The sequence below is a fragment of the Cryptomeria japonica genome, chromosome 10, assembly GCF_030272615.1.
Source record: "Cryptomeria japonica chromosome 10, Sugi_1.0, whole genome shotgun sequence".
Taxonomy (NCBI): domain Eukaryota; kingdom Viridiplantae; phylum Streptophyta; class Pinopsida; order Cupressales; family Cupressaceae; genus Cryptomeria; species Cryptomeria japonica.
Window position 1 is genome coordinate 263,753,314 of NC_081414.1, and position 144,179 is coordinate 263,897,492.

At 37.3% G+C, this 144,179-nt stretch overlaps 1 protein-coding gene across 1 annotated transcript; it reads left to right on the plus strand.

Moving 5' to 3' along the window:
- Nucleotides 1–23,432: 23,432 nt before the first annotated feature.
- LOC131059813 (protein TRIGALACTOSYLDIACYLGLYCEROL 4, chloroplastic) lies at nucleotides 23,433–98,720 on the plus strand. The gene is made up of 5 exons (XM_057992839.2): nucleotides 23,433–23,980; nucleotides 86,245–86,497; nucleotides 87,071–87,425; nucleotides 97,903–98,264; nucleotides 98,350–98,720. The coding sequence occupies exons 1-5, from the start codon at nucleotides 23,718–23,720 to the stop codon at nucleotides 98,545–98,547; spliced, it is 1,431 nt and encodes a 476-aa protein (XP_057848822.2). The 5' UTR covers nucleotides 23,433–23,717; the 3' UTR covers nucleotides 98,548–98,720.
- Nucleotides 98,721–144,179: the final 45,459 nt, after the last annotated feature.

A 144,179-nucleotide genomic window follows, 5' to 3' on the forward strand; every position in this document is an offset into this window, starting at 1 on the left:
TACATATAGCATGAGGTTTTGACTATTTTGAATCTTAATTTTTGAAAATTAGATCTCCGGAGCTACTCGAGGATGCATTCAGCTAGAGAAGCAATGAAGGAATCTGATATTTTTCTTTAGTTTTTTGTCTGTGAGGCAATCATTCATATGGTGCAAATTTATCTCAAGACATGATTGGAAACACATCATTGAAGACATTTTCCACTTTGCACATGCAAATGGTTAACTCTTGTTTGTTTTACGCAAACAACACTCAGGTTGTCTTGCTTCAATTATACCTTGATGCTTGTGTCACCTTGCAATATCAAACATCCATGTAAGTTTTACTCAGGTCATTATGGTTCAATTATACCATGATGCTTGTATAAACTTTCAACATATCAAAAGATCAATGATGAAAAACAAAAACAAAGCACAAACAAGTGACTAAATAGGAATGACAATGACAACATTAAAGTGATCATTTAGTTGCACATCATTTTAATCTTGCATTTAGTTGCATATCATTCTTAAAACATGCATTAGTTGCATATCATTGTAATATTGTATCAGTATCACATCATTATCATTATCCTACATCTCATTTTCAAGATACATCTCACATCATTATTATTATCATACATCTCATTTTCAAGATACATCTCACATCATACATCTCATTTTCAAGATACATCTCATAAATCACAGTAATCCATACAATACATCATCACATTCTCATCTCAACATGAATCATACATCATCATCAAGATCAAGAGCATTGTCATCTAAGCATCAATATCATATCAAAACATAATTCATATCATCAATCATCATCAATAACACATGTGGATAAGAGAAAATCAGTGCCATATATATATATATATATATATATATATATATATATATATATATCTCAAAAATGGTCGAAATGTACAAGAGATATCATGTTTGTCAAAATACAACAAAATGATCAAAATACAATAGAGATAGGTCTCTCAAGTATGACTATCTCTTGAGGCTGATGGTCTCGCAGTAGATGTCCCAGCCCCTAGATCTCCACTAGGTGGATCATGTTAGGTAGGCCCCATAACACCTTTGCTCTTTGTCCTTGTATGACTATGGTCGGATCGACTGGATGCCACTGCAGCATAGCTAGGATCTCTGTGACCTCTAGGGGCCACCTCCTCATATAGGTGCCTATAGTACTCCCCCTCCTTGGTCGAGTACTATATCTCTCTCAGCATTTCCTGAACTGGGGCACTAATCGTCACTCTCTCCAACCTGTCAGCAAGATCCTCTGCCCGACCCCGACGCTCTCTCTTTATATCCTGCTTTGCCCCGCTCTGCCCCGATCTGCATAATCTGGTGCTGCTACGCTAACACTTGTGCCTGCAGCTCCTGCACTGTGACTTGTAGTGCTCTAATATTTGAATCCTATCGATGAGTGGGTACCCTAATCTGAACAGGTACTTGTGTCCTGGTCCCACCCATACTTGTTTGAGGCACCGTTGGAGGTAGAAAATTAGATCTCCTCCTCTAGGTGGGTCGTCTGACATCCTCTATAACACCCACCGCCACTAGCACTGCACCTACCCTACCAACCCCACCAACACCAAGAACCAGCCCTCGTCCTCTATCTAATCCACCACCTACTCTATCTCCCCCTCGTCCTCTATATACTCTACCACCCCCTCTCCCACCTCCTCCTCCACCACCTCCACCTCCCTCTCCTACCTCCTCTCCCTCATCTCTTCGTCTGGCTCCCCCTCGCCTCTATGGTTGCTCATCCTCATCCTCATCCTCATCAAAGGCAAGTAACATCTTTGCTGGATCAGATATACATGCCACTGCATGTGCCACAAAGTATGGTGCAACTCCTCTGTCATCCCAACATCCACAACCCCAGCCCCATAATCCCACATCTGTCCTGCCAATGTCATATACTCCTCAACCGCTGCTACGCTATCTAAAGTGGGTCCCCACTCTGGCACATCATGTCTCTGACGAGCATATAAACAAGCTCCTTATGGCATCCCCTGTTGTCTACCGTACTGCCGTTGTACATGGTTGTGCAAGAATCGCTCAATAATAAAGGTCGTCTGCCCAATCAGGTACCTCAATATATAAACATAGGGCATCTTTGGCCCATCCTCTGCCCACACCTCGCAATCCATATATGGTCTCTAAATGACCATATCGATATCATCCAGTGCTCCCTACCAATGCTCTAGTTTGCCCATCTTACGCTGGACAACTACATGTGTATACCCATAAACATAAGCTCACCCAGCTGGCCTATCCCTATATGCAAGTGGTCTCGACACGGGAATGTGCTCCCAGGGCCACACCTGTAATAATGTCACCCTAGCTAATAAACTAGTATATCCCAAATATACCACCTAGTAAAGCTCTCTATAAAGATGGGCCAACATACAGGACCCCCATGCAAACCTGCGTCCCTTCGTCACCATGTCCTCTAGCACCAGTCCCCATCCCACAGCTAGTCCCTTCGACCTACAGTCGGGACACATAAATCCACCAATGAACCCTACTAGTATAGATGGTAGCGGAGTGTAACCAAAATCCAAAAACTCCTCCCATGGGATCTCATACCCACTAATCTGATCATCCTGGAAGATGCGACAAATAGCCTCTGTCCCACCCTCCTCAGTCTACTCATACGGTAACAAGGCCCCAACTATAGGAATCCGCAGAATCTGTTAACAGTCCTCTAGTGTGACTGTCATCTCACCCGTAGCCAAGTGAATGGTGTTCATATCACTGTGCCACCTCTCTGCCAAAGCTGTCAACAAACCTTAGTTAATGATATACTGAGGCATGTCTAATAACAAGGACAACCCACATCTCTCAATCACATCTTTGTTAGCCTGTGATAAGCGCAAAATCAATGACCATGGTCTCGAAAACCACTCTCGAGACTGAAGCACACCAAGCTCTGTCTGCAAAACAACAAGTGTCCATCATCAGTTCCCAAATCTATCTGATATATCCAATCAAAGCAAATCAACTAGAAACAATGAAACATCTGAAGAACACAACATCAATCAAAGACCCATATCAAAAAATTAAGCAAGGAACCATATCGAAACTCAAGACCCATATCACAAGCACCAAATCTGACCCATATAAAAAATCTGACCCATATCAAAAATAAAGACCCATATCGAGAAATCAATCAAAGATCCATAACACAAGCAATCAAATCAAAAATCCATATCGGAAATCAAATCAGGACTCATAATGCAAGCAACATCAAGACCCATATCACAAGCATCAACTCAAGATCCATATCGCAAGCATCAATTCAGAAATCATATTGAAAATCAAGAATCGGGACTCATATCAAACATTAACTCAAAAGGAAAACATCAAAGATCCATATCAAACTCAAAATCAGGATCCACATAAAAAATCAATCAACTTGGCACTCCTTATCAAAAGCAATTCATCTTGACAAGAACACCCTCCAATCATCATATCAGAAATCAAACATTATCACAAAGCATAACTCGCATTGGCTCAAGAACCATAACAGAACAATCAACAGACATATACCAACATCTACGACATCTATCTAATCTATTCGACTCACAACGCTTTCTTCATCATCCCTTTTTCATCAACTTTGGACCCTACACGCTAAACCGGGGCTCCTAAGCGCTACGCTGCCACACATGCGCTATCCTTTTTCATCAATGTGCTAGTAATCATACTGCTAAATCCCCCCACATGCTAACTGGTACTACCACTGTGCTACCCTGCTAACCGCATGCGCTAAACTACCCGACGCACTACCCAGCCTGCCCTAGGCACCTTTATGCATACCTTATGCGCTATAACTCTTTATGCGCTAACCTATCCTCCTTGCGTGCTACCATATCCTACTCAGACGCTAACCTACCTAAGTTAACCCTATGTGCTAACATGTCTATCGTATGCGCTATGCAGTTTAACCTACGCTCTAACACAACAAAATCTAGTGCGAAAAAATGAAAACATGATCAAAATGCAAAAAATCAATCAAAAATGCAGAAAAAATTTGACCACTTATTGGTGAGCCATAGGCAGTGGGGCTCTGGTGTCGCCTAACACACTCAAATTGGTGCGAGGAGTATGGAATCAACATCGTTGTTAGAGCTCCAAATGTCACAATTGCAAAGAGACAAGTGTGCAAATGATTTTTTAAAATCACTTTTTACCTTTTTATAGGGTAAAAACAACAAGGTTAATAAGTGGGGCATGTATTTTCCTCACTTTTTCATTTTTAACCTTATCAACATCATTTTCGGGAGATGAATCAATACAAATGCTTTCAATGCAGTCAATATTCTCAAATTGCAATTAATCCAAAAAAGCTCATCAACTTGACAATTTTTCACTAAAATCTTGATTCATCTCCTGAGGGGGCATCATCAATATCGTTCATCAAATCTGGGGCATCATATCGATATTTCAACACACAACATCATATCCACAAATTTTGACAGCATATCCGACAACTTTTCTTTGAATCAACATGTGCACACACATCACTTCAAAGAGGGGGAAAATGTAGACGTATAAATCTGACTACTTTCCTAAGTGAATATTTAATAATCATTTTAACTCCATTCTTCCTATTAATTAAATTATATTTAATTAATTTCTTTATATTCATCTATTTGATTAAATAAATTACTCAATTTATTTAATTAAGTTCACCTAAGCCTTTAATAACCTTTAATTAAATAAATCACTTTATTTAATCAATTCCCCTTTCTCCCTTTTTAATTGAATTGATCCTTGCAAATAAATCTAATTTATTTATATAAATCTCCCACTTGTATTTATGCAAGTTGCATCTATTTGATTGAAATAAAGTAATTTTATTTTAATTAAAATCCCTTTTCCCTCCACTTGCATTTTCCTACATTTCCCACTTGTCTCCTAGACCCCTTCTAGATTCTTCTAATCAATTCCAATTTAGCCTAACCCATCTCCTAAATATTGTCACAATCCTAAGCAAAAATAAGTCACTTCTCAAAGCCTCCAAAGTCTTTGAAAACCATTAAAAAATTTATGTCCTCAACAAGTTACCCCTCGAAGTCTTGCAAACCATTTAAGGCTCTTACATAACCATTAATGGTTAACTCAACCTTCTTGCATGATTAGAGACTTTCTCTCTAACTCAACCCTCACGTAACCCAAGGGTCTCATCCAGCATTCATGACTTTAACCTTGGTTATCTCTTTAACCCTTGCACAAGAGTTTACCTCTTGGGTAAAAGCTTTATCCATTGGATAACCCTAGCCTATCCTTAATCTTACCTCCTAGGGTAACCTTCATGTCTTCTCAAGCATTTAATGCTTCTTTCATCTCCTCTCAAACAACCTCTTGTTGACAATTATCACCATTTCATTGGTGAGAATTGTAAACATGGATTGATTAACTTTCAATCCTGGCCCTTATTAAGATCATTCAATCTTGAGCATCCATTGCCCTATTTTTCCTATAAATAGAGCTCTCATTCTTTCATTTGGATATAGAAGTCTTTGTGTATCAAACTTATATTTATTTTTCTAGTGATATAGAATTTTTCATGCATAATTTTTATAGTCTAATTACTAAGCATTTTAGCTTCTATTTGTTAAATCATCATAATAGCATTTAGAAGCATTCTAATATCATAGAATATCTATGTTAGACTAATATATCATTGCTAGGATAATTAGCTAATCTTATCATCATCTTTATGCTATATTAATCATCATAGTTTCAATATCATACATGTCTTAGGAATGCATTCATGCATAATAATCAAACATCACTTGTTCTTGGAGTTGTCATTCCTAAGTCACTTTGCTCAGTAATCTGAGAGCAAAAGCATTGACTTTAGGGATCCTGTGAGATAGAGAACAATGGGACACCCCTTGGGAAGTTGAGCTATCTCAGATAGTTCCTATAACTTGCACCAAGAGTCTCATTGGTGTGTGGGCCTTTTGAATCAAACTTTTACCATTTTGTTGCCCCCATTTCCCGCACACAAGAATAAAATGGTTTAGACCATTTAATTTACTTACATAATAAAATAGACTATTTTTGGATAATTACTGAATAAATATCATTGATTTTTTTCATAATATGAATAAAATGGTTTAGACCATTTAATTTACTTACATAATAAGATATACTATTTTTGGATAATTACTAAATAAATATCATTGAACCTTATCTAATAGGTTTAAAATTACCTCTATGTAGTGCCCTTGCCTGATTCATCTTGTCTTTTTGCACATCAAAGGAATATATTGATCTAACTTAGTCTACTTTATGATTATTTGATGGTATTGTGTTATGTACTAGCCCTATTTCATGATTGTAATGGATATGATGATGGATCTATATTTGATCATTATTCACGATGGATCATATTGCTTATGAGATTTTGATGACATTATGATTACACTAACGCTACTCTATGATTATAATGACTAAGTTGATGCTACGATATTTGTGGTTATCTTCTAGTGTCTTCGTGATTAGAGACGATGTCATACCACTCATTGCGAGCATAATATGACGTCGTGATTCTCTATCACTTGCCAAATTATTTATGATGTATACGTGTTGTATAAATGTTGTATTGTATTTAGTGGTGGATGCAGGATTGTAAGTACCAGACATCGACTCCACCTGGTCTCACAGGTCTAAGCGTGTCCTTATCCCAATGGCAAGTTGTTGAAGATGGCATGTGTTTCCCTCTCATACTCTAGGCTTAAGTTGATACCCTTGTCAATTAGTGTCTTGGCTTGAGTCGTTGGTCTGTGTCATGTGGTATGTTGTTCAACCTTATGTCAGGGTGCCTTGTGAGTTTGTGATTATTTATTAATTAATAATTAATTGATTTATATAGTTTATAAATATTAAATTAAATCAATGGATGACATTAATATTTAATATTGATGTGTGATTATTATTATTCTTAATACAATATATGTATACATATTTATTTACTAGGAGTTTATAATTAATTAATAATTAAATTGGTGGAATTCTATTAATTGAGTATATATGCTTATCAGTACATCCATCTATTTATTTATTATTTATTTGATTATTTTATATATATGTGGGAGATATTTATAGTATTGAGTTTAAATTATATTGGCTAAGAGAATTTATATGTATCTCTATATTTAATTATTTGTTTATTGTTTATCTATTTATTTATTTTTGGCTCATCTATTTATGGTTATTTATTATTTATTTATATTGATTTTAATTTATTATTTGAGCTTTTGATTTATTGAATTATTATTTATTTATTTTTTAATTACTGGATGGGTATTTATGTTTGCCCGTACATTTATTTATTTATCTTCTTTATTGATTATTTATTTATTGTTGGATTATTTATTGTTTATCTAATTATTTATTGTTTTGATTATTTATTTATTTGCATTGTTGTTTTATTTTATTTGTTATTATTTATGTACCTATCCCTTGTTATGATTGGCCCTCTTGGGAGTTGTGATTGTGAGGATAATATTATTTATATTATTTGTGGTTTTATATTTAATTTGAGCATTTATTTATATTGCCTTTGATTTATTTTATTGGGTTTTAATTTATTATTATTATTACATTCTCTTGTTACTAATTGAGTAATTAAATATTATGTTTATACCTACCCTGTTATTTTATTGGTTGAGATTTGAGGTTAAGTAAATAATATTATTTTATATTCTTACCTCGATTTTCGGAAGGGGGGTTGGTATAGAATATATTTTATTGGAATATTTTGATTGGTGGATATTCTTCTGTAGTTTTTAATGATATTATATATATTGGCTTTGTGAGAATTTTTGTGGGTGTGCTTCTGGATAGCGTTTTACGACTTTTGGATTTTAGAATTGCTTAGAGAGAGAATTGCTTGGTTGGGTTGAACCTTGGAAAGCTTGTTGGTTTGGATTTTTGCTCTTCTACGATTGCATTACCATCACTCTACTTCCAAGTTGGAGATCTTTTTTTATTCTTGCATTTTGATTTTTGAAAAGAGTTGTTTTCTTTGGGACTGCTAAAAGATTGTTTGGGGAGATTTGGGAATGAATGATTATTCTATTATCAATAATTGGGAGTAATATTTTGGGAAAAAGATTTATATATGATTTTATGAATCTGTGTGTTGTATTGTTGGAAAAGGGCATTTGTGTATGTCAATATGTTGATTGTAAGTTGCAGGTGTGAATGTATTGTGGTAATAGTTGGTTTGGTGAGGTTTATTTGTTGTTGCATACCCTATCTTGTGTCCATTTGGTTTGATTAGATATGGAGTGGCTATGTCTGTAATATTTTTTGTGCAAGTTATTACTAGTATAAGTTGGAATTCTTGGATGCGTTATATTGTTGGCCTTAACAAGGCTTTGTTTTGGTTTCTTATTGGCTTTTAGTGACTTCTAGGTTGTATTTATGCCATTGTAAGGCTCATGCCCAAATCTAGGCAAATTTGAGTATCTTTGTATCCCATTTTTCATGAGTTGGTCCCCTGTTACAATAGCGCTACTCTGGGATTCAATAGCACCAAAGTAGTGTTAGCAGATTTCTGGGTTGGTTTTTGAGTCTTTTAGTTGATTTCTCTGCTTGGTCTTCATTCCAGAGGCTATTTTGTTATGTTTGATCATTTTGGGGCATTGTTCCATTCATTTGTGATATGTGTGAATCCATTTGGGATTCGACAAGTGGTTTTGTGCTTGTCTATTAAGGTTTTGATGTGTTTCTCCAACAAGTTGAGTGATTCCTTGCTGCTGAGGATGGTTAATTGTAGCTCCAACAAGAGGTTATGTTGTGCCTTGCTGTGGAGGATCTTTCTATGTTATTGGATTCATGTATTGCTCCTATTTTTGTGTATTTGACATTCTTGAGGCTCTCTTTATTGTTGCATTTTGGCATTTTGAGCTTATGGCTTGATCCTTTTTAAGTAGCTCTTGGTTGTATGTTGATGACTATCTTTATGATTCAGTTGTATCAGGTTTGTAATGACTTTTGGATGATTCCCATGTTGAGTTTCATGTTGTTGTAAGATGTATCTTGTTATGTTTTTACCCTATAGTCTTTGTCCATGCTTGGGAGAGTGGGCTCTTACATGTGTTGGACCTAGGTTATGAGCAATAGATATTTAGGAAGGGGGCCTAGACCTATGGAACCACATGAAGAGTTTATGGTTTAATTTGCAAGTGATAACATTATTGATAATTGATTAGTGGGTTTAATAAAATATGGCTTCAACCTTTTATTGAGCAAAAAAATAAATAAAATTGATTAGTGGGTTGGGTATTTAGGAATTCACCTAATCAAGATTAAGAATATGGTGTTGTATGCCCAAATTGGATGGACTCAGGGATATGGTTTTGGGATCCTAGATTGGGAAGCCCATTGGAGCAGTATACCTGATCTCCCTTGAGTGACTCCAAGGTGGAGACAGATGCCACATGAGGTTAGCACGTGGTGACACTCTAACCCATATGTGTCCATTATTCATAAGCCTTGATTTGTTGAATTACGCATGCAGAGGTTGATTGCTTTGATTTGGCCATGTGATGTATTTTGATGTTGTATTCTTGTGTTGGAGTCTATGGTGTCATTTTGTATCCTTTGTTTGTTAGGTGTTGGCTTAGGTCTTGAGTGTAAGTTGGAACCCTATGTCATCTCCTAGCATGGGGAGTGGTTTCTATTTGGTTCCACATGGTTGGGTGGTTTGATGCCTTCTACCATTGGGATATTCTTCTTGGATGTTAGTGTGCATGGATTAGATTCTTGGATTCTTCATGTGATTATTCTTTGGAGTTGATTTCTATGTACATGGAAAAGAGGACATTGTATCATGATGCTTTATATTTGTAAAGGAGATTATGTATCCTTATGTTATGTGTCTTTAAATGATTGCTGACGTAATTGAAAAAGAGACATGATGTAGTAGTAGGATAAGTTATTATGGAGTATTCATTGATGTATTGGATACTCGTTTATGTAATGTTAGAGTATAGTTTTATGTGAAAGAAACATATAGTATTTGTATGTTTGTATTGTATGAAATTGTAAGATGGAATTGTATTTATGACTAAGGAAATTTAAGATGAAAGATTAGTAGTTGCTATTATAGACTTTGTTTAAGTAATGGAAATCATTTAGGTGTGATGGATTATGTTGCTTAGGAGATTGAGATTCTTGTCTTAGAGATTTGTAGTAAAACTTAAAGGATATTCTCGTTTTTTTAAAGAGAATGGTTATATTATCTATGTTGCTTTTATGATGAATGGAAGAATGGATATTAGGAGTATTTGATTTGGTAGTTTCTAAAAGAATATAAAGAGTATTTTATGTGACTAAGTTATGCATATGTGTTAAGGATTTATCATAGTTGTATGGAAAGTAAATGAATAGATGGATAATAGAATGTGACGTTATAAGATGAATATATGATGTGTTAAGATTTTGTCAAGTGGTGACGTTGCGATACCCTAGGGAATGGATTTGCATTGTATGAGTTTATATAGAGCTATGTTAATGATTGAATGGTTATTTTGCTTGCATAATATGATTCTAGGGTTATGTTCTTATTGATTTATGTATTCATATATATAGTTAACAATGCATTGATAAATACTGGCAGTAATGTTGTATTGATAAATACTAATAATAGTGTAGTTGTAATGGTTATCTTAAAAGATTTTTTTTTATCTCTTTTGTTAGTAGATTTTGGTTTATTCCTCTAGGGTATTTCGGTGGGCATTACACTATGGCTGTTAATAGTTTTGACAAATATAGTTTTGGATTAAATAAAAAATAAGTTTTGAAGGGGCCTCAAAACCCTTTGCAAAAAGATTCTAAGAGAGATAGAATCAGATACTAGCATAAGTCCAAAACAAAACAAGCTGCAAGAGAAAGACATTACAAACGACAGCCATAGAGACAACAAAAGCCCAGACGAGCAACAAAAGATATCAAAGAGAAAAAACACAGAACCAACAAAATAAAGACAACAACAACAACAACATACAATAGAAACACAGACCTAACTACATGAAGCTCTTAAGGGTCTCAGCCAGCTCAGCCTCAAGGACACTCATATTTTCAGCATCAACTTTTATTTCTTTATAGTCCATCTTTTGAACGTTTGCCTTCTTCTTCATGTTGCCACGAGTCTTCTTGTTGGGTCCCTCTTCAGCCTGGGTCACATTAGTATCATCTCTAATGGTGACAATAGCCATTTCCTGCAATTCCCGACTATGCACCATACCAACCATAACATCAGCAGTATTTTTCACAATCTTGTGGTTGTTCAATATAATAGTCTTGAGCATAGCCTGGGTCTTATTATATCATTCTTCAACATTAGAAATGTGATCTTCACACCTTTTGTTTATTTGATCAATCCCTTCACCTACACTTTTAATGCATTCCAACACCGACTTCTTCTCCTCTGTCGTCCACTGCCCCACATTCTTATGATTGCTTTGATCATTCCCAACAGGGATGGCCTCCATTTTGCTACCCAGAGCTCTCTGATTGAGTCTAACCTCCTTTAATTCATTAAATAACCATTTAAACATGGAGAACATGTCAATTGCATGTTCTCGAGCCATACCCAACACATTCTCATAATCTTCCTTTTTATCACTAAGCTCTGCACATTTTGGGTGACAAATATAGTTGAGATTAAACTATCTCGTAGATTAACATAGATCTACAATAGTTACTCATATCAATTCTAAATTTAACTATTTATATTTAATTTAACTAAATTTAATTTTCGAGGTTCACCCCGCAATATGACGATTTCATCACAAGCCTGGTTACCATGTGGTCTCGAGTTCGAGACTCTTTCTCTATAGGCACTCCGGTGTTGTTCGTGTGATTGACCGACTCATTTGGTGTTGATACCAGGTTGACTTTGAATTCCACGGTGGTTGGTAGCAAATATCTTGGCGGTAGGAGGATGCTGACATTAAATGAGGCGTTAATGCCTCATGCTTGATGGACAACAGATGAAGTGCCCAACGGTTGGTGATCAAAGAGATAAGGTAGTTGACACGTGGAGAGATAAGGAGGGGGGGACGTAAGGAGAGACAATGTGGAGAGATAAGGAGGGGAGACATAAGGAGAGGAGATGTATGGAATGATAAGAAGAGACTGAATGAAGTGATGAGGAGTGGAGAGATAACGCGTGCATGGAGTGATAAGGTGTGATAAGGTGTGGAGAGATAAGACGTGCATGGAGTGATAAGGTGAGATGAATTCAAAGATCAAATATGGAGGTGTCAATACCTCATAATTCAAGATAATGTACTTGAGGATGGGTTCCCCTCTGTGGCTCCACTAGTTTGTAGATACTTAGTATTGAAGGTTTCTCTAACTGTGAAAGAGATTACTAGAAAAAGTTAATGTAATTACTTTCATGCAAAAATCAAGCTACTAGACAACTAGATTTAAGGAATAAAAATATTAAAAATCAAAATATAAAGATTCTAAAGAGTACATATTTTAAGATAGTATTTCTAATTATATTACCTTTTAAAAGCAAAGTTTTAGAGTTACAAGAAAAGAGTAAAACCACATTTAATTTGATTTTTATCCCATAGCTTTATTTAATTCATTAACTAAGTTTCTTTCCTGAATCCACACATAAATATTAGTTAATTCTTTGACTATGTTTCTTTTTTGAACTTGCACATATATATTAATTAATTCATTAACTAAGTTACTTTTCTGAACCCACACATAAATATTAATTACCCCCTTTTCCCTTATTTATAACTAATTAAATTATAAATTTTAATGAAAGTAATTGATTAAAAAGTCAATTTAATTAACACTAGTTATTTTGAATTTTAATTTTAAACAATATGTTTTTGTAAATAAAGTCAATTGCAATAATAAAATTTACTATGCCAAAGTTCAAAACAGAATAACCTAACATTATTTCATTATTCTCATTCAGTATTAAATCTAGACACTTATAATTTAGTAATATTTAATTTAATAATATTGAATGTATTAAAATAAGGGATTGATATCTTCTCTTTTTTCTTTTTTTCTTTTGAGAAATCTAATTTATTTTATTAATAAATTTATATAAATTTTAATTCATGATTAAGATAAATTTTGTTTTCACTGAATTTAATTGAACTTTTAGTGTTTCGGGTTTAGAATAAATTAAAACACCATTAGCTTTCTTTTGAAATAAAATTTGATTGAAAAATCCAAAATTTAAAATATTATTTGAAACCAAAGGAAAATTGTAATAATAATAAAAAAACTATATTTATTTCCTTTCTAAAAGACTAAAACAGATTTTTATTTTATAACCTAAGATATTACAAAGAAATAAAAAACTTCATATTTTTTTGAAATAAAACTAAATAAATTTTATAGATCAAACTTCTTTAATTGTTTGGAGGAAAATCCACTTATCTGTAATCCTCACCTTTGTTGAAGATCTTCAATCCCTTTGATTTCTTCTTAAATATTTTTTTACCATCGTAAGAATAATTCTCAAACTAGGAGATTCTTCAATTGATAGTTAAAAGAGAATATAATTTGTAACTCCCATATCATAGTATTTGCTAAAATAATATTTATTCCTTCCAAAATAAATAAATATTGTAACTTCCACTTGTTGCTTATAATAACTTTCCTCTTCTTTTATGCCAAGTGTCTTGGCCTTCCCCTTTTCTCCTACACTACATGCTTAATAAAAATATATGCATTAAAATAAATATAAAATAAGTATTTACTTATTGATAATTTTTTTAAAATTAATTACTTGCAAATATTTATTATTATAATGTGAAGAATATATATGTGTGTATTTTTTTTTTTTTATTAAATATCGAGAGACCAAAATAAGGAGACTTTATACAAAAACAAGGATGGGAGGCAAAGCCTCAGCCATTAACCAGCGGGATTATCCGACTGAACAAAGACAACCTCCTACAAAAAAAAGAGTTACGAGAGAGAGTATAAACAATGAACCATATACATCAACTAGAGGCTATTGGACACCTATTGCAGAACTCATCCTGGTTTTCCATCCATGTTGTCCATCCTTGTGGCCCTTCCATCCACACCACCTTCTTCTGCTCTAGGACCTGGGTAAACATTTCGAGCTTATCAAAGTAGGGACCTCTGTTGTCCCTGAGTTCCTTGATCAGTTTCTTTAGAGCCTCATCGAATGTAGTCTGGTTCTCTGCAATTCTAGCCCATTCAAAGCCATCCTTCATCTCATATATGAACATGGTTGCCCGACCATCCTTGACGAAACGCAACAACTTCTCCCTCTCAACATTCATCAAAAAACATACCTGCACAACAATTTTATAACGTGTGAGTTTCTTAAAAAAGCCAGTAAGAGTCCTATTAGTACCTTGGAATTTTTCCTCATTTCTAAGCTTCCAAATAAAGCAAAGTATGAAAGAAGAGAGAATTTGCCAAAATAGGTCACCATCCTTCTTGAGGCCATGAATGAATCCAACAATAATATCAAGAGTACAAACATGTTCAGTAATGAAAATTCCAAACATCAGCTAGACCTCTCTGGCAAAAATGCAGTCAAAAAAGATGTGCCGCATAGTCTCAGGCTTCCTACATACAGAGCATAGGTCGAAGGCAGCAATGTTATTCCTAATAGGCAGTCTATCCAACATTATTTGCCACCTAAAGCATTTGATTTTAGGGGGGATGGGGGACTTCCATAGTTTCTCAAATGTTTTCTGCTAGGCAGATGTATTAAGGTCAACATACCAGAGGGAGTTAATATGATCGATCACCGTGGTATCATGAGTGAGCAGTTTGTAGATAGACTTGGCTTTGACCTTGGAGAGGAGGGAGCCATCCTTCCATCGGAATGAGAGGTATCTGTGAGTGTCTACATCAGTGTTCCTAGGAAAATCTAGACAAGCACAAGCATTTTTAATCATATTGTAGGTTCTCTTATGCAAGGCAAGGAGGCCAAACTTATTGCTAAGGTCCTCCTAGCTGATGAGATTATCATGTTCCAAGATGTCCATGAGGTATTTAATGCCTTTATTATACCAATTCCTAGCAGAGCAGCCTTGGGTTAATGTGAGGGGTTTAGAGTTATGGTAGAGATTCCACCATATTGACCTTTCCCCATGCAGAGTATTATTACAGTCAATATTAGAGTTGGTAATAAGTTTACACACATGCTCCCAGGCTTTCCAGATGGATTTAAACACCCAAGTTCCCTGAACAGACACAGAGAATCCGCCTGCTATCATATCACTAAAGGGGAGGGCTTTCCAAGATTTGGCAGACTTGGGGACGCCATTTTGTATGTTATTTCTGACAAGGATCTTCCAGGGTTCTTGTCCTTCCAGGGCATGAAATATCCACTTGGCAGCCAGGGAAACTCCTTGCATTCTGAGATCCTTAAGTCTCAGCCCACCAAGTTTCTTATCTATGTGGCACCAGAGCCATTTGACCGCGTGGGCCTTTCTTTTACCCTTACCATCAGACCAAAGGAAGCGCCTGATAGATTTTTGGATCTCATAAAATTGGTAGTTACTGAACATCTAGACAGAGGAGTAGTACAAACTATAGGAGGAGAGGATTTTTTGGCAGACTTGGATCCTACTAGCCAGGGATAGAATCCTATTGTCCCATTTATTAAGTTTTTTGTCAATCTTTTCTTTGACCCAAATCCACATATCCTTGAGAGAGGGAGAGACAGAAAAAGGGATACCGAGGTACCTGACTATTTTATTGGGTCCTCCCCATGAGTATCCAACCTGTTGAAGCCAGTTCGGGGGTTCCTCATTCCACCCAAGCATGATAGACTTGAAATTGGAGATACGAGCACCAGAGGCTCTGCCAAAGGTTGCAAGCTTTTGATTGAGGGAGTCAATGTTATGCCTAGAGAGCTCTAGGAAGAGTGCAGTGTCATCAACAAATTGTATGTTGAGCAATTCATAGTCATCTGGCATCTTAATTCCATGAACTTTAGAGGATAGGGTATCATCTCTTAGGAGGTAAAAGAGGGTGTTTGAGGCAATGACAAATAGAGCAGGGGCGAGGGGGCAGCCCTATCTAATGGATCTAGAAAAAGGAATAGACTGGGAAAGTGATCCATTAACTTCAACCAAGGCGGAGGCATCTTTCAGGAGAATTTGGGCATATTTACAGAACTCGCTAGGGAAACCAAAGGCTTTGAGCATCATGAGGATGAAATCCCATTCCACCCTATCATAGGCCTTCTCAAAGTCTACAAGGAACATGACAGTATCTTGATTTGAAGTTTTGGCCCATTCCATAGATTCCTAGCTAGTGACAAGGTTCTCCAAGATATACCCTCCTTTAATGAATCCTGTTTGGGTAGAGCAGATGAACTTGGGAAGGATCTTCTCAAGGCGAGAGGCTAGGGCTTTGGCTAGGATTTTATAAGAAACGTTGAGGAGAGTAATTGGCCTCCAGTTTTTTATGAGGGCTTTGTCCCCATCTTTTGGGATAAGTTTAACAATGCCCCTATTGATGGACTCCCCAAGGGTGCCACTATCAAATGCTTCGGTGTATATGTCATAAAGGTCTTTGGTGACCCACTCAACATTAGTTTTGTAGAACTCAGCAGGAAGCCCATCGGGGCCTGGGGCCTTATCGTCCTTGAGGGCTTTAATGGCATCAACAATTTCTGTCATAGAGATTTTGGTCTTGAGAGGAAGAGCTTCGGCCTTGGAGATTCTTTTTGGGATAATGTTACTACACCTATTTCTAGCCTCTTTTGAGGCTTCACTATCTTCCGAGGTAAAGAGGGTTTTATAAAACATTTTAAAAGCATCTTTGATCTCATTGACGTTGAGGAGTTCCTTATCCTCAACTATGATTCTGTCAATTTTTTCTCTATTTTGTTTTTAAGGAGATTGAAGAAGACTTTAGATCTGTTATCTCCGAATTTGAGCCAATGATTACATGCTCTGATGAGGGCACCCTTGATTTTGACTTGTTGATGTTTCCTAAGAATGTCTCTAGCCTGAGCTACCCGTTCTGCCAGGACATAGGAGGAAGGATGTAATTGTATTTCATGCTCCAAGGAGTGGAGCCGATTAGTGAGAGTTTTTTCCACAAGCCTGAGATCCTTGGCTTTCTTCTGGCCTATAGTTTGAATATTTTTTGCCAAGAGGAGACATTTCTGTTCCATCTGAGGGTGTGGGATTGGGGATGTTGAGAGTGCATGTTAAAGAGTCTAACCGTTTTAATGGCAGTTAGGGCATCCTTGTCGTTTAGCAGGGAGGTATTAAGGATAAACTTCTTATTGAGAGGATTGCTAGTAGGGATGGAGTTCCTAGTATTGATGACAACAATGATAGGGAAATGGTCATATAAGGTTACTAACAGAACAACCACCTAGTTCCTCAAGTGGTTAGGGGAGAAGGAGAAGAAATTTTTATTAACATAGAACCTGTCTAATTTGGAGTAAATTCAGCTAGGGCCTTGTTGAAAGTTGCACCAAGTGTATCATAGGGCAGATGATTCAGATTTGCTACCCTCAAGGGGGTCAAATAGCTGCATGTGTTTTTTAAATCTATCCCAGTGAGGTTTCTCTTGGAACTTCCATTCGAAAGGGATACCCCTGGCCTTATCATCTTGGTTTTCAATCATGTTAAAGTCTCCAACCATGACCCAGGGTATACTTGGAAGGGCTGCCAACCAATTCTAGAGGGACACTCTTTCCCTATGATCATTAGGTGCATGTATAGAACATACCCCAAAACAGGAGCCTCTGATATCCAGGGAGGCCCAAGCCACTCTATTACAAGGGGAGATGCCCCTATCCCTAATGTGATTTGCCCACTTAGGTTTAATGAGGAGACTAACTCCACCCTTTCCCTTAGGATGATTGGTGCATATTTTGATCGCATCCCTCCAAATAAAATCAAGCACGGTGTCAAGGGAGAACTCAACAGATTTAAGCTCTTGAAGCATTGAGAAATCTAGATGTTTATGACAATTCAGAAACTTCTTAATAACAAACTTTCTATCAGGTGACTCCAAGCCTCTAATATTCCATGAGATGTATTTCATGAGAAATAGGGATTAAGAGGGACTGTTTGGGAGACCATTTTGATCTCCAGACTTTTTCTTATTTTTGGAGCCAAAAGGCCTGCCTTTCTTTTTAGCCATGGAGGAACCTTTCATGAGGTCATCTTCTTCCTCACTAAGCTCAGTTAGCTCAGTTTTACCATCTGGAGTTTCTACAATGTTCGACCTAGGTACTTGGGAGCCTGGAAAGCCAAGGAGCATTGAGCTAGACTTAATGTCCTCTAGTCCCTTATTAGCATAAATGACTTCAATAATATGGTTGTCTATTTCTTTTAGCAGAAATGTAGTCGCGGGGTTGGAGGTGTTAACATCAGGGGTAGCCTCTGCAAATAATGTGGATTTAGATCGTTTGGGGGTCCCAGACCTGAGCACCATTTTTGCAGGGTTATCACTCATGCTAGCATCACTAGCACCGCGATCAGGCTTCTCTAAAATTTTAACCATATTTTTAGCCAGGGAGGTGGTCAGAGTTTGTGAAGCTTTTAGTATGTCATCATTCATAGTGATGGGGTATTTGCTACTGGTAGTCAACTAATTAGCAGTTTGATCATGAGCTCGGATTTGATTTAAGGCGAGTTGTTGGGCATTCTTTCATCTTCGCTTTCTTGATGTGACTATTTGAAAACAATCAGAAGGTGAATCCTCAAAATTTTTGGAGGGAACGGAAGCAGGGTTGAGGGGTTCAGTAGTGGTGTCAACAATCATTGGATTTAATTCAATAGGGATGAGGCTAGGAGCCGAGCTCAGGGAGGGATCATCTTTAGGGTTGGTATTATTTCCAACAGAATGAAGGTTGCTTGGGTTAGGGATCGGCTCCTTATTGGAGCTAGGGTTTTCAGATGTTCTTGCTAGGTTAGTGTTATTTTTTTGTTTCTTGCGGTTGATGATAGGGCAGTTCTTCCGAAGATGCCCTTCTTTTTTGCACAAAAAACAGGCGTTCAGTCCTCCAAGTATTTCAACAGGACAAACAAATGTTTCATCACCGATGTTAAGGTTTAGCAGAGGAGGGATGTCGACCCCAGGTTTAATGGATATAAGTATTCTTGCATCAAGGTTAGGGACTAAACGCGTTGTTTCATCAACCCAAATTATTCTCCCAAATGTTTCCAGTGCCTGGGGAAGAAAACACCATAGGAAGGGAGGGACATCCTTAAGGATGACCCATCTAGGGCTTGAGAGTGCAAGAACTTCCTCATTGACGGCCTCTGAAGACCAGGCTAGGGCATGAAAGGAGGTGTTCCCAACAGTCTAGTATTGTCTTTTAAGAATTTCAACCTAGGATTCATGATTATTAAAAAAGATAATATAAAGACCTTTCTGGACTTGCCTACAGAATGAAATCTTAGGCCCTAACTTCAAACTCCAAAGATTATGAAACCAATCATCTAGGAATTTCCTAGGCGAGCATTTCTCAATATTAACACAAGCGAAAAAATTGCGATATCGCTTAACCTAGTTTTTTCAAAAACAATTTCTTTCAACATTTCATCGTTTGGCGAAATGCAGAAAGAATTCGAGGGCACGATAGGGCTCTTACCTTCCTCACTGAGTCGTTCGCCTCCAGGAGTCTTAAAAAATCTTGCACTAGGGTGGACTCCATGGGCAGATGGAGCAACGGTCTTGACAAAGGTTTTCTTTCGGTTTGAGTGAGCCTGCTTAGAAGGTTTAGCAGTCTCGGCAAACGTTTTTGTTTGGCTTGAATGAGCTTGCTTGGTGGGTTGAGGAGAATTAATGGCAATGCCATTAGACTCAGGCTCCATTGGGAGCTACGAAGGAGACACACGAGCGACCAGAGGTGTGATTAATGGTTAGGTTAACATGCAGAAAAAATACATTAAGTGCCGAGCAGAAAGTAAATGTAAAACAGTAAATAAGGGCACGGAGTAAATGCAAAACAGTAATAAGGGCATGAAGAGAAGATGCAAACCACGTGGAGGAGATTAACTCCTCCACATCCTCGCAAAGTTGGCCATGTCAGACAACATCAATGATGTTGGAGAGCACGCAGTCTGCAACAAACGCTCCAAAATCCGCTCCAGAATTCACAGTCCAAATATATTTTGCAGTCAAATTCGCAGTCCCAATTTCGCAGTCCAAAATTCCCAGTCCAAATTTGCAGTCCAGAATTCACAGTCCAATTTTCGCTGTCCAGAATTCAATCTTTAATATAAATTAAGGTTTCTGATGATGCCGAAATTCGAACGCACGATCTTCCCCTCCTTCGCGTTCTGACTGTATGAGCAGAAAACTATCCAGCAAAAGACATGCAATAAAGTAAGGGTTGAAGTTAGGGAAACTTTGTCATCTGCGCATCGTTCCAATTTCGCTCTTTATCGAAGTCCACTATTCATCTATCATCGGCCAATTTTTGAAGGCAATACTGTTCTGCACCTTGCTGCAAAGGAAGGGCATTTGGAGCTGCTTCAATGGATTCTTCAAAATGTGAAAGGCCTCTTTCATCAGTCGAGAGTGAAAATATTGAAGAAAACCCTAGAAATGTTTTCACAGTCTCCAAAACTAACATCGAAATCCCTTCCACCCATTAAAAAATTGTCAATTCATCCTGAAACAAGAGGAGAAAGAATCTCCAGAGCAATCATTCTATACAGGGTTAAAATTTCTGAGTTGCCTCTGACATGCGAGATATTCTGCTGGACATTGCTCGCTGTATGAAGAATTGCTCGTCGTCATGTGTGTATTTTTGGTTTCTTTATATATATATATATATATATTAGTCTACTATTATATTTAATTAGCTTTATTATTTAATTTGATGCATTTATTAATTTTGAGTTTATCTAATTTATTATTTAATTTTTAATTTATTATAAATAAGTAATTAATCAATTTCAACCTTGCCCAAAATAATCAAATAATTTTTTTGAATATTCTAAGTGAGAGGGTTGTGAGAATGTGCATGCACTACAATTTAGAAAAAAAATGTATCTTGTTACAAGTAGCATGTAAAATACTTAATAGTGAATAGAAAATTCAACAAGTTGAGAGAATTGTTGATAAGAAATTAACATGCACACTGCTCATAACATACACAACAGAGTAGAGGGTAGTGAAGGTCCAACACAAATTATGTAGGTTAAATCAGAGAAAGATTTAACAACCCCACTTTATAACAAGAAAACAAATATTTAAAATCACATTATTTTTAGAAATAAAATCTTATGAAGCATAACAACTTAGGTTCTTCCTCAATGAGTAAATAATTACATGTTTTGCAATTAATGTGTAAACAATGCTATACATGAATTAATATGTCAAATAAAATAGATTAATATGTACTAATGTGAATTTATGAAATATGTATAGTTAGTTATTGAGAGATGTAGGGGTATCAATATCAATACGATGATAAGGATGTCAATCAAATTAAACTATGCAAGTAAATGAAAAAGAGATGATTATACTAGCACTTGTATCAAGAAGAGGTGCAGTTACATCAATTGTAATTTATATAGAATGTCTTGTAAATCTGACAATATCTCTATAATTGAATATATCTTTTAATATTTTTTAAAATATATTATTGAAAGTGTGTATTAATCATTATTAATCATTTACAAGTCTCAATATAACATTACATGGCGAGTCTTGATTCAAGTGATATTATTTACAAAATTTGATATAACATTAAGTGGTTGAGTGTTGATATAACATGAAGAAGTGAGTTGTTATGTTTTCTCTAACACAAAAATGCCTCACTTAAATAAGATATCATAAATATCGAGGTGCAAGAAAGTTTGAATTTACAATATTGTTGCCAATGTTTATAGCTGAGTCTTCTAAAGTGAAAATAGTGGTTGTTTGCTCTACACTACATATGACTGCATACAACACCAAAAAAAAACCCAACACAAATATAATTAAATATACATGAAAATTACTATCATCACCATGGTGACTAATATAAACTTTAATACCTATAATTAAAGTACAATGCTTGCCATTATTATTTTGAAACATAAAATTCATATAAAAGTTACATCAAAGTTGCATTATAATATAAGATATTTTTAAGACCCTTTGTTGTAAATTTGTATTATAATATAATATATTTTTAGCCTTTTGTTGTCTATGGATATTTTATTGAAAGGTCTTTGATGAAGAAGCAAAAATTTATTGTCTATAAATTTAACAATGCACTAAAATCCTAAATCATACAATGTTTGCTTTGCCTTGACCATTCTATTAAGATTATGCATAGCCAAATCCTTGTTGCAACAATCTTTCACATAGATCTTCAAATTCAAGTTAAAGAACAACATTTTTGAATGCTAGCCTAAATTACTGGTAATGATAATGAAGTGACCTCTTCAATGAGTGTATTATTTATGTACTTGGTTTTGCAAGGTGCCTAACATGTCCCAAATATGTATGCAGTAAGTAGAAAGGTAAAACATTACTATATTTCTCAATCCTACACTCAACAAAATCAACGTTAAAGAATGTGAATGAGAATGGCATCCAAGATTGCTATAATGACTCATGTGAAGAGTCACCACCTAATGTTGTATCAAGTCCTATGAATGATCTTGCTCATGTCAAGGCTCACCATGCAATGTTGTATAAGTCAATAATATTGCTCTTATCAAGACACACCATCTAATGTTGTATCAAGACCTATAAATGATTATTAATGACTACCACACACTTTCAATGTTGTATCTATTTTTCAAGCCGAATGCGTACACTCACAAAATGGATGCAAAAACCTCAGTCAATAAAATCTAAAATCATTAAAATTTTCATCTTTATTGGCCATCATCCTCCCATTTCAACAATTTTTTGCTTTTAGTTTTTTTTGTACATCATATAACGCATTAATGACTAAACCAACTTTTTTCTCAAGGATAAAAACGAATATAAAATAAAAATATGATGATGATGATGATGATGTAGTCTTCATAAATTTTTTCTTTTGTCAAGATTTTAAAAGAAATATAAAAATATAAAAAATATAATAATATAATAATAATAATTTGGTACTAAAAGTTGTTTTAATTTTTCTAATGAATTTAATGGAAATAAGGAAATTTAATAACAAGAATATAATAAATAAAAACACAATAATTCAATATTAATTACAATATCATAATATAATAATAATTTAATATTAATCACAATACAATACTAAAATGATATTTTAAGTGAAATAATGAATAAATATTATATTTTTCACATATTTTATCTATATTCTTCTACAAATAAAATACTAGTTAATTACTGAACATTCTATTCAAATTATACATTATAATCCACGTAACCATTACACCTTTCTATACAAATGCTAACTATAAATAGTTTTTTAAACCAGTAAACACTTGTACAATGGTTCAGGTTGGTTTAGGACACAGCTCTCTTGTTAAGCCCGCGTCTAATTGGAAACAAGCAACATTCTTCAAACATTTCTAGAGACGGAGGTATTGCTTCGTAATGTAGGTATAGGATTAGATATTATATAATTTTATGTTGCTGAAGGAGGTGATAGTAAAATTGCGAAGGCGGTGCTGTGTTGATCGATCTGACTGCAAATGTGCCCGTTGGAGACAGAGGGTTACGGCAACTAGTACGATTAATAGTAGCGAGAGGGTAGTGTAATAATAATTACAAAAATGGGGAAAACTCATGCTCTGATGGATGCCCATTTCTGGGACACGGAGATTGCATCCCCCGCCTCAATGAATGGAGTGGTAGGGACGCTGCCTGACGAGGGTGCTGCGCCTCTCTCTCTTACACAGTCATCCAAGCTCTCCAGACCTCGTCAAGTAATGTTCATGCATCGCTTTCTTCATCTCCCACTTTTGCCCTCCTACTCTCCCACTCAAGGTGGACTCGTATTTGATCGAGCAGTTGTCTCTTTTCAAGGCTCCAACTGGTAATAAATTAAATCTTTATTCTTCTTAAACATAGTATGTGCTTTTCGCTTTGAATTTTGTTGGGCAAGGTTATGGGCACCTATGGATGACACGTTCTTTCGATTTTGAAACTTGGGTTATGCTCCAGTACATTTCTATAAACTGTTTTTAAGCTGGAATGTGTCCCATTTAGCTTAGGTTACACTTGAATTGGCCTTATTAATTAAGGTCATGCTGGAATTTTCCCCATTAAAACTGGACAACATTTAGTGTACTCCATTAAAATTGGGTAGGGTTCCATCGTATCTCATCAAACGTGGGGCATGGTCGAATATATCCAGTAACCTCATCATAATGCACTTCATTAAACTTAGGTAACACCCCATTGTATCCCATTAAGCTTAGGTAATGCTCGAATGTATATACTAACCTCAGTCACTATGTACCCTAAAAAGCCTCAATCATGCATGAATACTCTCCATTGAACTTGATTCATGCTTGAATGTATCCCACGTACACTAGCAAGTCGCGATCACATATGAATGCACCTCATTAAGCTTGATTCATGCTCAAACATATACCAGAAAGCTCAGGTCATGCTCATATGACCTCACTAGTCTCTCAGTCACAATGCACCCCATTAAAATTCGATAGTGCAAGAACAGAGGCCATTAAATCTGGGATATGCGTGAGTGTGACCATTAAGAAAGGATCGTGCTCATATGCACCCCATTCAACTTTGGTCACACTTGAATGCATCCCATCAAATTCGGATCATGCCTAAATGTATCCCATTGAATCTGTGTCATGCTCAATTGTACCCCATTAAACTTAGTTCTTGCTCTAATGTAATCTGGTAAATTTGGGTCATGCTCTAATTTACTCCTGTAAACTTGGGTCATGCTCTAATGCACTCCATTTTAAACGCATGCCTAGCTTCCAGCATATACTTCTTTATTTCTTCTTTATCACCTATAAGTGCCGTAATGGACATCACGTTTACACCATACTGTTTCAGCACCTGGTATGACCATGCCAACTCCTAGGGTAAGTTCCTTAAGCTCAATTTCAGTAACAGATCCAAAGAAAGTATTATTCCGCTAGTAAAACAAGAGTCCTTATATAATATCCCCAAACAAGGATAATGGAAAAACCACAATATCTCCAAAAAAATGCAATGGAAAATTCTGAAATTTTATCTGCAAATAGATAACCCTTCAACAAACTCAGATCTATGCTCAGAATATTTTTCTGATTTTACGCACTAAAACTGCCCAGAAATTTCATAAACTGATTACATTTTTTTTCTTATTTGTTCTTAGACGAAAGTAACCAGCAGCGTTCAGGTTTATGCTCAAATACCTCAGAAAATGCCTTCAAAACCTTAGCCACTCTTGCCAAAACCCTCAGAAAATCAGTGCTGGGTCTCACCATGATGATACACTTATCCTTGCTGATATTAGCTTCAATAATGCTAAAGAACATGCAGGAGTATTACTGTAGGTTGTCCAAATCTGATTTGATTCCTCTGAATCACTCCTCGAAAATGGTCTCCAAAACCCTGATAAGAATAGGCAACTTTGGAAATGATGTGTTAGGGCGTCACAAACCAAAGCCCTTCCACCAAAACACACCCTCTGACTAGGGGGAGCTCATATGTCTCTCCAAAATTAGGGTTACTCAAGGGTTTCGAACCTCAAGCCTAGAAATTGCAGCAGCAATAGAGAAAAGTGTAATCACATAATGAGCTCCAAGAGAACCCTAATATGTTATATAATGACCCCCAAAAGAATGATTTAATTCTCAACCATAGATTCATTGCTAGCCCAATCCCCCCTTAAAATAAAATCCTAAAAAATGAGCTAATAGGTTCCTTATTTTTCAATGCCCCCTTGACCTTTTTGGCACGTTTTCAATAAAAGTCACTTAAAGAGCTTGTCTTTGAAGTTATTAAACTTAAAAGGGGGAAATAGTGTAATGCCCTGCCAAGGAACCCCTGAGGAAACAAGCCAAGAAAACCTAGAATATTTTTTTTTGAAACATTCCAGATAAACTCAACAACTACAACACCAAAGATACGACACTATGTGTTGCACTTCCACGACAATGTGCACCCAAGTATCTCAAGGGAAACTATGACACATAAGAATATGTAATGTCCCCTTTTGTAAATTCTCTGGAATTAGGGACCATTGACTCACAAATTAATTGCAAGAGACTTCTAATTTAAAATCTTATCAAACGTGAAATTCCTTGATAAATCTTATGAGAATGATAATTATGATCTGCTATATAGTTATATCTGATTATACTATTGACATCAATATGATGTTCAAGTATTATTTGATGTGATGAGAGTCTTGATATACGAATCTGCAATGCACAACATTGAATGATTAAGATGGAGTATCTTGCTGTCTCTGATATTTCTTTGAAGATTATCAATTATGCAATGGAAATCTTATTTGTATGTTACTGCGATCTACAATTAGGGAGTTATCTCTACTATTCCTGATACGGCGATGTGCAATATGCTGTGAGCCTTCTCCTTGTTACTTGTAGTAATAATGCCATAATGCTGTTTCTGATTTTTGCTATGAATATATGCAAGTGTAATGGTGCTGTTCCAAATTTCTGTTTTTGAATATATGCAATCTTTACCTCCTAAGGTCGTGCCCTTTTGGAGTAGCTATTTCTTGGAGGATCATGTCTTGTCCTTCAATGACCATTGTTTGTTAACATAGAAAATTGTCTCAATGATAATCATCAATGATATCACACCCGTTTAGATAATTGCCGTCCATTTTAATGTCTTAGTCATAATTAGTATGCACTGATGCTATGTTTGTTTGACTAACAGATCATATAATTGGATTTCCTCTTACGGTAACATTGATATGGATTGCTTAATGCCTTAATCACTTATTCCTTGGCCAGCGATATGAATTTCTTATTGTATATTATAATCATCCTTTGATGATCGAACTGATAAAGCTTCCTCTCAAATCGATATTAATTGGTGGATGAGTGTGATGATTGTTTGACCATGTTACTTCTATCTCCATTATCTTCTTTTTGTACGATGGATGCTATAGTGGTGATATTTTACTATGATAAACAGTTCCACACAATCAATCTTATGATCTATTCTTCACTTGATGCTGTAATATCCACTGCTAGGAGGCTGCCGATTTCTGTAACTTAATAACAGTTCTGATTTCATCTGATCGATGGTCATGTCACTGGATGCTTTTAATTCCTTTCCTTTTTATCTCTCAATGTGAGGGAGAAGTCACACCTCTCCATTATGGATGCCCTTTTGGCAAGAGATGCACCCTTTTGCCATTAGCACCCTTTGAAAGAGTGCAACTCTTCATTACTTCTGCCCTTTTGAAGGGACACAACCTTTCACAATCAGATCTGCACTTCTTATTTAAATCAGTTTTTCACTTGTCATTCCTCAATTATCCTCCTCAAATGAGGTTCTCTTCTCCCTTTTATATCTCATGTTTGACGGAGTTGACTTTTCATTTCATTTCTTTGACTATTCATTAACTTAATTAAAATTTATTTAAATTTAATTATATTCTTTTATATTTTAATTTTAATTTTATTATTATTATTCACCATTAAATTGTATTTCAAAGTGGGGACATTATAGAATTCTTGAACACGATGACACCATCGCACAAGTGAGGTGACAACAGTGGCAGACTAGCAATGGATCCATTTGCCACAAAGAACAATAGAATAGAGGGAGAGGAGAGATGACACCACAACGGCGATCAACACATACCACGATTGCATCCTCTCAGCACATGGTACGCGGATTGGATGAGGGAATCATCAACATCCGATCCACATCACACTAGGCCGACCAATTTGAGCTCAAAATCTAATGACACGATTTGAAGATCACTAGCTCCAATGACTCGCATTTGATATCCTATTGCAATGCAACAATGCACAAGCAGAAAACTAAAGTCCCAAAATGCCAACTGACTAGAGGGGAAGGCTTAGGGCACCTTAGGCAAGGTCAACCAAGGGTTTTGACCCTTACAAAACTTCACAAGAAGCTAGAAGACTGCACTCAGCCAACTAGGCTTTCTCCTTGGTCCTAGGTTCGACGATCGGCTTCTGGCGGATAGGAACACACATATAGATACAATAGACACCACTAAAACTCACTCACAAAATATTAGTACCACCTTAGAAGTTTCCTTGACTCTCCAAGCCCTAATGACAACTTCAAAGCACTCAAACTACACTTCTTGAGCCTTGAAAACTTTGTTGGACAAGTGCATTGGACATGGGCGCTCACAGTGGATAGGGGCACCGGACCATGATAGTAGCGTGCCAAAAGAACACTAGTGCAATGCGCCATAGGCCTCTAGGTGGGCTGACATCCAATTTGGGTGCGCTAGTGTTCAATTCGGGCATTAGTGTCCCTTGCAACCTAATCTTGCTTTGTCATCCTTCGATCCGCATTGGTGCCTTGACCAGTGAGAAAACCAAAGTTAGGGATTGGTCCCACAGACACCATGAATGCGTTGGAGTAGACAAAATACCTTGGGAAAGTCTAAGGAACACAAAACATCAAAAAGGATAAGGGGGCAAAGTAGGCAAACTACTGCCTTGGACACTAGGCACCATCGACGCGTGCAAGGAGAGGATGGGGAGGCAGGCAAACACCTCCACCACACCCTAAACTCCTGCCCTAAGCTAAAACACACAAAGGCCAAGAGATATAGCGCTTGGATACTTTCACTTGGATACTTTCACAAGACTACACAATACGCATTCGAAGAGCCCCAATCGGAACCAAATTGACTCAAATCCACTCAAAACTACTCAAGTCACTACAAGGAGGTATGAAAACCTCGTGAGGGACTACAACACCCTCCAAGATGGCACAAGACATCTCTAAGTTCATTTTAAGCCCAAAAGAGAGGTTCCTTTTCTCATACGTATGATATAAAATTGAAGCATAAAGAAGAATGCATACATCTAGTGCCCATTACCAACTTTGACACATGTAAACTAAACTAATCCATTACATTATCAATAGATTACATCATCCTCCTTAAGGAATGTTGAATACACATATACATCAATACCTATCTTGGATTCAAACATCCATATGTTTACATTTGCAAGAATTGAGAAAGAATGTGAAAGCATGAGAAGAGAGGAGAGTCGGACAAACTTGATGCCATCCTTGAAGCTATGATCTCCAGTCCCTATTGTTGGTTAGCAACGTCACCTGACCATGTGGAACCTGGAGGTCCACCCCACCGTGTTCATGGAGATGGTCACATGGCCCAAACTCTCAAGTACTAATATACACATGGGTATAGGCTTATACACACACCATATACAAAATACACACACCATATACAAAGTATACACATCAAACATGATTGTAAAGTTAACATCTCTGATGGGAAGGAACACCATACATTTCAATTGTGAAGCAATGCATACAAGAGAATGGATAAAGCACTCATACAAGCATGAAGAACATATAACATCAAGGCATGAAATCACACATCATCCAAGTGCAAAATATCACATATCATCATAGGTCAACACACATGGCAATCTCATGATCATCAATGGAACAACACCAACAGGGAAGGCAATGCATCTTCCAGGTGCTACTCAAAACTACAGGGTTAGGTGTTAGAGAGCAAGAGCAGGGAGTGTTTATGATCTCTCACAAATTCTTGTTCTTCTTTGAATTCTCCTTCCTCTTCAACTTCATCACTTTCATCTTCGCCTTTTCGTTTCACTCCTCAGTGTAACTCCTCTTGCAGTGCTTGCACTTGTCTTTGGAGAACTCGAAAATTCTCTTTTGGAACAACATTGCCGACATTTCTCCCACCATGCATCCTTCTACCACACATCACTTGTGGAGGCATCTTGTTCACAAGCCCGCAACCACAAGTTGTGATGCAAACTGTCTCACGTTTGGTGCTCTGTTTGCACACTCAGGAACTCCTCCTCTGATACCACTTGATGAGGGGCTGCTCCATCCAACAACAACAACACAACAACACAAGAAATTCAAGAAGAAAATACTCGCTTCTTATTACTTCAAAGAGATAGAAAATTACAATATTCAAAACCTATAAAATATTAGCCAAATTGGCTTTATAAATCTTTAAGCTGGAGTTACAAGCTTTGCTTCTTAAGCTCAATAAAGTAACTCTGAATGCCTAACCACTAGCCCAAGCCTCCCCCTCCCTTTTATATCAAACTTGTGCCTCTTGAAAATCCCACGCCCCCTCTTGGAGAGCAACACATGGCAATCAAGAAATGTAACACAACTCGTAGAAGTCCCTAGAATTTTCCCAAATGGGTGTTTATGGATGTGATTGTTGAAATTTCAAAAATGGGCATCTAGAAATGTGTCCATTCAACTCCATTTTATCAGGATTCTTCACCTTCCTCATGTGGATACCAAGATGGATATTTTCTCTATTACACCTTGTAAATGATAGAAATGTGTGTCCACTCATGAAAATTACATTTGCCTTTACATATAGGCCACAAATATTAAATTATTTCAATTCCCTATGCTGGCTTGGTCATTTTTCAAAATAGATAGAGACCTATAGCAGCTTTCATTAAAAAAATAGTTCCATAGAGCTTCTTGATAGGGGGACGTGGGTACGGGTTCTGAGGATGGGGGACTAGGTGCCTAAATATAGGGACAGTGGGGGGATGATGGTGCTGGAGTGGCGCTGATATGAAAATTGAGGCGAATTGAAATATTCAAGGCAAAATCTGCAATATAACATCTTTGTGAGTGCCCCCGAAAAGGTAAAGTAGTTTTCACGAAGTCAAAGGTTGCAATCAGTATGTAGTGGCATGTGCCACATAGAAAGTGACCGGGCCATGTCCCTGGTGGAGGTGGTGGTACCCTAGGGGGACTTTTCCCCCAAGTCCCCAAGTCTTGGAAACATCCCCCTACTTGGGGTGTGAGGTTTTTTGTGAGGGATGCATCCCTGTGGAACATTGATTAAAAAATATTTACCTAACCTTAACTAAAAATTAAAATAACAATATTTTTGTGTGATGCAAGACTGCTCTACACTCGTGGATGCTCCTGCATCAAGACTTATAGTATCTCATTTTGAGAAATAACAAATGCTAAGGGTTACCTAACGTCTTTTCTCCCTACCTATTTGAGGGTCTTATCCTGAGGTTGGCTTCCTTTTCATGAATACTCATTTTTTTGCTTCACTTCTACATACTTTTCTTGGAGCATAACATCTTTCTCTTTTGCAACTAAATTTTGTTACTATTTTTCTAATGGATTGAGTACACTCACTCTCTATCTGGTCCAAATGTCCAAAGACGGTCTCACAAACACATCTGAATTGTGTTTTGTATATTTCCATCTTTGTTATTGTACCAATAAGGGAATCTGTTTTCTATTTTGCCTTCTTATTTGCATTTTTCATTTGTGCAATAAAATTCTCAACAAGTGATCTGAAAACTCTTTATTTAAATCTCCAAACCAAGAGTTAACATACTATGCTACTTGGAATTTCAACTATAATTGTTAATAATATAGAGAGAGGGAATTGTTGAACAAGTAGAAACTAAACATGTTGATCATCAAAATAGATCACAATATTTTACTTTGTATCATGTAAACTCTTTGAAGAGAGGAGAAACAGACTGAATGATGGTGGCAAATACCAACTACCTTTATTAAACAAAAATTTGGCTAGTACAGTAGTATGCTTGGATGTAAGCTTTCCATATTCCTTTTAATGGCTACTCTACTGTCCTAGCCTTTAGGAAACTACATGAACAGCTGGAACCTCCTCCTATGCTCGCTCATTACAATGTTATAATTCATCCCATGCTTTTTTACAACCAATACATGAAAAATTAATTGCTCAAATAATCAATGATATTTGATGTATTAACAAAGGAGACAAAGGCTCCTTAAATAGAGCTTACAAGACGACGTTTCTAAAAAGAAACAATCGTTAATAGGAGCTACAAGTAATGCTAAAAATAGGGTCTACCTGACAACTCTAAGACTCTAAAAAAAGAACTTAAGATGACAACTAAGATGACCATTATAGAATAAATATACTATTATTTTAATACCCTCCCTAATGGTCATCATACTCAATGCCCTACAAAAGACATTGCAGGTCTTTTGATCCATCTCTTTAGAACACTTTGCTGCTGTGGAGACCCTCCTAAGATCTGTAGAAAGTTAATGACCAAGAATACCAAAAGTCGTCCAATTTGATGTAACCCTCACACGTGAATTGCAGAACTGTCACACATGAATTATTGACCCTGAAACCATGATTTTGAGGAAAAATCGGCAAAACCTCCAAAGAGCAATCGCTCAATTTTGAACAAAATTCACAAAAACTTTTGCAGATGAGCATTGAGCACTGTTTGCTCCAGCAACCCAAAACAGACTACAAGATACCACGGTTGTAGATGTTTGTGTTGATTTTAGTGATCAGAATTAACATGACTCAGAAATAAACAAATATACATACATAAGAACACCAAGATACCCTGGGAAAACCTCCCTCTTGAAGGAAAAACCCAGCAACAATAATCCAGATCAAAGTATTTATAATCAGCAGAGTACAATTACTAGTTCGCTCACTTAGAGTATCATAGATTCAATTTATCTGATTTGGACTATAGGCGATCATTTAGGAGCAGAATTAGATCAATATGAATGCCCAACACAGACAATTTTCAAGGAAACACCTTCGCCCAGTTCTGGAGTATTCGCATATGAGACAAGGCAGATCGTAGGACATCAAACAATAGTTTGCTAACTTCAAGGAGATCCCCCAATGATGATTAATTGAAGTCCCTGAAGAATAAGTTCGTTAATGTAGATTGCTGATTAGTAGAGACAAATTCGCTGATGATGATAATGGCATAAGGCATCAACTTGCCTTGCATATATACATGGCGTCAATCTTTAGAACCCCAAGGTCGGCCTAGATGAGTTTGCCCCCAAAAATACTAATAATATAATTATTATTCACAAGTTACATATGCATCATCGCTCAAATAGGGCCTGCCCTTAAGGTTCACAAGTTACATTGATATCTATTTGGGCCCAGCCCAATTACAAGCTATCCGAATTGGGGCTCAGCCCTAAACATTAATCAATTATATCAATACAATTAATTTTAAGGCCAAGGGCCACATTAAAATTAATTAAGCTAGGCATTTGACCTAGCTACATTTCAACAGTTTGCCCTAGCAATATCAGGTGCAACCAAAAACAAACTGCAACAAACCGTGATTTTTGTGGAAAAAATTGTCAAAACCCTGAAATTTGAGGTTGCAAATCATCATTTTTGTGGGAAAAAAGGGTAAAACCTAGATAACCAAAATGCCATGTGAACTTCACGAATTACAGATGATAATTTTTAAGGAAAAATTGTAGACCCTAGAATAATTTTTAAAGGGGAATAAATTATGAAGGCCACAAACAATTTTTTAGGAAAATATTGTGAAAACCCACAAACAATTTTTTAGGAAAATATTGTGAAAACCCATACAAATAATTTTTGAGGAAAAAATTATTAAAACCCTCCCATGATTTTGTGGCAAAAAAATTAGGAAACCCAGAATATAGTTTTCAAGGAAAAAAATTATAAAATCCATAAATAATTTTTTTGTGGACAAAAATTATAAAAGCCACATAATTTTTTTAAGGACAACAATTATAGAACCCGCAAATAATTTTTGAAGGACCAAAAAAATTAAAAGTAAATAAAACTATCAATAATTTTTTTTTTTGGAGAAAAATTAAAAAAAACCAAACACGATTTTTAAATAACACAACCTTAGGCTCAAAAGATTTTGCGGCTGATCCTCCATCAATGCCAAAATCATTTATCATTTGCCAAGTTGAGAAGATGAATAAGGAAGAAAACAACACCTGACTGGCAAAAGAAATGAAACCCATTGGAAAGTATGCCTATAGGCTGCAATCCGACACCAAAAAATCGGAAGAAAGCTTGAAACACGCAGAACCTTCCAGATTTGAGCAGAAAAACTTGTCAGAAAAGACAAAGTTTAGGCCACGACAGATGAAACATGCGAAACACCCACGAACTTGCATCGCACGGGCAAACAGAGGGCGACGACATCACGAATAGAGCTACCGACACGTAGGAAAATTCGATGCCTAGAAAATCGATGCCTAGGAAAATCACGTGCACACACACAAAAGGTTCTGGAAAACGGGAAACCTTGAGACCAAGCCTGCGGAAAACAAAGAATCATGCTCACAATTTTTTTCATAACAAAACGCGACCTGCGAATTTGTAAAAAGGCGTCGTGGTTTTTCCCTAAACTTGGTCGTGGTTTTTGCAAAGAAAAAACAGCTCAATCTCGACCCTTCCCGCCCAAACACAAAAGGAATGAAAAATTTCATAGATCCCACGAACAAACGATTTTCAAAAACCCTCGAATCTGAAATCAGCAATCAGATTTTTTTTCAAAAAAAATTAAAAAAATGTTTTGGAATATTTTTCCAGGTAGCGCCTCCAGGAATTTTTATTAAAAATTTGCCAAATTCTAAAAAGTCCCATTAACCCGCTTTGATACCATGAAAAATTAATTGTTCAAATAATCAGTGATATCCAATGTATTAACAAAGGAGACGAAGTCTCCTTAAATAGAGCTTACAAGACAATGTTTCTAAAAAGAAACAATCTTTAACAAGAGTTACAAGTAATGCTAAAACTAGAGACAAATTGACTAACTCTAAGACTAAAAAAAGAACTTAAGATGACAACCAAGTAGACAACTAAGATGATCATTATAGAATAAATATACTATTATTTAAATAGTATAACCATGAAAAATTAATTGCTCAAATAATCGATGATATTTGATGTATTAACAAAGGAGACAAAGGCTCCTTAAATAGGGCTCACAAGATGATGTTTCTAGAAAGAAGCAATCGTTAACAGGAGTTACAAGTAACACTAAAAATAGAGACTACTTGACTAACTCTAAGTGTGATGTCCCCTTCCTAAATTCACCCTAAAAACATAAATTAGCAATAATTTTAGGATTTAGGAATAGGAGCTCATCCTCAATACAAAATAACTATTTTCCATATTATCCAACCATAGGTAATATTAGGCATACCTATCAATCATTTACTTATGCTAATAATGAAATGTTTAAATATTTTCAATTAAGATGAATAGATTGTTAATTTGTTGTATGATAAGTATTAGAGAAAAACGAAGAATGAGATCACTGCAATCTATGGGTTAAGAATGAATTTCTGAATTACATGGTTATTGATTTATTCATTCCTTAATTATTTGTTATGTGAATTGTCAACATTTTATTGTTATCATTACAGTAGGAAATTTGACCATTAGTAAGTGCATTGCTTAATTAGCATTGATTTGGATTACTGATGAGGTATCAGCTTAATGGTAAAGGATGATTAATGTTACATTACTTGGCTGGTGAGTTATCAGCATTGTTTATTTTTTATCCTTAATTATTTGTAGTATTGATTTTATTAATTAATCATTTGGATAATTCATTTCATTACCATATTGTTATACTTAATTATTTGTAGCATTCATTTCATTACCCATATTGTTTGTTTATATATCATAGTTGTAGACTGAATCATACCTTATTTTCTTAAGTCTTCCTTACTTATATTGAAATACGTTTAAACCAAATATCCTACATATTCTATAGCTTACTGATATGCATTGTGTGCTATGTATGAACCCTGAAAATTAAATAACAACCTCAGGTTATACTTACCTTTTTTCAAGCTGAGTGCTGTTTGAATTATCTCGTGGCAGACTGGAATGCCACCGATGGTATTTCCCTCTCTTTCAATCTGACTGTCCCCTTCTCTTATCTGCTGTAGCTTCTTCCTTTCTTTATTTCCGTGTCTTCCTTAATATTCTTGTTTATCTACCATTTTCCCCCCCTTCTATATTTCTTTTCCCTCCCCTTATATCTATTCCCCACGATGCTTGGGGAGTGGTGACTCACCACCATTCAAGGCGGTGTCGTCCGTATTTTTGCATTCATAAAATTGGACAACCCCTTTGAAATTTTTGTTCAAAAATGAAATTTTACTCTAAGGCACACTTTTCGAGGCAAAATTTTTGCTCTTTTCTGAACTGGACTAATCTTTAGTTCATCCTTGATTCACGTTTTGAGTTCGTTTGCTTGGTCCTTTCTTCAAAATCGGGTTTTTTCCTTTAGATTGCGAGTGGGAAATTTTCCTTCTTTTGCAAGTTAAGAGATCCTTTATGTTTTTTTTAGTTGTAGGGGTTTTTTCAAGCAATTACAAGTAAAAGTTTATAAAAGATGTGTAACTTGTAATTTGCTTTTTCTTTTCCATTTTCCCCTTTTGTCTTTTAAGTTGTTTTGTAGGAACTTTTTGGTCAAATTATAAGTAAATTTAAAAATACAAGTTTTTCTTTAAAAGTTCCTACTTTCTTTATTTTGAGCTTGTAATAGGGTTTTTAAAACCCGATTTCAAGTGTTTAAGTTGTTTTGCTCTTCTAAAACCCGATTTTGGAAGATTGAAGGAAAGTGATTTTTATTAAAACTTGTAATAGGGTTTTTATAACTCGATTGCATCTTTTTTGCTCCAAGTTTTTATGCTCATTGCTTGTAGTCTAATTCAAGAAACCCGATCATGCTTTTCTACCCAAGGGCACAACGAATTTCTTGGCATTCAACCAAATCCGATCGATAAGGAGATGGTGCCATGAGTGCTTCTCTATTTGCTGTGTGTGCTTGTTAGAAATTAGGATCTTAGTGTTGTTTATAACTAGGGCTTTATAGGGTTCGGATTGCCTTAAGGCAACATCCGAACCCTTTTAGGTTTGGGCCCTAAAGGGTAACGTGACCCCAAGTCTAGGCCCAGCCCTATCTCTCACGCTATCCTAAAACACTCACGCCATAATAAATTTGGCACCAAAACCTAAAGGAGGCCGACTTGAAATAAAGGTTAAAAGCGCATATAAATAAAGGACATTTCTCAAGTCAAAATCATCAATTCAATCTCAAGCAAAAGTGAATTTAGCTCTGCTGCTAAGGTGCGAATTTTCAAGGAAGGGTGCGAACTTATCCAAACTTGTGCGAAATTGTCCAAGAGGACATAGAGTATTTTGATGCAGTTTTGAAGCATGCAAAGGGACAAATCTGATATGTGAAGATCAGATTCAAGTTAAGTATTGTACTTATGATTTAGAGGAGAATATATAATCTGACCTGTGGGTCTTTCATGCTGGGTTTTTCCTCCTTGGAGGTTTTCCCAGGGTATGCTTGTTTGTCTACTGTTTTTATTTTTGATTTTACTGAATGTTGGCTTATTAAAATACTGCAAATCTGATTACAATCTAGGGCATAATCAATTATATAAATCTGATTAACATACCTAGGGTATAAAATTACATGGTATCAGAGCTAAGGTGTCACTAACTTCTGATTTTAGCAAATCAATTGTTGCATATAGCTGTTGTTTGTTTTCAGATTAAAAATGTCAGGTTTGAAGGCTGAAGATAGACTTGAGGGAGCCATTGATTTTGCTGCTTGGAAAGTTCGTATTCTATTGATCCTTGAAGAGAATGATCTACAAAAATTTGTAGAAGAAGAAAGGCTGTCTCCTCCAGAAGATGCTGAAGAGCTGAAACTGTTCAAGAAAGATTCCCTCAAGGCTAGAAGGATCATAATTGAGTCCGTCAAGAATCATCTTGTCACTGTCATATCAAAGTTTGTATCTGCCAGAGAAATGATCAAACACTTGGAAGGGATGTATGGAGTCAACAATCTCAGCAGGGCCCTTGGTCTAAGACAGCAGCTTCTTCACATGAAAATGAAAGAAGAAGACTCAATCATAGCCGACTTCATGAAGATCAATGAACTAAAGGACAAGCTAAGCACTCTTGATTGCCAAATCTCAGATAATGATCTTGTTATGATTGCATTAAATGGTCTACCTGATGAATGGGAACCATTCATTCGTAGCATTGGTGGAAGAGCTGATCGTCCCAACTTTGAGCGTCTTCAATCTGATTGCATCGAAGAGGAATCTCGAATTGAGGTAAGAGGAAAACTCAAGAACTCTCTCAAAGATAATCATGTTTTCTTAACTAAATCTAGGAAAGGTGGTCATTGGAAGAAAGAGAAGAGAAGCAAAGATTTTAGATCCTCCTCCTATGATCCAAGGAAAAAGTCAAGAGATTCCTCTTACATTCGTTGCTTCAGATGTGATAAGTATGGTCACTATGCCAGAGATTGTCAGAATGACCCAAAGGAAAGGGAAGCCAATTTAAATGAAGTTGCCGAACAAAGTGAAGATTACCTTCTTATCTCTGCTCTATCCAGCAATGTTCCTACGGACAGCAATACGTGGATACTTGATAGTGGTGCCTCCAAACACATCTCAGGATTTTGTGAGCATCTCTCAGATCTGATTGAAAAAGACACCAATCTTCATGTAGTAATCGGTGATGATGCTCAATACTCGGTAAAAGGTTCTGGCACTACCTCTTTAAAACTAGATTCTGGTATTTCCTTGCAACTCTGTGATATTCTCTTTGTACCTGGTATTAAAAGAAATCTTATTTCCATTTCTGCCTTAGAAGATAAGGGTTTGCAAATAGCATTTTCTGAAGGGAAAGTACTCGCTTGGCCTAAGAAATCTAATTTCAAATCTGCTCGTATTATTGGAAATAGATGTGATAGTTTATATAAGCTTCCAACTAATCCAATTCAAGCTCTCATTCATGAGACCCCCGAATCATGCGAGCTATGGCATAGAAGATTGGGTCATCTTCACTTTCAAGCTCTTCCCACTCTCGGTAAAATGGTCAAAGGTATGCCTAAACTCAGTTTATCTCATGATGATGCTTGTAAAGGTTGTGCAATGGGTAAGAATGTAAAGAATCCTTTTCATAAAAGCGATAGTAGGGCTAAAGAAAGGTTAGAGCTTATTCATTCAGATTTATGTTGTCCTATGTCTGTAGCATCTCCTAGCGGTTTCCTATATTATGTTATCTTCATAGATGATTTCTCTAGGAAAACATGGATCTATTTTCTTAAATCTAAAGAGTCTGAAGAAGTCCTAAACAGATTTAAAGAATTCAAAGCCTTAGTTGAAAATACTACAGGAAATCGAATTAAATGTTTGAGGTCTGACAATGGAGGTGAATACACCTCAGGTAGTTTCTATGACTTTTGTGTTAACGCAGGAATTAAGAGGGAGTTCTGTGTTCCCTACAATCCTTAGCAAAATGGAGTTGCTGAAAGAAAGAACAAGACCATTGTTGAAGTTGCAAGAGCCATCATCCATGATCAAGACTTGCAACCTTTTCTATGGGCAGAAGCATCCAAAACTGCAGTTTATATTTAGAATAGATGTCCTCATCGCGTCCTAAAGGATGTGACACCTGAAGAAGCCTTTTCAGGAATCAAACTTGACATCAGTCACCTAAGGATATTCGGAAGCCCTGTGTATGTTCATGTGCCTAAAGAAAAACGAACCAAGTTGGATCCATCTGGAAAGAAAGGCATCCTAGTAGGATACAACGAATCTTCCAAAGCCTTCAGGATCTACATTCCAGGTCAAAGGCATGTTGAGGTAAGTAGAGATGTAACTTTTGAAGAAGATATTGCTTTCAAAAGATCTAAAGGTTCATTAACCAACGATAATGATATGGTGATTGAAAATCAAGATTCAATAGTTGATGCTAACCCTGAGTTACAGGAGGAGTCTACTGACCTTCCAGATCAGGAAGTTCAGAATGACCCACCAGAACCCATGCACTTTACCGATATACCTCAGGATATTGTGGTCTGCAAGAAGAGACCACTTTGGGTTAGAAACACGATTCAAGATGCTGAAGGGTTTGTTGCTCCCAGAGGAACCTTTAGAAATAGCAAGAGTTTCCAAAATCACGCCAACTACATTTCTATGATGTGCAATATAATTGAGTCTGAACCTCACAATATCGAAGAAGCTATGTCCCTTCATGCTTGGAAATTAGCCATGGATGAAGAGTATGGGTCTATCATCAAGAATGATGTCTGGGACTTTGTACCTAGACCCAAAGGTAAGTTTGTTGTTTTCTCTAAATGGTTGTTTAAAATTAAACATAATGTTGATGGTAGTATTGAAAAATATAAAGCTAGGTTTGTAGCACGTGGTTTTTCTCAAAAGGAAGGAATAGATTATGAAGAAACCTTTGCCCCTGTTGCTAGATATACTTCTATTAGGTCTATAATAGCTATTGCTGCAGCCAAAGGTTGGGAGCTGCATCAAATGAACGTTAAGACAACCTTCCTTAATGGTGTCATTGAGGAGGAAGTCTATATTGAGCAACCAGAAGGTTATATAATCCATAAAAGAGATTCTCATGTTTGCAGGTTGAAGAAAGCCTTATATGGGCTCAAACAGGCTCCTCGTGCTTGGTATGAAAGAATTGATAAGTACTTACTAAGTTTAGGATTTTCCAAGAATGATGCTGATGCTAACATTTACTTGAAAGTTTATAATGATGAGATGCTTATTTTAGTTTTGTATGTGGATGATTTATTTCTCACTGGTGAAAGTAAATTAATCATAAGATGTAAAAAGGAATTAGCCTCAGAATTTGAAATGAAGGACTTAGGTCTAATGCATTACTTCCTAGGGTTAGAAGTATGGCAAAGAGCTAATGAAATTTTTCTAAGTCAAGGAAAATATACTATTCATATTTTGAAAAGATTTAGAATGTTAGATTGTAAACCTATGCATACCCCTATGGAATCTAACTTAAAGAAGTTAAGTGTTTCTGCAGCTAACTCTGATTTTGCATATGCCTTTGAGTACAGGCAGTTGATTGGCTCCTTGATGTACCTAGTCAATACTAGGCCAGATATCTGCTATGCTGTGAATGCTCTCAGTCAGTTCATGAGCTTACCTAAACTTGTTCACCTGGTTGCTGCCAAGCACATTCTAAGATACTTGTGTGACACGATTGGTTATGGGCTGAAGTATTCACTTAATACCTCAATCCTCTTGGCTACTCAGATTCAGATTGGGTAGGAAGTGTCAAGGACAAGAAAAGTACTTTAGGTATCTGCTTCAACTTGGGCTCTGCAATGATCTCTTGGGCATGTAGAAAGCAATCTTTGGTAGCATTAAGCACTGCAGAAGCTGAGTACATTGCCGCATTTGTTGCATCCAGAGAAGCAGTGTGGCTTCGTAAGCTCCTTGTTGGATTATTTGGTCAAGCTAGTAATCCTACCACCATTCATTGTGATAATCAAAGCTGTATAAAGATGTCAGTAAATCCTTTATTCCATGATTGGTCCAAACATGTGGAAACACACTATCATTTTATTCGGGACATGGTGCAAAGAGGTGCCATTCATCTAAAGTACATTAGCACAGATGAACAGATTGTGGACATCCTTACCAAACCTTTATCTAGAGTGAAGTTCGAATACTTCAGAGACAAGCTTGGTGTTGTGGAAAACGGGACCCTGATTGAGAGGGAGCTGCAATCTCAGTGACTCTATTTGTAGCACTATGAATCATCCTTTTCTTGTGTGCAAGAATGAATTATGTCCAATCTATGCTTGTGTGCTAGATGGATGATTGTAATTATGTAAAGACCCACTTGTGTACTACACTTTCTATGCTTGTGTGCTAGAACCATCCTATGCTTGTGTGCTAGGTGGAAGATGTAATTCTATGCTTGTGTGCTAGATCCATTCTATGCTTGTGTGCTAGATGGAACTCTAAAGGTTCAGATTGTGTATTCTCCTTTTCCCTAGTTAAGAGGGAGTGTTGTTTATAACTAGGGCTTTATAGGGTTCGGATTGCCTTAAGGCAACATCCGAACCCTTTTAGGTCTGGGCCCTAAAGGGTAACGTGACCCCAAGTCTAGGCCCAACCCTATCTCTCACGCTATCCTAAAACACTCTCGCCATAATAAATTTGGCGCCAAAACCTAAAGGAGGCCGACTTGAAATAAAGGTTAAAAGTGCATATAAATAAAGGACATTTCTCAAGTCAAAATCATCAATTCAATCTCAAGCAAAAGCGAATTTAGTTCTGCTGCTAAGGTGCGAATTTTCAAGGAAGGGTGCGAACTTATCCAGACTTGTGCAAAATTGTCCAAGAGGACATAGAGTATTTTGATGCAGTTTTGAAGCATGCAAAGGGACAAATCTGATATGTGAAGATCAAATTCAAGCTAAGTATTGTACTTATGATTTAGAGGAGAATATATAATCTGACCTGTGGGTCTTTCATGCTGGGTTCTTCCTCCTTGGAGGTTTTCCCAGGGTATGCTTGTTTGTCTACTGTTTTTATTTCTGATTTTACTGAATGTTGGCTTATTAAAATACTTCAAATCTGATTACAATCTAGGGCATAATCAATTATATAAATCTGATTAACATACCTAGGGTATAAAATTACACTTAGGATACTAATTATTATAAACAAGATCATGAAGTAAATGAAATGAGAAACATACATGCATAAATGTACACATTACACAAGATATAATGGGGAAAACCCTTTCGGGGAAAAAACCCCATAAAGCATCATTTTATTAAACACTTACAAATATAGTCTATCATAAAATAGACTTGACCCTGGGGATACTCCAATACTTCCACATGGCCGATAATACCTCTTGTGCATAGTGATACAACTCACCATAAAGCTCCAAATTCACACCTCTCAAATGAGAGAGAAGCTCCTTAAATATAGGAGAAAGGCTGGCTTCACTGGTCACACCTTTTCAATAACCCCTACTCATAATTAATTAATATTCTAATAATTATTAGATTATAATTATTTCAAATGGGATATGCTTATAAAGCATATAATATATAAGGTTTTATAACCTTATATTAGAACATTATATATAAATGTTATAAGGATGTGATCCCTAATAACATTATGTTCTAACAGTGCTCCATGTTTTTGGCGCCCATACCTGTAATTTTTGCCATGTTTGGCATTCGTGGCATTTGGCATTCAACATTAGTCTTTGACGTCAAGTAGGGAACGTTTTCTGTGCTTTTTCTCCTTTGTATGTGGTGATTTTTGTGCCTTAATGCTCAGACGTGGAGGCTAAATTGTTTTCTTATAAAGCATCTTGTGCATATCTCTTCTTCTTCTTTCATTTTCGCTTAGGGCATTCTTCAAGCAAGGTATGTTATTTTCAGTTTAATTTTCCTTTCTTTTTGATTGTTTTTAGTTTCTGGTTTGATCAAGTTTTGCAAATAATCTTGCTCTTGCTTGATTTCGGGTTTCTAAGTGATCTTCCCAATTGTTAAGTTCTTTGAATGCAATTTGTAATGTGCATGTTTTTCCCTCTTTCATATTTTTCCTATTTACTTGTATTCGGGATTTTAAAACTCGAATACAAGTAACTGTGGTTATGATGACCTTCCCCTTTGGTAAATGGAGTTAACATTCTTTTTCCCAAAATTTCAATGTTGAGAGTTACCATGAAACTCATTCACTTAATTTCGGGTTTTATAAATCTGATTGCAAGTAAGAGCTTTTCCCATTTCCAAGTTACCAAGATGAAAATGTCCTCCATGTTTATCCTTGGTCATCCAAGTTTGCCATCATTGGTCAAAATCATTCTTTCCATCATTTTCCTCATATCAAAATTCCTATTCTCGCCATTGCATTCATTCGTCACACTTTCTTTCTTTTTCCCCATTATGAGTCTACTCGCAATCGGGATTTTAAAACCCGATTGCAATTATGTCTTCACAAGAGTTTTTCCCCTTTTCCACACTTGCAATATTCCTTCCAAGATCCAAAATTGGTCAAGAGTCAAGCCTTTAAAGCCTCTTGTTTATTTGTCACTCCTTCCCCAAGAGCTTTAGCGCTAGGGTTTGAGTTTTTTTCCATTTGAAGAAGGTGATATGACTTTTTCAGCAGATTGTGATGTTGCTTTGACACTTTTGGATTTTCATCGCAGCGTCATAGATTCCTGTTCAATGACCGATTTGTTAGCATCATCTTCTCAAGAGAAGAAGTACAAATATGACAAATATCAGAATGAGATCTCTCCTTCCCAAGTCTCTTCTTCATTGGATGAGATTAAAGATACAAAAATCGGACATGTGGATACGTCAAATTTCCTTGAAAGGGTTGAAGAACCTAAGGATCACAATATGCAGCGCTTGTTGGATAGTCATATTCATCTTGCCTCCTCCTTCCCAATGGCTGCCCTAGAGCTGGAATTTGTTCTTGCTTGTGCTGCTCATTTTGTCCAGGAGACTAGAACCGTTAGAGATGATGATGGAGAGGTTGTTATCCGCCTTGATGCTGAAAGTATTGAAAAGATTTTCAAAATACATACCTGCTCTTGTTTATGTAGAAATCTCAAAGGAAAGTGCAACAGAATACTATGCTTAGAGGGAGAAGGAATGCAAGCGTCATATTAACAAATGGATTCATGAACCACGGACTTGTCTTACCCGGTGGGCCAAGTTGTTTCACTGTGATTTCAAAGGAGAGATTGGTGACACAATTATTCTTTTAAGTAGGATCATGGGTTTAGAACATTCTAATATCTTTGAACCATGGATGTATCAATTCATTGTACTCATCAGACAGTCTCAACACATCTTTTGGAGTGAGATTATTAGTGATGCTTTGTAGGAACAACTTGCCAAGGTTCCTACCACTTTGTCCTTCTACATGAATTCATACTTGGTATATATAGCAGCATCACTCAGACATTTTCTTGGTCTTTCTACCAAGGGTGATCGCTTGCTTGTGCCTGTGTGGGAATATTATGATCAATTGCCTTTGAGACCCAGTAGGCTTCATTACAGGAGAGTCCAAGATGCTTTCTATGGTCATTATATGTGTTTATTTGATAAAACATTGAAGAATAGAAGGGTGCCGGATGCTGCATGGGAGAGAGTAAATGAATACGGTTGCTTATTCCTTCAGTTCCCAACTTTTACTTATATGAGAGTCGGATGCTACAGTGGGCAGTCCTATATGCTTCCGAGATACCCAACCGATAAGATCATCCTTATGGAGTTGGGAAGAAAAATTATGGCAGTTCATGCGCAACAATCAGTTCTACACAAGGCTGGAATGAGGATATCTTCAAGTTACCCATTACAGATTGGACGATATTCCCTCATAACGTCCACAAAAGCTAAAGCCATGGAGACTGAGATGCAGGAAATCAAGCTCAAAAGGTTCAAAGTAAGAGCAGATTTTGATTATTGGAGCATGAAAGAAAGAATTAAAAAATCTTTCACACATGTGCATCGCATAGAGGATATTTGGATTGATCTTCGCACAAAAGAGGAGATTCGTAGGATGGACTACTGTAGGCTCACACTCGAGCAAATTGTTGACTTGTATTACGCAAGTAATTGGTAAAAAATTGAATATATATTAACAATGAGCAAACGCTCAATAAATAGGATTACAAAGAATTACAAGAGGGCAAGTTTCTAAAAAGAAATTGCCAATAAGATCGAGCAAGATCTTATTAAGATATTTACACTAAGTTTACAATATTGAGCATTAATAATAAATTAATAAAGTATTATTCTAATACCCTCTCTTAATGCTCAATCTATCAACTACACCGATAGACCCCCTTAATTTTACAAACTTATCTGGACTGAGGGGTTTGGTGAAAATATCTGCTGACTGCTCCGAGGTAGGAACATACAGCAACTGAATGGATCCGTCTTCAACCAACTGCCGAATGTAGTGACGATGAAGTTCTATATGTTTGGTTCTTTCATGGAAGATTGGATTCTTGGCAAGTTTGAGAACTCTCTGATTGTCCGAAAACAAGGGAGTCGGACCTGCTTGAGATATTTGCATATCCCCAAGCATCTGGCGAAGCCAAACTGCTTCACAAGCTGCCTTAACAGCTCCTCTTTACTCTGCTTCTGTCGAAGAGAGAGCCACGACCTGCTGCTTCTTACTAGTCCAGGTGACTGCACTAGATCCCAAACTGAACACATATCCAGAGGTTGATTTCCAGTTATCAACTGAGCCTGCCCAATCTGAATCTGTGAACCCACCGAGTCTAGGATCATCACTCCTAGTGTAAAGAAGTCCATAATCCGAGGTTTCCTTTCACATAGCGCAGGACACGCTTCGCTGCTACCCAATGATCAGCCTTGGGGGCTGTCATGAAGCATGAGATGTAGCTCACTGCAAAACTGAGGTCAGGTCTAGTGGCAGTGAGATAGATGAGACTGCCCACTAGTTGCCTGAATTGTGTTTCATCTACAAGAGGAGAATTAGACTTGGCTGACAATTTCAGACCAGTCTCGATAGGTGTGGAAGCAGGTTTGCAATCCTGCATTCGAAACCTGTCAAGCAAGCTTCTGGCATACTTAGACCGAGAAAGGAAGATGCTGCTATCAATCTACCAAACCTCAACACCCAAACAATAATGAAGAAGTCCTAAATTTGTCATATCAAAAGTGCTGCACAAGTCCTGTTTGATTTCTGAAATCAAATGTGCTGAATTCCTAGTAATGATCAAGTCATCCGCATAGACAACAAGAAAGAGAATATCATTACCAGAGTGTTTGATATACAAATTACTATCTGAAGGACTACACTGAAAGCCATGAACAACCAAGTACTGATCAATTTTTATGTACCATGCTCGAGGAGCCTGTTTAAGTCCATAGAGTGCTTTCCGGAGTCTACACACTTGCAGTTTTGAACTGGCAACCTTGAAACCAGGAGGCTGTGTCATGTAGACTTCTTCCTGCAATTCACCATTGAGGAAGACACTCTTCACGTCCATCTGATGGACTTTCCAACCATACTGAGCTGCAATGGCGAGAAGAAGACGAATAGTACTCATCTTGGCAGTAGGAGCAAAAGTCTCCTCATAGTCAATGCCTTCTTGCTGTGTGAATCCTTGAGCAACTAATCTGGCCTTATATTTATCTAAGGTACCATCTGCATGATACTTGACCTTATATACCAATTTACAGCTAATGGGTTTCTTCCCTAGAGGAAGATCTGAAAGAACCCAGGTGTGATTCTTCTGAAGACTTTGGAACTCAGCATCCATTGCCTGTTCCCACTCTGGAATCCCTTTGGCCTCTGCATATGTTTGAGGCTCATAGATACTGTGGATGTTAGCCATAAGAGCAAAATTAACTGTGTTTTGCTGTTTGCCCTTATTTCTAGAAGCTCTACCCTCAATGAGCTCATCAGGATGAAGATCATTGGTGGTCTTAGCCCACCATTTAGGCCGAAGAGTAGATGTGCCAACATCAGGAGCAGGAGGAATAAATGGAAGAGGAAGCGGATCAGGATCAGGAGGAGGAGGAAGATGAGCATCTTCCGGAGGAAACTTAGGTAGTGCATCATCAAATACAGAATCTGCATCATCTGTCCTATCAGATGAACCGAATGGAAGACAGATACCTAAGTCAGAAGCCTTCAAAGGTTGATCCTCAAAATGCTGCTGAGATGAGGAAAGCTGAAATGGTCCTTGTTCTTCATCAAAGACAACATCACGACTGAAGATAAGACGATCAGAGTCTACATCAATCAGTTGGTAAGCCTTATGGTTGTCACTGTACCCTGTAAACATGAGCTTCTGACTCTTGGAATCCAACTTAGTGCGCTTGGCATCAGGAATCCACACATAAGCTAAAGAGCCAAAAACTTTTAAATGGCTGATCCTAGGTTTGCGGCCAGACCATGCTTCCTCAAGAGTCTTATTTTTAACAGCATGAGTGGGTGACCTATTAAGAAGATAGACTGCTGTGAACACTGCTTCTGCCCAATATTTCTTAGGAACGTTTCTATGTTCCATCATGGACCTAGCCATTTTTGTAATGGTGCGGTTACGACGTTCTACAATGCCGTTTTGCTGAGGGGTGTATGGTGTGGTTAATTGACGTTTTATGCCACGTGTATCATAGAAAGTAGAGAAAGCAGAAGAACAAAACTCCCCCCCATTATCAGACCTAAGAGTAATAATAGAAGAACTAGACTCTTTTCTACTAAGGCCTTAAATTTTTGAAATATAGTAAACAAATTTGATTTGTGCTTAAGGAAATACACCCACATTTTACAACTGAAATCATCAACAAAAAGCAAGAAATACCTGCACCCAGTAACAGAAGTAGTATTCATAGGACCACATACATTAGCGTGGACCAGTTGCAGTACCTTAGAGGCTCGTCACGAGTCACCATCCTTGAACGGTGTCCGGTGCTGTTTCCCAGCCTCGCAAGCTTCACAAACGTGATGATTCTGAGTCTAAATATCAAGGAGACCATGTACTAAGTCTTCCCGAACAAGCTGTGCAAGATAATGAATGTTCAGGTGACCATATCGTTGATGCCAGAGACTGCTGATAGATGAAGATTTAGCTGCAAAGGCATGCTCAAGAGAATCACCTGTATCCACAAGTCTATATAGACCATGATCCTCAATGCCAACAGCTACAGTAGTGCTAGAAGCACGATCAACAATCGAGCACTTATGTGTACTGAAAATGACATCCAGCTGAGGAGAATGCCGCATAATCTGACTGACAGAAAGGAGGTTAAGCTCCATACCAGGAACATAGTACACATTGAGGAATATGAGATTCCTCCCTCTAGATTGTATCTGAATGTTGCCCTTGCCGACAACAGTGTACTCTTCACCACCTCCAAAAATAACTGGATCAGTGTAGAGAGAGAACTCAACAAACTAGTCACGCCTGTGAGTGAAATGACGAGAAGCACCAGAATCAATGTACCAGGCAGAAGACTTCACATGATCTGCAGGTCTTTTAGCCATGAAGGCATAAAAGGTAGACTCTTTTTGCTCTGTGTGCTCAGCAACATTGGCTTTAGGCTGAGACCCTCCCTGCTTCCGTTGCTCGAAAGCCAATCTGGTACGACAATCTTTGATCATATGACCAAATTTGTGACAATAATTGCATTGCACCTTCTTTTTCTTGGAACCATCCTGAGATTGAGAAGAGCCCTTCTGCTGAAAGGACTGGGATGGCTAAGATTTGCCTTTATCCTTGTGAAAGGATTTGGCAGCAAAGGCATGTTTTGAGGAGGCTGAAGTAGCACCGCTACCAAACTGTTGTTTCCAACAATCCTGTTGCAGAAATTTGGTGCATAACTTTGGAAATTTTAGATCAACATTAGTAGAAGTAATGTTGAGAGTCTCTATAAAGTGCTCATACGGTTTTGGTAGACTTTTCAGAGTAATGACTACCATATCCTCTTCCTCCATTTGCCGACCTATAGCTTCGAGTTGATCTTGAAAGTCCTTAATCTTTGTAAGATGCTCCTGTAAGGACATGCGTTCATCCATCATAATGGAGCATAGCTGATTCTTCAAAAAAAAGGCTCGACTCTTGTCGGATGTCTCATGCAACTCCTTCAGATGCTTCCAAATTTCTGCAGCTGACTTGCCGGAAGGAATCTGAGGTAGCTGGTCATCTGTAACAGAGAGCTTGAGAAGCATAACAGCTTCTCGATTGTGGTCATCAAACTTGTCCTGGTTAGCTCTAGGTATTTGAGGACGGGACTCCGTGCCCAAAACAAGATTATCTAGGCGGCGATATTCAAAAATAGTCAGCATGCGTTGCTTCCAGGTGTTATAATTTTTCCCATTAAATCGCTGACTGCCTTCCAACATCAAGTTGGTCAATGATGCCATCTCGCACGTTTTCCAATGCACGAAAAACGAAAAATTTGAATCCCAATGCAGAAATAGAGGCAGATGTAGGTACAAACCTCAAAAAATGAAGTATGGCTGGCACAAATTTCAAGGAAAAAAATTTCAGATGACCTAGAAATATCCAAAGACAACCCAAAAATCCTTGCAAAAAACCCAGAAAGAATCTGCTGTTGGAATTTAGATCCGCTGGCTCGAAAATCGAGGCACCCAAAAAATTCTGACGATGACCCAGTTGAGATCTCGAAAAACCCACCAAGAATCTGCAATCGGAAAAAAATTTCGATTTGATTTGAAGGGTAAAAACTCTAATCGAAAATGCAGATTTCCATCCAAAAATGGTAGAAAAAAAATTGCAAGCGGGAAAAAAAAACGCGTCGCGTGGTTGTGCGAAATGCAGGAGAGACGGGTCACTGGAGAGGGCAGAAAATAGTGAGAAAACCCCAGTAGCTGCAGCCAAAACGTACTGCCAAAGTAGCAATTTCGAATAAACAAAGAAATTTTTCAAAAAAAAACTGTTAAAAATTCGTGACGAATTTTTAATTGAAAAATTATTTCGAAACTAACTTGGCTCTGATACCATATTACGCAAGTAATTGGTAAAAAATTGAATATATATTAACAATGAGCAAACGCTCAATAAGGATTGCAAAGAATTACAAGAGGGCAAGTTTCTAAAAAGAAACTGCCAGTAAGATCGAGCAAGATCTTATTAAGATATTTACACTAAGTTTACAATATTGAGAATTAATAATAAAATAATAAAGTATTATTCTAATAACTTGAACCTGATAAACATTCCTGAAGGAATGATTGATGATGGAAACATACTTGATTCTGAGTATGTTGAAAAAGAAGTTGATGAAGCACCACTTCCATCAATTCAATGGTCACAAAAAGAATGTACCTCTATTCTAGATAGATTTCAGCCTGTTTTGGCTAACACCAATGCTTGGCTCAAAAGTAATGGTCTTAGACTTATAGGCAAAGATGATGATTTTGCAGGGCCTATTGGACGCAAGTTTGAAATCAAAATTGATAACAAGGAAGGTGCATCATCTTCTACTACTTGAATTAAATTGAGAGTTAGTAGAGCAATGGTGATTCCTCCTGAAGAGGTAACAGTGAAAGGAAAAGAGAAACCTCATCTTCATATTTAGGTTATTGATTCTGAAGAGGAAGAACAACAACAAGATGATGCTCCTAAATCTACAACTTCGGAGTCACCTCACGAAGTTCCTTCTCAGATTCCTATGGACTTGCCCATGTCTCCTTTTGATATTGATGTGGATTCTTTTTCCACTATTCACATTGCTCCTGTCCCATTGAGTGTGTCTGCTTAGAGTGTCATTCCAATTTCAGCATCAGAGCCATCTCTTGATCATTCACATGAGGACTTATCAAATATTTTTTATGAGAATCCTGCATATGCTTCCTTACCCAGCTTGTAGCTGTTAGAAATTGATACTTCTACTACCAATTTTGACAAGTTCATGATGCAATCATCACATCCAATGATTGCTGTTTAGATAGAAACTTCTCTCAGGGTAACAACTATAGTCCAAATGGAACCTGTTTCTTCAGCACCTCTAGCAATTTCTGAGACAAGTTCGATGGCTTTACCTCCATGGCTAAGCTCCTGCACTCCTAAGAGAAAGAAGCAGGAAATTTATTTTGATATCTTTGATTTTCAGCAGCTTAAAAAGTCTAAACTCAAAGCTGCTAAAAGGGCTAAGACAGTTTCAAGAGTGATAGTTGATAGCAACAAAATGAAAGTTCCAGAAATTGTTGAACCAATTGTCGACAAGCCACATGAAGAGATGCAAGCTTTTGATTACAGAATCACAAGGGTGGAACTTGGTAAGCAAACACATGCAGTTGTCATGCATGATGCTCAACACTCAGTGACTTCATTGGTGCAACGGTATGATGACCTCTTGATAAAGAAAGACAAGTTGGAAGAGGAAAATTCGTAGCTTATCTCAGTGATCCAAAAGGTCACTAAATCTTCCGAGGAAGGGACCAATCTTTCAACTTCTTTTGTCTCAGAAAAATCAGTTCGGGAAGTTGAACGAGCTGCTTCAAAAGTGTGAGCAATTGATTCTTGGGTAGATCAGATTTCTGATCTATGTGCTCAAGTTTTGAAGGAGACATTCCAGGTAATGGCCAAGTTGGAAATGACCAAGGTGAAATTGAATCAGACTTCTGAAGCTTTCAAACAAAATTTGGAAAAGGTTGAGAGCAACTTAAGAGTTTGGCATAGGTTGCTATAGGAAAAGTTGGATGCTCTACAAGAGAATGACATCATTCCTACATAACCATGTATATAGAATTTGGAGAACTTTTAGAGAATAAATACCTTGTTGTGAAAGAACTCATTCAAGAGATTGATGATGCCTTGAAATTGCGCATGGAAATGGTGCAAGATATTGTTTCTCGTTTTGAGAAAATCTCTTGTAAGATCGTAAGTCATAATGAGTTGTTATTAGAAGAAGAAGTTCTCTTTGATTTGAGCAGAAAGATTCATGAGGAATTGGAAGCAGAACAGTTTTCATTTGCATCATTTCAAGCTTTGGCGAAATACCAAATCTTCTTGGAAGAAGTTCAAACTGTTCTAGAAAAACATAGAACCACAATTCTTAGTTGCTGTGATGTTGTTATCAAAACGGTTATTGTTGCTAAGAATACCCATGAGCCAAATCTTGATGATCTGCGAGGAGTCATCTAGAAATTTGAAAATACATGGCCAAGCATGCTGCTGCATAAGTGTCTTTGACACTTAGTTTTAATTTCAAAATTGTAGTTTCTTTTTGACAAGTTTTCTTGCAAAAACAATTTTGTAATTGCACGTTAACTCATCACGTGCATTTTTGTAGTTACAAGGCAATTTAGAATAGAACTTGTAATTTTGAACTAGTCTTAGTTAGTTGTTGAATAGGTCCAAGTTAGTTGGAATCCTCCCTTCTTTTTCTCAAGGCTCCTCTCCTATAAATACTTGAAGGGGTCTATTGTAATTTTATCTTTTTGGAAAGCAAGAAAACTCTGCAAGATTTTCTACTCATAAAGACTTTGAGCTTTATAGTTGTAAATTTGCCATGTTTGAGTAATATAAAAGAAGTGAGGAATTTTAGACTTCATGTTGAAATCTTGCTTTGTTCCCTTTGTGTTTTTATGTCATTTTGGGATATATCTTTGTGCTTACTTGAGATTGTTGAAGGCTGCTGAAAGGAATTTCATTTCACATAATTGCAGACTTTGTGTTGCAGCTATTGAAGGTGAAATTAGTTTAAAAGTTACAATTTGAGTTGAGGAGTGTTTCAAGACTTTGGGTTTGTGATAATTCTTATATAGAGTAGTTTTAAAGATATTTGCAGACTTTGTGCTGCTATACACTGCATTTGTTCCTGAAAGTTATCATCATAAAAGGGTAGATAGGATTGCAAATATTCAAAACTTTGTGCTTGATATTGTTTTCTCGTCCCGGAGGAAGTGACGGAAGTCGTTGTGCTTTGAGGAAACTTCATTTCCTTTCTCTCATTTTATTGTACAAGTTTTTGCTGATATTTGTTTCTAGTTGCTATTCTTTTTTGTGAAGAGAAAAGAATATAGTTTTTCTTGAAAGAAGAAGGAAAACTGTTGTCCCATCCATATTAAATTAGTTTAGATAGGGGGAGCCTTCCCTTAGAATTAGGAGAGTTTTTACTCACATGTTGTGGCTGAAATCCACAATTTTGTACAACTGTTGAGGTGTACAAAATTTTCAACCAACAAGTGGGGTGACCCTTTTCTTGGGAGTAGCTGCCTTATGTGGGACCCTTAGAGGATCGGGGGCCGCTACTTTTTTTTATATTAATTTATTTCATTAAACATTTCATGAATATCGTCCATTAATAAATATTAATCAATTAATAATAATTTCAGATATAAATAAATAAATAAATAAGTAAATAAATATTAATTAATTAATAATAATATTAAAATAAACATCTATTAATAAATATTAATTAATTATTAATAATTGTTACATTTATTTCATATTCAAATTAAATATTAAATTAATTAATAAACATTCATTAATTAACAATAATGTAATTGCCACATTTAGATTATATTCATTGATTTGGGAAAAAACATATGACGATCAAGGACGGGGCATGGCACTAAGACTCTAAAAAAAGAACTTAATATGACAACTAAGATGACAACTAAGATGACCATTATAGAATAAATATACTATTATTTTAATAATACAGTCACATATTAATAGTTTTGCATACACATCAGAGTCTTGGACTCAAGTAGAAACTCTATTGACATAGAAAACTCAAACGACACCTACTTGTTTGGATCCATGTTTTAGTGTGTATTATTGATGGATGTGACCACAACTAAGGCAAATAAATCTAGGACATTTCCACCAATGTGGTAGCATCCTTGTGCTCCCTTCCTGTAACTTGTCCAATACTTGAATTTACATTTTGTCTTTCTAGATCCAATTTGCTGTTTATAAAATTTATATGTTGTTGCATGCTTTTTACAATTTTAATGAATCATTTGGATCACATCTCCCTTATTAGAGAGGTATTTGGTCCCACAAAGGCTTAGAGATTTGGGGTGAGGAGAAAATCCCACCTCCTCTTTCTCCTCTAGGGAGGGTGACCATTTTTCTTCACTTTCCATATAATAAACTTGGACACATGCTTCGCCGAAGTCTGTAATGTCCCCTATTGGGAGGCTGCCAATTCCTAATGATTAACATATATCACTATGCATTATTATGTCTTAAATCATATTATTAAAATTAAGGAACAATTAGGATTCATAATCCATTTGACAGTTACTATACTTAAGCCCCAATCCTTACTTCTTTCCTAATCATCAACCCTGACGGAGGTTGGGGAATTGCTTGTCATAGGGCGCTTGGAAACCAATCTACAAGTAGACTCCCTCAAGGTTTCAGGACTCCATCCATGTCCCATCTTGGCCTTACCTATCTTTTGAGGTATTACTCTGCCTCTCCCTAAGAAAATTAAATAGCGAATGATTAAGGATTAAGCTATGAGTATACTAACTTCTCATGTGTTATGAATATATATGAAATTAGTATGACTGTCATACATATTGTAGTCTATATTACTACTATATATAAGTCAATGTGAATCATTTCTGAAGTTTCTTGGCATATTTAGAGTGATTTTTGGTAGTTTTTATACACTCAGAAATACTGAGATTTATTTATATTAGTAGAAAAATCAATTCTATAATCTGAATGTAAATTTGAGTTTGTTGAAGAATTCCTTATACACAAATAAAAAATCAGAATTTTTTCGTGCCCTATTTTTGGAGATATTGTTGTTTTCCTATTGCATTGTTGGGTAAGTATGGAGTCTTTTGCTAGTATTCTATTTTATTCTTAAGTTGTGAGCGTGTCTTTGCATGCAACTTGAGTGAACTTAGGGGGCTAAGTGTGGGGCACATCTTTTTATGCATCTTAAGTGAACTTAGGTGATTAAGTGTAGGCATGTCTTTTTATGCAATTGAAGTGGCTTCTAGCCTAAAGGCTTAAGTTGTCCCCCCCTTTTATGTACTTTAAGTGATCTTAAAAATCATGTAAAAAGGCCAAGGGAGTGTGGGTTTTCAAGGAGCCTATTGGCTCATTTTTAGGGTTTTAATGTGGAGCATTGGATTAAGTGGTGGTGGATCAAGGGCTGAGCTTGATTCATTTCTTTGGGACTTTTATATAACATTCTAATAATGTTCTTTTAGAGCTCATTATATTATTTTCTCTCTCTTATGAAAGTTTTGTATTCATAATCTTTGCCTTAAGGGTTGAAACCCTTTAGTATCCCTGGTTTCAGAGAGACATATAGGCTCCCCCTAGTTATAAGGGTGTGTTTTGGTGGAAGGGCTTTGGTATGTGATGCCCTAGCACATTATTATTAGAGTTGCAATTCATTATCAAGTTTGGAGGCCACTTTTTGAAGCTGAAATTCAAGCATCACGTTCAAATTTGGGTCAACTACAGCATGGAGTCTTCATATTACTAAGCTTCATTGAAGATAGCAACAAGGACAAGTGGAAACAAGTTGAACAGACCTAGTTCTGATTTTCTGGGTGTTTTAGCAAGGATAACTAGGGTTTGAAGATATTTCTGAGGTACTTGTGTCTAAATCTGTATATTGTCAATGTGAATCATTTCTGAAGTATCTGGGCAAATTGAATGATTTTCTGTACTTTTTCTATACTCAGAAATATTCATAAATTTATTTATATTAGCAGAAAAATCAGTTCTATAATCTGAATATAAATCTGAGCTTGTTGAAGAACTCCTTATATGCAAATATAAAATCAGAATTTTTTGTGCCCTATTTTTTGAGATATTGTTGTTCTTGTATTATCCCTATTTGGGAATATTACACTATTTCTACATGTATTGGAGTCTTCGTATTACTAAGCTTCATTGAAGATAGCAACAAGGACAAGTGGAAACAAGTTGAACAGACCTAGTTCTGATTTTCTGGGTGTTATAGCAAGGACAGCTAGGGTTTAAAGATATTTCTGAGGTACTTGTGTCTAAATCTGCATATTGTTAATTATTTTGATCTCAGAAAATTAAATTAAGTCAATGTGAATCATTTATGAAGTTTCTGGGAAAATTGAATGATTTTCTGTACTTTTTCTATACTCAGAAATACTGAGAAATTTATTTATATTAGCAGAAAAATCAGTTCTATAATCTGAATAGAAATCTGAGCTTGTTGAAGAATTCCTTATATGCAAATAAAAAATCAGATTTTTTTGTGCCCTATTATTGGAGATATTGTTGTTTTTCTATTATCCCTATTTGGGAATATTACATTATTTCTACATGTATTGGATATTAGGGCGTCTTGCCCCATGGACATCTTGCCCCATGGACATCAATTGTGCTGTGTGAGATCTATCTTCTACATTATATTATTTTCATTATTACGTGTGTGGATCTTATTGGTGTATTGTAGATCCTTGTTTGGTGGTAGAGATATATAGGGAGTGGAAGATGTCATGCAAATGAGCATAGAAGCTAAGAACTTTGTGCAACACTTGAAATAAATTCACGTGCAAGTCAATAAGCAATTGTAGAGAGAAAAACGAGGTACAATTTGTGCATAGATGAGTGTCTAAGGGAGAAGACTTACTTTGAGGGTGAGTTAATCATGGCGCATTTGAGGAAGGAGCGGTTCGCTAGAGGAACATACAAGCTAAAGCCCAAGAAAAGTGGTCCATGTTGCATTGTAGGTAGATATGTAGAGAATGCGTATGAGATTGTGTTGTTGGAAGGGTTGGATAGCTTGCTGATATTCAATGCATTTGAGACTACCATGATCTTGGAGTTTTTGATGATGCACAATTGGTGGAGGTGCTTGATTGAAGAAAGGGGATACCAAAAAAGCATCAGGAAAAATTGTGTAGATCTTGGACATACGCATAGGAAAGAAGACTGGTCGAGTGAGTACAAGGAATATCTTACTCATTAGAAGGGTAAATGACTTTAAGTGGATTGTGGGTTTTTGAAGCTGAACTAAGCCAATTTAGGTGGCCAAATTAGTTTTCTATGTAGTACTGATTGTGAGGACCTAGGTCACAAACTTCTTACCAACCATGTCTAATACAGGAGCGTTAGATTTCACCAACAACAAATGTTTTTGTATCTCTTTGCATGAAGGATTAACTTGTGTGTGCTCTAGTGTTGTCATATTTTGCTTGTGTGTTGGCTTAACTTGTGGACTGATGTTGTTTCGTGTATTTTGGGTAGTTTTGTATGTCTCGCATACTCTAATATTCTTTGGCACAGCTTTGTTCCAAGCTTTGTATTGACATTGTTGGTTTGGTACATTTTCTGTCTTAGCATACCTCAGCCTACACAAACCCCATGCATTATAGATGCTACCTTACACAACTTGCTTCTAATGCACCCCCTATAGAAATTTGCCAACATCAGATTGTTAGAGGGTTGGATATTTTTTCATAACCTTTTGTTAGATGATATTGAAATTGGCATAGATGGACTACTCGCCGAAAACTCGATGAGTGACAAAAACTCACCGAGTTTTTGGACCTGGCGAGTATTAATGACTTCTACTTGCCAGGAAAACTCGCCGAGTTTTTGGCGAGTTTTTGCCAGAAACTCGGCGAATTTTAAAGAAAAACTCGCCTGTGTTAGCATAACAGCTGAAAATGGCAAAAAATACATGCATTTTTTGTTTTTCGATATGGTTTTGGGCTAAGAAGGGGGAAACTCGCTTGGAAGGGCCACCCCGAGAGCCGACTATGCCCTCAAGTAATCGCCGAGTTTTTTGGTTTGTTCATCAGGATTCATATATGGAATATAACATTTAAGTATAAGTGAAGTTATATTCCATATATACTGTCAGGATGTTTGAGAGTGGTTTCGGACCTCCAAGAGTTATAATGCAAAATCTAGTTTTTGGAGGATTCTTCAATTTTTCAGACTTAGTCAAATTTCAGGATCCTTCAAAGTTGCCCCCAAACCCCCGTCGAAAAATATAGGGGGAAACTGCGCTGATGGAAGTAGGGAAAATTTAACCTCCGAGTCTTATTACGCTCCATATAACAACATAATTAGCATTGAAGAAATCCTAGTATTATACATTTTAGAGTTGAAAGTTTGAAACTATGAGTATGAATGATGAAATTTCAAATATGATGAAAGTTTGAAACTAGTTTTAGCTAGAGCTGGGAAGAGGAAGTTGTATTTACTTTTGGTTTTACAAAAACTATTTACTATTTTGCTTCCAGCCATCAACATTTCTCATGAGGATGCGATTTTGTAGACACTTTGCATTTAAATATATCTAGAATCAGCTTGTTTCTTTTGTGTTATCATTTATTGACTCATTGGATGCATCTTCTCATTAAATTTTGCAAAAGAAATGCATTTTTTATTAAAATTAAGTGTGTTTTTACGTTGCCAAGTTTTTCGCTGAGTTTTTCCGAGTTTTTCCCGAGTTTTTTTCTCAGGGGCTTGGTGAGTCGAGCCGAGTCGCGAGTAGTTCAACTATGATATTGATTATGTCTTCTCTTATCTAGCTTGGTTTGGAAAGAAAAAAGAATTATAAGATTCAAATTATTGAGGAATGGGTGGTTGTTCAATTTGCAAACAACTCCCATGCTGATCTAATTTCCTCTTTACCATATACGTATTAGAGTAATTAATTATTATTTAATGGTCATTTAGTATTAGTTAGTTTAGTCGAATAGTTTCTATTTTAGTCTTTTGCTTTCGATTGTTTCGTTTAGAAACATCGTAATGTAATTGCTTATATGTAATTTGTTTTTCTTCATTAATAGATTATGTATTTATCATTTCATGGTATTAGAGCCATTTCAAATTTTTTGGCGAATTTAAAAAAAAATAAAAATAAAATTTGTCTAGCCTGAAATTTATTTCAAAAGTTTTCCTTCGATTTTTTTTGTTAAAAATCGAAGTTTTTGTTTGCAAATTCACAGGCAAATCGACACAACAATCACGGATAGTGCGGGTTTTCAGTTGAAATAATGGATTTTTATTTTTCGATAGAATCGCGAGCTTTGTAGCGACGTTTTTTGGCTTGCGATTGGTACTCTTTTTCCTGCAACACACAATTTTTTTTTTCTTGTGATTGGGCCATGTTTTTTTGAAGTTTCTTAGGCTGCGGTTAGGGTTTATTATTGCAACAGGTTTCTGCAAAGGTCGTGCGACGTGTGTGCTTTTTTTCTCTCCTTGCAATGGATTTATCTAAGTTCCATTTTGTTGCGATGGATTTTGCAGAGCTTTATTGGTGTCTTTTGCCTGCGACTTTTGGAGTTTTGACGATTTTTTGTAAAAAATTGTGGCTTTTAATCCGTGGCTAGGGTTTTTGTTTGCTTGCACACCTAAGATTTTTTTTGGCATTTCTTTTTTTTAATCATGTCTGTTCTTTGCATCAGGGTTCATTTTTTTTCGCGATTTTCAGAAAAATAGTGGGTCATATGCATTCGACCCACGATTTCCTGCAAAAGTTGCCTAGGGTTTGCCGTTTTTTGTAGAATGTTTTTTAATTTTCCAAGAAATTTTTGATTGATTTTTTATATAAAATCAAGGGCTTTTTTTTTGTTAACGAGCACCCAAGGATTTGTGCCTCAAAGTTCGTGCTAGGGTTTTGATTGATTTTTGGATCACAAAAATCAGCTGTTTATTGTTGCAGTTTTACCCTTTTTTTGTGCATTGAAAAACGGGAGGGATGGCGTCTTTTACCAACATAATGTTGGAAAATAATCAACATTTTAACGACAAAAATTGCAACACGTGGAAACAACACATGCTCACAATCTTTGAATATTTGGTGTCTAGACCAGAAGCAGTTTGATGAGTTGAAGGAGTTTGCTTTTTACGCTTCTATGGCCAAATGACCAGCAAACTAGGTGAAATCATTTGCCTGGTACATTAATTCTAGAGCTTCTTGTCATTTCACGCACAAAAGAGATTGGTTGATGGAGTACATGGCTTGCTCCTATTTAGTGATCTTTGGAGGATGTGAAGAGTATATGTTTGTCGGCAAGGGCAACGTTCAAATTAAATTTGGTGGGAGGAATCTCATGTTCTTCAACGTATACTATGTTTTGGGCATGGAGCTTAATTTGTTGTCTATTAGTTAGATGATGTGACATTGTCTGAAGTTGGATGTCATCTTTAGTGGACAAAGTGCCACATCATTGATAAGGAGTCCAAAAAGACAATTGTTGGTGGTCTCGAAGATCATGGATTGTATAGGCTGATTGATACTGGGGAGTCTTAGGAGTTTGCAATGGCTGCGAAGAGTTATTTCGTAAGCACTCTTTGGCATCAATGGTATGGGCACCTCAACATATCATATCTCTCTTGGTTGGCTCGGGAGAATCTGGTAGAAGGCTTACCTGAGATTTAGTAGCAGACTCATGGTGTGTGCGGACCTTACCAAGCAGGGAAGCAACATCGAACTCCATTCTCCGATGGACAAGTTTGGAGAGCATCCGAGGTCTTGTAGTTGGTTCGTGTAGATGTTTGTGGACCAATTAATACGCCATCGGTCACTGGTGCCAGGTATTTTCTTCTGTTCCTAGATGATTTTAGTAGAAAAATGTAGGTGTTTTGTCTAAAAGCAAAATCGGATGTCTTTGATGAATTTCAGAAGTTTGAGGCATTAGTTGAAAAAGAGTCAGGTCATCAGATTGTAACTCTTAGGTCAGATAATGGGGGTGAGTTTTGTTCCACTGAATTCACTAACTTCTATGCTCAAATTGACATCAAGTGTTAGTTCACCACACCCTATACCCCTCAACAAAATGGTGTTGTTGAGTGGAGGAACAAACCATAATAAAGATGGCTCGATGTATATGATTGAAAACAAGAATATGCCTAAGAAATTTTATGCTGAAGTAGTCTACACTATAGTATACCTTTTGAATCGGTCTCCCACACAGTCCGTTAAGAAGATGACTCTTGAAGAAGCTTGGTCTGGGAGGAAACCAAAAATTAGCATCTCAAGGTTTTTGGTTCAACTGCATATATTTGGATTCTTGATGCAAAGAGAACAAAGCTGGATTTTTAGAGTTAAAAGTTGATGCTTACAGGCTACAGTGACAATCATAAGGCCTATCGGCCAATTGATGTGGACACTGATTGCCTTGCATTTAGTAGAGATGTGGTTTTTGATGAAGATAGTGGACCCTTTTAGCTCACTTCTCCCATCCAGTGACCTGAAGATCAGCCTCTATAGAAAATAGATATAGGTGTTAGGCTTCCATTAGCTTCACCTAAAGGGAGGGATTTAGATGATTCTGAACTTGAAGTTGTGGAATCACAAGGCATGATATTGTACTACCACAGTTCCCTCTAGAAAATTTGGATCAACATCCAGTTGATTTTATTCCAGGCAGCCCAAGTCATGTTGCTACACTTGATTTGGAAGTAGATGGTTCCGCTCTTTGACCTAAGTGGTGGGAAACGCTTATCGGTGATGTGCAAGATGATGAGCTTGTTGAAGGTAGATCTTCTAGAGGCAAGAGCAAGAAGAACACAATCAATTTTGCTCTTATGGTGAATATTTAGAGTGTTTATGAGCCCTAGACTTATTTAGAAGCAAAAGGAATACCTGAGTGGGAAAAGACTATGAAAGTTGAACATCATAGTCTTCTGAAGAATAACACTTGGGTTTTGTGAGATCTTCCACCTGGGAAGAAACCTATTGGCTGCAAATGGGTCTACAAAGTGAAATATAAAGCTGATGGGACACTTGATAAATACAAAGCTCGGTTGGTGGCTAAAGGTTTCTCATTGAAAGGAGGAGTTGATTACGAGGAAACTGTTGTGCTCTGCACACATTCCCCGTCGCCGACAGGGTCCCCCCTTTATTTTGGTTTTCGTCTCACCCTCGGTGTGGGAAATTTTGATTTTTTATTCGCTAAGGAGATGCAGCAGTTGGAAGTATGAGGAGATGATCATGCAGGAGAGTAAGCCTGTCCACTTCCTTAAGTCCTGAGAAGGTCGTGTTAAATGTCAAGCATGGTCCCGTTTGTAAAGAGAAGGTTGAATCATGAACCATATGAAGAGAAAGGGCGTTTTTTAATTTAAATTGCAAGGTGAAGGGTGGATGCAAAGAAGGAGAAAATGTCAGAAAGTCTCGCAATTTAATCTTTTTTCTGACAAAGGAGACTATTTCGACTATGTTGGCCGAATTACAAAAAGAGATAAAAAGCTTTGCAAAATCGCGTAAGTCCCCCAGTTTGCAAGAAATCGGCCAAGAGGGCAAAAATGTCAATCGTTTAAAACCTTGCAAAATCTCCTTGTAGTCTAAAATCGAAAAGTTCAAGGAAGGCGTTTTCATAACTTTAAAATTCTCAAAAAGGCCTTTCAGGCTGAAAACACAAGAGAGGAGGCATGGCGTTTTAACTTAAACTTTGCAAAATCCCCTTTTGTGCCGAAAACCAAAGAAACACGAAATGGCAAATGACTTAAAATTTACAAAATAAAGGTGTGACCCGAAAATGAGAAATCACATGTTTTTTAATGGCGTTATACTATAAACTTTGCAAATGGCCTATTTTGGCTGAAATATTAAGAGTCAAGTAAAGGTGTTTTTTAAAAGTTCGCATAGTGGCCTTTTAGGCCGAAATGCGAAACCACGAAGTTCATAAAAGAAAGGCGTTTTATTAAAACACAAAACCTTGCAAAAAGCCTTTTCAAGCCGAAAACACGAAGTGCAAATAATAAGAGGGTGTTTTCATAAAATATCAAGTTTGCAAAAGGGCCTTACAGGCCGAAATCGCATAAAACCCAAGAAAGGCCGAAGTTGCGTCAAAAGGAGAAAAGGGCGTGTTCAAAGTTAGCACAAAGGCCTTAAGGGCCGAAAAACGAAAACGTAGAAGGAAAGAGAAGCATTTTATTTTGCAAATTTGCAAAATCCCTCTCCAGGCCAAAATCGTGTCAAAAGGAGGAAAGAAAGGCATTCAACTTAACTTATGCAAAATCCCACTTTGAGCCGAAATCGTGCATGTCAAAGGGAGGCATTTAAACTATGAGAGCTTTGCAAAATTGCCTAAGTCTCCCAGTTTGAAGAAATCGCACAAGAGAGAGGGCCTTTTAGCTCCGGAATTTGTAGAGAGTCATTCTTGTCCGAAATCTCCATAGTCGCGCGAGTTCTCTCGGAAACCTCTTTAAGCCCGAGTTTTGCAAGAGAGGGGCGTTCAAATTGCAGAACGGAGGGGGTCAAATTTGCAAGCGCTTCTTCCAGGCCAAAGTCTTTGCAAAAGCACGGGGTTATCCTCTCATTCACCAGAGCGTCCAAGGCTTCCAAAATCGCAAACATCAGCGTTTGGCCGAAGATCATTTTACATTGGGCAAAGCTCTTCCATCGGGTAAGTTCGGATTTCTCCTTTAAGTCATTAAATTTGTGCAAAATGGCCATGATGGTTAGACTAGGGTTAGAGTGTAAGGTGAGAGAGTAAACTTTGCCATCATGGAAAAAAAGTAGCTTGCCATTATGGAAATTAAGAAAGGTGAGATTGGGAATGAACCTGGAAATCAAGTTGAAGAGGGAGGATTGCATATAAGGCTCTTAGAGCAGGCTATCACTCTGATCTAGAGATATGGTGCGTGGTTCATCCAGTTTCCCAGGTTCACTTACATCAGAATAGCAGGCTTTGAGGGAACACCATTCTGGCTTCCGTGCTATCCATCAGATAAAATAGTCCTCATGGAGGTAGCAAGACAGGCACACCCAACAGGCAGTCTACTCAGAGATAAGAAGCAATCTGGGTTCACCTTCCCCATGATTTTGGGTACTCTTGATGCACATTTCAAAAATTCAGTGCAAGCTGAAGAGTCATTTGCTGAATTGGTGTCTTATAGCTTACAGGAACATTCCCCTAGGAAATGCTATGATCATGACAATTTGGCAAAAAGAGCCTATGGTAGTGTTGTGACCATTTCACACATCGCCCCATTAGAATGGGGACCCCCTCTTTTTCTTAGGGTTTTGCTTTCCTTGGTTAGGTTTTCTCTCTGCTTGCTAGGTTTTGGAGTGAAGTGAGTGGTCGCCTGGGCTGGATAGATTAAGGTTTCTTTCCGAGGGCTCGTCTTAGGGTTTCTTTCAAAGCTGAGTCCAGCCTGGTTTTGGGAAGTCCTTAGTTGTCTGCCTGGAGCCCTAGGTTTGCCTTAGTGGATCTTTTCCTTTTAGGGGAATGAAGATAGATAGGATGATAGGTCTCAGGTCAGGGTAGGTCTGGATTGGTGGTTTTCTTGTCAGAATCTTGTTTTCCTCCCAATCAGAGCGGATTAAGTAGAGTTAGTGGTCAAAGAGAGATGGAAGTGGCGATTTCAGAAGCTGATGAGCAAATGCACTTGATGATGATTGAAGGAGTTTTGAAAGGATACCCTAGGTTTGAAGTGTCAGAATAATGGAAGTTAGCCTGAAAGAAGATTTTTCGCCCCTGACCCTTCTAAAGGGTCCAGAGCGAAATCCTCACCTGACCCCCAATTTTGGCCTTAGACGTGCAGAATGAAGTTTTTTTGAGTCAAATGGATGGCAAGTAGACATGATGATACTAGGGAGAGATAAAGTTGATCAAGTCTGAATTGAGAGGGAGTGGAATTGAGTGTGAAATCAACCAAAAATAGAGATTTCGCTCCTGACCCTTCCAAAGGGGCCAGAGCGAAATCTACCCTTTTTCCATTTTGCTAAAGGATTTGACCAGAATTGTAGACTCTTGGGGCATAGATGAGAGAGTTGGATGCATGTTTGCCTTAGGGAGGAGGTTTTAGACCTTGTGATGATGAAAACTAGTCTGAGAGGAGAATTTCGCTCTTGACCCTTCCAAAGGGTCCAGAGCGAATTCTTCCTTTTTTGCCTTCCTTTGACCTTAAAACCTAGTTTGACCTTGCCTAGACCCAGTTGGATGGAGGTTTGTCTTGACTGCGATGAAAGGAAGTTGATTTGACCGAGTTTGTGTGAGAATGAGTTGAAAGGAAGATGAAAATCAACTTGGGAAATGATTTTCGCTCCTGACCCTTCCAAAGGGTCTAGAGCGAAAATCCTTGAAGACCTCAAATTCTCACTTATCAAGGCCAAATTTCTAGTTCCTAGGGCATGTTTGAAGGTATTTTTTGAATGTTCTAGCCTTAGGGAATGAATTAGATGAAGGATTCCAGCCCAAAAGATGAATTTCGCTCTTGACCCTTCCAAAGAGTCTAGAGCAAAATTCTTGAAAACAATCATTTTTCCCTTGGCTAAAGTCAGGATCTATGTTTGCCTCCCAAAGAGGATTGGAAGTGAAAAAGTCAAGAATCAAGCTCAAAACATGATTTTCGTTCTTGACCCTTCCAAAGGGTCTAGAGCGAAAATCCTTATAGCTCCCAATTTCTTCCTTGTTTGGGTTAGGTGTTGACATGATGGAGGATGAATGGGTATGTTCTTGTCCTTAGGAGGTGAGTAAAGGTGGATGAGGTGAAGATTTTAGCCAAGAATGTAAATTTCGCTCCTGACCCTTCCAAAGGGTCCAAAGCGAAATTTCATTATATACTTCATTTGCTCCCTTGTTTTAGCTTGAAACCTTGATCCTTAGATGGAAAATGATCTATATTTGCCTCTAGGAGAAAATTGAAGTTTAAAAAATGAACAATCAAGTCCAAATTGTGATTTTTTGCTCCTGACCCTTCCAAAGGTTCCAGAGCAAAAATCCTCCCAAGGCTCATTTTCTCCCTAGTTTGATCAAATTTTGAGTTGCAAGGCATCTTGAAGGGAAGTGTGGACATGTTTGGACTTTGGAAATGTTTGAAAGCCTTGAAAAAATGAAGGATTCTAGCCAAGAAGGTGAATTTCACTCCTGACCCTTCCAAAGGGTCCAGAGTGAAATTCCTTGCAAGCCTATTCTTTTTACCTTGTTTTGGCTTTAGACCTTAGCCCTTGGGTGAATAATGATGTTTAGTTGCCTTTTGGAGTGGATTGGAGTTGAAGAGATGAAATATCAAGTCAAGAATGAGATTTTCGCTCCTAACCCTTCCAAAGGGTCCAGAGCGAATTTTCTCAAAACCTGTATTTGCTCTCAACTTTGTGCTAGATCAAGTATGGGCTAAGGTAAAATCAAGAAGAGGATGTCCCTAAGAGTGACTTCAAGTTGTTTGAAAACATTGAAAAGTGAAGGATTTTGAGCCAAATAGTGGAATTCGCTCCCGACCCTTCCAAAGGGTCCAGAGCGAAAATCTTAAAATCACCTTGTTTTCCTTACAAAATCAAGTCAACTTTGACTCTTTATAGTTTGGATGAGTGTGAGGAGAGGTGTTCTTGCCCTGTTGAAGTTGATTGAGGTCGAATGATGGAGGAGTAAGCTCAAACCAAGGATTTCGCTCCTAACCCTTCCAAAGGGTCCAGAGTGAAAATCCCAAGAACACCTATTTTCTTTGCAAGACAAGTTAAAATTTTGATTTTTATGGCCTAGAGAGGAGTGAGGCGATGTGTCCTAAGTCTTGGAGGAGAATTGAAGTTGAAAGGATGGAGGAATAAGCCTAATACAAGATTTTCGCTCCTGACCCTTCCAAAGGGTCTAGAGCGAAAATCCTAAAATCCACCTATTCCTTTCAAATTTGTGCCAAACCATGCCTAGACCAAGGTGAGGGATGCCCTTGAGATTGTCCTTGAATTGATTCTTGTCTCCAAAAATGATGATTTTGGGCTAGAGGAAGAAATTCGCTCCTGACCCTTCCAAAGGGTCCAGGGCGAAAATTCTTCAATCACCTTTTTCTCCTTGCAAAATCAAGTCAAACTTGGGTTGAATGAGAGAGAAGTGTTTTCTTGCCTTTTGAGGTGGATTGAAGTTGAAATGATGGAGAAGTGAGCTACAAACAAGAAATTCGCTCCTGACCCTTCCAAAGGGTCCAGAGCGAAATTCCCAAAATGCAATGTTTCCTTCAAGATAGTGTTGAGCCAAGTCAGTGGTCAAGGTGAATGGATCTTGGAGATTCCCTTAGAAAAGATTATTGATCAAACAAAGGTGAGTTTTGACCTAAAAGGTGAATTTCGCTCCTGACCCTTCCAAAGGGTCCAGAGCCAAATTCCCATTCACACCTAATTTACCCATGTGAGAGGCTAAATGGATAGATCCTTGGACTTTGTTAGGCCAAAACAAGCATATGCACACCTTTAAGATGATTTTTTGGAATAAGAAATGAGGCAATTAAGGCCAAATCAAGGAAATCGCTCCTGGCCCTTCCAAAGGGTCCAAGGCGAAATCCTTGAGAAAGCCTATCCTTCGCCTTGTTTGGGCTAGACAGAGAACATGACAAGCCTAGGTGGTGAGGATTTTGACTAATGGAGTGAATAAGCCTAGATGAAAAGTTCAAATAAGCCTTCTTGAAGTAATTTAAGCCTTCCTCATATCTTAAGCATTCTAGTGCCTATGGAGAATGAGCCTTCATCAAACCTTGATCAAGCTTTAGCATCCACTAGGCTTACTCTCATCTTTTCACCAAATTTGCTAATTAAATCTCATTTGGGGGCTAAGACAAATTCGCATGGGTTAAGGCACTTATTTTTTGATTAATTAATTTTCTAAGCCTTTAAATAAATAAATAAAATCAACCTTAGGCTTTGAAATTAATTTAAAAAATAAAAAATTCACATTTTAGCGCCCAAGATTTATTATTTCTACCTATTTATCAAGTCGGCCAAGCTTGTGGAGGGGTTTTTTAAAATTTATTTATGCCTTTACCAAGTCGGCCTAGGGGTAAAGTGAGGTGAGCGGCCTATATAAGGGAGGTGTGTTTTTGAAATTTTAAATCATTCATTCATTTCCCCTTGTGCGAATTTAAAGAGCAGATTTGGAGGTGCGAAATTGAGCAGATTGAAGGTTAATTTCCAGATTTTGGAGAATACTTGAAGGCTGGTTGAAGGCGAACTCCTTGCTGGAAGCTGATTGAAGGTTAATTCATCCAAGGGGAGAGTCTAAAATTCAGAATAAAGACCTCTTATCCAGCAAATTCCCATTTTCCTTATCCATTCTTTTCAAGGTTGATAGTTAGAATCAAGGAAAAGGTATGTACAATCAGATTTTTGACAGCTTATTCAAGATTTAATTTAATTTTTCATAGCATGGTTAAGTCTTTCACAATCTGATTTAATTCATAATTAGTATCAATTTGAAAATTCATAATTCTAAAGGTTTATCATATTATTTTCAAATTGTAATCTTCTTATTTCCTTGGAAAAACTTAAATTCCATACCTTAAGGTACTATGCTCAAACCTAACTTTAAGCCTTTCTTGTAGGTATCAAATGACGACCCCCAAGGCTAGTGGGTCCACTACCCGGCAAGCCCTCATCAAGGAGGATCAGAAGAAAGGTGAATTGGAGACCAGGATTGTGTCCAAGTGGAGCAATATCGGAGACACCAATCTAGGAAACTTCAATGTGAAGAAGTTTCGGGAAGGGCCCTACATCGGCAAGTCGTCACCTGTTGCGAAGAGGATAATTGAAAGTGGCATCATCAAGGCCGCGGGTTTCCCTCCTGCAGTCAATTGTCATGAATTGATGATCGAATGTGCTTGGCACTATGATTCACATTCGAGGACGATCGTAACTGAGGATGGAACTATCTTAGCCTACCTTTCGGAGGAAGCTATAAGTGAAGCTTTTCATCTCCCAGAGCAGAGAGACATGATCTACAAAAGTCTGGAAGGAGCTAGGTTTGTATACGAGGATGATCCTGATTCCTGTCTGAACTTCATCAACAAGAATTGGTTGCTCAAAAGTTGACCTCGCTTGAACAAGATTCCTAATACACTGCACAGGGTTGATTTCCAGGAAGAGTTCAAGGACTTGGTAACCATGCTCAATCGGGTTATTGGTGCCTCTCAAGCCTTCTTCGACAAATGGATGTTCTTCTTCATACAAGTGATTATGCAAGGACAGGGAAAGTTCAACTGGGCTAGAATCATTAGTAATAACCTGGATATACAGTTGAGGAGGCTAGCCCCTACCAAGTCTTTTCACATGAGTTCATGTCATATATTCCTTAGTCAGAAGTTTTGAGTACGCAGAACTACCTCATAGAGGAGTTGTTGGGAGAGGACCCGGAGAAATAAGAGTTTGTGATTCTTATATTCAATTACATTATCCACCAAAGAATGATTACAAACTAATCAATGATACCTTCACGATGTATATCACCATGACATTGCAAGGAGGGATTCACAATCGATTGTCTCTGGAAGCACAGGAGCTCGTGAAGAAGCATGGTGCATGGTTCATTCAGTTTCCAAAATTCACATACATCAGAGTTCATGGATGTCCTTCACCTCCCTGCATGTTGCCGAGATATCCTACAGACAGAATAATACTACTTGAAGTGACTAGGCAGTTGGCAGCTTATGCTAGAGCATCAAGACATAAGCATGGAAATGGAATTCCCACGCCCATCCTGTTGGGAAATTCAATTGAAGTGTGTCCTAATACTCAAGCTGTGGAAGATGCGGAGAAGGAGTTATCTCTATATTCATTCACATCCTTTGCCTCAAGGGAGAATTTCGATCCTCATGGTCATATAGAAGAGACAGTCGGGAAGAAGTACAAGCATGAGTTTCAAGTAGAAGACCTTTGGATGAATTCAGGATGATATAGAAGTGAAAAGAAAGATGCATTCTAGATTACCCTTGGATCTCATCAGGAAATGCAAAATTTACAGAGTAGCCAATCAAGCCCAAGATAGTGGTAGATACCTCCAATCATCCTACGAGAAGGAAGATAAAGAAGTGAAAATAGATTGGAATGAGCCAAAGGTTTCGGACCTAAGAGCATTGATGACTCCTGTGTTAGCTTGTACTCGTAGATGGGTAGATGTACAACATCAAAAGTTGAAGGAGCAAAATGTATCCATGACATTCACCCTGGAGACAAGAACAGAAGGAGAAGCGAGTGTGAGTGAGAATGCTTCCCATTCCAAGGGATCAAAGAGAAAGGAAGGACCTGAGAAGAGAGAGCCTTCCAAGAAGAAACAAAAGGTGAATCCTGATCGTTCACCAAGTACATCTTCTAGGCCTGAAAAAGAAGCAAGTCAAGGAGAAGATCAAAGGCAGATAGTGTATGAAATTGATGAGTCTATGGAATCCATGGTGCAAAATGATAATCGAGGTAAAGGACAGGCACCTCAGCATTCATCTAGTCAATCTCTTCAGGTTGGTGCTGATGAACAACAGGAAGGAAAGAATGATGATGAAGCAACATCTCCTTTCAGGGAAGATAGACCTTTGCCTAAAGAAATACAAGTTAGGGAAAGAAAGTCTTCTATTCCAGATGGGCTAAAAGAGAGGCTAACAAGGGTAGTCGTGGTCGAAGAGGAGGAACAAGTGTTGGACTTGGAAAGTCTCATAGGAAGTTCTCATGAAGAGGTCGAAAAGAAGAAGGCCACCAAGATGTCAAAAGTGATTAGAGATGAAGCAGGATCCCTAAAGGTCCAGATAGCTACACCATTGGTAGACAAGTATGAGGATGAGATCCTAGCAGAAGAATATGATCTAGATACAATTAATCTCGGCCCACTTACCTCCAAGCAGGCTATGGAAGAAGCAACTGATTCAGTGAGAGCACTTAACGACAAACTCAAAGAAGAAATGGAAAAGAATGAGAAGCTAGAAAGAGAGGTCAGTGCTTGGAGGAATTATTTTAGCCATCTTAATCAACCTTTGAGACGACAGGATCCAGCAATATCTCCTTTGCACGCACTTCCTTTTGAGTCAGTAAATGAGGTAGAAAGAATGAAGAGCTTAGCTCAGATCATGAGTTCTTGGATTGATGAATCTTACAAGGTTGCCATTGAATTTGCAAAAAGGATGATGAAAATGGTCCACCGGGCTATCCAAGTTCTTGAGATCATCCATAATCTATTGGTAACTGTGGATGCATTTGCTCACACTAGGGATGTTGTCATCCCGGTCTTGCAAGTAATAAGGACACCAAGACAGATTCTAGCACAAGAGAAGATAATGAGTGGAGAAGCCCATAGTCTTCTGCAGTGGTCAACTTTGCTCGAGATAAAGGAAGTTCTTTTCGAAGATATCAGTTCTAGGTGCAGCCAAGTTGAGGGAATTATCCACCCTATTCAAGACAAGGTATTTGAGGTATTGTGTACGATCCTTGACAGAAAAATTGAGATCGAGACGGATGTAGACATCCAAGAATTGGAAGACAAAATCAGGATCATCTTTTGCAAAGAGGAGAACACAGTCACCGAAGAGCAGCGAAATCAGATGCATGCTACTATGTTCTTTATTGAGAAAACAAAAGAGGTGGAGCTTGGATGGGAGACAACTCTTCTCACTGCCTTTGATCAAGTTCTTCACTTGGAAGAAAGGATGAAGAATCTTCCTGAGATTCCCATTGCTGAGATTGAGGCGATCACGTCCAGATTCATTGAATATGTCAGAAAAGAGCATAGGAAAGGGAACAAAGTTCTAGATGAAAAGTTGTTATAAAATGATGTGGCTACTTAATTCCTATTGGTCTGTCTCCTCGTTATTTGTGCCAATTCTTATTGGCTATGGATTGATAATGTTTATCTAAATGGGGACTTTTTTGTAACAAACCCTAATTAGGGTTTACGTGTCAAAATCTCAGCCGTCGATCTTCTTTTGATCCAGGCTGTTCATTGTATTTGAGAGTGCTATATAAGCCCTCACTCATTTCATTTTCAGGAGTTAGAGAGAAAGTAAGAGAGAGAATTAGAATTTGAGAGTTTAATATTGTCAGCAGTATAGAAATAAGTAGTGAAAAGAGAAAGTTGAACAATTGTTGTTTATTTGGCTATGAGATCAATGAAATATTGAAGTTATGGTGTTTTGTTGCAATCCTTGTGGCTATTTTCATGGTTGTTTATCTTCTTGAATCACTCCTAGTAGAGATAGCATTTAAGTTTTATGTTTGAAGGACGAATGTTGTGCTTGATCTATGATAAGACTCATATTGCAAACCACTAGCTCCTTATTGATTGTAAGAACGCCCTGTGTGGTCAATTGGAAACATCGAGATTGTTTAAGAGTTCAGTCATAGTTGGAGGCATTGATATGTATCTTAATGATAGTATCTATCCCCTTAGTGATTTGAAAATCATTGAATCCCCTTAGAAGATCGCACCAATTCCAGTAGAGTTGTAACCTCTTGGCAATGCTGAAATTGGTAGAGTCCTATCAAGACCAATCATCACCGAGTCATTCTTAGGATTAATTTAGTCTCACCTCCTCAAAACCTTTATCTTTTGATCTTTTTGAAACATCAGTTAGCATTAGGAAAATCTTGCTCCCTCATTTGAAAAGTAGTCACACAAACAAGCTTTCTCTGAAAGTACATAAGGCCCCTTGAAAAACAGTAAACACAACGACCATTGGTGCTTATCCACGAGTAGAGAACCTACATACAAGAACCTTGGAGTTGCCTCGACTGATCCTTCGGCAAGATCTTCAGCAGTCGGGAAACTTTGCTCAAGAGAGGATAAGGTACCTTTAGGTATTTTATTTTGTGTTTGGTCGTGTACAAAAAAACACATCAACAGGTAGGCACTACAAGGCCAAGGCGTCGATAGAGGACTATTGGAGCAACTGTTCTGATAACTTTGAGGTTCGTCGGCGTGAATATTCTAGGCTGAGTGTTCAACAAATGCGGCTTTATGAGTGCCGCCAGGTCCTAGATCAGGTGACAGACTATGGAAATTGCTTGCAAGTCTGAGAATTTGAGGCAGTCAAGAACCTCTTGCCAGGCATTGATTGGACTCAAGACCCAATCACAGATTTTGAGGCAGTGATGGAAGCTCCAAGGAGGTATACCGATTACTGGCTATCCCAACGAATTGAGAGACTGACCCATGAAGGGACCCAATTCACATACATTCTAATGGGTAGTCTCGATTCCCAGTCTTCAGACAATGAAGGGACCTGAAGCGCGCCAAAGGAAGAGGTTGAGAAACCTGAAAATAAGAGAAAGAAAGTAAGGGCCAATAGAGGGACTCGAACATCAAAAAGAACAAGGAGAGAAAAGATACCCATTTGGAGGCCGGAGGTTACTTCATCATCTAGGGACCCCAGTTCAGAGGATAATGTGGTTGAACTCAGCTACTTACTCGCTCCGCCTTCACAAAGTGATCTTGTTGCATTCAAGGCAAATAATCCTCAAACACAAAGTGAGCAAGAAGCAGAGGTAAGGGTCATTGGCCTTGATGAACTTGGAAATTAGGTTGAAGAGGGAGAGATTGCACCTGATCAAGAGACTGGAAGCATGAGCTCACACATGGAAGTAGGCATGTGTTACAACTGAATAGCGGCGACAAGGATGACACCACTGTTGAGGGAGAACAAAAAGGGGATGAGACTCAAGAACCTGACAAAATTGAAGAGCAACCATTACAGGAGGATACCTGACAGTTGTTCAGCGAGGTAGGAGAGAACTCAGCCATGAGTAAGGGATTGGATACTGCATCCGTTCCTTCTATGACCAATCAATTGCCAGTAGGCAGTGAGTCAGCTGAGGCCTCCAAAGAATAGAGTGGGAATTTGACAATTACATCTGGATAGACCATCCCTCAGGACTAGCTAATTGCTCGTGTGCAGCGGAAGGCAGTTGTCAAGCCACCAATTAACCTGGAGGATATCTTCTCTCGAATAGGATAAATAAAATCCAAAGGCAAGAAAAAGCCAAAGACTTACTCGAGGATCACTAAAAATGAGCAAAGGAACCACACGATTCATATTGCCACCCCACCTGCAGACAAACCAGCAGATCAGATTGTATTGGCTGATTACAATGTTGCGACCAGCCCAATAGGGCGAGCCACCAAAGAGAAGGAGAGGGAAGAATTCAGAGATGCCGTGCAGAATATGCTCAAACAGCTCGACGAAATGACTGCTGAGAGAGATATGTACCGAGCTCGTGTTGAGCAAGCCAAAGGGTACATTGATCACCTATTGAAACCGCTGCAACATGCTGCTGAATCCCATGTTCCCCCATTGGCACTGGCACAAAAGACTACAACTGAATTTGAAGGAGTGCTTTACACTGCCATGGCCATTAGGGAGTGGGTCTAAAGCATTAAAAGGAAAGGAAAGAAGATTATTGGTGATGTATTCGAAGTAGCAATGGGAATACAAGCAACACGAATCAAAATGCTGGAGGTACAGAAGGAGTACGCCAAAATCCAAGAGGTGGTTGCCTTAGCTCAACCAATCATGAGAGCCCTTTTTTGGACTCACGCTCGGATTCCAGCAATCCAGTCTATCCTAAATCCCCATAATATCAATACTTTCAAGGAGTGGTATTGGATTGTTTGCATGAAGATGGACATGGTAGCTACTGTTAAAAGGATACACGATGAATGTGAGATGGACCTATCCCATATTGAAAATGGTGGTGCAGATGTTCATAAGGCCCTGGTCATTGGCTGGACGGATGCCATGAAGGATGCAGATGTATTGTCACGATGGGATGCCAGGTTGAGGCCCAGTAAAACTATGTACTCTATGGAGGACATAGAGTGCATCAGCAAGCTGCATTCAGACATATTGCGCTTCGAGGATCAACAATCGGATTGGCGCGAGCGACTAGGGATAGTCGACTCTAATCTTGAAGGAACAAAGTTCAAAATTCTCAATCCTCCTTTTCCTCCTAATGAGGAATTGTTTCCCATTTGTATAAAATTCCAAGAGTATGTTTGGGAGGAACGTGCAGCACAACGGGACATTTGGGAAGGTTACCTGCATGAAGAGGACGAATTTGTGGAGAAAAAGTCCATTAAGGGGAAGGGAAAAGTGCGTTCCTAAAATATATGTTTTTTAAAATTTAAGTGCACTTTTTCAGACATAAAGTTTCTTTCCCAACTGCCAAAGTTAATGTAAATTTTGAGCTCCGTGCAAGTGCACTTTTTGGAGCAGCTTTATGCTTGGTAGTTATTGGTTACCTTTTGGTTGTTGTTGATATTTTGCTTCCCATTTATGGGTATGGGCAGCTTTGTTTAGAGGATGAATCTGGCCCACTTGTCTAAGTTTAATCTTGTCCATCCATCCATTTTGAGAACTCTATATAAAGGAGTTAGTTTCTCCTTTATTCTAGGCAGAAAAAAAAAATATATACAGATTTTAATGGATGTTAAAGTTGTGTCCTTTTTACTGTGAGTGCATGGTCCTCTTCTCCACCTCTTTTAAATTTCTGCAACTGTATTTAATTTTCAGACAGTTTGTTTATGCATGTATTTGATGGAAATCTTGGTTCATACCATTAGGAAATAATTGATTATTATTCCCTCTGCATGGTTAGTCTGAGCTCAATTTATGCTAAGTTCGGTTGTTAAATTCAAATGAATGGGTGTAGAAGTCCAGCATTTGTATTCAGTAGCTTGAAAATTCAAAGTTCCTAGATGATTGCATTGGTTTTTACCTAGTTGTGCTAGTTAGCTAGCAAAGTAATTTCTGGTTATTTTAAGATTTCCGTCTATGTCTTCAAATATGCTATCTTAGTTAAGATTAGCTCGCTGTTCTTATTACTCTCCATCCTTACCCCCCTTTTCCCCTTTTTTAAAAAGAAACCCGCAAGTCAAGCTGAAGTAGCAACAAGTTAAAAGCAAATCAGATGAAATAAGACTGTAAGATTTTAGGGAACCTGTACGAAACCAATTTCGTCTAACCGTAAGTCCCCTTTGTGTTTCCAGCAAAACACATCAACTGCTAAGCTATCCTGCATTCAAAACCAGACAGCCGAAACCTTGAGGTCATCCCCCATTGATCAATTTAAAACTGCATTAGAGATTTCCTTATCTCAAGAGAGGATAGGATACTTAGCATTCTATTTTGCATTGGCCAGATGAAGTTGTAGTTCCGCGATTTTAGCCACATATAGAAACCTTTTCTCTCACAACAAAGATGAGCACCATTCAACTAGTTCTAGCCATAGCAACTCACTCTGGTTGGAAAGTCCTTTCGATGGACGTAAAGAGTGCCTTCCTCAATGGTGATTTTGAGGAAGATGTCTAGATGATGCAACCTCAAGGTTTCAAGGTTGTAGGCAAAGAGCACCAAGTATGCAGACTGGTAAAGGCTCTTTATGGCCTAAAACAACCCCCCAAGGCATTGTACATTGAATTTGATCAATACTTGGTTGAACGAGGCTTTTAAAGAAGTCCTTCGGATCCTAATTTGTATGTCAAGTGTTCTGGTAATGACAACACTTTTCTTGTCATCTGTGTTGATGATATCATCATTGCTGTTAGTGGAGAACACTTGCTTGAACAAATTAAACATAACTTGTTTTAGATGTTTGATATGGAAGATTTGGAACTTCTGCATTATTGTATCCGTTTAGAGGTTTGACAGATAGATGGTAGCATTTTCATCTCTCAATCGAAGTATGCCAAGTTTTTGCTAGATAAGTTCAGGATGCAAGAATGCAAACCTTCATCTACACCTATGGAGAAAGGACTGAAACTATCAGCCAAATCATATACACTTGTGGTGAATGAGTCGGCATTTAGGCAACTAGTTGGTAGCTTCATCTATCTTATAACCACTAGACCTGATTTTAGTTATGCTGTGAGCTACAAATCTCGTTTCATGACAGCCCCAAAAGTAGAACATTGGGTTATAGCGAAACATATATTGAGATATGTGAAAGGAACACCTGACTTTGGCATTTTGTACAGCAGAGGCAAAGATCCTTGGTGGATTGATTTTATAGACTCAGATTAGGTAGGTTCTATTGATGACAGGATGTCTACTTCTGGGTATGTCTTCAGTTTTGGCATGGTTGCAGTCACATGGACTAGTAAGAAGCCGCATGCAGTAGCTCTTTCCTCGATAGAAGCAGAGTATTGGGGAATGTTAAGGCAGCATGTGCGGCAGTTTAGCTTCGAAGGATGGTTTTTGACATGAAAATGTTGAAATGTGGCGACTGATCAGTAAAGTACTGTACACTCAGCACGTATCCTTGCCGGGGTTTTTGTTGATGAAAACCGACATTGTAATAAAACCCTAAAAAGGCCGACTTTGTTTGTTGCCCTAAAAATGCATGTTATAAGCGGCTGGGATGCTTAAGGCATGGGAAGTCGATGTACTATTTTTTGCTGGATAATAAGAAAGATTGGATGACTGTGTATGGTGGACGTAACCCATTCTGGGTGAACCACGTTAAATCTCTGTGTTATCTGTGTCCTATTTTATTCTTTTATCTTTTGTATTTAAATCTGCATATAACTGTTAGTTCATATTTGCTTCGGATCTGCTTGAAACCCTAACAATTGGTATCATAGTGAGGTTTTCTGTAAATTGGCAGGACTTTCAGATTTGAGTGGGAGCAATGGAGGATTCCAAATTCAAGGTCGAAAAGTTTAACGATCAGAATTATCAGTTATGGAAAATGCAGATGGAGGATCACCTATATCAAAAGGATTTGTGGTGGCCATTAGAAGGAAAGGCAAAGATAGCGACCACAATGTCAGATGAAGAATGGGACATTTTAGATAGAAAGGCACTGGGATCCATTCGATTGTGCCTTGCACCATCTGTAGCTTTCAATATAACAGAAGCAAAAACGGCTGTAGATTTGATGGCGACATTGGCTAAGCCGTATGAGAAACCCTCGGTTTTGAATAAGGTATTTCTTATGAAGCGTTTGTTTAATTTGAAAATGAGTGAGAGAGGATCTGTAGCGGAGCACTTAAATGAGTTTAATACAATTACCAGTCAATTGTCTTCGGTAAAAATTACCTTTGCAGAAGAGGTTAGGGCTCTCTTGATTTTATGTTCTTTGTCAGAAAGTTGGAATAGCTTGGTTATGGCTGTAAGTAACTCTGTCTTTGGTAAAAATACTTTGGTATTTGATGATATTGTTGGTGTTATCCTAAGCGAGGAAATGCGAAGGAAAAGCATAGGTGAGACTCCAACATCATCGGGTAGTGTTTTGAATGTGGAGAACAGAGGAAGATCAAAGGAAAGAGGAAAAGGCCCTTGGAATGAGAAGTCACGAGGGAAGTCAAAGAAAGGACGCTCTCAATCTAGAGGAAAGAAAGATTGTTGGTACTGCGGAAAGCCTGGTCATCTAAAGAAAGACTGTTGGTCTCGGAAAAACAAAGGAGGAGACAAAAATGAAAATGACAGTAAGGAAGCTAATATTGCAAGCAATACTTTACAAGATGCTTTAATCTTATGTTTGGATAATGTTAATGATTCCTGGGTAATAGATTCTGGGGCTTCATTTCATGTTACACCCCATAGAAAATATTTTCTAGATTATGTTCAAGGTGATTTTGGACAGGTATATTTGGGTGATGATGAGCCCTGTCAAATTGTTGGAAAAGGAAAGATAAAGATCAAGTTGCAGAATGGTAATGACTAGTTTCTGTAGGAGGTAAGACATGTTCCTAACTTAAGAAGAAATTTAATTTTTGCAGGGCAACTAGGTAGTGAAGGTTGCATAGTTACCTTCTTAGACAGTATCTGGAAGGTCAGTAAAGGATCATTAGTAGTAGCTAAAGGTGCGAAGGTAGGCACATTATATTTGTGTACTGGTAACACTTACTCTACCTTAGCTGCTACAGATAAAGTTACTGTAGGGACAGCAACAATAGATGTTGCAAGAACAGATTCGATAATGTGGCACCATAGGCTTGGGCACATGAGTGAGAAAGGGATGAAAATCCTTCACTCCAAAAATCTATTGCCAAGACTAAAGAAGATTGATTTAGAGTTCTGTGAAAACTGTGTTTATGGCAAACAGAAAAGAGTCAGATTTCTCAAGGTTGGGAAAGAGAAGAAGAATGAGAAGTTAGAGCTTGTGCATTCAGATGTATGGGACCGGCTCAGGTATCATTTCTTGGTGGCTCTTGTTATTATGTTATTTTTATTGATGACTCAACTAGAAAAACATGGGTATATTTCCTAAAGCAAAAATCAAATGTTTTTGAAACTTTTAAGAAATGGAAAGCTTTGGTTGAGAATGAGACAGGAAAAAGGTTGAAGTGTCTTAGATCGGATAATGGAGGTGAGTATTGCAGCAAGGCATTTGAAGATTACTGCTCCTTAAATGGGATTAGAAAGCAGAAGACAGTTCCAGGAACTCCACAGGAAAATGGTGTCAGAGAGAATGAATAGGACTATCATGGAACGCGCGAGGAGCATGAGATTGCATGCTGGTTTGCCCTTACATTTTTGGGCAGATGCTGTACATACTGTTGTCTATTTGATAAATAGAGGACCTTCAACCCCTTTGGATGGTGGTATTCCAGAGGAGGCATGGACTGGTAAAAAGGTAAATTATTCTTTTATGAAAACCTTTAGTTGTGAAGCTTTTGTCCATGTTGATAAAGAAAATAGAACCAAGCTTGATGCTAAATCTCAGAAATGTACCTTCATTGGATATGGGATAGATGAATATGGCTATCGGTTATGAGATTTTGAAAATAAGAAAATAACTAGAAGTAGAGATGTTATATTCAATGAGAAGGTTATGTATAAAGAATAGATGCAGGAAAAGAAGCATGAACAAGACAAACAAGAATATGTGGTGTTGGATGAGATTCCTGAAAATGAAATGCCACAGGCACCTGATGCTCAGCAACAACAAAATGTTCCACAAACTCCTGCAAGTGTTAGACGTTCTATGAGGTCAAGTAGACCCCCTGAAAGATTTTCTCCTTCTTTGTATTCTATATTATTAATTGATTCTGGTGAACTAGAAGAATATGAAGAAGCAATGCAGGTAGATGCCAAACAACAGTGGGAGCTAGGCATGAAAGAGGAGATGGACTCCTTGATGAAAAATAAGACTTGGGACTTAGTCCCTTTACCTGTAGAAAAAAGAGCCTTGCCTAACAAATGGGTTTATCGGCTGAAGGAGGAGGAAGGAGGTCAGAAAAGATATAAGGCCAGACTTGTGGTAAAAGGTTTTGCACAGAAAAAGGGTATAGATTATGATGAAATATTTTCTCCAGTTGTAAAAATGACTTCAATTAGAACTGTACTTAGTCTTGTGGCTGCAGATGATTTACATCTTGAACAATTAGATGTCAAAACAACTTTTCTCCATGGAGATTTGGAGGAGGAAATTTACATGTTGCAACCACAGGGATATGAGGTCAAAGGTAAGGAGAACTTGGTGTGCAGATTGAAGAAAAGTCTGTATGGCCTAAAGCAAGCACCTCGACAATGGTATTTAAAATTTGATAGTTTCATGGTTGAACACGGTTATCATAGATGTCATTCTGATCATTGTGTATTTTTTAAGAGATTTGATAATGGCAGTTATATTATCCTGTTGCTTTATGTTTATGACGTGCTTGTTGCTGGGTCTAACAAGCAACATATAAATGATCTTAAACAGAAATTAGCCAGGTCATTTGCTATGAAGGATTTGGGTGCAGCTAAGCAAATTCTGGGTATGAGGATTACACGGGGCAGGAAAAATAGAACCTTGAATTTGTCCCAAAGTGAGTATATAAAAAAGGTGTTGAAAAGATTTAACATGCAGGATGCAAAAGCAGTTAGTAAACCTTTGGCTAGTCATTTCAAATTGACTAAGGAGATGTGCCCAAAGGCACAGGAAAAGGTTAATAAAATGTCTAACATCCCGTATTCATCAACTGTTGGCAGTCTGATGTATGCAATGGTATGCACAAGGCCAGATATTGCACATGCAGTGGGAGTTGTGAGCAGGTTTATGAGTAATCCGGGTATGGAACATTGGAATGCTGTGAAATGGATTCTTTGGTATTTGAAAGGAACTACTACGAAGGCATTATGTTTCAAAGGATCTAATGCTGCTTTGAGTGGATTTGTTGACTCTGATCTGGCGGGCGATATTGATGCACGGAGGAGTACTACAGGGTATGTTTTTACTATAGGGGGAACTGCAGTCAGTTGGATTTCTAGGCTGCAAAAGGTTGTTGCACTTTCAACCACTGAAGCTGAGTATGTTGCTGCTACAGAAGCCAACAAGGAGATGATTTGGTTACAATGTTTTCTGGATGAATTGGGTCAGACACAGGAGGATCGCCCATTGTATACTGATAGCCAGAGTGCCATTCATCTTGTGAAGAACTCTGCTTTTCATTCAAGGACAAAGCACATTCAGCTCAGGTACCACTTCATCCGGATTGTTTTGGAGAGGGTCAGTTACGGCTTGAGAAGATTCACACAAGTGAGAATCCTGCCGATATGTTCACGAAGGCAGTTCCACAGGAGAAGCTGATTTCTTCATCAGTTTCTGTTGGTCTTCTTGAGTGATAATTGTGGAATGTATACTAGTCGAGTCCTAGTGTTTTATCCAACGGATGTTGCATGTACAGTGGTGTCGTGTAGTTTCAATCTCCAAGTGGGAGATTGTTCGGTGTGGAGCCTGATCAGTCTCCAAGTGGGAGATTGTTCGGTGTGGAGCCTGATTAGTCTTCAAATGGGAGATTGTTGAAATGTGGCGACTGATCAGCAAAATACTGTACACTCAGCACGTATCCTTGCCGGGGTTTTTGTTGATGAAAACCGACATTGTAATAAAACCCTAAAAAGGCCGACTTTGTTTGTTGCCCTAAAAATGCATGTTATAAGCGGTTGGGATGCTTAAGGCATGGGAAGTCGATGTACTATTTTTTGCTTGATAATAAGAAAGATTGGACGACTGTGTATGGTGGACGTAACCCATTCTGGGTGAACCACGTTAAATCTCTGTGTTATCTGTGTCCTATTTTATTCCTTTATCTTTTGTATTTAAATCTGCATATAACTGTTAGTTCATATTTGCTTCGGATCTGCTTGAAACCGTAACAGAAAGTGTCTCAAGCAGGGTTTTCACCCTTGTATTGTGACAATCAGGGGGTGCTGAAACTTACCAAGAATCCAGTCTTCCACGAGCGAACCAAACATGTTGAGCTTCATTGTCATTTCATTCCTCAGCTTGTTGAAGATGGAACTATGGTCTTGTAGTATGTTCCAACTATGGACCAGATTACAAACATTCTCACCAAGTCTCTGAGTTCGGACAAGTTTGTAAAATTTAGGGGCAGCTTGGTGTAGTTGATAGGATGATCATTAAGGGAGGGTATTAGAGTAAGGTCATTTAGTATTAGTTAGTTTCTATTTCAGTCTTCTGCTTTCGATTGTTTCGTTTAGGAACATCGTAATGTAATTGCCTATATGTAATTCGTTTCTCTTCATTAATAGATTATGCATTTACCATTTCAATACGTATGGCAATTACTTATGTCGCCATAAGATTCTTGGTCATCTCAAGAATTGCTAATTAGTTGGCTAATTTGGGTTTTTGGTAGAGCTTAGATTGTTTTTGAGTGTAAGTGTAGAAAGCCCGTGTGCATTTTTCTCCAAGGGGTTGGGTGGTATGGAGTTGTTAGGTTTCATATACAAGTAGCCTACCTATAATTCTTTCATCTCTTGTAATTTAATCCTTCGTTTTCTTGTTTGATCTCTTTTCTTCTTCTTAGTATATCTTTTATTGTATGCTTTGCATGTTATTTGTCTTACATTCAATGGCTGTACCATATATCTTCTTTCTTAATGTTTTGGTTTTAAGGTTTTACTTAGTAGCATTTAGAATGTTTGCTTTATTGTTTCTAATGGGACTATTTTTTTTATGTCTGGAACTTTGAATCCCTCTTGTGGGACTCACAATTCCTACAGAAACTGGTGTACTGTCTGAAACTTGCCGGAATTTTGTTGTGGGCAGGCAGGCAGGCATCATTTAGGCATACCTGATTTGGGACTCAGGAGACTTGTCAGCAAGTCTGGTAACGTTGCCTTTTTGTGAATTCTTTCGGGAGTCCTCTAGAAATTCTATAGCAAATTATTGGGATTGTTAGTGATGAACTCTTCCGAATATTGTTAAGGGAAGCATTCAGTAAATATTTGGCTAAAACTGAGCATACCATTTAGGAACTCTCTTAACCAATTCATTGAAACCTTCCAACTTAAAATTGTAGGTTAGTTTATTAATGGAAGCTATCATGTTTATCTTTTAAATAAGGTAAATGTATTTTTCATAGAGTTTTTTCTGGAAAGCCTTTATTTCCAAAATTATTTACCTTGGAAGCCTCCAATCTCTTCTTAGCAAATATTCCATTTTTGAAAAAATTGGGCAGAGCCCTGCAAGCACAAGCAAAAAACCAGCTACATTAGATAACTTTTCCCCACAAATAATTAAAGACAAGGAAACAAACAAAGGTTTATTTACAGTATATACAATGAGACGGATTTTAGTTTAATCCACCTTATCAATTAACCTTTCTGCTTTTTAAAAACTGCTTCGCAGTTTTTTTTATCAGTGTGGTTGATGAAAATGGATCTTGTGGCAGCCATTTGAGCCATTTGAGTTGACAATGGTTGTTGTGTTGATGTTGATACCACTTGAGAGTTCAATGTGTTCTAGCTTGTTCCAAAACATCTTTTTTCTCATAAAACCTATTTCTCTCCTTGATAAGTGTTTTGTTTCCTCTTTATCAATTCTTAAGGTTTGTCTTCATGAAAAATTTCATTTAGTTACAGGGGACAATCACATCACCAAATTTGATCACCATTAACACGTAAAATACATCATCTTTTTCCTATACCTTGTGATGAAAATATATTTGAGCTCTACTTTTAACACTTATGCTCGACTGTATAGCCTTGCGAGCTCTATATTTGCTGTGGAGACTCACCATTCAAAATTGAAATATCATTTTAGTATGGCTTCCTGCTTCAACTTGGGTAATTATTCTCTACCTGATGTATGCAAATCACTTATTTTAAAAAATGGCAATGCATATATTCACATAATTCTTTGATCTCTGTATGCAGTTTTTTAAATTTTGAGTTAAAGCATCCATCTAGCTGTTGCCTAGCATCAAAGTGGGGCAATTGTCACAGTACTAAGTTAGGTTCAAAACTCGGGGGACATGCACCCCAATGCTAATGCATCTGTGCAAAGAGTGGAGAAGTTAATATTCTGTGATTCAAGTTTTCAACAATTTGATAGAGGTTTGAAGATTAAATTTGTTTTTAGCTGAGGAATATTATCTGCAGGACCCAATAATTTCTGGCTTAGTTAGCTTCGAGTTCAAACTGTGTAATGTCCCATTCTAGAATTTCCTAATTTTTCCATAATATATAATCCTAACCCACGGTCATGTTTGCATAATTAATCATAAATAATTTATCCCAAAAGAATGGTAATTTTGATTATAAAACTTTAAAAGTCAGATTTAAAGCATATGATGTATCTCTAAAAATATATTAATCTTATCCTTTAGCCCTTGCTGTAATTCTTTTTTCAGTTTTTAGCGATTTCTCTTTGTAAGAATGTCTTCAAAATATTTTTAATTTCTGCCTAAGTTAGGGCTTGTGTCCACTAACTTGATAAAGAAATTTAAGGGTTTTCATCTTTGAATTTGTGATCTATGAGGGGTTTCATCCTCAAGATTGCTGAACTTTTAATTCATAATCCATGAAGGAAACATAAATAATTATATTTGCTGAATTGCCCTGAATTGCCCTTCCTTCCTCTTGATTTATCTTCTTATGTACTGCTTTTACTCCAATAGTCATGACCCTTCAGATGTTACCCCTTGTCTTTTAGTTAATCATGATTTAATCATTTGCTCTGTGCTGGGAATAAATCCCACTACCTTGTTGTCATTCTTCATTTTTCAGTATTAAAATGTCTGAATTTCCTATTGCCGCTAACATCTTCTGTTTATGACCAGCGATGGAAATATATGGCACAAAATAAATTTAACAGGCATTCTTAAGTTTGGGCGGGGCCATCACAAACTGGTGCTCATAATCAGTTACTTAGATAACCTTTATTGCATTAGAGATGTTGCTTTACTACAGAGATGAATCAAGCAGGAAGAGCTAGCTTCAAAAGAAGTAATAACCAGTCCAGCCTTTTGTGTTCTCTCTTTTGTAATATTCAATAACCATCCATTGATTTCTTTGGTTAGATGTAGACCTGTTTCAGATTTTGTGCCCAGATTTCCAGCTGGAGGCCATCTTCACCTTGTTTCCCCAAAAGGATCTTAGATGTAGTGGTCTACTGCTATGGTTTCTAGGTCCATACATTCTGATTGAGAGAAATATTGAATACTCTTCTTTCTTATATCTCTATTTTGAAAAGTTTTCATATTGTTCTAGACTGTAACATCTGTAGCCTATCTCTGTAACATAAATTCGCAATTTACATTTCGGTCTTTTGACCTAGATACTGTATATTTGTATTACAAATAATTGTACTGAAGCTAACTTCAACATAATTAAGATTCTAGACTAAATTGTAGATAGAAAGATATTTTAACTTAGAAAGAATGTTAATAACCTAGCTAAATTTTAAGACCTTCCCCAATCACAAGGTAAATGGAATTTCACATATGAATGCCATCTTTTGGATCCTCACTGGAACATAAATTTAAGGTTTATGCAAAGCTGTGTTGCAACAAATAGCTTGACGTTTATTCTGTCTACCAACATGGAAGCAAGTTATATGATGATTTTCTAACAACATAGAAGCAACTTTTATCATGATTTGTCTTCCAAGTATTTTCGTTCTTATTAACCAATTGCTGAAGTACACCCTCTGAGCATGAGTGATCAGGGATGTTTGTGATCTTTTCCTCTTCTTGGAATGAAATGGCATAGGCGTTCAGTTGAGATTCATATGATGCTTTTGCTAACATCTGCTGATATCTTTATTTGATTCTTATTAAAAGGTGTTTATGTAAGGGCTGTGTTCAAACTTCAAATAATGCTTCTATTGCTTTAATTCCACATATATTTTTAGTGCTGTTTTGTACAGATCCTTCAGTTTATAAGCAGTGATATTTTGGTGGTAAGGTTGGTCTTAAAGTGCCATTTTTATCCCTTTGCTTCCCTATGATTTGTTAGATCCGGGTTCTGTAAATGAGTGTATGTAGTTCTAAATAACTGAATGTCAGAATTCTTTTGAAGGAGTTGAGTGTTCTTATTATTTTATTTCATAAATTGTTACGTAGGTGGACTACTCTTACAGGTCAATTTCGTATTCAGAAATTTCTCTCAGGTCGAAAATACAAGGCATCAGAAAATGTTCAGAAATCTGCAGGTTCAAAAATAAGTAATCTGTTTGGAGGCCTCTGGGATCCGTTGCTTTATGCCCATGGAATCGCTTCTCGAGTCGTATTTGGTGAGCATACTTCTTTGACTGCAAGTTCAGAGCTGTCTTCTAACGATAAGGACTGTCGTGCAAGAGCCATCCTTCATCATAAGGCAGGTGTACTTTATATTCTGTAAGATTTTGGGGCCATGAGTTGTAAATCTGTCTACTATAAACAAGCTCTTAGGTCCATCCAAAACATGCAGAAGTCTCTTATCGTGTATAGTTTGTGGTTATGATTAATGTTTTCTTAATAGCTTTTGGAGCATAGTATTTCTTTTGCTAGAATGTTGTCTTCTTATTTTGGCTATTGAACTACAATTAATCCCCTTCTGCATTGCCATGTGTCAAGAATTTCGTAACTCAGTAGCTTATTTGAATTTTTGATACTGCTGCATTTGCCAATTTTTAGGTTCTATGACAAGATCTAGACTATACTCAAACATAATTGAAAACTTTTTATTCATTCCCTATGGTGTTTGGTGTTATGTGGCTTTGGAGAACTCAACCTTAGTGTTACTTATATTCCATAGTCCATGCTTATGTCTTCGTGGAGTCTATAATTGTACACTTCTCATCTACCAGGTTAATAACTTAATAGTTATGGTAATTGATTAATTTATGGCCTTTTACAGATGCCTTTCTAGTGCTACTTGTTAAGTTGTGCCTTTTTAAATTGGTTGCAGCTCCCGCAACATGATTTATCCTTGGAAACTTCTTGGCATGGACGGTTTGTTCAAACACAAGGCTCTTCTTGGAACGCTCCTCTGTCAATATCACTAGATTTGACATCACTTGAATCTGATTCGGGTCTGAGATATCGCATTGGAATTCGTCACAATTCTGGACTTCCTCAGGAGTGTGATAATGGAAACAGTACAGAAATTCCTTGGGTTGTGTCACCTGGTTTATCTGCCAAAGCTGCAATTTCCTTTGAGAAGCATGCAAAGATCTGGAAAGATCAAAGTGGCCCAAGACTGCGCCAAAAGCCTTATAATTTGTTTCTTTCCCAGCCTCATGTCACAGTATCGACAATCATTGGTAAGACTTCGTGCCAGCATCTTTTCTCTTCAGTGTTGCCACTTAGATTTCTTTGGTCATTAATTTCATGGGTTGCAAAATGGAAATGGAAAGGCAGAGGTGAAAGTGTTTCAAAGTATTATATTGAAAATATTGTGCGTCAGCTTTAAGAAGTAATAATTGCAGTTGGAAGATGAGTAGCTTTTCTGATGTTGATTTTCCAAGTCTTTGTTGCTAATCACCTCCTTGAATGCAATAACTTGGAAAATTTTGGAACTTTGAATGATACCTACGACATCCAAGCCATTTACCTAATTGTTTGTTGTATGAAAAATAATGCTAGCAAAATTATTCTACTCTTTTTTGAGGCCACCATTGTCAAGGTATCTACTCATACGCTTCTGCTTGTACAACAGTTTGAATTGAAAGCAACATATGGATGGCTTCTTTGTATGATAAATCTTTGACATGATAACATTGAACTTTGTTTCTTAACTGCCATCTTTTGGAAATTTAAATGACATGTATGATGTGCAATGAAGTAGTTTGATAAGTACATTGGAGAGATATGTTAATTACTCATCTATGTACCAAATTGTCACCAAACTGTTGGTGTAAATAACTTTTCCATCGCATATCAAATAAAATGTCTAGCTAGCACATATGGAAATAAGGCTGTACAAGTAAAGCAATTTGGTGTATCTACAAGGGAGGGAAAGAATGAGGGAGACGGAGTGGGGAGGGAAGAATAATGCCTGTGAATAGACCTATATGGTACTTCACAAGACTTGCATGCCTGTACCTGAAATTAAAAAACTTCAACTAGCATCTAGTTTTTGCAAGTGTCTATCTATATTGTACAATCTCTCAAATATTTGCAACAACTACTTGGCTCTTGTATCGAGATAATGAAAGTTCACATTTCTCTGGAAGAAATGATGATATCTGTCATTGATCTTGTAGTAAATTAGAAAGATTAACATATGCTACTACACTATTTCTCCCTGCAAGAACAGAACAAAACTTGCGAATGTGCTAATATTTGAGTGTGAAGATAGCATGTTCACCAAACTTGGACTTGATAACAACTTGGGATAAAATTGAAGTTGACTTGGAACTCAGAAAAACTTTTTATCAAAACTTGGCCAGAGAGGTCAAACTATAAAGATCACACGATTTTAGAATTTGTGCAAATAATTGGTACTTTTTCGATATATGAGAATTCTACTTTATAGACATCAGATGAGTGTTTTACGGCTCGGCGAGTACTCACCAGATTCATGAGAATTCCAGGCTGGCATAACTTGCCAATGGATTGTGACCCAAGTCAGCTGGAAAACTCGAAGTTACTCTGCAAGTTATCAGGGAAGTTCTCTAAAACTTGGTGAGTCCAACAAAGGAACTTAACTTGCAAAAAAGAAAAGACCTAAAACCCCTATAAACTAAAATTTCTTGTTATTTTTGTCTGTAGAAGTTTGAATCTAAGCTGCATGAAGTGATTGTTGTGTGAATTAAAGGGTTTATTGGTGGTTGGAGTGTGATTTGTTAGCTATTTGCCTGAGTTCTTTATTTTTTTCTTTTTGTTTTTTCTGTATTTGAAAACCCTGCTAGTTATTTTTTCGTTCTGCAATGTCTAGATTCTCTTTATTGTTGAAGGCATTATGCATGGTGGAAAGGACCTTGCATGTAAGCATGACACAATGAGGACAATCAAGGGCATGGTAACCTGCAATTATTGTGGGTTTATATTAGAGTGAAAGATGCCAACTAGGGATTGGCACAAATCTGATTGGTTTGTCTCAACTGAATCTTTGACTAGCTAATTTTTTGGTTTTGATGAGGTTTTTTGGTTTTTATGCATTTTTGAGGGTTTTTGAATGATGCATAATGGAAGTAAATGCAAAAATGAAATTAAACTAATACTGATAATTAAAATCAGACTTCTAATTTTTACAACAGCAATGTAATAAATCAAGAATAACTTTTTATTTCCACTTAATGAGCAAATTTGCATACCAAGTGTCTTGAGCCTGCCTGGTTGAGCCTCCTTATTTGTCTGAAATTCAATATATGATGAAATGGGAGCTTTCTAAATGTGCTGACAGCTCCAATTGATTTTATTGACCTTAGAATGAATTACTAAAAACAATTGATGAAGAAATATGCAAATACAGATGGAATTCTAACTCCTTGTCAAGCGTGGCCCTCTAGGAATGAAGAATTTCCCTGTATTATTGAATATGCTGATCACATATGACCTTATTTCTCCAAAATGACTTCTTATTTGCTGATCCTAATTGCCAACAATGAATTTTAGTGCAATTGGTTGAGTTAAAACCCTTGTGATTATTACAAACTCTAGGCAAGAATTCAATGAATGGCTCAGCTAGAATGGTATGATCTGCTGGAATAATGTCTGAATTGCTGATAAGATCATCCAAATATGCTCAGACCTGATGTAAAAGCCCGGTAATTGCTGTCTAACTCTGCAAACTTCTGATTTTTCAAAATTCAAATGTTCCAGTTCCACACATATATCAAAAGTAAAACAACTACAAGTCTATGGCTCAGAGGAGCTTGGGTCCTTCCTACGAAGGCATCTAACCCTAAGGTAGGTCCTGGATGCGTCAGCAGCCATAGTCTTTGCCCGTGACTCCATTCCCACCCTCACCAACATCAGCTGTGTCTGGCTCTAGCTTTGGCTCTGACTCTGTCTCTCCTCGCGCTCTAACCTCCTCCTCTGCCATGGCTACAATCTCAACCTCTCTATCTACCCGGTCGATCCAATCTAAGTCCTCATCACCAAAGATAGGACGTGTAGCCTCACTGATCCTCTCAGATTCTAGATCAACCTCCTCTAGCGTGATCGGGGTGCTGTCATGGTCCATAACCTGTTTGTGTCTAAGATAGAGGTTGTAATGAACAAAGACTAGATCATTCAACCTCTCCACAGACAGTCTATTGTGCCTCTTGGAGTGTATGTGCTCAAACATACTCCAATTGCGCTCACAACCGGAAGCACTGCATGGCTGGCTCAAAATACGAATGGCTACCTGTTGAAGATTTGGTGTTTTAGGACCAAACATCTGCCACCACCTATCTGAGATGAGAAAAAGGAAAAAAAAATCAGCCTCATTTAATAATTAATAACAAATTGAATAACATATAATTAAAATTATGCTCTTAATTTCTTAAAATATACATTTTACCTGGCTGCATTTTTGTTCGATTTTCTTTGCAAAGTAGACGAGAGAAGACCTCCCCTTCAGCATTAGAAAAAGCCTCTAGCTCCTGGACTATACTACTGCTATGACCAGGCGACATTCGCTCTATCACTGAGTAGAGCCCACTAAGAACCTCCTCATCCGCCTTGAAATCAGGGCGGAAATGGACTGCCGGATTGAGGTAATAAGCAGCTGCATGAAGGGGCCTGTGAAGCTGGGTCTGCCATCTCCTGTCAATGATATCCCAAATGGGACGATACTTACTCTCATCCCCTTCATAGGAAGATCTGATGCCCTCCTTGGCCCTATCCATGCCCTCATATATGTAGCCCATTGCGGGCTTCTCCCCATTAGCAACACGTAGGAGACCTACCAAGGGTTCAATGAACTGCAAATATTGTGAAACAATATGTAATATCAGTTAATGTAAGTGTGTAATTGTGAATGAAAATAAGCAAATAAAAGAAAAATACGAATAAAAATAAAAAGTTAAAACATAAGGTAGAAATTAGAATGCTTAAAATATTTACCTTCACAATCTTAGCACAAGGGGTCCAAAAGCCTAGCTCATCAAAAATGTAATTTGCAACATCAACTCCTGCAACACTCATAGCATAGGATGAGGAAGTCCACTCCTCACCGACAAACATACGTCTCAAAGCTACCTTACTCCGAATCAAGGATTGCAGTGCGATGAAGTTAGTGGCAAATCTAGTGATTCTAGGACAAGCCAGCTCCTTCTGCCCCGTGTATTGCCTCATTAAGTTAAGGACCCATGCATGATTGTATACAAATTTGCAAATATTTTTTGCCTTCTCTACACATGTCCTGATCCATGCAATCTTACCAATTTCCTCCAACATGAGGTCAATGCAATGTGCGGCACATGGAGACCAAAATATAGATGGGTGCCTCTCCATCAAAAGTTTACCTGCAGCAACATAATTTGCTGCATTATCGGTCACCACTTGTACCACATTCTCCTCACCCACTTCATATATGACCTCCTCTATAACCTCACATAGGTAAGTGGCATTTTTAGAATGTGCGGAAACATCAATGGACTTCATGAACATGGTGCCACCTGAAATTTGAAAACAAAGCAAAAACAATGATCAATGATCATTCAATAAATCTCAACTCAAAAAATAAAATATGAATCATTAAATAAAATTCAAGTTATTCAATCACCTGTAGAAGAAACAAGAAAATTTAGGAGCGTCGATTAACCATCAGTCATGATGGTGCAACCCTTCTTCTTCCATATCTCTCGATGTTCCTCTAATGTGGCTTTTACATCAGCCACCGGTTCTATCAATATTGGGCCACGTAACTCAGAATTAGAAGGGGCTTTGAAACCCGCCCCACAAATAGCAATGGCATCAACCATGTTCTGCCAATAAGGAGACCTATCACAAATAAATTAAATAAGATAAGTATAAAATTTTAAATATTAGGCAAAGTCACAAAACAAACTAAAAATATTAACAACTTAAAAACTTAAAACAATCAAATAAAAACTAAAAGGAATTACTTGGCTGTGAAGAATGGAATATTGCAATAAAACCAAAATCTTCCAATTGCACCTTTAGCCTTATTGTGTACCTCTTTGTTCCAAGTCATGCTCTCAAGTGAAGGCTGGGCACCAGGAGTAGTGCGTGGCTCAAAATATGAATCCATCCTAGATTTACGAACTCTAGGACCAATGGTTGGAGTTGCACTGATACTCCCACTAGCACTGGCACTACTAGCAATAGAAGCACTAGCACTCCCACTAGGACAATATGGAGGCATGGAAGAGGCCTCTCCAACACAACCAATGCTAGTCTGAGCCAACTCCTCTCTTTGCCTCTTCTTTATTTCTTTTCGAGTCTCAAATGTGTCGAATAGCACTTGGAACTCACGAATAGCCTCAGGAAGTGCTTTTGTGCAAGGCTCTGCATCATGGCCATGTATGCCGGCAAGGTGGTATTTCAATCTATTTATGCCTCCATGAAAGATTGTTTTGCAAAATTTACATTTTGCCTCTCCTCTTTTTTGCTCAGGAAAAGGTTTTGTATATTTCCAAGCTGGATCTTTTCTACCCAGGATTGTTCTATGAGGATTGAAACTAGACATTGTTTTCAAAAGTTGATTGTTGCTGGAATAAGACACAATTACAAAAAAAAAAGAATATTTGTCCATTGTTAAATTATAAATTAATACAAAAAAAAATATAATAGCAATGTTTTGATTTTGATACAAAATCAATGTAATAGAATTTGTATTGATTTTTTTCAAAGAAATTAGCAAACCTACCATGTAGATTGTTTTGATTTTGAAACAAAAAAAAATGTACATTGTAGGGTTTGCTGATTTCATTAAGTTTTGAGAAAACAAAAATCAATCTAGATTCTAGATGGTAGGGTTTGCTGATTTATTTGAAAGAAATGAATACATATTACAAATGTTAAAAAAAAAAATGTAAAGTTAAAAAAAAAAATGTAAATATTGCTTATAAAACACCAAAAAAACCAAAAAATATGAATCTTACCTCTTATAAGAAGGTTGAAATGAAATGCAACCTCTTTCCAATCCTCTAAAACAAGCTTTTGATGCACCAAATGCAAGTATTACACTGCCCCAATGTGATTTGTTGAAGAAATTCTACTCCTCCTTGCTGGTTGCCCTACTATGCTCTCTTCTTTTTCCTCACAACTCACTCTTCTCCTATTTTTTCAATAGAATGAAATGAGATGCCTTTTACAACTTAGCATAAAATATAAATGAAAAAAAAAGCAAAACCGTTTTTTAACATGTTTTATTTTTGCTTTTTCGGCTGTTTACGTTGGCCGAGTTATGGGCTCGAGACTCGCCAGGTCCGGGCCGAGTCACCAAGTCACGTGACTTGTCGTGACTCGGCCAAAACTTGCAGAGTTCGGGTCCGAGCCACCCAGGACTCGCTGAGGGTGATTCGACCCGTGACTTGCCGAGTTTTGGCGAGTCACGGCGAGTCACAGAACTCTGCTTTTAAGTCATTAAACTTAAAAAGGGGGACAATTTAAGTCTTTAGGCTAGGAGTCACTTAAGTTGCATAAAAGGACTGTGCCCACAACTTAAGAATAGAATAGGATACAAGCCAAAGATTCCAAATTTACCCAATAATACCCTACGTCCTCTTCCTCTTTGATATATATATATATATATAGAGAGAGAGAGAGAGAGAGAGAGAGAGAGAGAGAGAGAGAGAGAGAGATGTTGGATGACATTTGCAAAAAATTGCATGCCAACCACATTTCAAAAAGAAATTGATTATCTGTACTTCTCACACAATACCACTCTGTACCAGACCATGGCAAGTGCACTTTTAATCTCTTTAACAACTGACAATAATGTCCGACTCTATATAACATATTAAGACTTTTGAAGTTTGGGACTTTTTTGAACAATGAAATTAGAAATCTTAATTATGGCTGTTAGTGTCAACTGTTATATAACATATATCATGAAGTATGAATTTGAATCATGATATATTTATTGCTGTTAAACTACAGTTGTTTCTGTCACTGCTGTCATGATTAATTTAATTGCTGTACTGTCATTTTATATTGTTGTTATAATATTGTCATGCTAAATTTAGCTGCCTTTTTTGAATTTTATGAATGATTTTTTTGGGATGCCTGGTTGTTGCCAGGATGGTCAAAGGACGTCTGAGATGTCTCCAGCTGCCTTGGGGACAGTCAGGTGTACCCTATGCGTTTCCTGTCATACCTGATTTTAGTGATGCATTCTGGGATGTTACTGCATTTTCTCAGTTTAGGATGTTCGCAACGGGTGGTGGGGTGTTGGGGACATGTACCCCAGGAAAATTCTGTATAAAAAACCAGTGACCCTTTTTTAGGTCAATGCTTTGGAGGTCAAAATTATTACAACATTGAGAAATAGAAGATTTTGTGGGCATCAAGCATCCTATTCATAAATAATCTAACCCAATGGATCTCAAACTCAGTGTTATGCAATTATTGCTTGGTTGACTTTTTTTAACAGGAAAGAAATGGCTGGTGAAAATGGACAACCGACAACTAATGATTGGAATGTACTAGCATATTTGTATTTTTTGGTTTATACTGACATTGTGACTTTCACAATGTAGCATTAATTTCCTTTGGGACTGTTGACTTGCAGCGTATGTACCATGCTTTACTAGCTGCATTTGATATTTAATTGTTTACTTTCATGGATGCTTGGGTGATTAAAAATATAACACTGCAGCTGTTGTAAGAAGCTCAAATCAAGTCAGAAGTAGTGTAGCATTCATGCTAAAATCTGAACCATCCACTGAAAACCATATTAGAATCACATTGGAGAGGTGGAGTAAATTGTCAGTCATTTTTCCTTTTCCTCTGAAGCAGGTATAAAGAGCAAAATATATCAACCAAAAAAATAGAACAGAGTTGCATGTGACCTGCAGTAGTGGATTTATGAGTTTTAGATGCAATAGCTCCGAATATAACGGTAAATCCAGATAGTTCAGAGGGGAATCCTATCTGGGCATGCTATTCACTAGGTCCAAAAATTATAAATTTCAAGTGAAATTAAAGTTGTAAGCTGGCAGCAACCAGCAAATAGTGCCAAGTTATGTTGAACAGTTGAATACAATGATCATAGAGGGAATTCTTTTTTCACTTCCTAAGATAGTAAAAATAAATATTTAACAGAAAACAGAAAATCACTTTGGTCGTGGCTGACCTCTCCAGGGGGATGTTCTCACAGCACTGTAGGCATATAGTGATTAAGGGCTGTTCTTTTGTGTCTCAATGGACTCACATTCTCGCATTGTGTTGTCCTCCATAAAAGGATTAATGTTTAAAGTTTAGTAGGCTTGCTGTTTTGCTCCCATCTATCAATATCATGCAAACTGTTATATATCTGCTCCATGGCTGTCACAACATCTGCCTTAAAATCTGCAAAGTCCAGCCCTGGTTTGTGTGGGCAGTCGGCAGGTAGTATCTTTAGCTCAGGGTCACAAAGTTTTGGGTCTGGCCTAATATTCTTAACTTCTTGTGAATGGGTGCAAAGCTTAGGCTTCTTGTGGGCTGGGTCAAGGGCAGGTCCAGGATTGAAAAGGTGGGAAGTAATATGGTCTTTAATCTTGGCTATGTCATCTGATACATGTTTAATTTCATGTTCATAAGAAGATTTAACATTCAGTCAATTATCCTTGAGGGTGCTTTTTCCCTAGGCTTGGTTAAATTTAGGAAAGAAAACTACATTGCTGTATATGGACATCCTGGTTCTAGTTTCAGCCATTTTATGTGGGATCAGAATGAGGATGGGAACAAGGGGAATTGACACAATCATCTCATTGAAAGGCTTTTTAGCTTGGCCAAACTCCTCAATGTGTTTCATAATTTTTTTTCTAGTGGGTGAGGAGGCATTTTGGCATTTGGCCAACCTTAAGGCATGCTGACAAGGGTGGTGAGAGTGATGGTAGATAGGGCTAGCTTGGTTAGAAATGGAAGGCCATCTGCTTGTTTTCAGCCTTAAAAAATAAGAGAGTCGGGGAGAGTTGTCTTCATTTCCTGATGGAGCTTTTGCTTTGGAATTAGTAAGACAGACTATCTGCTTGTTTTCAAATTTTAACCATAAAAAATAAAGCTAGATTATTGCTTGGGAATAACAAATTGTCGAATAATAGAGAGGGAGGAAGATGAGCGTGCAGTAGAAAAAAATAAAAAACAAGTTGTTAGAAAGAAAGGCATTAAACCTTTGCAAGTATGTGACAAATGTCACAAACCTTGAGGGGGAGCTAAACTGGAAGTCAGAAGGAAGTGCAAAGGTCACAACCTGCTCTGTAAGTAGTAGAAAAGGAATGTATCGAAAAATTGCAAGGCATATTGATGATGACAAATGAAAAGGGAATGGAAGCGGAGAGATATAAAAGAGTGTAAAGGGAGATGGGCATTGAATGAGTGACACCCAATCTATGCCACTGTCCATCAAAACTTGATGGTTTATGGTGCAACATATAAAGTAACCATCATTGACATGACAAATGGGAGAATGTAGGGTGGCAATTTTAGAAGCAAACGAGGCTTAGATTGTCATGTCGGGTTGGCTAAGGGATAAAATGTGGATAGAGAGAAATGGGATCAAGAAAATTAATATTAGGGTGGCGACTGAAATGCAGGTCAACCATGACCCTAGTGAGAAGTTGTGTTAATTGGTTTTTTCTTTCATCATTAATGATGGATATAAGGCTTGCTTTGAGGCCGATGAGGGAATATCAACTTCTTCCATGACTCAATTCCCACGCTTGAATTGTAAGAGGCATGTTTGGTTAAGATGTCTATTGTGTGGTTGGCCTCTCATTTAGATGTTGGGAGATGCATTTCCAGAAGCTGCAGGCTAACTGAGAGATGTCGTACATGATGTGACGTAATTTCCAGTGGCCCAAAATGGACTCCTTCACAATTAGGTGAGCAGGATCTTGGAGTTCAATTCAGCAATGATTTTGTTGGTTCTGCATTGTTTGGCAAGAATTAAAGCTTTTCTGATCGCCAAGGCTTCTGTAATGCTGTTGTTGGTGGAGGTTAAATTCCAGCAGAAGCTGAATTGGGCAGATTGGGATGGTCTCTAGAGAAGCCACCAGCTCTGGTGTTGTCTTCATTTCCTGATGGAGTGACATCAATAAAAATTTTAACACGAGCTGGGTCAGGTGGCTTCTACTTAATTTTAGCCAGTTCCTTTTTTGCCACCAAAAATATAAATCTTTCGTAACAATGCCACAATTGTCTGTGTATATTGGAGTGTCAGATACCTGAATCTTCTAGTTCATCAAAGCTGCCATGCCTATGCACATTTAGAATTTCAGTACGTTGGGGTTTATTTTTGTAGTTTAGTATACAAGACATGTATGGTAACTTGTCATGTACAAAGCTAATTCATAATTTTGGGCTCACATTTTTTAGTCAGAAATGGTTAGCCTTATTTAGACAACTATTTTGGTTAGCAAATGTTCTTGTGCAAGAATGAGACTGTTTTGCAACTCACTGTTGCTTTTGAGTGGCTGGGATCATGCCAAAACAACACAAACATGGTCATAGTACACAGTCCTAAAGGTTTTGGAGGCTACTTTATTAGTTTAAGTTGTGTTTTTTAAGAACTTAAGCTTAAATTTATTTCAAGAGGGTTCCATGGTAAGTGACAATGAAGGAAAGTTGATCTAGTTATTTGTCTGTTCATAATCATTTGTACAACAATTTTTTGAAGATGATGCTTATTCTTCTTTACAGGGAGTACATTGAATGCTATAAAAACAGGTAACACTTCGAGTGCTAAATTGAAAATGCTACCAGTGGAAACCCAATCAAACGAAGATGGGTCATCCAGTTCTTCCTTACAAGCAAAGGTTCAGAGATCTCCCTTTTCAGCTGACTTATTTGCATCCTTAGGATGTGCAGCCCAATTAGGAAGATTTCAAAAGCCTTTGCTAGATCTTACAAGATTAGAGGCTCGATTAGACATTGGTACAGCATCAGCATTTGCCACAGGTGCCACCTGGTTGCGTCATAAATATTACAGGTCAGCGTTATTAGATGTACAGGATAGAGAAGAAGTGTCGCACCCTTCACTTGCCATTATGATGCAACAGCAGGTAAATTGCAAACTAATCTCATGTGCTTGTCTTTTGCTAATAAGTAATATATGGTTGCAGTTTTCTGATATGTATTTTCTCACAGATTGCAGGGCCATTGTCTGCAAGAATTGACTCTAGATATTCCTTAGATTTCTCATCTTCCAAATGCGGTCTCCATGTTAAGGAGATTGTTTATGGCTTGGATTTTTCCTTGAAAGTACTAACTGCTGCAAAGGTTCTTGCCTGGTATTCACCAACAAGGAAGGAAGCTATGGTAGAATTGCGTTTACTTGACAGATAACAGAGGAAACCAATGAAATAATAAAATTCACTGACATCAAGGGATGTATCATCAAATTCTCATCACATGCTCCAATTAGAAACATGTAAATACTCTGATATATCTAGATAATGCACATAATTATCCATTCGATGTATTAACCTTAATTTCAATATCTTATTCTTTTTCCTCTACTTGCTTCTTTTTTATTGTGAGCTCTATTTAATATGACATTTAGATAAATTATAGGACAGATACCTTGGAATCTTTTGGACTCAGCTAGTTTTTGGTTTGTTTCCAAAGTGAAAATTGAAAGATTATAATTTAGTAGGTGTTTTTTTTGCTGTCTCAAATTATGTGATGTTTGATCAGGATTCAAATGCATAATTTGTGTTGAACTCTCTGACCCTTATATCTTGAGTAGTGGTTGACAAGAACACATCTCTGATAAACATGAATGGTCCAGTTGACACTCATTGCATCTAATGCTCATAGGCGGGAGTGTTGAGGTTTTTGGGAGATCACCCATCTTGGTGCTACTCTAACCCAAGCATGCTTAACCATAGAGTTGTTTTCATGTGATACTGAAGTTGCATAAAGGGTCAATTAGGGTAATGCCTTACATTTATATCAGAACATTAAATGTTGCTAAATGATTAGGTAGTTGATAGGCTTAGAAAAGATACAACTATATGTGTATGGGAAATCTACTACATGCTTTGCAAAAATCAAGCAGAAATCTTTATATGCTTTTAAAGTACAAACAATCATTTATTCACCAAGATTTGCAACTACAGAGATCAAGGGCATCTTCTCCTGATCCCTAGCTGCAGTGTCATCTTCAAAGAATATTCTTCCTTTCATCTGTGGGTTCTTTGGTTCCATTTCATCTGTTGAGGAACCTTTGGCTGTAAAAAGATATCCATTATTTTCCCAAAGGAAATCATTACTAGGCTTTTGGAATTTTTAGGAACCCATTGCATAGGTGAACCCCAGTTCTTTTTACTAGGAGAGCTTTCTGCTTATCTATGCCCCAGGAGATTGCAGGAGAAGCATCTGAAAGTAAAAGCTTAAATTTTTACATATTGCAACCAAGAAGCTTGTGATGAAGAAATTGGAATAGAATGACAGATTGGTCTAGAAAGATTCAAGAGCACATAGGCTCTAGCAAAGCCACTGACTGCAACCTCATCTTCAGTGTATCCTCCCACCTTGTTGCATGTGAAGAATCATTGGTTCCTTTCTAACTGCAAAGGGCATCTTCGCCCGATCCCTAGCTGCAGCCTCATCTTCAAAGAATATCTTCCTCCTTTTCTGTGGTTTCTTTGGTTCCATTCCATCTTTTGAGGAACCTTTGGCTGTAAAAAGGCATCCATTATTTCTCCAAAGGACATCATTACTAGGCTTTACATTTTTAGGGACCCATTGCATAGACAAACCTCAGTTCTTTTTACTAGAAGAGCATTCTGCCTATATATGAAGAAATTGCAGGAGAAGCATCCGAAAGTACAACCTTAAATCCACATATTGCGACCAAGAAACTTGTGTTGAAAAAACTGAAATATGCATAGAATGACTTGTCTAGAAAGATCCAAGAGCACACAGGCTCTAGCAAAGCTACCATGTGTACTAACATTTTGGATCCAATTTAATGAAGGTTCCTATTCAATTCAGCAATAAGTATACTATCACTTCATCTGCAACCTAGAGGAAGGTGATACAGCTGAAGCTAGAAGGGAACTGTTGAGAAAATCACTTTTTCTGGGTCAAAAAAATGAAGCTGCCAAGAGCAGAAGAAAAGCTTCGCTCTACCATGAAACCAAGGTCCCTGAATCCATATACTTTCTTTATCTGTTGCTGAGTTGAACTGAACTGGGAATAGATCACATGGGAGAGGAGGGTAGGAAGAGTGATGGAAGCCAATGCTTCTGCCATGCATTTACTTAAATTATGTTCCTTTATAGCTTTATCCACAAATTCACTTGCAACCGACATAGAAATCATTTGTTCTGAAAGAGCATCCATGCTCCTGGCAGAAATACAGCGTTGAAGGAGATGCCCCCTTGGGAAACAGGGATGTTTCCCAAAGTCACCATTGTACACACCTACAATTGACTTGAGATAAATTAATTAAATATTAATTATTTAATTAATACCTATTCCTCTATTATCTTATTCTTCTTAAGATTAAATAAATATTAATTTATTTAACTAAGTCTTAGGTCTTCTAAAGTCTCCATTAATTAAATAATTCTAAGTTATTTAAAGACGGAAGTCAATTTCTCTAAAATCCACATCACTCTTCCACATCACCTTTCCACCTCACTTCCACCTCATTCTCATGTGGCTAAGAAAATTAAATATTTTAATATTTAATTACCTAATTATCTTCAACACCCTTCCCTAGTTAAAAGGAGGTGGAGACTTATGTGTCACCTTATTTTATCCATTCTCCATCTTTCCTATTCTCAAGAGTTTGGTCTCTCCACCTCACCATGGTCAAAGGTGACTAATGAGACATGTCTTATGAGGCCTACCTTTTGTGTCACATTCCAACAACTTGGAATGTTTCCTCCTCTTCCTTCTCATGTCATGGAGAGCATCATGACATGTGGCATCTCCCACCTTTTCCTCCACTTTGTCAACATAGGAGGAACATCCTCCTTTCTCTTTAACTACTCAACCAACTCAATCTTAGCCATTCATTTTCTCAAGACCGATTCTCATCCATTGATCTATGTCACCTAGGATTAGAGCCTTAAATTTTCTATAAAAGGAGACATCACATCCTCATTTTGGCTAATTGGCAAGTGTTGTAGTTTACTTTTTATGCTTTCAAGAGATAATAGCAATTTTTGCCTTTGGCTTTTAGCAATTATCATTAACATAGCATACTTTCATTGTTGCATTTATCATCATATCAATAGCTTGCATATCCATTGTAGCTTCATATCTATATCATTTTCATTTCATTCCATCATCATTATCTTAATTTGCATTGTAGGAACACTCCACTTTGCATTTTTCATTAACCACAAAGTTCATTCTCCTTGAAGTCATCTTGAATCATTTGTGCAAGAGTCTTGAGAGCAAAATCGTGACAACAAGATTTTAGGAGATATAACACAATGGAACAAAGAAGAATCAACAATTTTATGAAGGTATAACTTAGATCATTCTTCCCGATGTCCGAGAATTTGAAATGCAAGTCCAACGACTCTGTCGTTCGAGTGGACAAGATCGCCCTTGTTGCAACTGCTTTGAACCGTGATGGGTTCGCTTTTGCTCCCACTGTTGCAGATGGATCTGCCATAGGGGGTGCAGGGAAGGATCGTCCAGATTTCTCAACTTTTGGGGTCTCTAGGGGATCTTATGCGGATCGTCTGGCTTTTGGTGGGAGTAAGGGCCCTGCTCATGCTGAGACTAAGCCTTTTCCTGGTTGTAAGTCTATTGCTATTAATTTGGAAGAAAAGACGGTTAAAGAGATTGATTAGGTTGCCTCTGATCTTTCTTCTATTGTGGTTACATGCCGGTTTAGGGGTTTTTGGCCCAGTCTCTCGGGACTCCATGATTGGATCTCTAAGCATTGGGAACCCCTCATTTTGGATTCGGTTCAGATTTTCCTTTTGGCCAAAGGTTTTTTTATTGCCAAGTTTGATAAAGTGGTTGATAGAAAGATCATTCTATGTGACCATTTTTTTACTTGGGAGAATCGTTTCCTTTGATGATTAAACCCTGGCATGAGGATTTTAATCCCTCATCTGAATCCTTCTGTAAAATGCCGATTTGGGTTAGACTCCCCAACCTCCCACTTCATCTTTGGGTGGGCCAACTCCTTGAGGAATCGGGTGAGGTGTTGGGAGATTTTCTTATGGTGGATGTGGAGTCCTCTGATATCCTCCATTCCACCTATGCTCATATTTTGGTAGATATTGATGCTTCTGAGGGGCTGCCAGCAAAGATCAAACTTTCGACCCCCAAGGGTTTTTGGATTCAACCTTTGGTTTATGAAGGGATTCCCTTCATATGTAGAAGATGCTTCAAGATTGGGCATGTCACGGCTAAATGTGATTTAGAGAAAGTTAAAGTGAAGAAGCCCTCTTCATGGTGGAAAGGTGCATCTTCTTAACATTATACGGTTTTCAAGAGCTCTTCTCAGACGGTTGGGTAGGATCTTTCCATCAATGGCTCTAAAGTACCTGTGGTAGATTATGTTGGATCTACCCCCTTGGTCCCTAGGTCGGGATCCGATACTCCTTCAGTGGATGTTTTGTTGGTGTTGTCCCTTTTGCTGATGTTTCAAATGATGTTCCTGCTTCAACTCCTTTTGAGCCATCTGGTGGCCCTGATATATTACTTCCTGGATCTGTCCCAGTTGTTGGGTGTCCGGATTTTGGATGGTATGTCTGCTGGAGCTGCCCCTATACCTGTTTCTGCATCTGATGTGTCTGTTGGTGTTGAGATACATGTGTCTCAACCTTGCAATTTTTAGTAAATAGTTCCAAATGTAGTTGGGAGGTTTCCCATGTGTCGATGCCTTGAAAAAGGGTATATGAGTTGTCAAAAGATGCCTTGTCCATGGTATAATATAGGAGGGCCATTTTTAGAGATTATATGACACATTTCATGTTGGTTATGAGGGTCAAAAATAGGGGATAAGAGTTTGGACGTGAGTAACTCTTTTTAACCTGGTTTTCTTATCTTGGAAAAACAAATGTCAAGGGTGGGTAACACAAGTCATGGAGGTTTTGTCCATGGTATTGTAAAACCACAAATGGTTTCCAGGTTGTAAAATTCCTAAATAATGATGGTTTGGAGAGGAGTTTGCATGATGGAGTTTGGTTTGCAAGGCTAGGTGCTAGAAGGATGCTAGTGAAGTCTCTCCGAGCTTGAGTTGAGGTGATGCTCTTGTAAGAACTTGCGTTGCAAGTGTATTGCAATCTCATGTTGATTTGTTAATACATTATGCAGGTTTTAGAGTGTGGGGTTTTTCACCCGTATGAGTTTTCCCCACGATAATCATTGTGTTATGTGTTTATTGTTTTATTTCTACTCTATGTGCTTCTTGTGATCTCTGTGATATTTAAGTTGAAATTTGCATAATCGTCCTCTCAAGATTAGCGTAGGAAGCATTTCCGCACACCTTTGCTTCCTTACAAGTGGTATCAGAGCCTGACCAGTTTTGGTTCTATTTGTTGGGTACAGGGTTTTTTGAGCTAATCAAGGTTTGAGTGGGAGCTTGTGTAGAGTATTTCATTTCTGTATTGCAGGATCATAAAGATGACAAGTATATCAGGGAGTATTGATGTAGAGAAGTTTTCTGGCACAAACTTTGAAATGTGGAAGCTGAAGATGGAAGATCTATTGATTGATCGAGATCTATGGGATGCAGTCGATGAGAATAAGTCGAGGCCCACAAATTCGACTTTAGCTGCACAATATGATGTAATGGATAGAAAAGCTAAAGGTCTGATAAGATTGTGCCTTGTAGACTCAATTTTGATTAATGTCCACGAAGAATCTACTACGAAGAAGCTTTGGAAGAAGCTAAGTGAGATCTACCAAGCAAAATCACTTGTGAATAAAATTTTCTTGAGGAAGAAGTTGCATTCCTTGAGAATGGAAGAAGGTGGACGAATTTCTGAGTATATGGAAAGTTTTAATATGTTGGTGACTTAGTTGACCTCAGTTGGGGTACCAATGGATGAAGAAGAAAGGTGCCAAATCCTGCTATGTTCGTTGCCAGACTCATGGGACAACCTTGTGATGGCCATAGGGAGCACTGCAGTTGTCTTGAAGATGGAGGATGTTGTTGGTTCTCTATTTTTTGAGGAGATGAGAAGGAAGGTTTCTCTGAATGCCAAAGAGGCTTTGAGTGTTCGAGGAAGACCAAAAGAAAGAGGCAAGAATGAAAAGCAGAATGACCGTTCTAAGTCCAAGAATAAGGGGAGATCAAAATCTCCTGGTAAGTCCAAGGTAATTTGCTGGAATTGTGGAAAGACCAGACATTTCCGAAGGGACTGTAAAGAAGAAAAGAAGAAAAAGAAGAAGAAACAAGATTCTGATTCAGAGTCCGAGAAGGAAGATGGAGATGCTTTTATTGCAGCCTTGGCCACTCGTGCAGTTGACAATGCATGGTTGATAGACTCAGGTGCATCTTTCCACATGACTCCTATTAGAAACTGGTTTAGTGAGTATGAAAAGTTTGATGGTGGTAAGGTGTTTTTGGGTGATAACTCCTTTCTTGATATTGTTGGTCGTGGAAGTGTTCATGTTAAATTTTTTGATGGTAGAACTAGAAGATTTGATGGTGTCTTGCATATCCCAGGACTAGCAAGAAATTTGTTATCTATTAGCAAACTAATAGATGCGGGTGTGCATGTACAGTTTTTTGAAGCAGGTGTGAAAATGGTGAGAGGTGCTATGGTAATAGCAAGAGGAAGCAGAATGGGTACATTGTATCGGCTTGATGCATGCATAGTTGAGTGCAATTGCACTTCTGATAAGACTATGATAAAGACTATGTTGGAAAAGGAGAGGGTGTCTCTTTCAGCAGATGGTCATGGTTTTTGGGTACCCAAGGGTGCTCTGTTTATCGAATCAAAGTTACCTGTAGAGAAGAGTCATGCACTACCTAAATTTTCGTATGCGCTAAATTGTGACTTTGACGCGCTAAACCGTTAAAATCGAATTTCAAAAATAAAAAACTGACCAAAAACGACAAAATAAAAAATCACAAAAGGGTCAAAAGTGTTGACTTACACGTCTACAAAGACAATGTTGTGGCACCTGAGACTCGGCCACATAGGTGAGAAGGGTCTACGAACTTTGAAAAATAAGAACCTTGTTAATGGGTTGAATGATTGCAATCTTGAATTTGATTTTTGTGAGCATTGTATTTATGGAAAACAAAACCGCATTCAGTTTTACTCTAGTTCTTACAAGTCTTCAAGTGTTTTGGATCTAATCCATTCGGATGTATTTGGTCCAGTTGATGTTTTTTCTATTTGTAAATCAGTTTATTATGTTTCTTTCATTGATGATTTCAGTAAAAGAACATGGGTTTATTTTCTTAAGAGTAAAGCTGAAGTTTTCAGTCGTTTCAAAGAATTTAAAGCAATGGTTGAGTTGCAGATTGGAAATAAGATAAAATGTTTAAGGACAGATAATGGCGGTGAATATTGCTCCAATGATTTTGACACATTTTGTAAAGATTGTGGTATTAAGAGACAGAAGACAACTCCGTATTCTCCACAACAGAATGGAGTTGCAGAAAGAATGAACAGGACCTTGATGGAGAAGGCTAGGAGTATGCTAAGTGGTGCTGGTCTAGAACAAAAGTTCTGGGCTGAAGCTGTAGCCACTGTCTGCTACCTGATAAATAGGTCTCCTACATCAGCTCTTGTTGATAAAACGCCAATGGAAGCGTGGTCGGGCCACAAGCCTTCACTTAGTCATCTGAGAGTTTTTGTTTGTGAGGCATATGCTCATGTGCCAAAGGAGAAGCAGACAAAATTGGATAACAAAGCTGTTAAATGTATATTCATTGGATACAGTTATAGTGTGAAAGGATACAAGCTTTGAGATCTTGTTGCACAAAAGGTATTTTATTCCAGAAGTGTTATTTTTAGAGAAACTAAGTCTTCTTCTGTTACAATGCAGCCAGGACAAAAAGAAGAAAAGAAAGATGTGATTCAACTGCCAGCTACACCTGAAAAAGTTGAATCGAGGCCCTTAGAAAGATAAGAAGTTGATGAGAGCTCTATGAGTTTTGAATCATTAGAGGAAGAAGAACCTGAACCTGAACTTATTCGAAGGTCTACTAGACAAAGAAAACCACCTGAAAGGTATGGATATTCTCCTGATGATTGGAGATGCATATTTGCTTTGAATGCTAATATTGATGAACCGAAATCTGTAGAAGAGGCTCTTGGTATAAATGATTCAGAGTCCTGGAAAATTGCCATGGATGAAGAGATGACAGCTCTTAAGAAGAATGACACATGGGATCTTGTACCATTGTCTGAAAGACGAAAGCCTGTTGGTTGCAAATGGGTGTTCAAAAGGAAGATAGGTTCAGATGGAAGAATTGAGAAGTACAAAGCACGTTTGGTTGCCAAAGGTTACTCCCAGGTTGAGGGAGTAGATAATGGTGAGATTTTTTCTCTTGTAGACAAAATGACATCCATTTGTTTCTTACTTTCTATTGCAGTAGCTTATGATCTAGAGGTCGAACGAATGGATGTAAAAATTGCTTTCCTTCATGGAGATTTGGAGGAAGAAATTTATATGACACAACCAGAGCACTATGTGGTAAAAGGTAAAAGTAATTTGGTCTGTAAGTTGAAGAAATCCTTGTATGGTTTAAAACAGAGTCCTAGGATGTGGTATCAGAAGTTTGATACATATATATTGAGTTTGGGGTTTGCGCGGTCTAAATCTGATTACTGTATATATTTCAAATCTGATGGTGATCGTTTCCTGGTTATTGCCTTGTATGTTGATGACATGTTGTTTATTGGGAAAGGAAAAGGTTTGATTGCAGAATTAAATCTCAACTCTCGGCAAAATTTGATATGAAAGATCTTGGTGCAGCAAGACACATTCTGGGAATGGAAATTGTAAGAGATAGACAAAATAAAAAGCTTTGGCTAGGCCAGAGTAAGTATGTTGGTACTATTCTGAGAAGATTTAATATGCAAGATTCTAGACCATTGAGTGTTCCCGTTACAACGGGAACAAAGCTTTCTAGTTCACAGTGTCCTACATCCCCATTGGAGATGGAAGAGATGAGTCAAGTACCATACCAAAATGTTGTTGGAAGTTTGATGTATGCTATGGTTTGTACAAGACCAGATATTGCCCAAGCAGTGGGAGTACTTTCCCGTTACATGTCTAATCCAGGAAGAGCACATTGGGATGCAGTAAAAAGAGTTTTTAGATACTTGCAGGGTACCTCAGAGTACTCTATATGTTTTCATGGAACATGAAATGAACATTCCTTGGATATTAGAGGCTTTGTGGATTCAAACTGGGCTAGTGATGTTAATAGAAGAAGATCCACTAGTGGATATGTGTTTACATTATTTGGTGGTGCAATTAGTTGGATGAGCAAGCGACAGGTTGTGGTCACTTTGTCCACTACAGAGGCAGAGTATATGGCAGCTACTCATGCTTGCAAAGAAGCCATTTGACTTAAGAGATTGTGTTCAGATATAGAGTTTAAACAGGGTGCAGTGACAATTTATAGTGACAGTCAGAGTGCAATCTGCCTAGCGAAGAACCCAACTTTTCATGCCAAGACCAAGCACATTGATGTACAATATCATTTTGTGAGAGATATGGTTGAGGATGGCAGGGTGAAGTTGGAGAAGGTAGAAACTTTGGTGAATGTTGCTGATTCATTAACTAAGCCTATGAGCACAAAGAAGTTCAGATGGTGTTAAGAGTCTATGGGCCTCTTGGCCCCTGACTGTTTAGTCCATGGTAATATGGATCCCTTGACTCTCGCAAGGTATTCGACAAGTGGGAGAATGTTGAGATACATGTGTCTCAACCTTGCAATTTTTAGTAAATAGTTCCAAATGTAGTTGGGAGGTTTCCCATGTGTCGATGCCTTGAAAAAAGGTATGAGTTGTCAAAAGATGCCTTGTCCATAGTATAATATAGGGGGGCCATTTTTAGAGATTATATGACACATTTCATGTTAGTTATGAGGGTCAAAAATAGGGGATAAGAGTTTGGACGCGAGTAACTATTTTTAACTTGGTTTTCTTATCTTGGAAAAACAAATGTCAAGGGTGGGCAACACGTGTCATGGAGGTTTTGCCCATGGTATTGTAAAACCACAAATGGTTTCCAGGTTGTAAAATTCCTATATAATGAGGGCTTGGAGAGGAGTTTGCATGATGGAGTTTGGTTTGCAAGGCTGGGCACTAGAAGGATGCTAGTGAAGTCTCTCTGAGATTGAGTTGAGGTGATGCTCTTGTAAGAACTTGCGTTGCAAGTGTATTGTAATCTCATGTTGATTTGTTAATACATTATGCAGGTTTTAGAGTGTGGGGTTTTTCACCCGTATGGGTTTTCCCCACGATAATCACTGTGTTATGTGTTTATTGTTTTATTTCTACTCTATGTGCTTCTTGTGATCTCTGTGATAGTTAAGTTGAAATTTGCATAATCGTCCTCTCAAGATTAGTGTAGGAAGCGTTTCCGCACACCTTTGCTTCCTTATAGTTGGAGCTGTCCCATTGTCTGTTTCTTCTTCCAGGGATGTGCCTAGCCCTGACTCTATTGGCTCTTTGATGTTTGGTGGCCTCTCCTTGGGTGTTGCATTTCCTGCCTTGGATTCATTGGATTGGGAAGCTGAGGCTGCTAAGGTTGAAGAAGGTTGGATTTTTGTTAAAAGAAAACATTCTAAAAGGTCTTTGCTTTCTTTTGACATGACCTTTAGATCCCAAAAGAAGGGATCCAAAGGGAAATCCTAATGATGGTTGTTTGCTTCAAGTTGGGGGTGCCTGTAGTTAAAACCCCTTAGGGCAATAGTTAAAACCCCTTAGGGCAGTTGGAACTTTATTTTTCTTTTTCTTTTTTATCGCTCTATGTATCTCCTTTTGGATCTCAGACTGCTTGCAGATTTTTCATGCATATGTTTTATTTGTAAGGCAACTTTTCATTTTGGAGGGGTCAGTCTATTTCGATCCCCTTTCTTGGCTTTGTTCTATCTCGTCTTAGTTCAACTTCGTTTAGTGGTTATTCTTGAATACCTTTAGCTATGGGGCTGTTTTGTTGTTGTGGTTTGTTTTGGCTTAATGTCTTGTTAAGTCCAAACTGTTCTCCTTTTGTAAAGGGTTTCGGGTCCCTTCAAAACCTGTTTTTGCTTTAATAAAAAACTTTTATGTTGATTTCTTTAGTCTCATTGGTGTATTTGTGAAAAGTAGTGTTTCTAGATTATTGTGGCATATTAGTAAGTTTTGCATTGTTTTACATTTCCAAGCTCACATTTTTGGCGCCTAGGTTGCTCAGTTGCAAGCACAACTTGCACAATAATAGGAGTAGGTTAGGGGTCTCACAATGGAGAGGGACACAACCATAGAGAAATATGGCAGGTCAAAGAGTTTGGTAGAGCATTTACAACAGGTTGGAGTCGAGGGTCCCCATAATGATAGTATGATGTCCATTTTTTCATGCTAGTAAGGAGATACATTACTGGCACTCCTTATATGTGCAGACTGTTCCTCCAGAGCAGAGGGCAGGTAGGACTCAGACAAAGAGTGTCGGTTTGATGGGACCACCTCGTCCATGACGACCACTACCGGGCTCTATAGGAGTAGGTCCATCAAGTGGCCCACAATAGAGACAAACAACTTCTGGTTGTAGTTCTTAGATTCAGTCATGTATACATCATTTTTTATATGATCATATGACTTGATTTGACCTGAGATGTATCTTTTGATTCATGTTATCATTGTACACTTGGACATTATTATTTTTGATGAACTATATGGTATATGATTTGCAGGTTATTATGCATGTTTATTATGGATGGATGCACTTTGTCTTTTATTCTTATACTTTTTAGATGCATTATGTTATGATGATTATCTTATCATGCTGATTTTATGATTATGATTCTATGATGATGATGATGATGTTTCTATAATGTCATGCTCATATACATTCAAACAAATGATGTATGATGTCATGGTGCCTATTTGATGATTGACTTACGTTTTTATGATTTTGTAGATGTGGTATGCATACGTATTGGATCCTTCTATATGATTAAATGCATATATTATATAGTAAAGTATGCATATAATGAATTTTTAAATTTTCAATGCATATGTAATGGACTAATTTATGACTTGAATTATTTGATGCAATGGATACTTTTAATTATAATGAGTGATATGTACATGTACATGATGTTGTATGTCAATGATATTATGATGACGTTATTTTTGTTTTTTTCTGTGATCTTCATGAAAGTTCTGTATATATGAAACCTATGTTTATGTATGAGAACTCTATATAGATGTTTATTTCAAATCATGATCTAAATGTATGGATAATGCAACTAATACTTATGATGTATGTAATAATAAGGTAATCCTATATGATGATTATAATCATAATGAATATTGTAACTAAATGGATAATCTAAAATAAATAATGCAATTATGATGCTACTAAAATATAATATTATGAAATGTTGTTTTTGTAATGCCAAGTGTACTCAATCATAAAATGAAAATATAATAACTTAGAAGACTTAAGAATGATAAGGTTGTAGATGTAGAATCACGAGCCATGCATAGAGAGATAACCTCTAAAAATGTTATAGATGAAATGCTTACTGGTGATGAAATAAAATGCAAGGTAACTAACATAAATGGAATGAAGTCATCTTATATACATTTTTTCCATGCCTTTTGTCATCATTGAGCTTTAATTGTTGTAAGAAAGTACAAGCACCTAGTCATTATTGAACCAAAATGACTCGAGTATTTCTTACATGGATTTTGATTTAGCAAGTTAATACAAACATCTAGGTATAATTAAACCAAGATGACCTGAGCATCACTTGCATGTATCAACATACAAGGATTGCCTTTTTTCATGTTTAGACCCTAATGTCCTCGATGACCCTTTGTCAATCATGTCCTTAGACGAGTCTGCTCATTACTAAAGACCAACCCACAAATATCAAACAAATAAAATAATCATGCACCATCATAGCTCCTCTAGTCTCAGACATCCTCGAGTAGCATAAGAAACATGATGACGAAAACCAATACACAACCATTGAATCTTCTTGCCATAGATGTGTTTTCTTGTCATGACAAATATAATCATCCTGATGGTGAGATGTTTAGGCAAATTGATTTTGTTGTCTGATATATGTTTGTCTAATGTCAAGATTTTGCTTGAAGCTCATTGTTAAGTTGTTTGTTGTTTGGAGATAGTATCACAATACAGGTGGTTATCCTCTAAAATGTGGCATCAAGAATTCAATTCTGTAACTAGGTCAAGGATTTGCCCCCAATCGAGAAAAATGACTTATTTATTATGAATGGGAAATATGGAGGGATGGGTGGAAGTCTTTATTATGAAATGGGTGGATGAAACACTAGTAACCAAGCCATGATGTGATTTTATTGTTAGGATATGGATATGGAAAAGTTTTTTATTATGGGATATACAATGGATATGAATAGGCTTTATTATGGGTATATACAATGGATATGAAAAGGGGTTTATTATGGGTATGGAAAGGGGTTTTATTAAAGATATATACAAATGGATATGGATGTAGATAAGAAATTAGAGTCCAAACAAATGGAAGAACTGCTTTATCACAAATGGTGCATGTTTCCAGGTTTTCATCACTTGATTTTATTGCAATTTTTATTGTTTTTTTGTATTTTTCTCCTTTGCATTAGGGTTTCCTAAAATGCTTGTATAAATATTTTGAAGATACACGCTGTTGATGAGATCATCTAACAACTCACCTTCACATGTGGACAATTGATAAGATCCTGATCCATAGGTAGCTACAATGACATAAGGACCAAGCCAATTTGGTTTGAATTCCCCCCTTTTTTCTTTGTCATGTTGATTCCTTGGATTCTCCTTGAGAACTCGATCACCAACCTAAAAAACACGAGGCTTCACTTTGTGATTGTAGCTTTTTGACATGCCTTGTTGATAAGGTTTAAGATGATTGAAGGCATTTTGATGTCGCTCATCCAACAACTCAAGCTCTTGAAGTCTAGATATGCGATACTCATCATCTAAAATTAGGCCTTTTAGCGATACTCAAAGATAGGGTAACTTGACCTCTATGGGTAAGATGGCTTTTGAACCATAGATAAGGGTGTAAGGTGTGACACCTATGGGGGTTCAAATACTTGTATGGTAAGACCACAAGTTGGATTTAGTTGAACATGCCAATCATGTCTGACATCATTGACTATTTTTTTCAAGATTTTCAATGTTTTGTTTGAAGCCTCAGCCTGGCCATTTCCTTGAGGGTAGTAGGATATGGAAAAGAGGTGTTGGATATGGAACTTGTCACAAAGCTCTTTGACATCCTAATTTTTAAAGGCTCATCCATTATCAATGATAATGGCGAAAGGGATTCCATAACGACAAATGATGTAATTTAGGATTAAAAAAGTAATTTGTTTGCCTATAACAGTGGTTTAAGGTACGACTTCAATCCACTTAGTAAAATATTCAGTGGTAGTTATGATGAATTTGTGGCCATTGGATGAAGGTGGATGGATCTTGCCTAGAAGCTCGAGTCCCCATTGGCAAAAGGCCAAGGAGAAGCTAAATACTAAAGCTCGAGTCGGTGCATGTATAAGATTACCATGGATTTGGTATTTCTTGCACTTCTTGACAAAATGATATGAATCTATTTTCATACTTGGTCAATAATACCCCATACACATGAGTTTCTTCACCAAAGTAGGGCCACTAAAGTCTGTTCCATAGATACCATCGTGAAACTCCCTTAAGGCAATTAGATATTCTTCACGTTCAAGACACCTAAAGAGAGTGTTGCCAAGACCTTGTTGATAAAGGGTATCAACAGTAATGGTGTAATGGGTGGCTTGACAGATAAAGGTTCTTTTCTGATTATTAGATAGGCTAGGCGGTAGGGTATTTTCTTTCAAATAGGTATAAATGTTTCTATACAAAGGGGAATTGGGTCCAACTAGATGACATATAATTCGAGAGTCATGATCCTCATATGCAGGAGTAGACAATTACTCCACTAAGTACTCATAACATGCTTTCTTTTCTGGTTTATCAAAGAGAGGCTATTGTTGCCATGACATTTGCAGCTTTGTAGTCTAATCTTGGTATTTGTTCAAAAGTGTTGATAGCAAAATATTTCTTAAAGTCATCTACCATACACTTGTATGTGTAGCGTCCTAAAATTGCGACACTTGCAATTTCGACTGCATTTGGGTCTTCACGATGGTGACGCAACACTGAACTTGAATGGAGACCCCGAAACCCGTTTACGACATCAAAAACTGCATATTTCTGCACCTTGGCCTGATCCTTCCTTGCACCCTGTTGTCCCGGGAGGTGGGACCATGGCGCCCAACGCCCTGGTCCCTGGCCCTATTTTGGGCCTGGTCTCTTTTGGGCATCGGGTCTTCAAGTTTGCAATTTGATAAATAATGATTCTAGGTCGGCCCAAGGTCGGAAAAATCAGCGTTTTAACCCTAATTGACAAGTATATAAACTACATTTCCTCTCCCATTTTGGGGAGGAAGGACATATGTGTACAAGAGGCGGAAGCGCTAGGCAAACATTAAAACATTCAAGCATTCAAGCATTCCTTCAAGCAATTGAGCATTCTAAGTCTCCATTCAAGGCTAAGTGTTGCATTCAAGACAAGGATTCAACCATTGAAGAGGAGATCACTTACAAGATACAACATACAACAACATTACACCTTCGCATGTAAGAATAGAAACATTCTTACAACAAGGTATCAGTACTTGTTTACATTACAAACATTTACATTTCAACATTCTCATTTCTTGGTTAATTCCAAAATCGGGGTTTGACCTAAAGGCAAACCCCTAATCCCTAACCCCCCAATCGTCCTCTCTTTTCTGTGTGTAGGTTGCAGGTACGCGGCTGTAATTGAAGATCTGGAACCCTTGTGTAGAGACGAACAGATCCCCCTTCGTTTCGCGAATTTTTCAGAGGACCGTGTGCACGCCGGGCGCCATTGTCCCGTCAACTTTCGCTCAAATTTGCAGGACAACATCATCTCGACATTTTACTGCTAATTTCAGGTCCGCAGCTTCATCCCATGTTTCTATTTCTGTCTGCAAACGAATCTTTCTTACTTTCACCTACACTCTTAGTTCAACCTTCTATCTACATTCTTTACAAAAGAGGGTAGCCTTGCTGTCACAACCCTTGAAACTCATTTAGAATCCAGTCTTGCATTGTGTAGGATTGGATCTTGTGGGTTTCAACCCCTCTTTTGAATGTAAAGTCTATCCTAAGTGAAAACCGTCAATCCTAGTGACCATCTCTCTCCTTGGAGGGGGGGGGAACACATGGGGTTTGATTTTCCGCTTTACATTTTGGTGAACCCGACGTGAACATCCTTTCTGATTATTCATGGTTAGATCTGAAAATTTTGCCTCCTTAATTACATTTCCATGTTTGATCTTTTACAAATTTTAGAGGTTAATTGCATGAAAACCCTAAATTTTCTTTTTAGTAATTGAGCTTGCGAAATGTTTAATGGTTAATGCTTGTTTCAGATCTACCCTTCTATTGCAAATTATCAATTCATATTTGTGCTTTAATTCTGAAAATTAAGCGGTTAAGTGGCAAAACCCTAATTTTTAAACCCTCTTGATTTAACCTTTGACTGATAATTTCATCGATCAAAACACCTCCAAATCGGCTGTAATTTTGGATTCCGCAACAAAATCATAATATCTTTCATCCCTGAAAATTTGGAAAAAAGTTGCGAGGACCGTGTGCACCCCGAGCGCCATTGTCCCCGACATTTTTTCCGAAATTTCGGGAGTTAGATCTTACTGTATTTTTCTGCTGAAATCCAGAATCTTGGCTGACTTCATCAATTCTAACACTTTCAAAATTAAAGTCAAAGTTGGTCTAGTGATTGCTTGGATTAAGGCTTCTAATCATTCAAAAATTGTTGAAATTGAAATTTTGTGTCAAAATTGTGTTCTTATTGTCCTAAATCTAAAAAGTGTGTTGGCATTCATTCAAAGTTTCAGTGCTTTATTCAAATTTTTGCAATTTGTAACTTTTGAAATTAAGTGGTTGATTGCAACAACTTTGATTTCCGCTTTCAAAATTGAATTTTACGCGAAATTGAGTCAACTTTTAATCGTCAAAGCTTTCATTGCTCTTAGTATTCCCTCTAAAATCATAAAATTCAAAATTTCAGTTTCCCTCTCTTTTTCAAAATTCAAATTTTGCATTTTTCAACAATCTTGGTAGAGTTCAATTTTGAGATTGCAACTTTAATTTGGCCTATCTAGAGATCGTAAAATCACTCAATTTTTTCAGATTAGCTTTAAAATCATCATAACTTTCATCCCTAAAAATTTTGAAAAAAGTTGCGAGGACCGTGTGCACTCCGTTCGCCACGGTCCCTGACATTTTTTCCGAAATTTCGGGAGATTGTCGTGATTGTATTTAACAGCTTAAATCTGGGAGATTGGCTGATTTTATTGAAATTTGCTACCTCTAAAATTTAAAATCTTCTCTTTCTCTCTAGTGCATGAGTTTTACAACAATAAGCCCTACTTACACTATTCCCGTTAGACGAAGCCTTAGAATTAAGTCTTTCCAAGGTTTAATTACCGAGGAGATGGAACCTAATTTGAAGGGCCTTTTTTACGAGGACACGGGTAATTCCTCTAATCCTCCTAATGATGAAGAAGCTCTCCATGAGGTTTCTGTAGAACAACTTTCGAAATTGGATAACCAATTTGATGATTTTCAGCAATGGATGTCTCAAGAATACCCTGATAGTCAAGCTCTTTCATTAATTGAGGGTCTAAAACGTATGGTTCAAAGTGATAAGAATGGAATTGATATTTTGCATGGTATTGCACACATTGTGGATTCAAATGTGATGCCTATGAAGAGTTGTGCCGAAACTTTAGGTTATACACAACCTCCTACTCAAGTCAATCATTCTATTCCTTTGACAACTTCTATTGCTAGTATACCTACTTTTACATCAAACATAATGACTACTTCTATACAAGACATTCCACCTATGATCACCAGTCATGGGGGCAATCCTTCCTCTTCAATTAACCCTCTTCCTTCATTCAATCCGACTTCTTCATTCATTCCTTCAATAAGGGTCCCTATTACATCTTCACAAATGAACATGGCGCAAGGGGGCAATTCATTTAATCATTCCATTCCTCCTTGTAGTGCTCCTCTTTTCCAATCATCTCCTATGACTAACCATCATAGTGTCCCGCCACCTTACTCTCAATCAATACCTCCTTTCAATAACATAATACCTCCATCACAATCTAACATGTCTAATATGAACTCTTCGACTGAAGCGACCATTAACAATCTTGCACAAACTGTCTCTTCTTTACAGCAACAAATTGCTTCTATGAATCAATCTAAGTTTAGTGTGCCCACATTTGATGTTGCGAGCCCAGTTTCTCTTGACATTGTTCGAGCTATCCCTCCTAAGCATGTTGAAATCCCGCAATTGGAACTTTATAATGGTAAAAGTGATCCTCTAACACATGTTAAGACCTTTCAAACAATATGTACTGATTTTGCTCATGACCAAAGGTTGCTTGCAAAACTGTTTACTAGAACATTAAGAGATAAGGCCCTACAATGGTATTGCTCGTTTCCTTCCTATTCTATTACTTCTTTCCAACAACTTGCAAATGCTTTTATTCAACAATTTCAAAAAAATATAGGTCCTAAAGTTACTTTGATTGATTTAATGCATTGTAAACAAGGTGTTAAAGAAAAAGTGATTGATTTCATTGGTAGATATAAGCATTTGTGTGCTCAAATTTCTTTTCCAGTACCTGACAATGATATTCAAAGAATCTTTATTTCTAATTTACAAAAAGATACTAGAGAAAAACTTCTGTTTTCTGAGTATACTTCTTTCCAACAGTTGTGTGCAACTCTTCACAATTATCACATGACTGTGAGTCAAATGGAACAAGCAAATCCTATGGCTCCGAGTGATAAGGGTGATAGTAGTCAACAACTATTTGGAAAGTTTAAACCGAACAGAGAGTCCGTTAAGTTCAATGAAAACATCATCAACAACAATGTGAATGCAGCATCAGGTGTGCCTCCTATTTCTAAGTTTTTCAAGAAAGAAAGAAAGTTTACTCCTTTGAATGAATCATTGCATAGTATTATGAATAAGTTATTGGAACAAAATGTGCTTACTCTCCCTCCTCTAAAACAAATAGATCCTGCAAAGATTAATTCACCCTATTTTGATAACGAATCTTTTTGTCAATTTCATCGTCAACCTGGGCATGATACTGAAAAATGTTTTGCTTTAAAGGGTAAAATTCAAGATTTGATTGATAATAATACTATCTCTGTTTCAGGCGTGAATGATAAAGGCAACACATCTGTAGCTCCTCCTAACCAAAATCTTAAGATTTTTATTGATCCATTACCTTCTCATACCTCTAATGTGATTGAGACTAATGATTCCTCTTTCTCATCTGATGGTCTTGTGTCTATGACTCCGAATGTGATTAACTTTGTAGAGCAGCAGAAAATCCCTAAAGAACCTTCCATCACATTTGATTCCAGTGAAACTATCAGGGCACCTGATGGTCCTTTATATATAGTTGCAAAAGTCAAGAATACACCTTGCCGTGGAGTGCTTATTGATCCTTCTTGCATGGTTAATGTTATTATTGAAGAATTTCTCTTTACTTTGCAATTGAATCAAGTGATCTATGACAAAACAAATGTGGTTGTGAAATTATTTGATGCATTTTTTTCTCCTGCAATTGGTTCTATTACATTACCTATTGAAGTTCATAACAAATCCCGTGATGTGAACTTTGCTATTATTCCTTCATCCGAACAATTTCGTGTGAAGCTAGGCTATCCTTGGCTATCTTCCATGAAAGCTATTGATTCTCCTATCCACAAGTGTTTGAAATTTCCCCATAATGGTGAAGTTGTTACTGTCAATCATAGTCTCTTTAAACCAGTTGAAAGAACTTCTAGCATTCCTATTGATTATTTTTGGCCTAAACAATTCCAATCTCTTCCACCGCGAAGTGATCATCTTTTCAAATCTTATCAAAAGTGGAAAACAGATATGATCCTATCTCTATGTGAACCTAGAACACTCGAACTTGATATTCCTATCATTCTTGAGAGGGAAGTTCTTCCTTTGAAAGATAAAACTAATGTCTTTCCTCAAGAAGATTCCCAACCCATTCCTATGGATGTGACTATGTCTATGTCTAATAAACTTTCTAAAAGTAGACCTATACCTCCTCGTCATGATGGATTTGGTCTCCTTCCTAAACCAAATATTCCTCCTTTATATGGAGCAGTTCCTCCTCCTTCCTTTTATAGAGAAAAGAGACCTTCCTCTTCTCCTATTATCCAACCTAAGAAACCACAACTTAAACACCCAAGTGATAAGGATGAGAACATTCCTCCTCCTCAATCTTCTCAACTTCCTACTAAGACTAGACGAAATCGTTCTACGTGTGAACACCGACGAAAGCGTCATCTTAGAGCTTGTGCAGCTGCTTCTCAAACTTTGCAATCTCCAAAAACACCTTCAGCTAGTATTATTCCATTTTCTCCAAAATCTCCTAAACATAAGATACATGATGATTTTGATCCTGTGCGAGTTAAAGATCCTATTTTCATAAATCTTGATGATGATATAGATGAAAATGCTACTCCTCTTTCTTCTGATAGTGAATATGAATATGTTGATGTTGATAACCATTTATCTAATGAATTTTCTAAAGCACTTATCCTAGCTCCTAGACAAGAACAACGTGGCTTGGAACATGAACATAGCCCTTGTTTGGATCTTGTGATAGCTCCATCTGCTGTGTTGGATGTTCCTCCTCTAGCGTGTTTCCTGCCTTCCCGAAATATTGATCAGCAAGATCGGGGGGTGGATGACGTGCTAGACTAGTTTCATTAGCATAGTAGACTCTCTCCTCCTCTCTTTCTTTTGTTACTTCTTCTATGTGTTATTCTCATTCTTCTATTTGTTGTCCTAGTGTTGTCTACTTGAGGACGATGCAAAGCATTGAGATCTCTTTTGGTCTCTCTCATGTTGACTCAAAAGACACATGTGTTCCCTTCTTCTAGGTGACCTTCCTTGATTGGGGAATGAAGAACAATTATGCATACATACATATGATATACATGAATTATCATACATCATACTGACCCCGAGGAAAGCGAAGTCACCTCGTGCTTTGTGTTTTGTGTCTATTATCCTTGGGTTTATCTCACACTTGGGGGCTAAATCTTTGTGATAACGTGCTCCTTTCCCTTCTCATTTCTTATGTGTATCACTACCTTAAAGCAATCACCCCCGATGAGGCGTGTGTGATTGCTTTAACGTAGGGGGGCATACACCCCGTCCATCTCTTCAAGATACTTGAAAATTTCTTGGCGAACTTAGCTTTGCCTTGAAAATTTTTGGTATTTTTCTTACATAACTCATAGTGAGAGAACCTTACTACTGACAGTCATGGTTCTCCCGCGTGATCTTCCCTTTTACTTTGTCAATCGAAGCCGTAAGATCCGTAGTCCACTGGGGGCTTGGTGTATCTTGCCTCCTTGACGTGGTGAAAGTCTTTCAATGTTGTTTACTTGTACTTTACCGGAAGTATGGGCGTACGCTTATACTCCCGCTAAAGTGGGGGCTAAATGTAGCATCCTAAAATTGTGACACTTGCAATTTCGACTGTATTTGGGTCTTCACGATGGCGACGCAACATTGAACCTAAATGGAGACCCCGAAATCCGTTTACGACATCAAAAACTGCATATTTCTGCACCTTGGCCTGATCCTTCCTTGCACCCTGCTGTCTCGGGAGGTGGGACCATGGTGCCTAGTGCCCTGGTCCTTCAAGACCATGGCGCCCAGCACCCTGGTCCCTCAGGACCATGGCGCCCAACGCCCTGGTCCCTGGCCCTATTTTGGGCCCAGTCTCTTTTGGGCATCGGGTCTTCAAGTTTGCAATTTGATAAATAATGATTCTAGGTTGGCCCAAGGTCGGAAAAATCAGCCTTTTAACCCTAATTGACAAGTATATAAACTACATTTCCTCTCCCATTTTGGGGAGGAAGGACATATGTGTACAAGAGGCGGAAGCGCTAGGCAAATATTAAAACATTCAAGCATTCAAGTATTCCTTCAAGCAATTGAGCATTGTAAGTCTCCATTCAAGGCTAAGTGTTGCATTCAAGACAAGGATTCAACCATTGAAGAGGAGATCACTTACAAGATACAACATACAACAACATTACACCTTCGCATGTAAGAATAGAAACATTCTTACAACAAGGTATCAGTACTTGTTTACATTACAAACATTTACATTTACAACATTCTCATTTCTTGGTTAATTCCAAAACTGGGGTTTGACCTAAAGGCAAACCCCTAATCCCTAACCCCCCAATCGTCCTCTCTTTTCTGTGTGTAGGTTGCAGGTACGTGGCTGTAATTGAAGATCTGGAACCCTTGTGCAGAGATGAACAGATCCCCCTTCGTTTCGCGGATTTTTCGGAGGACCGTGTGCACGCCGGGCGCCATCGTCTCGTCAACTTTCGCTCAAATTTGCAGGACAACATCGTCTCGACATTTTACTGCTAATTCTAGGTCCGCAGCTTCATCCCATGTTTCTATTTCTGTCTGCAAACGAATCTTTCTTACTTTCACCTACACTCCTAGTTCAACCTTCTATCTACATTCTTTACAAAAGAGGGTAGCCTTGCTGTCACAACCCTTGAAACTCATTTAGAATCCAGTCTTGCATTGTGTAGGATTGGATCTTGTGGGTTTCAACCCCTCTTTTGAATGTAAAGTCTCTCCTAAGTGAAAACCATCAATCCTAGTGACCTTCTCTCTCCTTGGAGGGGGGGGGGGAACACCTGGGGTTCGATTTTCCGCTTTACAGTATGGTTGATATTGATCATTCAACTGGTTAATTAATAACTGAGAATCTCCATATACATTCAACTTTGTTATCTTCCATTCCACTGCCATTTCGATTCCAGTGGAGAGTGCTTCATATTATGCTACATTGTTTGTATAAGGAAAAATATTCTGTATGATTTTGGTATGGTATCTCCTTGTGAGGTAACAAATAGAATGCCATCTCTTGAACCATGTTGTCTGTAAGAGCATCAAAATAGAGCCTCCATGGTTGGTTAGTGATAGTGAGGATAGATTCATCTAGAAATTTAGAATATAATGGATAATCATTAGTGAGTGATGTCTCTCTTAGTTGATCTGCAATCACTTGTCCATTGATGACCTTTCTATCCACGTACTCAATGTCAAATTTGCTTAAGATCATGACCCACTTTGCTAGCCTTCCTGTTAAAGCTTTCTTGTTGAGAGAGTATTTTAGTGGATCTATCTTTGCTACTAACTTGATAGGACAAGTTAACATATAGTATCATAGCTTTTGAGATTCAAATACTACAACTAGACATGCTCTCTCAATTGGTGTATAGTTTAACTTGTAGCCAACTAGTGTCTGACTGATATAATAGATTGCTCGTTCCTTTCCTTTGAAATTTTGTTGGGCTAGTAAAGCTCCTAGAGATGCTTCAGTAGTTGAGATGTATAACAAAAGTGGTTTTCCTTCTATTGGTGGCATTAAGATTGATTGATTCATTAGATATTATTTCAGGAGTTGAAAGGATTGTTCACACTTCTCATCCCATTTGAAAGGTACATTCTTGTGTAATAAGTGACTAAAGGGATGCTATTTATTTACCAGCCGTGAGATGAACTTGTGGATAGACTACAACTTTCCCTGAAGTGATCTTAGTTGAGTGATATTTTTAGGAGTTGACATTTCCATTATATCTTTGACCTTTGTGGGGTCAACCTCAATTCCGTTTGCTGAAATTATGTATCCCAAAAGATTGCCAGATGTGACTCTGAACACACATTTCTTCAGATTAAGACCAACATTGAATTTCTCTAGGCACCAAAAGACCTTATCTTATTTTCTTAGATGTTCTTCTCATGTAAATGATTTGCCAAGAGAGTCATCCACATAATCTTCCATAAAATCCTATATTTTTCAATCCAAATGGCATAACGTTCCAACAATATGTACTCCGTAGACAAGTGAAGGCATCTTTATGTTGGTCCTTTGGCGCTATCTTGATCTGATTGTAACCAAGAAACCCATCCATTAGAGATAGCATAAAATGTCTCGCTATCAAATCCACAATGATATCCATGTTGGGTAAAGGAAAATCATCCTTTGGGCATGCTTTATTCAAATCTCAAAAGCCTATACAAACTCTAATACTCTTGTCTAGTTTAGATATGGGAACAATGTTAGAGATCCACTCGAGATAATAAATTGATCTTATAAATCCCACATCCAACAACTTCTTCAACTCCACTTTAACCAAAAGAGCTATATGTGGATGCATCTTCCTTAATTTTTTCTTTACTAGTTAAGCTCTTGGAACTACTGATAAATGATGCATGATGAGATCTTGATCAATACTTGACATATCCGCATAGGACCAAGCAAAATTGATTTACCTTTCTTTAAAGAATTGAATGAGGTTATTCTTTTCTTGCTCTGACAAAGATGCTTCTAAGTGAATGATCTTAGGATTAACTTATGCTCCAATATTCATAGGTTTTGTTGGTTCAATGATGACTAAAGACCTCTCCCGATATGATGGTTGGGGAAGAATATGAAGCCTTTCATCCTTTGGCACCTCATAGAGGTTTCAACCATTGGATGCATCCTTTATTTTATCTTTTTAATGATCTAATAGTGTTGCATTATGGTTTTCACCATTAGATCTATCTTTTATTATCATATTTTTGTGACTAAAAGTCTTGGCACACTCTCCAAAGTAAGCAACATTATTGAGTTCAAAAGTGAACGATGTCTCATAATATTGTGAAGGTAAATGATCCCTAAGACTCAAATAATCAATAATAGCATTGCCATTATAGAAGGTGTCAAGTTTAGGTGTGGTTTTTTGTTCCCAATTTATAATTTTAGGATGTACAAGTGGAAGGGAGTCATTTGGCTGATCTAGATCAAGTGAGACAATGGTTAAGATGGATAAATTTTCAAGGTTTATGATGATATCTTCAAGACCAAGATCAATGTTCTGCTCAAGACTATTTGTCATGCTAGATATCTAACCTTCCTTGTAGGAGTCACTTTCAATATTTTTTGATTCTAATTCTAATGGTCTAGACCTTGAACTTTGTCCCTCATGCTATGCATTGGTAGAATGATAAGACTAAACTTCATGCACATGCTTATCTTCATAAGACATTTCAAAAAGTCCCATTCATGAGAATTTGTTTCACTATCTTCTTGCAATTTATGGATCTGCTTAATTAAATTTGTAGTAACCTTTTCTATGATGTCTCCTCTATAACCAAATCCTTTACTATCTCATGTAGATGAAAAAGAAGGTTGTATTGGTTCAATAAGTCCATCCTTTCTTAATCCTATGGGACTATGGATATCATATCCCATTCTTTGCATAGTAGTAAAACCTTTGCCATATTGCTCAATTGGTAATTGCGTTTTTGACTTTTGAGTCTTAGAATCACTTTCTTCATCTTTGCATAACCATGCCTTGATATCTTTCTCTTCACTTTCATTTGACAATGTTCTTCATTTGATAAAAGGACCTTCAAGATCCTTTGTTGGAATTAAAGACCATTCTTTTCCCATAGATGGTTTTCCATAGGACTTAGGTGAAGGAGGTAGTTGGGAGATACAAAAAGCTTGTTCAATAGAGTATTCTCCAACACCCTTGTCTTTGAGCTTGAGTTTTGGTTCAATGGATTTGGATGTAGATGGTGATGAGCTTGTGTCAATATGAGAAGTGGATGGAGGCTACATGGTTACTAGGTACGATGACTTCAGGCATGTGATTAATGGTGTTGCAATATTGAAAGGGTTTAGAATCTCCTTGGATTGTAATTTCTTGACCATTTAAGGAAATTTAAAACATTGATGGTATGTGGATGTTATGACTTGCATTACATGAATCCAAGGACATCCAAGGAGAATATTAGAGACTAAATCAATATCAAGCACTTGGAAAACTATATCTTTCTCAACTAGTCCAACTTTGATGGGTAAAACAACAAATATCTTGGAGGCTCTTTCTTCTTCATCATAGGCTTTTATAGTGATTCTCTTCTTTGGATCTACTGCATATTCAGAAAACCTCAATGTAAGGAATAATTTTAAACTGCAGATATTTAAACCAACTCCTCCATTTATAAGGACTCATTTGTTCCTATGTTTATGGATAAGTACTTTGTAGGATCCACCTCATTAAAGACTAATGTAACCTTAAATTTCAAATGCATCTAAACTAATTAGGTTAAATATGTGGTTATATGACTATTTCATTGTTTAAATTCCTATGTGTGTGTTCTCCTTACTTGAAGTGCCTTGAAGAAAACTCAATTGAATCTAGAATGATAATTAAACAATCCTTGTGATTGAATAACATTAGGGGATTGTTAGCTTTTGCATTAATTTCTTTGAAATATTATTAGATTATGAGATGTATGCACATTAGGATTGTTTGATATGATCATGATTAGAATATGGAGTTGGGGTGTCAAACTAATGGTTCATAAAATTGTGAGTATTCAACTATCTTTCCCCCTTGACTCAAGGTCATGACCCTGAAAGTTTAGTGCCATGGTTTTGGAAGAGGTTGTACAAGTTTAGTTATGGTGTTTTGTTGTCTTGTGTTGAGGTAAAGATGTAGGCTTTTGTGTCATTCTTGGTTGAGTTAGTGGCCAAGTGAAGTTTGCTAGCAGCTATGGTAGTCCCAAAATAAGACTTTGAGGGTTGATGCTCCTATGGACCATGTGGTTGGTCCCCACCTTAGTTGCAATGGTGGTTGGTGAGCGTTTTGGTGTTGAGGCCAAGACTTTGAGAGAGTCAAATAGTCATTCTTGTGTTCTTGATGTGCTTGTAGGATTTAGCATTAGGTGTTCCCTATCCTTAGATTTTGTATGCTTCCAAGAGTAAGCCTATTCCTAGGGGGAGAGTGTAATGCCTCTCTTGTTTGCAGTTGGAGATGTGGATATCTCTTTGTGTTGCAACCTTGTTTCTGAAGATATTGAGTTGTACACATGTTCCTTTCTCTCGAGTGTCTAATCTATGTTTTGGTTTAGTATGCACTTGGTGCTCTTTATGACCTGTGATGTGCTTGGACCATTATTCTTTAGGTAATTGCGTTATATTGGGTACATGTATTCTATTGTGCTTAAGACCTTGCTAGGGCATGGTGTGTTTTGTGTTAGGTTTTTTATCCAATGTGAATGAAATGATACTATACTTAATGTTAATTGTTCTTTAAGTTAATGATGATTGAGATATTGTTAAATATTGATTTAATGTAAATGTGATGTTGGCATTAAAATACATTTTGAAATATTAATATTGATGTTAAAGCTAAATGATGGTGTATGTTAAATTTTTTACATGCAACAAATTAACATAATGTGACATTTTACTCCGTTTGGGATATTGTATGTGCTTAGGCTATTTTATATATTTATGCACAAGTACCCTTGATGTTAGTTGAGTGGTTATAGGTACTGGGCATTGACTCCACTTGGTTCCACATGTCTAAGCGTACCTTGCTTGATAGTGGTTAATAAGACATAGCACATTGGCCAAATTGTTGCTAAACCATACCCAATGTACTGCATTGAGTACGATTTCCCATGTGAAAACTAGTACAAACTCAAATATCATGTTTAGTAATATTTTGAATACACTGAATGCCTTTTGTGTTCGACTAGTAAAGAGTGTTTTCTTTTGTTGTTTAATTGCATTTAATCATCAATTTTAATGTGGAAATGGATTTATTGGTTTTTATTGCAATTTAAATACTTTGAAATTAGATATGCCTTATGTGTATTTATTTTTATTGGCATTTTCATATTTAGGGCAAATGGGTGATTTTTGAGAAATTAAAATGTTATTTTTTTTAATTTTTTCTTATCATTTTTCTAAATGTAATTTATTAGTGGTGTTTTATTTGAGCAAATCAGCTCATTTTTACACTTGGTTTTATTTTGGGATGTTTGAGCTCTTAAAATTCTCCTCACACTTAATTTTGGGAATGGAGAATTTGGAGTGGATTCTTGGAGAAATTATGTGGGTAGTCTTTTGTTGGATTAGGAATGACAAATCATTCATGCTGCTCCACAGATTCAAGATTTCTTTGTGAGTTTTTGGAGATTTTCATCTTTCATTTTTGGTGAAAAATAGAGGTAAGAACGTCAAATATATTTTTTGCTTAATATTTTTAAATTTGGTTACTTGCATTTGAATCATTGAGTCAAACAAAGTATTTTCCTTATGTAAACCTTTCCATTTCGTTATGTATTTAAGTTGTGAGAAAATTTGAGAAAACCATGTTTTGAAAATGTTAGCATGTCAAATTTTTTTATTGAATGGACAATTTGTGAATTTAATTATGGAAAACCGATGTTGGGCAGATAGGATTCAAAAGGGTATTCTTACTTCTGATTTTTGAACTTTGAAAATTTGGTGTTCTTCAAGTTCCTTTAATGGTGGATGTTTCTATTCCCTAGTGTTTGGAAAAAAATGTGATCTGTTTTAAAAGAGGATTTATAAATATTTTATATTGAATTATATTATGTATTGATGGGATGTAAGTATGCAATTTTAAAATTGGATCGTTTAAGATCTCATATCATGTTGATTTTGTGGATTGCACAATTTTCCCTATTTTGTGAAGAATTGGAAAATTGTAAAGTTGATTTCATTGGATTTGAGTTTTGATTTCAACTTAGATGAGCCAAGGGAATGTATTAGGGACAATGATAGGAGTGCCTCCAATGGGGGATAAGGCATAAAGGAGCTGCTAGGGTAACTAATTGGGACATTTCCTTAACAAGTGAAAATTGATGAAACCTAATTAAAATGATCCAAGATAATTAGACGCCTCTTGCATGCCTTGAGTGCTCATATAGGCTAAGAATGACTTGGGAAGACATGCTGCTCATGGAGTTCTAGGACAGAGAGACATGTATGATCATGAAGTGTTGTGACTTATATGATTAAGTCTCCTTGTCTGTATGAGAGGACTACTTGGTTTCATGTGAACCATCACTCCAAGTTACATGATGACACTCTCCAATATTTCTCTTGAACATCTAATTGTACAATTTTTAGTAGCACATGAAAGACGTTTTTTCTTCCCTATTGGTGTTGTTTCAGGGATGATAATGTGTATTCCATGTATGCTGGCCTAAGATGTTATATGTCACTTTGTGCTTAGATGATGGGTGGTTTCATGCCTTGATGCTTGATGTTATGTATACTTGTATTAGTTCCTTATATACTCTCGTGTATCGATTGATTTGCAAATGAGGTTTATGGTATTTCTTCTTGTTGGGAATGTTTACACTTTGATCATGTATGATGCAAGTACTTTGTGATGACATGTATCTAAGTTTGTACCCTCGTGTGTATTCATTGCTTGAGTTTTGGTTGTGTGACTATATCCACGAGGGTGGTGGGGTGGAACTCTGGGTTTCACATGGTTGATTTCCGTTGCTAACAATTGTTAGTGACTAGAGACCATGGCTTCAAGGCTGGTATCGGGTTCATTCTACTCTCCTATTTTTTGACACTTTCATAATCTTTCTCAATTCTTGTAAATGTAAACTTATGGATATTTGAATCCAAGATATGTATTAATGTATATGCATATTAAACACTCCTCATGGAGGATGATGCAATCTATTGATATTTTAATGGATTAATTTATTTTTACACATGATGCATTGGTACGAGACACAATATGTTATGCATTCTTTTTTATGATTCAATATTGTATCATGGTTATAACAAATAATCTTTCCATTGGGATTAATATGAACTTAGATGTTTCTTGTGTCATCTTGGAGGTTGTGATAGTCCCATCATGATGTTTCCATACCTCCTTGTAGTGACTTGAGTAGTTTTGAGTCATTTAGTGTTGATCCAACCTTATTAAGGGAATTCTGGAGTGTCTTATAAAAGTGTCCAAGAGTTGTATCTTTTGGTCTTGGTGTGCTATTAGCTTAGGGTAGGAATTTAGGGTGTTGTGGAGGTGTTAGTATCCCTCCCCATCCTGTTGCTGCATGCGTCGGTGGTGCCTAGTGTCTAGGGGAGTAGTTTGACTACTTCATCCTTGGTGTTTTCATGTTCATTTGAGATTCCTAGGGTATTTCGTCTACTCCAACATGTTCATGGTGTTTGTAGGACTAAAACCTAGCTTCAATTTGCTCATTGGTCATGTCACCAACATGGAATGGATGATGACAACTTGAGACTGGGTTGCTATGGACACTAGCCTGCTTAGAGGATGCCAGTGCACCCAAAATAATATAGCATGTCATGCTAGTGTCCTTTTGGTGTGCTACTATCTTGGTTTGGTGCCCCTATCCACTATGATCACCCCTGTCTACTGCACTTATCCTAAAGGGTTTTTGGGGCCCCAAAGTGGTAGCTTGAGTGTATTGAAGTTGTTGTTAAGGCTTAGACAATCAAGGGAACCTCTGAGGTTGTCCAAATTTATTGTGAATGAGTGTTAGGGGTGTCAATTACATTGATTTGTAGTTCATATATTCCATAGGAAGCTAATCGTCACACCTAAGACTAAGTAGAAAACCTAGTTCACTAAGAGAAGTCTTGTAGCTCATTATGAAGTCTTGTAAGGGTTGAAACCCTTTGTTGACCTTTCCTAAATTGTTTAGAGCCTTCCCTAGTGGTCACTTGGTATTTAGGGACTTCGATGTTCTACTTGAGCTTTGTTAAGTTGCAACAAAATGTTGTATGTTTATAGTTAAGATAATGGACTCTTGCAAAGTATTTTTAGTGTTTGGGGATTAAGTTGATCAACATAGTGTGATTTTGATTAGATTTTTTTGAATCCTTTATCCCATCTTAGTGTCATTTTTGAGAGGTTGTGGTAATGGTATGTGTTGATCACCATCGAGTAGACATCTTCCATCTCTCTTCTTTGTTGTTTCATTGTGGTGAGTGATTTTGTGGTTAGTCTTCCACTATGGTCATCATGCTCGTGAAATGGTGTTGTAATGGTGCGTAAAATAGGATTCACAAGTTTATGCATGAAAACAAGAAATCTATTTCAATTCCCTACCTTACATTGGAAGGCAGATGATCCACTAGGCTCAAGAAGGCTCAAGCATTATGTGGATACAAAAATCATTTGCTATGGGGCACTTAAAGATTACTATGCACATTGTAAATGATAAAGAAAATGAACAATGATCAAATAGGCTAAAATTGATATCTTTCGACATGCACAAAAGGATAGTAAACTAGTAAAATAATGACAAAAGAGGAGACAATAGGACAAACTACATTTGACCTTCAATCCAAATTTGAGGCAAAAATGGATGGAATGGGGTGCCCAGATTGGATTGCTCTCAACACTTTCTGCTCCAACAAATTGGAGACTGTAGATTTCCATCTAATTAGTTTGTACTAGTTTCCATAGGTTTTCCACCTATTCCTACACAACAAAAAAGAGAGAAAATGCTAGGTAGAAAAGGGTTTGCCTAAGTCAAAACCTAGTTTTGGAATCAACCTTGAAATTTAATTGAATTGAAAGCATGTTGTTAGGTAGTGGAGGCTAGAAGTGAAAATGAAATGTTTATACTTTCATGAACCTTATTTGATGTCAAAATGCTCATGAAGATATGTTGTTGCCTTGAATGTAGTTGAACTTAGGAAGATAAGATAATGAAATTGAATTATCTTTTGTTCTCTCCTTTTTTGTCTATATTGTCAAGATTCTTAGCACTTTCTACCAAAATGAGGGAGTATACCTTGCTTATATACCTCTACCAAGCATTTTGAGGTGCGAAAGTCTTAGTAGGACAACATGAGAAAATATTTCTTGCTCAACCTAGCTAAGTGTGCCATGGTTTAAAATTGGGGCCAAACATCAGGGAGTAGGATATCCTAGACGCCTTGCTCCCCAAAATGTGGCCTCAAATTGGGACCTGAGGTCCAAAATGAGAAGGAAATGTTGGAAACAAATGCTAAATTGGGTTGGATCAAGCATGTCAGGCACTAAAGGCCAATAACACTAAAATGTGGCTTAGTTGAGCAAGAAATTGTAGAGATACAATTTATGACTCTACTTTTAGCTCCCACTTTAGTTGGAGTAGGACCCTACCCATGGTGAAGTAGATCAAAGCATAAGAAACTTTCATCAAGGTAAAATAGACAAGGTCACCAATCCCCCAAAGCAACTTAGGACAGGTCATCAATCTAAAACCAAGACAAAACGAGCAACACATGAAGAGAGAGAGAAATCATGACCATACTATCCTAGTAAGGTTAGACTTACTATGAGTCATGTAGAGAAAGAAAAGATAGTTGAAAGGATAACTAAAATAGTCTAGAAAGTTGTGTTATGCCAGTCAGTTCACTTCAAGAATAACTACACAAAGCATTATATGGGCTTATAAATCTACTAAAGGAATGATGGAAATGATAACCAAGGAAAGAATTGTATCCAAGGGAATCCACCAAAAGGGAAGACTACAAAGAAAAAGGAATAGTTTGCTAAGTAAGCTGAGAAAAAATGACTAAAAATTGATAACTAGTGTGTGCATAAACTGTAATAAGGAGCATAGTGTATGCCCCCATGTTAAAGGAACTACATATGTCTTAAATTGGGAGAAAGGAATTTAAGGTAGCATACATGCATCCACAATACAAGCATGTTTCCACTATGATATGCCCCCAAGAAAGGACACAATCAAGAGAAATAGAGCACTTGACAAAAGAGAGCACAATGAGATCCACTAACTCTGGGGGAAGTATGTGTGTATGATAACTCATGTATATCAAGTATAATTGCATTGAATTTATGTCATCCCCCAAAGGTAGTAGAAATACAAGCACAATGGAAGTAGAGCACATAAGATAACAAACAAGTTTCTTTTTGGGTCAACATGGAAGAGACCTAAAAGAGATCTCAATGCCTTGCATCATCTCCAAGTAGACAACACAAAGGCATATGACATAACATTGATATGATATATAGAATAATTGAGATACAAATAGGGGAATGTCACAATAGATTCAACCTCTTTATTACCTTGCACCAAGAAAGCAACAAAGACCATTCAAAGAGAACCTAACATAACACATAGACATATCAAGAAACACATCACTGGGGAAGCACATTATGAAAAATAAAACACACAAACAAGAATCCATGGCACAAATGAAGATAATCAAGAAAATCATCCACCCCCCAATCTTTCTTAACATAATTTATTGAATGTGGACAAGATTGAAGAGGAGAAATTGTTGGCATATGATGAAGCGGTAATAAATTATCTTGTCATTGATGTCAATATATGCTCAAGCATGTACACCGGTATGCACCAGTATGAAGATTGGAAGTGGTTTTGGTCAACCGGGATGGAGTGGACCGGTGTTGGGGTTCACTATGTGTTACTACTGGTTGGTAGTCTCTGTTTAGTTTTAGGGTTTCCGGTATGATCTGTGCGGTGCAACCGATGGTGTTTTGTGAACATTAAGAATAAGGATTAGGATGCCACATCAGTTGTGTGCATGTGAAGGATCTCCTTGAGGATTTTGCGTGTAGAGATCGAATGCATTGAATGCCTACCTTAGGAATGTGCGATTTTCTGAGCGTTGTATGTAGAGCGCATGATGGGTTACTGTTTTCCAGATGCGGTGAAGATCAGACAATGCAAAGTGACTTGAGATCTATTTAGATCATTTCATTCTATGTAAAGTGTTTGGACGGTTAGGATTGGACCGCTTGTAATTGTAAACCTAAAATACTTAGCATTTAGGGTTTATGTTACGGACCTAATTTTGTCTATAAGGTCGATGAGTTTTGACATTGTTGTTGTTGGAAAATGTTGTTTTTGTGTTTGCATGTTGAGATTCTTTCCAAACCAGAGTGTGATTGCAGAGGAGAGGAGCTGAAAAGGATATGCCTTAGCAAGTAGTGCTGTTATCAGATCAAAGCTTTACCTGTTGACTTCTAATCATTTCAATAGAAGGAAAATCCTTTGACCGGGTAGCTTTAATAGGCTTGTTGTAAATCCTCTAACCAAGTGACTCAAGTTCATTGAGTTCTTTAAATCCTCTAGCGAGGTAACCTTTAACAGGGTTTCAACCTTTAACAGGGTATATAGCCATCGCTTAACCAGGTGATCTTTAAGAGGATCGGTTCCTAGCAGAACCTTATTGTAAAGTCTTTAACCAGACTAGGCTCCTAACAGAGCAGACTTCAAAAGAGTTCAAAACAAGCTTGCGGGTATTCATCCCCACCATGGTTTTTCCCATTTGGGTTTCCACGTGAAAAATCTATGTGTTATGAGTTGTGCATTTTTCATGTATGATTCAATATTCTTGTTTAAGTGATTATGCATGCAAGGCTAATGGTTATGGTATTACTGATACAACAGATGCCTATGTATATAAGTGAAGTAGTTATCAAGTTTTGAATGATATTTGAAGTATTTAGTTTTACCAGTTTAAGCTATCTGAAGTCTTAATGTGTTTAACCGGTATTGCCATGGTTAAGTTTCGTGATGAAGACAATCGGTTAGCATTGTTTTAACTTGATAAGTTGTGGAGAAGTTTTTGTATGTACTGATTCACCCCCCCCTCTCAGTAACAGTTAGGGTATTTGTTATTCATCATTATTCATCAATTGGTATCAGAGCGACTCCAGGTCCTTAGTGATATAAGCTTAACCACTTGAGGCAAAAGATCCTGCCTTAATGATGAAGAGGGAAGGTCCTAAGCTCAATAGAGATAACTTCAAAATATGGAAGGACATAATGAAGATCTATATCAAGAGTTTGGGTGCTCAACGCTGGAGCTATGTTGAGAATGTCAATGTAATCCCCACTGGGACTCTAACCAATGATTAGAAAAGAGAGATTCAAGAAAATGGGCAAGTCATGGAAGCCCTTATTAGCAGTTTGTCCGATATTGGGTTCATTGATGTACAAGATAAGGACACTCCTAAGGATGTATGGGACACATTGAAAACTATTTATGGCAGTGATGATCATGCCAAGCAAGCTAAGGAAGAGAGCCTTAGAGGAAAATTTCAAGACATGAGGATGGTTGAAGGTGAGACCATTCAACAATATGGCATAAGGATCAAGACTATGGTTGGAGACATCAATAGGACTAGTGGAACAATTGATGATGCCACTATTGTCAGTAAAGTTTTGAGATCACTATTATTGGTCTATGCAATCAGAGTTGCTGCTATTCAGGAGCTAAGGTTTATTGACAAAACCAAGGTATCCTTAGACTCTATCATTGCAAAGTTGATTGCATATGAGTTGAATAACTATGATGGTAGTGTTCAAAAGACTGAGTCAACCTTTAGAGAATCTACTGTACCAACCAGAAAAGGAAAAGAAGTACCAGTTATGAATCTAGGCAATGCAAATATATGGATGATGAAGAGATTCTGATGGAGTTTGAAGCTCTTCTTGCCAAGTGACTTCCAAAAGGCACTGGAAAATACAAAGGTAAGCTTCCGTTAAAATGATTTTCTTGCAGTAAGATAGGACATATAGCTATTAACTATCCTAATAATGACAATAAGGATAAACCAAAGAGGTTTAGAAAGTATAAAGGAGGAAATAAAAGAAATTATCTTGTTGTAGTGGATGAAGGTGTTACTGATGAAGAATCTGAGGATGAAGAGAATGAGGACATAATGTTTGTAGCTATAAAGGAAGAAGTGTTTGACAAGAAAGCACTTGTCTCTCGCATTGACAACTCTAATGAGTGGATTATTGATAGTGGTTGTTCTCACCACATGACTGGTTACCGAGGAAAGTTTTTGTCTCTAGAAGAATATGATGGAGGTGTTGTCAGATTTGGCAATGATGTACCTTGCTTGGTAAAAGGTAAAGGATCCATCTCATTGAATGGAAAGAGCAGTGCGGATGATGTCTACTGGGTAGAAGGCCTTAAGAACAACCTTTTGAGTGTTTCTCAGCTAAATGACAAAGGAATCATTCTGGAGTTCAAAGGTGGAGTCTGCAATATAATTGGAAAGAGTGGTGAACTTATTGCCACTGGTAAGAAGACCAAAGGTAACTTGTTTAAGCTGAATGCCAAGATTAGTCGGTGTCTGATGGCGAAGTTTGATGACAGTTGGATATGGCATAGGAGACTTTGTCATATGAACTTTGATAATATTGTAAAGGCTAGTAAGATCAAGGCAGTAAGAGGATTGTCTTTGCTGAACAAACCAAAGAATGCTTTATGTAGAGAATGTCAACTTGGGAAGATGTCTTCCTCAACATTCAAAGGTAAGTCTTTTTTAGCAGAGAACTTACTCGATCTTGTGCACACTGATCTGTGTGGTCCTATCAAAACAAGAAGTATTCAAGGAGATTGGTATTTCATGATTCTTACTGATGACTACTCAAGAATGATGTGGGTCACATTCTTTAAAGACAAGTCTGAGGCATTTGGAAAGTTTAAAGCCTTTAGAGAATTGGTTGAGAAGGAGAGCGGAAGAAGAATAAAGTGTCTTAGAACCGATCAAGGAGGTGAATTCACTTCTTATGAATTCAACAAGTACTGTGAAGAGAATGACATCAAGAGGTAGTTGTCTGGCCCAAGGACACCACAACAAAATGACATAGTAGAAAGGAATAACAAGTCTGTAGTTGAAGCGACCAAAACTATGCTGATCCAAGGAAAGGTTGCTCACACTTTTTGGAGAAAAGCGGTGAGCACTGTAGTCTATACTATGAACTAGGTACTCATCAAGAAAGGTAAAGTTAAAACCCCTTATGAGTATTAGACTAGGAAGATTCCAATTGTGAGTTATTTTAAAGTATTTGGTAGTAAGTGTTACATCAAGAGAGGTGAGCGTCTAAGCAAGTTTGATGCTAAACGTGGTGAAGGAATATTTCAAGGATATTCCACTAAGAGCAAAGCTCTCAAGTGCTACAATAATAGGACTCATAAAATTGTTGAGAGTATCAATGTCAGGGTTGATGAATCCCCTGAGGAGCCTGAGGAAACCTGCAGTGAGAAAGTGGAAGATGAACCAGGTGTAGCCTTCTGGGAGCCGGTTAAGAAAGAAACAAGTAAAGACATCAGTGTTCCTGTACCGGTAGAAGCTGTAGTAGGTGAAGAAGAAGATGGAGATGAAGAAGAAGAGGAAAAGCAAACAGAACCAGCTAGAGTCATTCCTAGATATGTGAAACTACATCATGATCCGAAGCAGATCATAGGAGATAAAGATGTAGGGATACTCACAAGAAGAAAGGTGAAAGAGAACTCTTGCATGATTTCTAAATTTGAGCCTAAGACCACTAGGGAGGCACTTACCGATGAAGACCGGATAAAGGCGATGGAAGAGGAGCTGGACCAGATAGAAAAGAATGCAACATGGTCCTTGGTACCCAGACCAGAACACAAGAATGTAATAGGTACCAAATGGGTCTTCAGGAATAAGCTGAATGAAGAAGGCACAGTGGTAAGGAACAAGGCAAGACTTGTATGCAAGGGATATGCTCAGGAAGAGGGAGAAGACTATGGAGAAACCTTTTCTCCTGTGGCTAGACTGGAAGGTGTCCGAATGCTACTTGCATTTGCAACATTTAAGGGATTTAAGGTATACCAGATGGATGTGAAGTCTGCATTCTTGAATGGAATCCTAGAAGAGGAAGTGTATATTGAGCTACCAGATGGGTTTGCCTTATCAAAAGATAGTAAAATGTTTTGTAGATTACACAAGGCCTTGTATGGATTGAAACAAGTACCAAGGGCATGGTATGAATGGTTACACTCTCATCTTGTGAAAATAGGATTTCAGAGAACAAGTGAGGATAGCAACATCTACCTGAAATCTGAAGGTAACCAGATTCTGATTTGTGAAGTTTTTGTAGATGACATAATCTTTGGAGGAGATGATGAAATGACCATGCATTTGTAGATGAAATGAAGAAAGAGTTTGAGATGTCTCTCATTGGAGAGATAAAGTTCTTCATCGGTCTACAGATTCAGTAGATGAGAGATGGAATCTTCATTTCCTAGTCCAAGTATGTCAAAGAGGTATTGAAGACCTTTGGCATGGAGGAGAGAAAACTAGTTGGTACATCGATGGTGACTGGCTGTAAATTGACTAAGGAAGATGATTTAGCATTGGTCAATGAGAAGGACCGGTCAATGATCGGTAAGCTACACTATGTGGTGCACAACAAACCGGATATTGCTCATGCAGTGGGCATAGTAGCTCGTTTTCAGAAGAGTCCAAGAGAATCCCACTTGGTAGCGGTAAAGAGAATTCTTAGATACTTGAAAGGGACAGTTGACTATGGATTGTGGTATCCATACAATGGTGATTTTAATCTCAAAGTGTTTACCAATGCAAATTGGGCAGGTAATGTGGACGGCCAGAAAAGTACAACTGGTGGAGCATTCTTCCTTGGTGAAAGACTAGTCTCCTAGACAAGCAAGAAGTAGAGCTATATTTCTTAGTCTATAACTAAAGAAGAATATGTGGCAACATTTATGAACTGCACTCAGGCAATCTTGATGAAGCATGAACTGAATGGCTTCAAAGTGCCTATATCTGAACCGGTGAGTATTTTCTGTGATAATACTAGTGCAATCAATATTTCCAAAAATACGATATTGCATGCTAGGACAAAGCACATTGAACTCAAGTACCATTTCTTGAGAGAAAAGGTGCAAAATAGAGAGGTTGTATTAGAACATGTTTCCAGTAAGGAGCAAATAGAAGATATATTCACTAAGCCCTTACCAAAGACTACATTTACCTATTTGAGAGGTGAATTAGGGGTAATGGGGAGATTGTTGGCAGATGATGAAGCGGTGATAAATTATGTTGTCATTGATGTCAATATGTGCTCAAGCATGTACACTAGTATGTACTGGTATGAAGATTGGAAGCGGTTTTGGTCAACCGGGATGGAGTGGACCGGTGTCAAGGTTCACTAAGTGTTACTATTGGTTGGTAGTCTCTGTTCAGTTTTAGGGTTTCTGGTATGATCTGTGCAGTACAACCAATGGTGTTTTATGAATGTTAAGAATAAGGATCAGGATGCCACATCAGCTATGTTCACGTGAAGGATCTCCTTGAGGATTTTGCGTGTGGAGATCGAATGCATTGAATGCCTACCTTGGGAATGTGCGATTTTCTGAGCGGTGTATGAAGAGCACGTGATGGGTTACCGTTTTCCAGATGCGGTGAAGATCAGATGATGCAAAGTGACTTGAGATCTGTTTAGATCATTTCATTCTATGTAAAGTGTTTGGACGGTCAGGATTGGATCGCTTGTAATTGTAAACCTAAAATACTTAGGGTTTAGGGTTTATGTTACCGACCTAATTCTTGTCTATAAGGCCGATGAGTTTTGATATTATTGTTGTTGGCAAATGTTGTTTTTGTCTCTGCATGTTCAGATTCTTGCCAAACCAGAGTGTGAAACCTACAAAGCGTGATTGCAGAGGAGAGGAGCTGAAAAGGATCTGCCTTAGCAAGTAGTGTTATTATCAGATCAAAGCTTTACCTGTTGACTTCTAATCATTTCAGCAGAAGGAAAATCCCTTGACCAGGTAGCTTTAATAGGCTTGTTGTAAATCCTCTAACCAGGCGACTCAAGTTCATTGAGTTCTTTAAATCCTCTAGTGAGGTAACCTTTAACATGGTTTCAACCTTTAATAGGGTATATAGCCATCCCTTAACTGAGTGATCTTTAACAAGATCGGTTCCTAGCAGAACCTTATTGTAAATTTTTTAACCGGACTAGGCTCCTAACAAAGTGGACTTCAAAAGAGTTCAAAACAAGCTTGTGGGTATTCATCCCCACCATGGTTTTTCCCATTTGGGTTTCCATGTGGAAAATCCATGTGTTATGAGTTGTGCATTTTTTATGTGATGATTCAATATTTTTGTTTAAGTGATTATGCATGCAAGGCTAATGGTTATGGTATTATTGACACAACACATGCATATGTATATGGGTGAAGTAGTTATCAAGTGTTGAATGATATTTGAAGTATTCATTTTTACCGATTTAAGCTGTCTGAAGTCGTACTATGTTTAACTGGTATTGCCATGGTTAAGTTCAGTGATGAAGACAACCGGTTAGCATTGTTTTAACTTGATAAGTTGTGGAGCAGTTTTTGTATGCACTAATTCACCCCCCCTCTCAGTACCACTTAGGGTATTTTTTGTTCATCATTATTCATCAGAAATATCAAGCACAATAGATGGAACTACTGACAATTCCAAGCAAGGACCATGCTCTAATGATGTGTCACTTTGGTTTTTAATAGGATCTAGGGTTAATGCTTTGGAAAATCTTGAAGACAACTCATGGTTGATGTCAATATCCTCATACATATCATCAAATAATTAGAATCAATATTTGCTTAATTGACTGTCTCCAAGAAGCCTTTATTTTTGAGTTTAGATCAGTTATGTTGTTAGAATTTAAATATGGAAAGCAAACTGATATCTGGATCTTTTTAGTACTTTTCGAAAAGACATTAGCAGTGTTTTGAACTAAAAGAAATTTACTTTGGGAAAAATTTGTGTTGTGAGAAGTAGACTTACTTTCATGTTTGACTCTCTAGTTTTCATGACTTTCAATGAATTTAATGGAATCTACAATATATTTATTCTAAACATAAACTTTGTGCTGTGTTGGGAATGCTTATTCCTCTTATGATGAACACATTAATTATATTGATGACTCAATTGATATATATATATATATATATATATATATATATATATATATATATATATATATATATATATATATATATATATATATATATATATATATATATATATATGGAAGTGGTTGAGGTTTTCTTTATGATTTGTTGTGGAGATGCATTGATTTTTGTATGAATGTGGAACACAATGGTATCCATGCAATTATATTGAAATTTATGATTCTCATCCTTTGCTAGAAGAAATGATTTGTTTCCAAGTTGAGTTTACTTTTATTCATTTAAAATTTTCAAAAATCTTTACCTTTAGATGCTTTTTGGTTAAAAGCTTCACCTTGTTTACTTTCTAGTTAAAAGCATAATCAAGAATAATTCATTTCATATTATTTAAGGTAGCTATGCTTTGTTAAATAAGAAGAGAGTGGGCATAGAATATCATCATACCTATTTCAAATGTTTGTTTCAGATTATCATTTTGCTGGGCATTGGAAAAGAAAGTTTAAGTGACTAAATATATAAGAAAATAGATTTTTGGCGACTCTACTAGGGATTGAAATGATGTTGTCTTGTCATGGTTGATAATGATTTTTCCCCATGAGAATATATTCCCTATTCTACAACCAAATTTAGGTTGGCAAAATGATCAAGCATATATTATTTCAAGCCTAAATACTTTAGTTTGGAGGTGCAGGAAGGACATAACTGGATACCAACAAGTGGAGTCTATTTTAGAAAGAGAAGAAGAACTAGCCCAAAACCCTGAGGTATTTTTTGAAAGAGTCATCAAACCTTTCCCTCGAGTTTATATTCAAGATAGACCTCCAAGACCAAGAAGAGAAGGAGCTTCTCAAGGAGTAAATCAACTTAATCCTCCTCAAAACCTTTTTCAAAATCACCATTAAAAGGTTGGCGACTTTGTTTCCTTTATCCATTTATTTTTAGAAACTGGCTCCTAAAAGTTACACTAGGAGTGACAAAAAGAAGGGTGTCCGTGATTTGGATTATGATTTTCTACAAACTATGAATTTTTTCATTTTTCCTTTCATTCAAAATAATCAATCATTGAGAAGACTCGCTTCCCCTTATTCTAAACCTTCTTCTTCTAGTGCCACCTATTAGGCTTTTGTTTTAGTTGTTATTGTCCTACCTTCTCAAACCAATTTTCCTATCCCTCAACCAATAGATATGGCTGTCCCATGGGGAGAAACTATTGGCTTGCTCAATCTAACAGGACCCTTACATGATTTACCTATAGGATCTAGCAAGATAGTTCCCAAGTTCAAAGGAGATGGAAAAGTTACTCTAGAAGAACATATTCATGCATTCTTTGTTGCTTGCTTTATTTTAGGAGTACAACATGAAGATGTCTCTATTAGACTCTTTGTAGAGTCCTTAACAGATGCTATAGTAGAATGGTTTATAATCTTCTTTATTATTTAGTTACCAATTGGGCTGGTATGAGGACTAAATTTGAAGAAAGGTTCAAATCCACTAAGAACAAACATGTTCTGTTGGCTCAATTAAATTTGTAGCAAAATGTAATAAGCTGGTGAACCATATCCTACAAAATATGTGACCAATTGATGATTGTTTAAAATGTTTCTTTATCAATAGTCTGACATCAGATGTTAGTTTTCTTATCAAAAGAGCCACACTAGCCAATGTAGAGGCAACTTAGAGGAATTCAATGTTAATTGAAGATGATTTCATAACTGTTGGAAAGTGGAAAAAGGAATTACAAACAAGTAAATCTTCAGAGATTAGTTCCATTGGCTCGATGATCTAGAGGCTAGCCAATGATATTATCACTTTGAAGAGACAACTACCCAAAGGACCTCAACAACCCTTTTATCATGATATGCTAAGGAAAGATTATAGTCATACCGAGCCACCACCTAAACCTCTAGATATAGTTGGTCCATCTCAGAGACTTTCCCTAGAAGGTCCTTCTTCTTCGATGGGGAAAGGAAATCACATGGTGTGTAATTTTCACCTTACAATAGATCATGATGGCACAATTTGTCCGAAAATTACTAGAGTAATGCAGATGCTTGCAACAAATAAAAAAAAAGAATATCAAGTTGAAGAGCCTTCACCAATAGGAGATGTAGGAGTAAATTTCCATTAGTACAAATCTGATTCAGATAAGGGGGAAGATCTGTATATTGAGACAGGCAACTCCAATTGTACATTACTTACCAGAAGTCAGTATGATCAGGAAAAAACTAGAGGATAAGAATAAAGTTGATAATGTTGCCTCAAATCCAAAGTACATTTTGACCAAAGGGTCGACTTCAAATACTAAGAAGGAAGAGGCTGACACTTTTTTGAAGACTTATTTTGAGGTAAATTCTAAAACTATTAGTAGTAGTTTTCCTCATTCTTTTGAAATCATTGAATCCTACAGGAATACTAAAATACAAATTACTCAAATTGAATATCTCAAAATGAACCCATTTGAATTAGATAGACTTGTCAATTATATCAAACATGAGCCATTCACTTTGGCTCTCACTGCTCAAGTTTCTAAGGAGGATCCTTTGGCTATGATAGACCCCAGTTGTCTCAGTTCCACTTAGGATTTAAAACCTCCTGACCCAAAGAATCCTTTCGTAAAATTAGAATCTTTTTATGTATATTTATATATAGCTGGTTTTAAGTTAAGCAATCGTGTGATTGACTCTAGAGATTCTAATAATGTAATGCCTTTTCAAGTGGCTAAAGACATAGGCTTAACTCTCACCTCCTCAAGTAGAAAATGTTTTTCTATGGATTCCTCCCCTGTACCTATAATAGATCAAATTAAAGATGCTCAAGTCGCCTTGGCTTCCCACCCTACAGAAAGAATTAAGCTTACTATCCTAGTAGCTGATATGATTTTGCAAAGAATTGGGAGGAGAAATTCAAATGGACTGGTCTTACACCTCAATACCAGTTAATGGGAAGAAAGTTCATTTAGAACTTGAACCAAAAGAAAAATTCATAGTCCTAAATTCAAGAGATCCGAGAGTTGAAATCCTGTACGTAAAAATAGGTCAGCGGAATTACATGTGTATTTAAAACAAAGAGGAAAAGATAAGTGTAGATATCTCCAAACTATCTAGTGAATTATGGACGATGGAGTTTGATGGAAGTTGTTCTTCCTCCAGATCGAGAGCGAGGGTAGTTCTCATTTCCCCAAATGGCTATTAGCTTCCCTTGGAGTATAAGTTGGAGTTTAGGAACACTAATAAAATGATAGACTATGAGGCAATGTTACTAGGATTGGCTGCTGCTAAAGAAAAGGGTATCAAATAGCTTAGGGTCAAGCGGATGCTGAGCTCATAGTCAAGCAAGTTTAAAAACAATACACTATGAAAAATAGAAGATTGAGACACTATAGGAACATAGTATGGGATTGTATCGAAGACTTTGAAGCCTTATCTATAGAAGCAATTCCTATGATTCAAAATACCAAGTCAGACTCCCTAGTCGTGTTAGGACTGTGCTAAATCATTCCCAGGTTGGGTTAGCTTTTTGAAATTGTGTCTTGTTAGCATTTTAAATTTTGTTTGGGTGCCTATTTTCTTTCCATTTGATGACTTTCTTAGACGGTGGACCGCTTAAGTTTTGCACTTTGGAGGGTCTTGTATCATCATGTTAACCGACCCCATGTTCAAAGCCTTGTTTTGTTGGTCGGCCCCTTTTTATTTTCCAAGTGTAATTTCCTTTCCTTAGGTTTCTCTTTGTAAATTCTGCTAGGAGTTGCCCCTTCATGATGACTTTAAACCCTTTCTCTTAGTGCACATGCTTAATTTTAGCTCTATATTGTAATACCCACATCCCCACAAAGTTTCATTGCATCCCCTATTACCTTGTAGGCACACAGGGTGAAAATGTCTTTTCTTGAATATTACCCGCATCCTTGCTTGAAGAGTTTAAATTTTGTGTAAACCTTGCGGGCATGCAGAAATAGACGAGTATGTTCTTGCATCCCTGCATTAATCTAAATAATTTTGCAAAATTCCCACGGGTATGTGGGAAGTGAGTGTAAACTAGTGATTACTATGCATGTGTCCCCACAGGATAAACAATGAGACCCAATTTAAAGTGTGGATGTGTGCGAGAATAAGGGTAGTGGGTAAATAGTAGACCCCACATGGATTATATGGAATATGCATGGATAAAGAAGGAATTACAACACGAATCCTTTGGCAAATTTGGAGTGTTCATCAGAATTAAAATTGAAATCAACGATCTAGGTTTAAAATGAAAACACAATATGACTAGGTGTTGGATGAAAGCCAAGGGTGTTGGATGAAAGGTAAATTGTGCCCATTAAATGCAAAAAGACTTAGACCATAAAGGAGAGCCATATGTTAAATGCTTGGAGCTGGTAAGATTACTTGAAGTTGAAGGTTGAAGAGGAATTTTGTAGTGCGAGGATGAGCAGTTGCAAAATTCAAAGAAGTTTTTAGTAGGTGATTGAAATTAGTCAGAAATTTTTAAATCTGTTGAAGGAAATTATGAAAATTGAATAGAAAATTCAGTGAGCTAGATAAACTAGTAAGCATTAGGGTTAGGTTCTAAGAAAACTATGTTGAAAAGGGGATATCCCTCCTCTTGAAAGAAGAGCCAATGCCACCAGAGAGCCAAGTCCTGCCTCTGCAACTAGAAGGTCAAGTCCAACCACTTTAGCAAGAGAATCGTACGTAGGAAAAGCCAATAAGGCCTAGGGATCCTTGGAAGAGAAAGGAACCTATGGAAGACCCTAAGAAAACACTCTCCTTAAAAGCCAAGGGCACCAAAGAATTAGAAAGTATCAACTCCTATACAACAAACATTCTCGTGATTAATGTAGAAGAGGAATAGAGAGTAGTGGCATATGATGAAGGTGATGCTAAAGCAAAAAGGAGGCCACTCAACACAAATACAATGGAGGTGCTTCTAGAATTGGGTGGTAGTGCAAAGGAAAAGGGTGAATTCATAGACAATTGCACTCAATGTTGTGATGAAGTTATCCACATTAGGGGCTGGAGGTTGCTTTCTTATTTCTACCAAAATAGAAACCCTGCCATCCCC

Excerpts from the sequence above, each read along its gene's own strand:
- LOC131059813 (XM_057992839.2), top strand. The coding sequence starts at position 23,718 with ATGGGGAAAACTCATGCTCTGATGGATGCCCATTTCTGGGACACGGAG. Across the intron at positions 23,981-86,244 it reads TCTTTTCAAGGCTCCAACTG|GTGGACTACTCTTACAGGTC; the intron begins GTAATAAATTAA and ends ATTGTTACGTAG. Across the intron at positions 98,265-98,349 it reads CCATTATGATGCAACAGCAG|ATTGCAGGGCCATTGTCTGC; the intron begins GTAAATTGCAAA and ends ATTTTCTCACAG.